The 143,169-nt window shown below is 44.0% G+C and overlaps 2 protein-coding genes and 1 long non-coding RNA gene across 4 annotated transcripts; 2 read left to right on the forward strand and 1 right to left on the reverse strand.

The window, feature by feature from the left end:
* Positions 1 to 3,713: 3,713 nt before the first annotated feature.
* On the forward strand, positions 3,714 to 58,802 carry MXI1 (MAX interactor 1, dimerization protein). 2 transcript variants are annotated; one of them, XM_083866448.1, is made up of 6 exons: positions 3,714 to 3,912; positions 14,484 to 14,616; positions 30,634 to 30,663; positions 54,288 to 54,402; positions 55,589 to 55,760; positions 56,913 to 58,802. In XM_083866448.1, exons 1-6 carry the CDS (start codon positions 3,729 to 3,731, stop codon positions 57,074 to 57,076), a joined length of 798 nt encoding a protein of 265 aa, XP_083722574.1. In that variant the 5' UTR covers positions 3,714 to 3,728; the 3' UTR covers positions 57,077 to 58,802. The 2 variants fall into 2 exon arrangements, with proteins under 2 accessions (XP_083722574.1, XP_083722575.1); XM_083866449.1 differs by lacking the exon at positions 3,714 to 3,912 and adding an exon at positions 13,305 to 13,763.
* A 2,462-nt stretch (positions 58,803 to 61,264) lies between these two features.
* On the forward strand, positions 61,265 to 64,011 carry LOC310912164. The gene is made up of 2 exons (XR_014590626.1): positions 61,265 to 62,367; positions 63,848 to 64,011. It is a non-coding gene; the product is annotated as an uncharacterized lncRNA (long non-coding RNA).
* A 1,820-nt stretch (positions 64,012 to 65,831) lies between these two features.
* On the reverse strand, positions 65,832 to 74,455 carry SMNDC1 (survival motor neuron domain containing 1). The gene is made up of 6 exons (XM_083866450.1): positions 74,356 to 74,455; positions 73,631 to 73,750; positions 70,056 to 70,198; positions 68,060 to 68,221; positions 67,085 to 67,238; positions 65,832 to 66,270 (listed from the first exon to the last, which is right to left on the reverse strand). The coding sequence occupies exons 2-6, from the start codon at positions 73,748 to 73,750 to the stop codon at positions 66,133 to 66,135; spliced, it is 717 nt and encodes a 238-aa protein (XP_083722576.1). The 5' UTR covers positions 74,356 to 74,455; the 3' UTR covers positions 65,832 to 66,132.
* Between the last annotated feature and the right edge of the window lie 68,714 nt (positions 74,456 to 143,169).

Raw genomic sequence — 143,169 nt, forward strand, 5'->3', positions numbered from 1 at the left:
TGATAGCCTCCAAATAATTTTTCAATATCTTTATATCATTCTTGTGCAGCAAGAAATGCCTGCCCATGGCAGACAGGCAGCACAACTATCACTTGGAAAATGAGTTAGTCCTGCCAAGAGGACTGCAGCAGACTTTTAAAGGCAGGTGAAATTTTATAAAAGGATTACACTGGGATTAGCCTGAAAGGAGAGAGAGCAGGTGCTTCCAGGGGCTTTTGCAGACCAGAATCCAGAGTTGTCTAGGCCCCCACCCTTTAAAACCCTCTCTGAACTCTGCCAGGTCTGTCCAGAGGGTGATTTACACTGGTGCTGCCACTGGAACAAACTGAATGGATAACACCTGCAATGTGGGGAAACAGCTGCTGTGTGTGATACCACCAAAACAAGGTCAAAATACATCCACCAAAGGGGACTTGCCATTTGTGCTCAGAGCAGTAGCTCTGTTTTCCTCTGTTCAGCCCAATGTGGGCACCACGCACTCCCATGAGATGATTCCCATGGCAGAGGGGAAGGAGTGCTCACTCTCTGCCCCAGGGGTTTCTCACAGCACCTCACACCACCTGCAGCTCTGCACCTAAACCCACACCTTGCTATGTTATGCAGCACTGCAAAATAAAGCACTCCAGCAATCCTACCTCTTATCTGACCCAATCCCCAAATGATGGGGTGGATATTTTCCCCACTCCTACAGGTGTGAATTTGGCAACATCACTGTGGGCACGCAACCTCTGCACCCCTGGGCCACGCTCCCCTTGCTGTGCCATGCTGTACTGAGGGCAGCCTGCAGCCACAGGCTGCTGATAAAAGGTCCAGGGATCTCCCACATTGTGAGCACTGCCCTGGCCACGTGCCTGGAAGCAGGGGCTGTGCCAGAGGTGTGGGCAGTGGGGCTGAGCCAGGGGTTCAGCCCATCTCACCCCAACTCCCACTCCTGTGAGTCCATGGGGCTGCACTCAGATATTCCACTTTTGTCCAAAAAGCAGGTGTCCTTCACCTTGCAGAGAAAAAAATCGACAGTGAGACTTCAGGATGAGCTCAAAGGTTGAACAAAGCACAAGAGAAGGGAAATAAAAAGAGCATGCCCTTAGCTGGCTGTACTTAGAAGGCTGCAGACGGTGCTGGACCATGGCTGCTGGATGTGCAGAGCTGGCAATACTGCTAAACTTCTTCCCTTATCACTCTCTGATTCTGTGTGCTTTCCACTGCTCACCATTTTTTTATTTTTTTTTTTTTTTGTACCCCACAGCCCACATGCCCTAAAGCCTCCATTCCTCTTGAGCCAGTTCCCTTGGAATGCCTGTCCTTGGACCGCTCCCTCAGGAATACTTTTCTCTTGTGGAAGTGCCTTTAAAGAGAAATTATCCTGGAACTAAGCTAGAAGGGAAAGGGATCCAAATTATGATTATTCTGGCTTCAAACCTGGGATGTCACACTGGGAAAAGTGGTACCTGCTATTGATGGCTGAATCAGCACCAATTCATACAAAGCATTCCAAAAATCACCACAGAAGTGTTGTGCAGGAGGACCAAGAAATGCAGTAGGTAACAGAGGATGTTGCCATTAGGCACAAGACCTACAGTAGGGACTCTGGATGGCCACACACATCCTCATCTTCTGGGAGAGGAGCTGAGATTTTTAAAACACCTGATGCTGGCTGCCTCTGCTGCCTTTGTGTGCTTTCAGCAATGACTTTTTGTACTTTAAACTTGAGGTTATGGAAAGCCTCCTGCCCAATGGTGAGCCAGCAGAGAGGTGCCCCTCAGTGTCCAGCCAAGCTGGACAGCTGCTTGTGTCCAGGTCTCCAGTGGCTGCAGCTGAGGTTTGTTAGAGCAGTCACACCACCATTGTGCAGCTCAAACCCTGCACAATTAGAAAGCCAGAGACTTTCTGACTGATGTTTTAATGGGAGTGTTTGCCCATGCATGCTTCTAAAGCAGGAATCGTGTTTTACCTCAGCTAGTCAGTGGAGTCAATAAAAGCCAAGTACATTCTGAGTCCCTCACTTGCCTGGATGTACCCTATGGCTCAGCCTGGCTCCCACCTCTGCTCTGGTCAGCCCTTGCTTTCCCAGCTGAAATGCTGCTCTTAGGGATGGCCAGTCACCTGTGGGTCACACCTGAGCCTGGCAGCAGTGTTCTGTCCCTGTTTACTCTGCTCACAGCACACCAGCCTCTGCCTTCTTCTCCACTCTTGCCAGGCCACAACTAAATCCAAATGATGCTTTGTGCCCTCCTCCCTACATCAGCCCGTTCTGGGGGGCAAAGGCAGCGATGGGACAGGTGGTGGCATTGTTGATGTGGCAGCAGGAGGAGGTGCCACAGGGCCGGGGAGAGGCTGTGCTGAGCCGGCCCAGCCCGGCATGTGCTGTGGGAAGGGCGTGTGACCCATGAAATCCCGCAGCCACGCTTCCCAAAAATAGCCTGCCGGCCCCCAGCAACCGAGAGCCGCGGGGATGTCATTGCAGTCCGGGGCACCGTCCCCTCTCAGATGATTCAGGTCCCCGTGATGCCGCGGGCTCCGGGTACCAATTAACACGTACTAAAACAGCACTTCTGAACGCCACCACGACCTCTCCTCTCGGCTCTCCAGCCAGTTCCCGTCCCTGGGAGGCCGGCGAGCCCCCCGGAGCCCCCTCGGCAGCCCGGTGTGGGCCGGTCCCCCCGCCCCAGCACATCTCCGGGGCGATGCTTCTCCCGGCCGCTCCCACGGGGCTCCCCGGGGAACCGGCCCGACCCGCCCGGCCGGGCAGAGCGGGGTTTGTGCTGCAGACACAGCGCCTGTGTCAGGTGCTGCTGTCACGGGTGGCAGGGGAGGACAGGAGGTGTCGGAGGTCACTTGCTGCCAGCCCGGTGCAAGTGGAGTCCGCTCCGCCTACCCCCGCAAAATTCATGAGACTGCAAATGACTCCTGAAGTGCAAACCCTCGCCCTGCTCCTCAGTCTGGGTCAGCTCTGCGCTCTCTCCCCCGGGCGCAGCTGCTCCTCCTCACCTCCCTGACTGCAAAACAAGGGAGAAACAAGCGCAGTGTGCCCGGCCCTGACCCCGGCTCTGCAGGGATGGGTATGGAGCGGGTGAGGGAGCGCTGCTGAAACCCTTGCCCGCTCCCCGACTTGGATTTACTTTGGAAAAAAATAATTTATTAATTGCTTTTAGAGTCTGAACCCAGAGAGAGCTTTCTGGGGGGCACTGCTTAACAGAGGAGTAATTTGACATTGAACCGCTGATGCTCCGTGCCGAGGAGCCCCTCTGGAGTTCGGGGTGCTGGTCCCATCCTCCCCTGGGCTGGCTGGGCGCACCGTGGGCTGTCACGCTGGGTCCCCGATGCGGGACAGACCTTCGGGAGGTGACACGGGGTGACAAGGGGCAGGACAGGCGGGGCTGTGCCTCAGTGTCCCGGGGGTGACTGCAGCCGGGACCCGCCGGCGCCACATCCCCGGGGCGCCCCTTTCCGAGGGTCGTACCCGCGGCGGAGCTGTAACCCCCCCGGGGCCGGAGAGCGGCGGCCCGCGGGTCCCCCCGCCCCGGGAGCAGCCCGCCCGCCCCGCAGCCGCTCGCAGTCCGCAGTCCGCAGGCGCGGCCGGGCCGGGCCGCCCCGCCGGGGCGCGGGGGGGGCGGGACGCGGCGGCCCGTGGGGCGACACGGCGGCGGCGCTGGGAGCGCGGCGGGCCCGGGCTCGCCGGCAGACGGACGGACGGACGGACGGACGGACGGGCGGAGGAGGCGGCGGGCATGGGGAAGCGCGGCCGGCCGCGGAGGGAGCCGCGGAGCGCAGGAGCGGCCGGCGGGGCCCGGTGCCCGCTCGGGGACATCTGCAACACGAGCCCCGCGGCGGGCATGGACACCTTCCTCTACAACGTGCAGGTGCTGCTGGAGGCCGCCAGCTACCTGGAGCGCATCGAGAAGGAGAATAAAAGTGAGTGCGGGCTGCGGCCGTGGCCGTGTGCGTGACCGCGGGGCGGGCGGGGGAGTAGGGAAAATAACCCAAACTTTGGGCCGGCTGGGGGGCCGGAGCAGTGACAAAGGGGCCGGGGCGGCCCGCACCCCCCGCGGCCACCGGGGACACCGGGCCCGGGGGAAAGTTTGGGATGGAGAGCGGAGCGGGACGGCGCCGGGAGCGGGGCCGCAGCGCCGGTGCCCGGGGAGAGCGGGCCAGGAGGGGCACCGGGAGGGCCCGGGGGGCGGCGGGCCCCGCGCGGAGCCGGAGCCGGTGGCGGAGCCGGAGCGGCGGGGGAGGAGGAGGCGATGACACGTCCCCGCTCCCCCCGCCGGGGCATGGGCAGAGTCACGTAGGCAAGTGGCAGCGCTCGCCAGGTAGCCGGCGGGGCGGAGAGGGCAGGGCAGAGCAGAGCAGGGCAGAGCAGGACGAGCGTCCGGTGCGGGGCGGCGGCCGGCCGCGCCGCTAGCCTCCCGTTCCGCGGGCGCGGAGGGTGCGCGTAGCCCGCGGCTCTCCCCGCGGAGCGGTGTCCCGGGCGGGCACGGGAGCCGCCAGGGCGGGCGGCAGGCGAGGCAGAGCGCCCCGGGAACAAAGGCCGGCCGGGCCCGCGGAGGAGCGCGGCCGCGGACCCCGCGCGGTGGCGGAGCGCGCTCCAGGGCCCCGCCCCGCGGGCGGACACATGGCTCGCACATGGAGCCGGCGCGCCGCGCTCATTGGCCGCCGCCCGCCGGGGGCGGGGCCGCGCCGCCCGCTCCGCCAATGCGCGGCGCCGGGGTCCCCCTGTGACGTCACGCGTTGCCGAGCGGGCCGGGGGGGCCGGGGGGGCTCGGCCGGGGGCTCCGGGACCGGCGGGCCGGGGGTGTCACATGTAAACCTCACCGGGAGCCCCCGCCCCGCCCCGCCACCGCTCTGCCTGCCTTCTGCTCGGGTTTTCTCTTACTCTTTGTTTTAGCCTCTATTTATAATTTTTTTTAATTATTATTTTCTACTTTTTTTTTTTTTTTTTTTTTTTTTTTTTTTTTTTTTTTTTAAATTTTCCTGCCCTCCTCGCTTTCATATTTGAGGCTTTCCTCCCCCTTTTTTTTCCCCCGCGGAGCGTGTGCTGCGTTTTGTTTTCCGTTTAACTTTACAAAGGAACCGGCGGGTCCCTCACCACGCGTCCCCACCGCAGCATCACCCCCTGCTCGGCGTTCACCCCCATGGCAGCTGTAGGTCCCGCGCAGGTGACGGGACAGGGTGTCCTTGTCCTGCGGGAACAGCGCCCTGCAGCCTCAGGGACAGGGATCCCACTGCGGAGGAGCTGCTCTGCCGCCAAAGCCGCAGCCAAAAGCCCTTGTTCTTTGCTCGCCCAAAACAAATCCAGGCTGCTTTTCTGTTTTTGAAAGTTGAATTAATATTGGGGTGGGATTTTTTTCGCGTGTGCTAGTTGTTGTTTCGTAATGAATCCGCAAAGCCGAGCGTCTTGAGGAGCTGAGCTGCACCGCCAGCAGCAGCTGCCAGCAGGAAAATGACGGGAGACACCAGCAAGGATTGGGCTTGCGTGTGAAAACAGCAGCACCCCTGCTCTGGACACTGAGCGTGAGACCGCTGGTTTAGGTTTGTTTTTTTCCTGACGAGCACTCCTGTTCTGAACGGGAACTGTCAAAATCATGGCTTTTTTTTTTCGGGGTGGGGGGAGATAGAATTTTCCTTGCCGTTCAGATGGATGCTATCTGATCTTTTATATGCTCCATTTAAAAATGCATCATTTCATACGGTTCCTTGTTTGGAACTGGAAAATGAGTAGGACAGCAGGATACAGGATTTTTTTTTTTATTGCTAGATTCTTAAAAGAGGTGTTTGCATCCAAACAACTCCATTCCTGAGCGCTTTTTTTCACTGAAGCTTTCACTAGTAATTGTTGAGGTCATAATGTTGAAAATCATCACTTTTATTAGGCAATTCTGCAAAACCTTTCAATATTTTAATGTGCAATCAGGACATTTTAGGGTGAAAAGTCCCATTTAACCAAAGGTTCAGCTGGTGAACGTGCTGTTCAGAACGTGACCGTCATAAACCAGGCAGCTTTTACGTGTTGCTCCCAAACAAAGAAAAATGCTGCTGGGATTGGAAAACAATCTCTGAGCATTACTGGCCCTATCTAAACTAAGGAACAGCTGCAGGAGCGGGAGCGTTGTATCCCAGTGTATATACATCTCCTTTCTGGGAAGGGATTTGCCTGCAGAGCTCAGGTTATTGCACCAAGAGAATGCTGTGCCCTTTCCTCTGCCAGGGCAGGGGTGATTCCTTAGTGCACCCAGGGCTGACAGCCTGGCAGAGACATTGCTAATGGCTGATCACTCCTCATTGCAGTTAGCATGTGTTAGTTACATCACAATTAGCAAAAATAGAGGAGGCCAGCTCAAAAAAGTTTGGTGATGGAGGCTGCCAGACTCGGCTGCAGTCAGACTTTGTGCTTGCCTGCTTCCTGCAGCATGCCCAGGTCATTTGACCACGGTGTTACGCAGGGCTGTAATGAGTTATTTTGGTGTTACTCCCATCAGGAAGGTGGCTGAGTCACGGCCCTGTTGTGCCAGGTGCTGTACACGCAGGGGAGTGACAGTGCCCTGCCCCAAGGAAACAGTCTTAAAAAAATAGAGGTGACAGGTAGATGTTTGTCTCTTCCTGGGCAGGATGGGTGGCAGGGACAGAGCTGGGTAAAGCACCAGGATGCTGGTTGGGATCAGCATCACATGGTATGGAAGCTGAAGGGCTTCAGTAGCCAAAGGAAGGAATTTAAGGAAGGGCTGTTACGGCTCTGAGAGCTCAAGTGGTTTTCCTTGTAGTTTTATGGTTTCTGATAAACCATGCTCAGTGTCCTAATTAATTCTTCCGAGCCTTTGGTGGCTGTGCCAGGTTATTCACCTTCTCAAAACACTGTCCTCAGCAGGAGCAGATGCTGTTTGGTAGAGGGCCCCCCTGAAAGGTGGACACAAGCTCTTCTCTTGTGTATCCAAATGCTTGGATATCCCAGATAGGCTTGTCACACCTTCTGGTGATAGAGGAGCAACTGCAAGGATGTTTTCAGCCTCCAAAACAACCTACCCTTGTCTGCAAGTCGGTGGTGCAAGGCAGACAGCAGAGCCTTCCATTTTGAGGGCAGGACTTTCAGATAAGGCAGGAGTTTCCTACCTTCCTGAAGCTCAGGGAGAAATATGGATATGATTATGATCTACATTTATACGTCGCATGTCCTATCGTTGTGATCATGAATGATAGCAGAGGGGCCGTGGGCTGGCTGGGTGGTGTGGAAACAGAACCACAGGGCACAGAGCTGTGCAGCAGGGTAGGATGTACTGTCAGGGCTATGGCAGGGGGACACTGTTCAGGAGTGGCCTCTCAGCACCATCCTTATAGTATGCACTTATGTTTTAAAATATTAGACTAAAAATTACCTGTGTTACAGTACGGTGACACGGAAGGTTAGAATCCTCTTATCAGACTCCTTGGGTAAGCTGGAGTATTTTAGCTACTGAAATATAACTGAATTATTTTTCCATTTGAGCCTCTAGGAGTGAATAACTGCTGCCTGCCTTCTCGCTGCAGTTCTCATGGTGAGACCACAAAACCCCATTCCAACACACTTTGCTAACTGACATGTACAGGTTTCCAAATGACCTGTTTCTAGAAATTCAAGCTTAGTATCCAAGGAATAGAAACGTCACATGAAGAATGTTACAGTGGCTGTTTTCAGAAATGAAAGTTGTGCTGAGGGCAGCTCTGTTGATGTATCTGTAACCTCTGCAAATGCCACTTCATGAATAAGCATGGCTGAAAACCTGTAGCAGCTGAAATGCTGGAATGTGGAAGATGTTTTTAAAGGGACCTGGAGGAAACTCAGCTGAGGATTAGTATGTGTCAGGCATCCCCTTTGTGCGTGTGGACTCATGTTTTTGTCAGTAGGAGTTGCACAAACACGTGATGAATCCTTCGGATACGATGACTTATCTGTAATAGGCATGGTGTGTAATACATTCTGATCTCACTACAGATACAGACCTGTGTTGCCATATCCTCTTCCAAAAGCATGAAGGCAATCAAGTCTCTGCAACAGGGGTGACAAGTTCACAAGTCTAATAGAGGTGTGCATACATGGGACCATGGATCTTGGCCCCTCGCAGGAGATCTTCTTCAAGTGCTGGCTATGTTTATTGATCTTCTGACCAGGAATAACAAATAGGTGATCTTAGATTTGTTCTTTGCTCCTGAATAATTCTCTCTGAGGTAGAGGACAACTGAGCCTTGGGGATGAGTTAACAGTATCTTCATCATGTGGCTCCGTCCATTGTTTATGTGCTGTTTAGGGTCTTTTTCTGACAAACCAAAGAAATGTCAGAAACCTGTAATTAGTGGAGGGTAGAAGAAGCTGAGACTGCCTTTGGTCTGTGTGCAGAGCTCCTATTGTATCAATGAGAGTTGGACACATGGCTCAAGGTTAGTGTAGATGGTCTTGGATCTTATGGTGATGTGATACACAGAGCAGTGTGGGACCCCTTTATTTATATATTTTTCATCCAACTCACAGTAAACCCCTTTCATTCCTCCTGGTTCATGACCTGGCTACAATGATTCATGTGTTAGCCACTTCCAGGTTGGGGTATTTTGACTCATGCTGTTTGGACCTCAGCTTAGAATTCAGAAGGAAGCCACAGCAGGAGAAATGATAGGGCAGAGGTAAAACCATGGAGCTGTGCCAGAAGCACCACTGAGGACCGATCACATCCCTTGTCAGCAGAGCATCCTGAGAGCTGGCAAAGCACCTTATGCTGCTGGCTGAAGAATCCTACCTTCTTCTTACTTAGCTGAAGGACTCTATATTTTTTCTTATGGGAATTCCTCTATGTTTTGCAGCTGGATTAGTTAAGTGACTTAATCAAAGTCACAGAGTAAGTTACTGACTCAGTATAAACACAGCACAGCACAGGTCTGAAAACAGAGGACATCTCCTGGAGAGAGAAGGAACAAGTGACCCAAAGAGCCAGTAGATCTGTGGCTTTTACCTTATTGTTTGGCAGAGCTTAGTCTTTGAATCAGTGTGCACTTTATTCCTGTTCAAACTCTTGGATATCCCAGAGGTTTGGTTCTGAGAAACATCTGTCCCCAGTGGTGGATGGCTGTCCACCAGATACCAGTGGGAGTGCTGAAATGGATTATCTGATGTCTTGTGAAAGAATGAAGCTCTCGGATGAGAAATGAGGCCGTGTCCTGTAGGCACTTGTAGGTCACTTGTAGTGAAGGAATTGCAGGCCTTGGAAGGGAGTTGAGTAGGTGGGACTTGGGTTGTTCTGCAGTCTGCTGCTGCAAGTCCAGCAATATTGAACTATTACAGTCATAACTACAAGTATAGAGACCTGTTTGTTACAGTGTGTGCTGATGTGTTGTTCAGATGTTGTTCCCCTCACTAGAGAAGCAGGAGTGGTGTGAGTCTGCTGTTCCCAGAAAGTTATGGAATCACTGAATCTTTGCACTGTTTTGAGAGTGCCAGAAAATGGTTCCTACCAGGGATCTCTGTTCATGCTTTGATTGCACAAGTGCTAGATTTCAATGGATTGAAAATAATATTAAGAGTTTGGAGGGTTTGTGTGAACATGGGCAAAGGAAGCGCTCATGACTGTTGCCATCTTGATGTTCCTCACAGAAAATGCAAATGGCTGGGGACAGGAGGATTTTAGCAAAAGCCAAATACAGAATGAAAAACAAGGCAGCTTAGCAAAAGGGATTGCCCTTATTGAAAATAACTTCCACGTTGCAAAGCATTGTGTTATTTCTAAGGTTTGTGTTCAAAGCAGAGGGCTGGGCATTTTGATTTGTAAGACATGTTCCTGTTCCACCTCTGACTTAGGGTGTGTCTTCATGTGAGCAATTATGCTGCTTATACCTCAGTTTCCCTTCCTGCAGAGTGGAAAGAAAATAGCTAAAGTAATTTCGGGTTTGAGAAGCTTAAAATGTTACTTTTGGAAAGCTCTTAGAAAATTTCCCTGATGGAAGTTGCTAGTTTAATGCAAGTGATGGTGATGTTGATAAAAACAGATCACATCTGTTGTACTTGATGAAAATAGTACAGCAGCATTTCAGATGTAAATATTAATTGATTTCTGCACTGCAGATTTCTTCTTGGATATTTAAATTATTGCTAAGGAGGAGGGAAAGGCTATCAGGGAGATTAACAAATCCATTATTAAGGCTGGAAATGGAGGGTTGCCGAAGTGCCATTTAATAAAATGTAAAAAGCCCCTTTCTAAAGGGCGAAGCAGCAGAACACACAATGAAAGTGAATCACAGCTGCCAGAAGGGATGCCAAGCAGCAAGCACTTATAATCAGAAAACTGTACTTACAGATCATTCGGAGCCACTAAATTAAATGATCTCATTCTCCCCTAAAATACTCTTCCCTTAGCCTCTCCCCAGTGTTGCCTGTGGATTGCTCAACCACATTTAAAATCTGACTTGGGGGGCTTTTTGGTCAGCAGTTGAATGGCATTGGGCCTCTTTGTGCTATTTACTTTTCACCCACTTTTGTTTCTGTCACACTGGTATTTTGCAGGCTGACCTGCCCACGCGAGCACTTGGGATGGCAACTGCAAGATTTTACAGATCTGCTGTGGCTCCATGGTTGACTTTCCTCTTCTCTAGGGCTCCTTCTTTGGGGAAATGTCCTACAGTTTATTCCCAAATTTGTCTTTGTTTCACAGAGGCTTTTTTAAAAATTATTATTGTACATTGTTTACTTCAGAAACAAAGACTTGGAAACTGAGCTGAAGTGGAAATGCAGGAGCTTATCCCACATCATTTGACACAGAACTGATCCTGCTGTTACTTCATTCTGGGGCTGATTTAATTCACCATGTGTATCAGAGTCCCTCTCCTTCATCCTCTTTTGTTTTGTATCTTGAACTTTACCTTCATGAGGCTGACACTCTGATATGCTCCTAACCTACCCCTTCATTTTCCACCCATGGCTTTCCCTATTTAATCCCTAGAGTGGCATCACATATCTCCCAATATGCCATCAGAAAAGCTAGTGGCAGTGGATGCTCACAGGGGCCTGTTTTGCAGTGATTTTGGGGCTTCATCATAAGTTTGGGGGGTTGGAGTTGAGAGGTTTGGGTTTTTTGATGTTTAGTATTGCTCATCCTGAGAGGCAAATGGCTCACTGGTTTTGGAAGCAGGTTAAAGGAAGCACAGTTAGAGCCCAGAAATGCTCTTGTGTTAACCTCACTGTTGTGGAGATGTCTGTGCACTTGTATCCTTTTCCCTAATCCAAGATCTTATGAGTAGTCCTTGAGACTGCTCGAATTTGGAATTTTCCATGTGCTTTTAACAGTCTTCCCTATGGGCAGCTTCCAGTGTAGAAATACAAGCTGGGGAGAGAGAATACTTCTTTCCCTGAGTTCTCCCCCAGATAAAAGCCAGTCTTTACACGTGCTGTGGTCTGGCTGGGTGTAGGTGTGTGAGTGGAGATTGGCTTTCCCAGAATGAGGGAGGGATGTCCCTGGAAGTGTCCCAGCTTCCTTTATTTTTCAGCTGTCCCACCTTAAGAGAAACAAAACAAATCAACCCCTAGAGATTCAGAGATGAAAAGGTCTGTATAAGAACTGAATAGTGGTATTATTTTTACCTCCATCAGCTGCAAGTCTGCAGTTTTCTGAGGAAACCTCAAAAATGGTGAATCAGCAAATTGTGTGTAGAGAAAAGTTAACTGCCCTGAATCCACTTTTTTCAGGCCTTCTCTAGTTGAGTGCTGCCATCTCTTGCAACTCCATCCTGAGTCTCCTGGTACTTTGTGCTCTGCATAAAGGCCTTGCTACCAGAACATAAGCCATTGATTGAGAATCTGATTTTTTTTATTATTTTTTTTCAAGGTACTTTTCTGTCTCCCATTGTGATGATGGAATGTTTGCAAATGTAACCAGTCACAGCCTAAAGGTTCAGAAAATAACCCCAGTCAGAACTACAAAACAGTCTTTGAAGAATCAGTTGGAGATTCAGATATTTACTATGAATGTTGTAATTCTGATCTTGAATATTCTCTGAGTGGATCCTTTTTGAGTAAGTCAAATATTTTAAAGACTGGTGTCATACAATTTTATGTTATCAGGTTTTTAAGCTCCATTACAGCTAATGCTGAAGTTGGTAAAATTCAGGGTGATGGAAGTGATCCAAGGGTTTGTAGCTGCATGAAAATCAGGATGTAAATACATTTTTAAAATTCTGAAAAGAGTGATCATACTGAAAGGTGTGTGACAGCATTTGTCAAAATGTTGAGATGGTCACTTGTTAATGTACTGTCTTGTTAATGTGCTACTTCAAGTACAGTGAGTTTGCTGTCTGTAGTGTCTCTTGTCTATGCTCTTAAATCATCTGTGCACATTGAAAAATGGGTCTTGCTCCTCTGCCTCCCATGAAAAACAATGTATCAGTCACTCCAAGTGGGAATTCCTGGCACCATTTTTTTTTAGTTACATCTCCACAGGTGAGATGTGGAAAGTTTCCACACTTTGGCTCTGTCCTTTGTAGCCTCTCTGCTTTATCCTTGCCGCAGCCCTGTCAGTTCTATGCGGGTGGGCACACCTGGAGGAACACCTGGGGGGCTGTGTCCGGTTCTGGATTCTCGGTCCAGAACACCTGGGGGGCTGTGTCCGGTTCTGGATTCTCGGTCCAGGGGACACAGGGAGCTCCTGGGGCAGGGCCCTCCTCGAGCAGGGTACACAGCTGTCAGGGGACTGGAGAGTCTCCTTGGGAGGAAACCTGGGGAGGAGCTGGGCCTGCTCAGCCTGGAGGAGAGATGGCTGAGAGGGGAGCTTATCAATGCCTGTCTGTCTGAAGGGAGGCGGCAGAGGCCGGGCCGGGCTCTTTCCGGTGGTGCCCAGCAAAGGGACAAGTGGCAAACGGGCAGAAACTGATACACAGCAGTCCCACCTGGACATGCGGAACTGTGCAAGTAGCTGAGCACTGGCGTAGATGCCCCGAGAGCTGTGGAGTCCCTCACTGGGGATGTTCCAGAGCCGTCTGGACGCAGGGCTGTACTCTGTGCTCTGGAGTGACCCCGCTCCAGCAGGAGGCTGACCCACCGCGGTCCGTCCCTGCTGACCCCCTCAGTGATCCTGTGCCCTGCCCGCCACCCGGGGCTCCGGGCGGGCCCGGCGCCGTCCCCTCAGGCCTGGGGACACACGGCCACTGCCCCGGGGGGTCCCGCCTGTGTCACTCGTGTGTCGCAGCCCCCACACGCTCCGGCGGTGCTCGGTGCTCCGGGAACTGCATTTCCCAGCCCGCCCCGCTCCGCTCCGCCCGCCCGGCCGCCCGGCAGAGGTAAACAAAGTGCCGCGAGGCGGCGGGCGGGGCGGCGGCGAGGGGCCGGTCCCGCCGCGGGGCTGAGGGCCGAGGGGCCGGGGCCGCCATCCCGGCTGGGCCCGCCGCGGGGCTGGGCTGGGCCGGGCCGCCCGCGGGACAGCGCTCGGCCGGGCGCCGGGGACGGGCACGGGGCAGGAATTAGCGCGGTGGGAGCGTCCCGGAGCGGGTCCTTCCTCCGGCGTTTCCTGGCGCGTTCCCTTGCCGCCCCTCGCCCTCCCGGAGAGCCGCCCCCGGCCGGTGTGACGAGGCTCGGGCGCCGGGCAGAGACGGCGGTCCCCGGCGCCTCCCCGCCGCAGCCGCCCCCGGGTCCAGCGGGGCAGCCGGAGCGGGGGCGGAGGGCGGCCCGGGGCTGCCGAGCCCCCCGGCCATGGAGCGGGTCCAGATGATCAACATCCAGCGGCTGCTGGAGGCGGCCGAGTATCTGGAGCGAAGGGAGAGAGGTAATGGGGGCAGGATGGGGGCCCGCCGTGAGGGGAGCGGGTCTGGGGCCAGGTCCCCACCGAGGGGGGGAGAGTGACCCCGGAGAGGGGATCGGAGGCAGTGTTTGCGGGCGGGATGGTGCTGAATCCCCAGCAGTGAGGGGCTGGATGGAGGATGGGGCTGAGCAGTCCTCCTGAAGGTGGTGGGTGAGGTGGAAGGTTTTTTCAGAGTGGGGGAGATTGACGTGGATGTGGTTCCTGGGAGGAAAAGGGGGGATTGGTGTGAAAGTTTTCCACTGGGCAGGAGGGGTGGTGATGGGTGGCTCTGGCTCAGCAGAGACGTCAGTGGCACGGTGAAATACATGGTACAGTGGAATACGTCTGGTTTGCCTGGTTCAGATAGGCTGGACAGGAGGAGAGAGATGAGGCACTCTCTGGACTGTCATGGTATTTTTTTAATGTATTTTCAGTGTTTCAGTGGTGGTGTCCTTCCTCCAGGGTTGGCAGAGACTTTATACTTCCCTTCCTCCCTTTTCTCCAACTCCCAGTCCACTTCCCTGTGAATATATCCTGTCATTTCCCTGAGCTGTTGTGGTTAAGGGCCTCCCCAGCTAGGCCAGCGGGTTAGCGGTGAGGCCTGCCTGCTGACTTCTTTCTTTTTTTTTCTCCCTTTTTTTTTTTTTTTTTTCCTTTGTTGTTATTGTTTTGTTTTTAATGCCTTGCCTGTTGATTCTCTTGCAGAGTGCGAACACGGCTATGCCTCAACCTTCCCCTCAGTTCCCAGCCCTGGACTCCAAGAGCCAAAGCCCACGCGGAGGCTGAGCCGGGCACGGAAATACAGCGGCAGTGGCAGCATTGCCAGTATTGCCACCAGGTACGGCCTGCGCAGGGCTGGCTGAGGGGTCAGAGCTGCAGGAGAAAGTTGGAGGCAATGGAGAGAAACTTGCTCTCTTGGGAGAAGGGGGAGAGGCTGAACAGCTAGAGGGATTCAGAGCTGGGGCACACAAGTGCAGCGTCCATTCTGGATCCATAGCACTGGAAGAAGAGGGGACACGGGGGAGCTGGATCTGAAGTGGCACTGCCAGCTGACACCATGCCAAGTCTCAGATGCTGCAGAGGGAAGGGCAATAGGGAGATCTGTTCATAAGGTTTGGGGAGGAGGTAGGCAGTAGCTATTCCCATTATATACAGCTGATGTCTTTCCAACCCAGAAATCACTGCTTTTAAGGGATAGTGCATGTGCAGCCTGGGTGCTCTGGGATTGTAATGACAGGCATGATTCGAAGCAAGAAAATGTTTGGAAATGGATCCCCTACAACAAATGGGAGAGAGGGAGATGACTGACTGTAATGTACAACATGTTAAAAATGCAGTTCAGGAAAACAAAGCTGTCTTTCAGTCTGCCTTTCAGGGCAGCGGGATTTCCCAGCTTTTGATAGCTTGGTAATGGTAGAACTCCGTATTTTTGACACTTTTCTTATTATACAATGCCATGTTTCTTGATTTCTTAAATCTAGAAAAGACAACAGGATTAAGCCTATCACCTGGTGCTGTGATTGCATCTGCCTCTTCCCTCTCATTCCTGTTCTTTTTATTTTTGTTTGCTACCTTCTGTAGATTTGTTCAGACCTTGTTGAGACATTCTGAGATAGAGAAACTTTAGAAGCATGAAGTATGCCTTTGAAAAGGCATTTGCAAGCTTGCTTTTGCTGCAGCAAGGCCTGTGCAATCCATAAAATGGTGGCAGGTGGCTCAGGTGATTAAGGCTTTCCTGAGGCCATTGGGAAGGACCTGTAAAGGCCTAAGGGAAAGGTGCCTTTGCCTGCAGTGATTCTGCTTCGGCAGCATTTGATAATAAAGGTTGTCTGAGGCTATGTTAGGACACCTTGCTATGGGGAAGTTTTCTTCATCAGGATCAGCATATCTTGAGCTCTTTGTGTGCTGAAAGGTTGTGTTTGCTTCCCTACTTCATCCAGCCTCTCCTAATTTGAGGGCATTTGTAGCTCTTTACTGTTTATGATGAACCAAAGCCCCCAGTCCTGAGACTTTGTGTTGGGAAATGATGACAAATGCTGAATTGAGGTTGGTATTTTTCCCTCTAGGTTTCCCACATACTGTTTTTCCATCCCACACCTCTTTGTCTCAAAGGCCTTTGTCATGGCAACCTGCCCTTCTCCAGAGGAGGGCTGGAAGCACATCCCCCTCAGGAACTCCTTAGCACTGAATCCATCAGCCTGTAGGCTGGAGAGGGATGCAGAGCACTCCCAGTCCCTGGGGCCAGGGTGCTCAGCAGGCCCTGCTAGCACAGAGCCCCAGGCACAGCTCTCCCGGGGCAGCTCTGCTGCTGACACCAGCCCGCTGGGCCCTCCAGCCTGACAGGCTGAATATCTTCATGTGGGGAAAGGCAACAGAGAAGCAGAAAAGGTACTTTCTAGTCTTACTTAAACCTCCTTTACACAAGGAGTGCTGAGGCCAGATTGAATCTTTAGAGTGAGAGCGTTGTCACCCAGAGCCTTGCCTCCCGTGATTTCAGCCTCAGGGGGTGACCAGTGTCAGGCCTGCTCCAGGCAGAGACCACAGTGGGTCTTTTGGAGAGCTCAGACCTTACATGCACAGTTGGAAATGGAAGTTTCTTTTAGCACAAGTCGTAGCAGCTTGCACTTGCTGTAGGAGATGGCAGGCCTTCCAGATGGCTGAAGTGCTGGGAAGTGACAACTGTGAAGTTTAGGGTGCCTCCAAATTCACTGCAGTGTCTTTTGTGTGATGCTGAGTATAGCATCAGCCTTGTTTAAGGAAGGCTCTGTATCATCTCTTCCTGTTAAAATCAAAGGGGTAATTCAGTAAGTTCTGTCTGGTGGAGTTGGAATGGACTTTGAATTAAAAATCAAGTCCTTGATGAGGAACAAAACTTACATTTCATGTGTGGACAAGAGATTTTCATAGATTGCTTTTGTCTCAAAATGTTTCATTAGTGTAGAGAAATTATGCATTTAAATCTCATGCAGATCTTGTAATTTAACAGCCTCCTGTAAAAATGTCTCTCAAGCAACCTTGGGAAAGCGACAATATTTTCCTCTTTTTTTTATTTATACACTTTTACAAATTGTCACGTGTACATCGAGGTTGTTACTGAACCAAATAATCCATGATTTTGTGGTGCAGGGTATTTACCAAGCCTAATTGCTTGTTTGATTCATGGTTTAAATCCAAGTATTTCCCTTCAACATTTGCAGCCCAGACATGACAGCTATTTCCTCCCAACTGGCTCTGTGCTGTCATTGCACAAACACCCAGAAAGTTCTGAGGAGCAGACAGCCCAGTTCTGGATGGCAATGGTGGAGCAAATCTTATTCTTACAGAATAACGGTGGTCTCAGCAAAATAATTCTTTTCTACCCCAAAAAGGAGTGTGCTAATAAGAGGGGAAAACATTGCTTCATGATTTCTAACTCATGTGATGCAATCTTAAAGAAGGATGTTGTGTGTCAGGTTCTCTTTTCCTTTGCTTGTCTCCATTGTGCAACCAGCACTGTGGAGATTGCTGCAGAGGGCTTCCCTCTGCAGTCACTACCTACATGAACGTGCAGTGTTTTGTGTAGCTATTGGAAAGACCTAGTGTGTTTGAATTAAAACATGAATGTGTTTAAAAATACAGTTTTGCTTTAGTTGGGGATATTTTGGTATGGAAGATTATCCACTTGCAGAAAATAAGTGGAGAATCACAGTCATTCTTACCTGGTGTTTATAATAGACAAGTGAAGGGTTGGGGTTTTTTTAGCAAATCCTACTTAACATGTATATAAAAGCAAAAATCCAAGTAAATTAAAAACCCAAGTCAGCCAACATGTTACATTATAATTGAATATTACCTCCTTAAATTTGCTCTCGAGAAAAGTATCTTCTGGTTTTTGGAATGGGATGAAAAATGAACAGAGGTTTGTTACAGCACGTAGTATTGCCTATTTAATGTTACTTTCTTCAGAAGATGTTTCTGGGGCAGAACCTGAGTTCTAAGAAGTTGCTAGAGAAGTGAAATAGTCTGTGCTGGGAGTCCAGTTCTGTGGGTACATTAACTTTACTGAATGTCACTGGAAACTGCTCTCATGGACCCTACATGTGCAGTTCTAATAGACCCAAGTATTTGAAAGGTTCATTATAGTTAGTTAGGATTAGCCTGGCTTGATATTTATACATTCTGGAAAATAATTGAGAAGACTTTTTAATCAATTTAAATCATCGTGTCAGCAGGAAATAAAATAAACAGTAGGGTTGCTAAATTATTTTCCCCCCAATAATACCGTCAATTTAATGAAGTTAAGATTTATAACGAAATCCGAAATTACGTTACAATATTAGATTGTCATTTGTGTTTTGTTTTTATTTAGGCTCTCAGGCATGTAGAAAGCCTGTTGTTTTTTGGTCTAATCCTAGGGAAATACCAAGTATCCTCCCAGCAGCACTGGGAGCCCTCAGCTCTCCCAGGAGGCCCATGTTGTTAAGGGCTCTCAAACATTCTGTTGTCAGTTCAATGGGGGAGAGTTTGATCTCTGTCCAGTTTCTTTTTCCTTTCATTTTCCTCTCTTCCCATTATCCTCCCTTGTGTCTGGGGCTGTTTCCCAAGGACCTTTCAGACACCTGCAGTCTGGTAGCAGGTTGCTCGCAGAGCTTGGAGTCAGCAGATATAATGAGTATGGTAGGGGATTTTGGACATTATCTTGGAAATCTGTGTGTCTGGGTTTCTTTGCCCTTCTGGCTGTTCTACTGGTGCAGCTCCTCATTTTCTCTGTCCTAGCACTCTCGTCTGCCCATATGAAACTTTCTTTCTACTTCTAAATCCCATCACTTGGTTTTCTGCTGAATTTTTTCTGTAGGCCTTCGCTCTCATATCCTTTGAAACTCTCTCTGGAAGGTCAATGTGGGGACTGTACTGCTGAAACCCTCAGGTATTCTTGGCTTTAATCTTGGTTTGCTCAGTGTCCCAGAGCAAGGACTGAGGGATGGGTGTGTAGGTGTGCATTAGGTACTCCATGTGCCTTAGGTGATGGCTTCATGTGCACAAGTTCACAGACACGGGTGCAGAAGCTCAAAGGATGTGGCTGCAGGTGAATCTGCAAGTCAGCCTTGGGTGTCTGGTGCACAAGAAAGCTGATTTACCACAGCAGCAGTGCTGTGTACTTCACTGTGCAGGGGAGGAGTAGGGGGTTGGTGAACATTGCACAGTTTTAATATATTATATTTTTTCTGTCAAAAGAAGTTTCCGCCCTCCACATCGTGCTGCTGACTGAGTACCTGGCAATTTTCAGTCCTTCCTAGAGGCTCTGGAGTTAGGACAGTGCTGTAATTATGATTTTATTGGGAGAGAGGATGTGCAGGTGGCTGAGTGGTTTGCCTGTCTTGTGTAAGGAATTCTTGAAAGAGCAAATGGCTGTGTCAGCTCTTGTTGATCTGTTTTTCTGCACAAAGCCCCTACCCCTGTCTTCATGTCCCAGAGACCTGGCCTCTGACACTTTCTGTCCACAGCTTTTCTGCTTCCTAAGCTCTATCAGTTGTTACTTGTTTCTGGATGATACTTTGTTTATTTGCTTGTGAGTGTTTTGGGGTTTTTTTAAATCCTCTTGCACTTGATCACACACCACTCCACAGCCTGTGGGAGTTGAGTTTTGACTCGCTGTGTGTAGGTGGGTTAGAATCTGGCCCTGGTGTAATATGAGGGGATAGAGGCTGCTTTCTGCCTCAAGCCTTGTAGTACCTTGTAGTGAAGCTCTATTCATGGCTCAGGACCTGGCTTTGCTTCATAGAGTACAAATCCACACATGTGAAACACAGAATGTGTGAGATCTGCTGGTTTGAGTTATGCTTTATTTTGATAATGTACAAGCAGTGTGATTAGTATCTGGAATCTTCATCTTGCTGTTGAAGCTTTGTCTGGAAGTACTTGGGGACAGGATCTTGCCTCCCAGTAGAGAGTATACCTGAATATGCTGGTTAATTTTTCAAGAAAGGGAAGCTGAACAAAGCTGAGCTGTTAGGGACTGCTTTTTTCTTAGAGATGTTGAGGGAGACTGGCCAGCAGTATTGAGTATAATCAGGTATGTGTGTGACTTCTTTTTGAGAAAGCATTATGACAGTATAAGTGTTGGGCTGGGAAACTGGATTGGTGGTCCGTGTACAAGAGGCAAATCACCTCATATTCAAATCCCACTGTCTTTATAGGTTTGTCCTGGCAAACAGGTGCTCAGAGAAAGCTGACAGGTAGGACTGTACTCACGTACCTCTGTTCAGCCTCAGGACATCCCCTCTGCCCATTCGGTGTAATTTGCCCCAGTGCAGTCTGCAAGTGTAGATAACAACTCCCAGTGATGCCAGAGTTTCTGAACCTGCGAGCACTACATTGTGTGGGATCCTGCCACAGTTTGGAAAACAAATAAGTACCCCATGTAGGTGAGGTTTTGTATACAGTGTCTTCTCAGTGGTGCTTGGCTTTGCAGTACAACTGGCAGGTTACCAGGGAAAACACAGAAAGTGGGGTGAACCCAGCAGATGGCATGAAAAGCATAAACCCACTCCCAGGCGAGGAATGAGGCCTCCAGAAGTGCAAGAGCTGATGTAGCAATTTCCATGGGGGAACCCACTGTGTTCCTCTTTGTCACCTTGTTTATTTTATAACCCTCCAAGGAAGAAGATCCTGCAGAGCTGCAGTTCCTGTTTTCCTTTGTGTATTAGCAATATAGCCTTGTATAGGGATATCTGGGTGGCAGGGAGTCTATTCAGAAACCCACAATTCTAGGCTCAATTTATACTTTGTATTTTCAGTAGCTGAAGAATGTAATTTGTGTTCTCTTTAGACTATCTAAGTTGTGCAAAGAGGCCTTAGTGTAAACTAGAAGTAGGCCCAGTTGTTGATGTTATCGGCAACTGAGCTGTAATTCTCTGCTGCACATCTGTCTGCTGTGAAGTTTCACTCTGTGTGGCTGAAGGTTTGTGATCCCTTTGTCCCTCCAGATTTGGGGAATCCTCTACAGGAGTGTGCTGTTTTGCAGCAGTGGGAGTTAGTCAGGGCTCATGCTGTTGGTGTGGCAGCACTGCCCAGTCAGAGCTGTGCTGCAGCTGCCATCAGCTAGTTTGCATCACTGATCACAGTGCTGCTGTGATGGCAGGAAACTTCACATTTTGGTTCTGATGTTCTCAGGGTCTCTTGAAATGTGAAGCTTGTTAGACCCAGTCCCCAGAGAAGTTTGGTGTCCTGGGATGATGGGGAGGATCTTTGGGCCAGACCCAGTCAACTGTTCCTGCAAATCTCTTGTTTTCTCTTTCCACTGTATTCAGTGTACAGGCAGTTCTCTGGTTTAAGTCGTATTCCTTCTTTGTCAGTTGTTTTGGGTTTTTTTCCCATCTCAGCACATTTGTACCCTTTTTATATCTTCTCTATGTAATGCTTCATCCACGACACATGCAGGGATTTATCCTTCATGCTTTTGTTTAACCTGACCTGGTGCTGTGCTCGGCAGTGAATTGATTGTCACCTGTAGTGTTGTTTCCATCTGCTCCCCTGTTTGTAGGTAAGACTGACTTTTTCTTTTCTTGCTCCTGATTGAGCTTTCAAATCCATTTCTATTTCTGACCCAAGCAGACTGGTCGATGTCCTGCTGCTGAGTTAATTGTCTTGCTTGTTGGAGTTCCTGCTGTTCGTCATCTCCGATCCCTCCTGACAAACTTCTGCCCAAATTCAAAGACTGGCTGCTATCTGTTCTCCTCCTGAGAGTGTTGGCTCTTACTCCCTACCTTCTTTGAACCAACAAAGATAGGATTTGTTTTTGTTGACTTATTTTGGGCTCTCTTGATCAGATACTGTGGGTCTCTGGGGCTGTGCACTTGGCTGGCCTTTGCCTGGATCTCTTCTCTATGAGACACTGCCTTGTTGATCAGCTCAGAGAGAACAGGCTTGCTTTTTCCATCTTGTTGGATATATTCCCATCTCTCTTTTCTGTGTTCCCTACTGTACTTTCAGTCCTTTCATTCTCTGATATGAAAGTGATTTCACTTCAGTTCTGTTGTCTTATGAATCCAGTTTGAAGTAGCCTTAAATGATTTCCAATATTATCCTAATTACTTGTTTATGCTTTGCTGCTTGGTCTGTGACAAGCAGCATGTGGACTGAGAGCAATTCTTTTGCCTCAGTTTTGATTAAAGTTCCTCTCCAAAAAATAGTCGATTATTTTCTGAAAGCTTCTCATTTATCTCCTACCATCTGTTACACCATCAAGAAGGGAGAACTTGTGGGAAAGGACAGGTGACATTGGGATTGCTGCTCCAGTGGTCATTGCCCAGGTGCCTGGGCAGCACTAAAGCAGAATATAGGCATAGTAAGGAAAGATGGCACTGGTTCTGGTTTGCCTTTAACAGTGAGGCTACAAAGTGCAGCAGTTCATGAACTGCTTCACAAGCAGCCTGGCCATCTGGGAACTGTGGGAGGTAGCCACCTTGCAGCCTTCGTGTTAGTTGGTGCTGCTTGTGAGCCAGAACTGTAAGAACAGAAGAAATCGAAGCTCTTCTGTTTTTCTCAGCCTTTCTTTTCCATGGATTTCCCAAATGCTGGATGAGTGTGTCCCTGTTGACAGAATACAGACCCAGACATAAGGACATCTGGGTTCTCTTCCTGATTTTCTTACAGCCTGTGGAGTCTTTGTGCCTCAGTTTCCCTAGTACCACATGTAGCTAACAGTAGTGTTAATGTATTTTCCTGTTTTAACATGTATTTCCCCTTGCCTTCATCTGCAGGCACAGTATTGCAGCAGTGTAGTTGTAACATGAGAGATAACTAACAAGCCTAAATAGAAATGAAGGAAGTCTGGCCTGGCCCACAGCCATACAAATGCCATCAGTTTCTTTTCAAACAAAGTGCAGTTCAGTCAGGTGGTGTTTACTCAAAAAGCCTCGTTTTCCTCAGTGCATCTGAAGGCAGTTTCTCGAGGGCAGAAGATGCGTGTTTGCAGGGAAGTACATGTTCCCCAAACAGACTGCTGCACTGCAGAGGACACTGCCTAGGCTATTTCTGGAAATGACCATCTTCCTCAAAAGGGTAATGTTATGTGTGGGAAGAAGCACAGGATAGGGCAAGGGCCTGGCATGCTGGGCCCTTGGATCATTTCCTCAGTCTGCTGCCGAAAGGCTGCACGATCTGGGCACGTCAGATGACCTACATGGGTCCTACCATCTGCACATTATATGGTTCCCACCATCTGTACATTGGGGTAATGCACACACTTTTCTAATCCTGTTTTCTGGAAGCGGTATAGATGTTTTGGAGCTTGTAACTGTTTGAAAGAAAATGAGACTTAAGCTCCTAAGTTTTCCAGGTAGATTAGAAAATTGCCTCCTGTGTCTTTATTCTTTTTCTGTGAACCACTGCAATGCAGGTACCAGCAACTGGGATACTGGTTCTGATGTGGCCTTGGAAGGGGCCAAGTCCCTGACCATGTAAGTCTGACTACTCACATATCCTGCTGGAAGTCAGCAGGACAGAGAGTAGTGTTTGTATTTTTCTGTCCTCATTCTTTGTCATGCTCTTCCTTTTTCATGAGAGAGCTTGGAAGTGTTGGAAGTGCCATGGTGACATTTTTCTTCAGCAGGTCATGAATACACAGTTTTGTTAATGTATTAAAAAGAAGGCAAGAACCTGTTTACAAAAAGCTCAAACTCCCATCATGGATCACAGATTGGAATCCTGCCTTGGTGAAAGCAAAAATATTCTTTTTCCTGACATGTGAGAATCTATCCGAATTGTCCAAGTTCTGAATTGTTGTAGAAGATGTCTAGATGTCTGCTGCAAGACCAAGGGGGATGGACTAGGGTTTCTCTACTGAAATGGCCAAGATATTTCACCAAGTGAACATACATCAGCCTTTGTCTGTGATCTGTACCAGCCCCTTTTGACGTGGTTAACTGTGGGCTGGGAAGAGAAGGAAGTGGTTTGTGTAGGACTTTTGCTCACTTGTGGCAGAAGTTAGAAGGCAGACAAATGGGACGATGAATACAACTTTGGAGAACTTGCTTCACTCTTGGCTGCTGTCAGCTGCCCGGTGTCCAGTCAGGAAACCCCTTTCAGGCCAGCTTGTTATGGAAGACCTCAAATTGTCTACTCCTCACACTGATCTTTTCCAAGATATGAACCTGGGATCTGGACTGTGGAAGTGCTGGTGGGGCACAGCCAGAAGGGACATCAGCAGGATTTGTGCTCAGAACATGTAAAGTGGCCCAGAAAACCACGTCCTTGGGAGTTCACAGAAGTGCTCAGAGGGACATGAAGATACAATCCTGAGTTCTCTGTTTCTTAGCTTCTTTCTTAGTTTGGAAGGTGAGGATGCATGACAATAAATGTGCTTGTGAACTGCCCAGCCACTGCTCTCGGTGAGCCTGTCGAAAAGCCTGTAAGGAAAGCACCAGTTCTGTATTCAGAGCAGGGCTTGGCTTGAGGCCACACATTGAACAATGAAGAGAAAACAAAATATTGAATAGCTGCTTGTTCAGCAAACCCAGTTCCTCTTGGCCATGCAGAGCCCTGCATGAGGACAGTTTTCCCCTGGCATTTGGGGCTAGGATGAACATGTAGGGTCTCAGGTGGTGCAGGAAAAAGCCCACACAGCACCCTTGCTCCCAGCCTGCACAGTGGGGAGGGAAGCCAGCTGGGGATTTCTTTGCTGGCCCCAGACTGCAGCACTGAATGCAAACAACATTCCTGTTCTGGCTTGGAAAGCCTTTCCCTGCAGAGTGCCACCTTGTGCTGCTTATTAGGATGTTAGCCTGGTTTGGGGGAGCTCAGCTCTGGAACTGGGATAAACTTGTGTGCTCAGCAAGGAGGAACCGTCTTCCTGCTCTTTTCTCCCATGTGCTGAAAAAGCAGAACATGCACCAACAGAACAGTGTTGCTTCCCCAGCGGAGGGTTATGTCTGATACATGTGTTGGTTGAGTTTTATCAGTAAATTAGTACTGCTTTGTTATTGGCTCCCATTTTAGATTGTTCTCTGGCACTTTGTACGGTGGTGTTTGAGAGTCAGATTAGCCCACTTGGAGACAGTGGGCAAGATGTCAAGTCTGGTTTAGGTTTGGGTTGTTGCTGGTTGTGAGCTTTTTTCTCACTTTCCCACTTACACTTCACAATGGTTACAAGATTTTTTGGGGGCTATTTGATGCAAGAGTCAGGTGGCGTGAGTGTTCATGTTAGCTGTGTCTGGGATGTCTGAGAGCAGTTACCTTATCCTGGCATTCAGGGAACCCAAATTAAGTACCCTGCTCTGCTACAGGTTTCTCGTGTGACCTTGGGAAAATTATTTATAATTTCTGTGTGTTGGTGTTGTCCCCCTGCATAAAAAGTATTATGGAAGAATTAATTTGGAAATGTAGCAAACAGAAATAATGGTTATAGGGAGCAGGTACCAAATTGAAAGAGGCTGGTAGGTGACTTAAATATATTTACTTCTTGAAAGGAAGTATGCAGTATACTTCTAGAAGTTGTTTTGACTGAGTCTTACAGGAGACTTTCCCAATATTGTGTAGAAACCCAGGGGTAGGTGACTTTCTACAGTTGTGAACCACGTGGAAGAGCTCTCTTCAGTTCTTTGAGCTGAAAACAGACCATGGGGCCATTTCTCCTTTTCCAAAGATGAACAAACATGAACAGATGCCAGTACGGCTGCGTTCCCTTCTCTGTTGGAGACGGAGAATGTGAACTTTGGAAAGGGTCTGGCTCGATCCTGAGAAAACAGCTTTGATCAGAGCCCTAGGAGGAATCTGATACTGTGTCCATCTAAGAGCTACAGAAAAAGTAGCCAGAGTTTGGGGCCACGTTAATCTGGTGCATCTCCATTGACGTCAGTGAGAAGGTGAAACAGTCTGTTCCATCCCCACACCTCAACTCCTCGTGGAGAAGAATTTACTCTGGGCCTCAAGGCCAGACAGTGTAGGGGATCATGAGGTAGTAATGGCTTAAGATAATTTTTGTCTCTGGTATTGCTTGGAAGAAAACATTTTGTTAGATTTCCTGAACTGCAAGGCTGAGGTGATGCTCTTGTTAGACTTGAGGCTGCTACTTGCAAAGGGCATAAGGATGGCAGCAGAAGGATTCCTGCTCCAGCTATGCCATCTTCTGTTCAGCTGCATCTGCTCCTCCTCACTGTAGGAGCTCATGGCAGTGTTGGGTACCAGAAGCTGCTGTGTTCCCAAGGCTCCCCTGCAGCTCTCTGAGGGCCAGACTTCTGGGCCTCCCAGGGGTGATGAGGTGGGTTCACAACTCCCTTAGAAAGAGCTGTTGAGCATCTCTATCTGGGCAGGAAGAGTTAACTCTTGTGCAGCCTTCATTTGACTTGCCATTGGGCTGGAAGCCTCAGTGGTGAAGGTTCTTTGTGGGCTTCCCAGGCTGACTTCTGCACTGGCTTCATAGGCTACTCTGGTGTTGATCCACTTGGAACACTGGCAAAACACTGGGGTCTTCAGCCAGTAAGTTCTGTTTAGTGGATGCAGGTGGATTTAAAATGTTAAAAAGCTGTTGATCACCCTTCTTTTCTATTTTGAGGAAGAAGTTGCATAAAAGAGAGCAGTAATGTAGTTAGTTCACTTGGTTTCAGAAGAGTTGGTTATTCTTGGCTTGAGGAATGGAAGAAGGCATTTCCTGCAGGGGAATTTAGTGGCCCAGTGAATGGATGTCAGCAGAGCCAGAAGGTGGGAAGGTTCTGTAAAATGAAGAATAAGCTTGTATATGTTGTGATGATGCATAAGCAGGAGAAGTAGCTGAACCTGAGTGAAGTAAGACAGAAAGCAGTTGGCCTGGTCTGCAGATGAATGTTCTTGTTTTTCTAAACATGATTCAGGTAACTGTATCCTAATTTTCACATGCTGGTGGTATATTTATTTCGTTATTAAACTCTTGATAAAGCTGAGTGGGGTGAGTGAATTTGGAGAAGCACTGGGTCTGTGTAGGCATTAAGGATATACTGGAAGATGCCAGCAGCACCTCCTGAGACAACAGTATGTCTGTTGTGGTGCAGGTGGAGCTCTTGGAGTCCTGCACTCCTCTGGAGCCAGGAGCTGATGCCAAATACAGGCAGGAAGATGATCAGGTTCAAGAGAGATGACAGGATTGTTGGGTCTGAATGCCATCTGTGTATTGCATAGGACAAGGGCTCTCGAGGGCTGTGTTCTCCTCAGTAGGAAATAGTTACCTCACTGAGAACCCAGACCAAAATGCAGATGTTCTGCAAATGCAAGTATTGGCCCATTTATCAATAATAAATGTGTAAACCAGAAAGGTCAGCTGTGTTTAATGTCATATGGCAGCTTTGTGATTTTAATTACAGTAAAAACCCCAGTAACAAATGAATTCAGTGCTCTTTAGAGCTTGTTCCTTTCTGATGCAGTTAGTTGTGTTGCCTTACCTGTGCTCAGGCAAAGTTTGGCTGCCTCTGCCATGGTAGAAGAGATTTTATTTAAATAAAGAAAATGGGGTAAAGTGGCAAATAACTTGCAGATTCTCATTTACTAGGAGACATCAGTGTAGCTTAATGTTTCAGCAGCACCCTGTTACTGTGTTGGGTAGCAAAGTTGCAGGCAGTATCACTATAACTGGCACAAAAAGGATGTTGCATTTGACCTTAAATTAAAATGACTGACAACTGCTGCTTCCCTCTTTCTTCCTATTTTGTGTGCAGTTTCAGGTATCTGGGGTAAATTGGGATAACCTGAGTTTGTCCTCTTTCAACTTTTTGTTGCTTAAAATCTTGACAGAGACTGCTCTGCTATTTTTGTTGTTGTTTGCTTGGTTCCTTTATCTTAAGCTTCTGAAACTCATTCTTGATCTTTTTCCAAGCTGTTTTCAAAATGTAGTGAGCAGGATCCTCCTCCTTAATAACATTTCTTCAGTTTTTAGGAGTAGTTATCTGTTTGGGTGTTTTAAATTGGCTGTTAAAGAACTGACTGCTATAGAAACCTGACTTTTAAATGAGGACCCTGCAGACGGTTTGTGCTTGAGCTACTTTTAAATTGCAGCTGACGTTTTGAGCAGTGCCAGTCCATGTGCTTGGTCTTTTGTTTTCCCCTCTGAATGCGTCCATACCCGCCTGGCTCTGGCTTCAGCTTTGCAGGTTCTGCTTCCCCTGTCTGCCTGACAGCAGGGATGTGAATTCCCCTGGTTTGTGGTCCGTGCTCAACAGCAGTGTCCTTGTTTCACTGGGTGACACAGGCTGTGGCTGGCTGTCGGCAGCAGCACAGTGGTGTCACACTGAGCACACTGGTTACTTGCTGTTGTGCAGCCAGAGTGCTCCCCCAGTTCTGGTGGTAGTTTTCAGCTGTAGTGTTCATCCTGTACCCATCAAAAAGCTGGTGGTGGTGCACAAGGATGAGGCCTTGATTTCAGTCTGCTGATAGTCTCTGAGTTCTCAGTTGATGATAAGACCAGCTCACTTAAAGAGATCCAGTTACATTTGTTTCTGTACCTATTTAAGACACTTCTTTTTCTGAGTTGTATCAGTAGATGTTCCTCCACTTTTTTCCACTTCACTGACAGCACTGTCATTGTTTAACTCCAAATAAATCTTAGTAACACGTGCAGCCCAAAGATGAGAGGTCAAAACTAATTTTTAGATTAGGAGCTGTGGAAAATTACATGAATAATGAACCGAAGAGACAGTTTTTTTCCCTTTATGTGTTGTCTAAGCAAAAGGAAACTGTCACAGAAAGTGCAAGTTAGTGAATGGTGATAGTGGGGAGCAGTGCTGAACTTTTTTCCTAAGTTTGGGTGTAATAAAAGATTAAAACTTCTCCAAATGGTCCCCTGTGACTAAGCAAAACATAGGCAGGTAGGAGAAGAAGCCTCCCTGTAGGATTCATTCAATGCTGCTGAGATTCTTTAATTTGCATTCGGCTTCAGTGGGGAAGGTGTTGAGGGGGGTTGTTTTTTTTTTTCCTTGCACAGACGTGGTTAAAAGTCACAGCAAATATTTCCTGACTTGGTGAAAAGCCTGTGACCTCTCTCAGTTGTCTTGTTCATCAGAAGGCAGATAGGTAATAAAGAGTCTCCTGTGTGAGAGGAGTAAGGAGAACCTGCTGTTTTAATTTTGTTCACAGCAGTGGGCCAAACTTTGTTCTCTCAGTGCTGGCCTCGGTAATTGGCTCGATATAATACAGGAATTCAAGCCATTGCATATCTTTGGCCTTATAACTGCTAATGTCACAGCCAAGAAGAGTGCAGAGTCTCCTGTAGGAAACATACAGTAAAAAAGAACAATAAGCGTGTTTCAAACTATATATGGGCAGTGGTTCTAAAGGGCCTCAGCTCGGCCCTGATGGGTTCATTTGGGTTCAAGTTGCCAAGACAAATGGATTTTGCTGGTTTAGTCTTGGGGTGGGGGGGGATGGGAATGTGAGTTCGGGGTTTGATTTGTGGGATTTTCTGGACTAAATATTGTGTTCATGTTTCTGACTCCTGGGAACCAGAATGAAGGCATTCACTACTTTTGGGAGGGAAATCAGGAGTTTTCTCAGTGTAAAGTGTTTGGCTGTAGTGTGCCTTGCCTTTAGGGTATCCCATGTCCTGCTGAGCAGGGTGGCTTGCACAGGTATATGGTAACATTCTGATTTTCCTCTGCTCTCAGCCATGGTCAGCTAAGACTCATTTACCTTGTTTTTTGCAAACATCCACAGTTTATTCATGATTTTCAATGAGGTTCTAACACCTGTTAGGCGCTCCTCCTTCCTTTTTTTGGAGAAGCATTTAATTATGACAGGGTTTCCCTTGGAGCACATCCTCCATTCAGTTTCCTAATTGTAGAATTCTCTGTGGGATTCTCCAGATGGGGGATAGAGGATAATCTTCTCAGAGCTCCGGAAGAAATGTGATGCCAAATTAGAGAAAATAGATCCTTTTTATTAAGCTCTTGGGTTCTTTTTACTCTTATTTTAAGGTGGCCTTCTGTTAAAGAGAAATGTTGGACAAATGGCTATCCTTTTTAAATAATCTTCAACAACCTTACCTGGGTTAGATTAGAAATCCTGAATGGATTTAAACTTTTTTTGCCACTCATTCTGTCATCACAGAGGCAGAGAGAATGAACTTGCCTGTTTCCCTTTTGTTTCCAGGTGGTTTCATTTTCAAGCTGCAGAGCTCTAAATTAGGGAATACTGGCAGTGTGTTTGGCATGGTGGGCAGGCTTAAAGACAAAGCTCCCTCCTTTGTCACAGTGTCATTTTATGGGTTGTCACTGCATGCTGGTGCTGTGGCAGTGCTGTTCCCATCCCCAGGAGTTTCCAGGCATCCAAACTGTTCTAGTGCCAGTGATGTTTGCAAACATGGCAGTACTGGCCATCTCGTTCTGTGTCCAAATGCTGGTCATGTCTGCTTCTGATAAATTGGCTAAATCTGGCATGTGATGGCTGAAGGGCTCCAGGGGCTGCCCCTACAGAGCCAGTTCTGCTGGAAGGAAGGTTCACATGTCTTTGATAGACAAATTAATGCTCCACGAGCTCCTGTGTTAGCAGATGATACCGATATTTTTATAGGGTGAATGAAGAAACTAAAGCACAGAGAAAAAACTTCAGTCCTATACTGAGTTGGTGGCAGTGCCAGGAGTCTGGTCCCTTGCTCTAATCATTGCCTCTCTCTGGGATTTGGTGTGCATTTAAGTCTCTAGGGAACATTTTCTTTAGCAGTAAGGGTACCAGCTTTTGCACTGGAGGGAAGGAACATCTTGTCAGCAAAGAGGATGAGGTTATAGATTTTAATGTATGTAGTTGGTTGGCTTTGCACTGTAATGTGGCAGTGGGGATGTGTGCAGCTTGCAGCAGTTGAACTTTGCTGTTCAGAGGTCAAAGGTGGCTAATCCAAATTTTTTTTTTTATCTTCCAGGTCTACGCACAACGAACTAGAAAAGAACCGGTAAGTAGCTAATGAGCTGAATTCTGAAAAACATAGGCCTGGTAAGTGAAATGTGCTTTGACCTTACTGATGCAGGTGCTCTTTGATCTGCTCAGACAGCTGTGAGTGACCACACTGCATCACGAAGTTTTAAAACTTGGGGGGAAGACACAAAAAGATCTGAAAAAGAAGCCTTGTTTTTGGTTGGTTTTTTCTCTCTCTCTCTCTGAAAAGGCAAGAAGTGACCCAGTTTTGTGACTAATCTGTATGCAGAGTAAATACTGTTCTTCTCCTGACACAGTGAAATCTGATTGGGGCACTTTCCATACATGAGGTTGCTACGGGATCAGGTTTCTTGGGCGCTGGGTACTGTGTGTTACCATGAAGGGAAGGACAGAGCCCTGAGCTCTGCACCCTCTCCCCCCACCCCTGCACTGGGCTGTGATAGTTTCTGTAGCACAGAAGAAAATGCCATTGTCCAGAGGCTGGGAGGTCTGGCTACCAGCACTCCTGCGGAGACTCTTCTAACCTGTTCTAGGGTTGCGCCTGTTTATCCTTGAATCTGACGTTTCAGCAAGCCCTGCAGTTTTGGTACTTGGCTGGCTCTCCTATATGACTCAACCTTTTGTAACAGGAGTTAAAGTAAGATAAATACCATTGAGACAAGGGGAGCTAGTTCACACACAGATCAGATTATCGCCTTCCATTCAGGATGCTATAGTTAAGGTTGTGTCAGGGTTTCCATTATAAACTTATCTTGGCTCTTCTGTGGGATTTTAGGGGGCTGAGGGTGGGTGTCTGTGTTTTTTGTGGCTGCTGTAACAAAGGTGGTGCTCTGGCCAGCTGCTCCTATGAAGAAACCCCCAGGGTGGGAAGGAAAGCAGAGTCTAAATAGGTTGATTGCCTCCTCTTCTCTCTTAGCAGCCATCATTTAACAAGGGATGGGAGGACTGTGAGGATGGCCAAAGATACACAGAGGCTTTGAGCCAAGTGTGTATTTGTATTCAGACAAGATCTTCCCATGTGGCTTCAAAGGAATTGGAGCTGAGTACCTCATGAATTGTGTTGCCCCCAGTTTCTCCCACATCTGCCTCCCCCTAGCAGCACCAATGCTGGGAAGCAGCTTGGCCTTTGGATGGTGTGGGTGTTTTCTTCCAGCCTGTGCTTCTGCCTCCTGGTATTTTTGAGTATCTGCCGAGTTGCCATGGTCTTGTCTCTCTGGGTTGATGCAGGGTGGGTTTTTTATTTGGGTTATGTTGCTCCCTGAGCTTCAGCCTCTCCTATGTCAGATTGAACTGTGTTAGGGAGTGTTGGCTCCTGGGTTTTCAAGTGCTCTCTCTGGTTCTGTTTACCAGTGAGGGAAGGAAAATGCAGTCTTTGGGTCTGACCCAGAACTGAAGGTGCAATTTTCTCCATGACAACAGGAAACCGTCACTAATTTTCAATGTGCTTATTTGCATATCTAATTGTTACTGCAAATGATGCTTGCACTCAGTACAGCTTTAGAGCAGTACTGTACATTTAGAGATGTCTCCATCTTCCCCTGTACCAACTTGATCCTATCACAGTGGCCAAGTTTGCATGGATATGTGATCATCATCCTTTAGCCTGAGGGCAGGCGGCAAAATTTCTCACTCACTGTGTGGGTGAGATCTTAGCAGTGAGTGCTACATACTTACTATCCAGCTAAGGACTTTGTGGACTGATGGGGTTGGGATATGCTGGGTACCAGTTGTCTGAATTGAGGAAGTTTCTGCCTTGATTCCCTGTCTTTAACTGAGGACAGTAATATTATCTGAGGTGGAGATACCATAAGGATTGACTATTGACTAGCATGTCAAGAAGTGTTACTCGTGAGAGAAGTGTTATTACTTGAGATTCTCCTTATGCCACCTTTTCCTGAATATTGACAAGGTGTTTGATTGCTGCAGAATTTGTCCTTCCATTTTCAGTTGGTGTAAATATCTCTCTCTTCCTTTCCTTTTGTCTGTTATTCTCCTTAGTCCCCACCTGCTCCAGGCTGAAGATTCCTAACCATCAGCCTTCTCAGCAAGGTCTTTCCTCCAGGGCTTCCCATTCCGGGGAACTGTATTCCAGGTCTGTCTCAGACATGGTTTTACAAGCCTTTGGTTTTCATCCTTCTGGGAAGGGCACACGTTTGATCCCATTGGGTGCTCTGTACAGGCAAACTCCTATATCTGCAACTTTGGTCAGGAGCCTGATGTTCCTGGTTTGGGATTGTCTGGCCCTTGATGCAGATGCTATGGCTTGATCAGCTACTCACATCTGCAAACCCAGCTAGACTCTGTAATGCCTTTGCTGTGTTTGCAGTGTTCATTACCAGTGATTTGGGCAGCGAGTTCCATACTGGAAGCATTTATTTTCAAACTCCACAGCAGTGTTTTCTGAGTGAGGGGGATTGCTTCTTGTGTTCCCCAGCTCCATGTTTTATTTGCTGTGTTGTTAAGTTTGTCAGTGTCTCCAGACTGAACTGTTACAAATATAAAAGCCCTGATACTAATAGCTTTGTGGCTGACAGGTGCTCATTTTCCCTATTATTTGAGATTATTCCATCTGAATCTCACTGTTATCTCTATTATTGACACACACTATAATTTTCAAAATTGTCCACTGTTAGGTCTCTGACTCTGTTTTTTTCCCTTCTTGTCTGTGAACAGCAGTCTTCTTATGTTCAGTTAAATTTTGCTTTAACCCATTCAACAATTACACAGAGTTTGTTTCAAGCAGTAGCAAGATAATATTAGTAAAACAAAAAGCTCTTCTCCTTTTTGAATATGTGATTTAGCTTGGATTCAGTATTGCAGAGCTGGTGACGTTTTAATTTGTACCCCTTTAATGTAGAAAACCCCCTAAAAGTGTATTTTAAAATATTAAAGCAAATTTTTAAGGTCTACTGCTTGAAAATATTTCACTCCAGAACACTCCACTGGTTCTGCTAAGGAGCTGTTTGATTTGGTACCAGACATTAGCTGTAGTATTTAAATGTCTCCTCTTCTGGCTTTGATTTGGGTTTTTTCATTTTAAAAGATTGCAGTGACATTTATATAAGGGACTTCGTTTGTTGTAAAAGATTAAAGTTAATTTATACTTATTATCTCTCATTAATCCTCACACTGAAGAATTTTATTTAATGGGTATGTGTCTCAGTTTATCTCTGCTCAGGATGAGTCATAGCTTGCATTTAAACAAGAAACCAGCATTCTTCTCATCTGCTTCAAGAGTAACTAAAATGATACTTTTTAGTCCTTTAACCGCCTGCCAAAAAAACTGATGTGTAAGCAACACTTCATGGTTTTCTGAAAGGAAACAAGATAAAGTGTGTAACTGAAAGATGAACTTTCCAAGTGTAATGTTTTTCTCCTAAAGGATAACAAATGAAATTGAGGCCAAAGGTAAATGTTGTGTGTTATATATACAGATAATATATATAATGGTGTTTGCTGTTGTCTGTGAACATTTTGGACACATGGCCGTGTTAGGAGGATGTGGCCAGTGTGGTTTGAAGGGAACACACGCAGTTCTGAGGTGACTTCCTGCTGCTCTGTGAAGTGGCAGTTCTGGTAGACCAACACAGGGGTGGTGTCTGCCAGAAAAGTTACGTCTCCTGACAGAGTTTTGTAATCCTATTGATCAGATTTAAAAAATAATAAAAAAAAAAAAAAATAAAAAATTCAACATCATTTTTCTGTATATCATACATTGTTCTATTAGGTTTTGATGATGATTGCTTTGTAATACAGCAGAAGGAAGGAAAACAAAGCTGAGCAATTGGGTAAAGAATGAATTATGAGAGCATATTTTTCTTATAGTAACAATAATTCAGTTCAAACAAAAGATAGATCCAAGGAGGTAAAGAGACCTTGGGGTCACTGAAAATAGAATTTTCTGAAGATCTTGCAGAATTTGTCGCTCTGCAAAAGTACATCACTTAGAAAGAAAAAGGAAAAAGTCTAAAGAAGACAAACTTCTAAACCAAGTTGCTAGTTTGTTTCATATAAAAGCACAGAGTGAACTGGTGTAACATCCTTTCTCTCTGATATCTTTTGAGATGATCAGAAGCAAAGAAGACAAACACATAGCAAGGATCAAGTCCTGTGGTTTTTAGGCTGACTCTTACCAGAATCCCCCATCCTCAGTGGTTCCTCACCCATTCTTTCTTTGACGTGAGACTGTTTATTGCAGAGCAGTTTTCCAAGGCGGTTTCTCACCCCGAGCTGACTGTTGTGCTTGGGTGCCTTTCTGAGGTAGTGGATAAGATAAAGAAAAAACCCTACTGAATGTTCAGGAGAGAACCATGACCTGGGTCAGCTTGCACTGAAACACAGGGGCCTTCTGAGGCTCTGCAGCATTTGCACTGTTTGGTTCTGTTTCTTTAGAACAAGGGCTTTGAGTGTGTCTTAGGAAAAGCATTTAATGTAGGGCTTTTAAATGGTGCAGACAAGCTGTCTAGGCTGGGAAAGATAGAGGGAAGGGAAATGAAAGTATGGTGAATCCTTGCTACTCTCAATAGACAAGGATAATTGTGCTTTTGTAGTGCTATATATACTTGCCAAGGCAATCTGATCAGTGTTTGTCTTGAACCAACTAATCAATGTGGTGTTGAGTTCAGTGCTATTTATCAGGAGAGCTGGAACAAGAAACTAATCCAGTAAATTTCATTTGTTCTCTGGAGTGGGCTTTGTTTTCATGCTAACTTCATGTAGCAAACATTGACAGTACATATTGTTTTCCTCATTAATACAACTTGGAACCTGTGATGTTCCTAGCAACATCCAGCACAGCTGAGCATGCATCTTTCTTTGACACATCCAAAGGTCAGAGCATTCACTGATCCAACTTGCTCCTTGTGGGAGCTGTAGCTAAACTCTCCTGTCTCCAAGGCCAGTGTGGAACAAGAGCTGGAGGTAGTTGGCTGTCTACACCTCTGTTGTTTGGATGACAGATGCCTCTGTTTTCAGCTGGGACTAACAATTTTCAACAGAGCTGCAGCATGTTTCTCTGTTTTAGGAGATCTGGATAACTTATTACAGTGCTGTTCTGTTTTTATTTAACCTGGAGAGGGTGAAGCTGGTGGTTTTTGGAGTAAGGCTGTTAGAGAGCTGTTCTTTCTGGATAGGTCCAGGCTCAGCCAGTGTTATTTGCAGTCAGTCTGCCTTTTGCTATTTCCTTGCATTGCTCTGAGAACTCGCCAGTCGCTGGTGTCACACTGGGGAAGGCTGACCACCACACTTGCTCATGCAAAGTGCCTCCTTGGGCAGAAGCAGCATTTTGACTCACAACTGAAAGTCTGCAAAGGCTTTGTTTCACATTGGCTGAGTTGCTGAACATTCTGAACTCTGACTACAGCTGCTGCAAAAGGACAGTTAGTTTCCATGCCAAGATTTGAAGGAAACAAAGTGATCCACATTTTATTGCAAGTCCTTTAGTACTGCTCATATAGGAATTTCTAGTTTCAACATGATTTTTTTTTATTCAAAGTGATGCAGTGAAGAATGTATGCATGCCTATCATCCTTTCTGCTCCCAGATCTCTGCATCTCCCTTAGGAATCCAATAGCTGTTGAAGAAAGAAGAGGGAAAAGAACAATACTACTATTTTGGATAAACTGTCACAAAGAAAAATGTTTTTGTTTCAACAGTGTTACACAATAAAATCACTGTTATAAGCCATTTTTTAGAAACAGATATTTATCACAAAGCCCCTCTTAAATAAGATGTGTTTGGGGTGCTTTTTGATGTGTTTTTCTCCCATGTTGTAGAAAGAACTGTCAGCACAATCTGCTTGGCTTTGTCATAATGGTCTGATGCTGAGAATCTTTTCATCATCCTGCCTCCCAGAAGGGAGACTTGAGAGGAAACCCCCATCTTGGAAAGAAACATTCTCTGCAGTCAGGTCTCTGCACCAAATCAAAGGTCACCAGTCTGATTTGGAGTGCATCATTGCCAGCTGTGGTTCCTGAATCTCTTCCCAAACTTTCATCCTCAGATTTCTTCTTGGGTGCATTGCCATAGTTTTCATTCAGGCTGAACTCTGTCCAATTCTGTACATTTATGGCTGTCCTCAAAAAATTATAAAGACTGGGCAAATGCCCTCTGTAATCAGTGAGCTTGGACCTCTGGCCCCAGGTAGGAAGTCAGGCATTCAGCTTTCCTGGCTCTATTTTCAGTCATGTCATGGCTCTGCACTTACCATCTCTCTCCTGGATGGATCTCTGGAAACTTTGCAGGCTTGCTTTTTTTTTCACAGGGTGCTCTTTGAGGTGCTGAGAGCCAGCAGTCCTGATGCAACAACTTTTCTTGTTCAAGTGACTAACATTGCTTGAGGGCCTGAAAGCACTGCTAGCTAGAAGCCAGTTGGGAATTTCTGCTGTAGGGAAGATGAAGTAATAAGAATATAATTTTGAGACAGATCACCTGTTAATGACAAATTTCAGGACCTTGTACTCTTGGGGCAGAAGTTGGAGTTGTATGTGTTGATCTACATCTGGTACATGTAATAATGTAGCCTGTGCAGACTTGTAATAACCAAAGGAAGTGGGATAGGAAATGAAGGAAACATGCTCTTGTTCTTTTTTCTATATGTGGCCCATTTTTACCAAAGTATGACAGCTTTGATAACCTCTAACCTGATATTCCAAGGGAAGATGGGAAGAGTGAGATGCCCCCAGGTGTCTCCTGATGTGACATCTGCCAGATGAGAAGCCAAAACATGCATAGAGCTGGTGCCTGGATGAAGAAAAGGAGCAGGGACAAGTGTGCACTGACCCATTCCTTTGCTTCATTGATCTACATCTCCAGCCAGTTGTTTACCTTTTCTGTCCTTCAAACAAGTTTCCCCTATCCCACCTTCCTTCAAAACTTCATGCTCAGTCCTTGTGTCGCTCTCAGTGTCCTTTGTCCCCTCAGTGTTGGCCAGGGCCAGGAGGTGCCACATGACACTTTCTCCCATAAGGAAGGAGAAGATGGACACAAAGCTGAGGCACATTTGCTGCTTTGGGAGACACCAGTATGGTCTAACTCCTAGTTTTGGGTGCTGTGATGGTAAATGCAAGTGTGTGACAGGTGTTCACAACATCGTCTGGGAGAGGAGAGGAGGGCTTCATCTTGCAATGGTTTTTGCCTGGCTGCAAATGGTGCTGGTCACCCTGAGTATTTTGCATAACTGTGGGCAAACAGACCTCACAGGTTTCCTCCCAAACAGTGCATGAGAAAACCATAAAACAATTAAATAGGTGAAGTACAACCAAGGGTCAGGAATTCTCACATTAAACAAGTGGATAACATGGACAGGGCCACATCAGGGCCATGGCAGAACATAGCAGTAGATGGTATAATCTACCAGTGTTCCTTCTGCCTTGGGAGTTTGAATTTGTGTGGAAATACTGATCATCTCTCCCTAGTGCTCTTTGTGGTTGTTCCTTACAGTGCCTGTGCAAAATTGGAGTATCCTGTTTTTCAGAATGAAACAGACTTGAGTCTGTTAGATGCAGGCTGAATCTCAGATGAAGATTTTGGATTTGTCTGAGTCTGGAGGAGTGCAGAGGAATCCCTGCATGAGTCAGGTTTTCAGCCCAGTGTTCCATTAAGAAAGCCTAGGGGCTGTCTTTTGAAGCTGTACTTTATGGGTACACTGCTGCCTGAGCATCACTTCCCATTAGCTGTGTAATAAGATTTTCTGTCCCTCTTGCCTGTTAATTATTTACCTTTGAGAGTACATTCATAAAGCAACATGACTTATTTAGGGAAAAATGAAAAGCTTTTGCAAAGCATGGATGCTTTTCTCTCTCTCTCTCTCTCTCTTTTTTTTTTTTTTTTTTTTTTTTTTTTTTTTTTTTTTTTTTTTTTTTTGCCTGGTAGTTGAGTTATAAGACTCAGGATGAAGAACAGATTGCTATGAATGGGAGATTTTGCAAATGAGCGTGTTCAGCTCACAAAAGGTGAGGCAGGAAAGGGGATGTAGCAGTTACAGAGTGATCTTGTAACTGTCTGTACAAGGGTTTCTGCACAGGAGGGGCTGAGGGAAAGGAGGATTGGTACAGAAAAGCTTATTCATGAAGCCACCAGTGGAAACAGGACATGAGTTTGAAATGCAGTGTTACTTTTATAGAAGCAGACTCTACATGGTATCAGTGGGTTCACACACGGTCCAGACTGATAACAGTTCCTATGGTGGGGGTGTGGGTTTTATCATGGTAGGTAGTAAACAGCTGCACAAAATTTAGTCATGCTTACAAAGTCAAGTGCAGGCTGCTGTCTCTGAGTTGTCTGGTTGCTGAGCCAGGGTGGAATATCTAAAAGCATCTGAATCATTTAGAAGCACAGCTCTTAATGGCTCTCGAGTGAATACTTGCTCCTTCACTTGGGCAGTTGTTGCTCCTCTCTAGTTGTCCCTACAGTCCTGTGGTTATGCAGAGTCATTTGGGGAACAGTGCCAAGGGTTCCTTACTGTCCAGGACAGTGAATAATGTAAAAACAAAAGGAGGGCATTTGATAGACACTGCCCTTCTTGTGGTTAAGTGGATGTGTTTGTAGTAAAAGGGCAAGGACCCTTCCACGTGGGTGAAGGCTGGCAAAGCCATACAGCCATCAAGGGGGGCTATGTGGAAAGGTAGTTGATGCCAGACTTGATTTTGCTGCTTATTTGTATGTGGGAAGATCTCCCTGTGAGCATCCCAGGAAAGAAAAGGAACAGAACAGGAAGATTCAGAGGGGAGATCAGCCAGGAGGAGTCCACTGTGGCTGTCACTAGCCTTGGAGAAGAGCCTAGTCAGCCAAGAGTGTTCCAGGACCTGACAACAGGAAGCCACCAGCATTTTCATGTGCTACTGCAACATGGAAATGCTGTGCACTGCTGTTCTTTTTCTCTCAGAGCTGGATTGTGCAGGAGTGATTGCTTTGGCTCTCCCAAGAAGTTCTGGATGATGTGTCCTACTCATTTTCCTCTGAGGAGAGACTTTATAGTACTGCTTAAAGACACAACCTGCTGCACACTTGGGTAATTCATTCTAATTCCACGTGGTAAAGCCCAGCCCTTAGATGGGAATTGTTCTGCACCTTCTGGGAACTCAATGAAATTGTTGAAATGAGTCATTCTAAAAGGAGGAGCAGTGCAGCAGGTTTATTGTAGAAATCAGAGGCTAAAACAGAGGTTGCATTGTATCTCCCATGTCTCTTATTTCCACCTATTTGGCCTTGTTCCCTGGGGTGGGTTGAGCTGTGGGTTGCCCAGTCAGGTTTTGCCCAGCTGTGTGGGAATCTTCCATACAGTTTGGAAAATACCACTCATTAGCTACACTGGGGTGGTGTCAGGAGGCCAAGCGTGGGGTGAGTACGCGCCTTTGCCCAGATGCACGGTTACGTGCAAGCACACACAGAGAGCTTGCAGTTAAAACCTACGTGCCCTTCTCTTTTTAACAGGGGAAGACAGCCCCAGCTGTGTGTGCAGCTTGGTGTTTCCCTTTGATCTGTGTTTGTTTCCAGTGTTTCTCATAGAGTGGATCCTGGCACTCCTCAGAGCTGTCTGCCCTTTTCCAAGTTTGCAGCTGTGTAACTGCAAAGCTTGCTGGGGTGCAGCCGCTTTCAGCAGTTTGGGTGGGGGGTTCCTCTTCCCTGCAATCCCTCCTGTTGTTTGCTTTGCTCCTGGTCTTTCCTTGCCCGTGTGCACAGCAGGGAGCTGTCTCATTCTGCTAATGGAAACAGTGCCTTGCAGATGCCTCAGGATACACCCTTTTACTTTGCCCGCCTGTTCCCACACACATGGCACTAATGCCCTTTGCCAGCTGCAACTGCCACTCTGGAGCAGATCTTCTACTCTGTCACCCAGGTCAAACCTCAGAGAGGTGCCCAGAGACTCAGCACGCTGCCCCTGCCGCTGGCTCAGACCTTGTACCTAAAGGAGAGCAAGAAACTGTGGTTTCTGAAGTTTTCTGAAGCTGTCAGGGATGGGAGCTGAGAGGGGCCTGCAGCACTCATTTGGTGCCCTCATCCCAAGCAGGATGAGCTCCATGCAAAGCTTTTCTGGCAGGTGCCAATCTAGCATGGGTTTAGAAGCAATTGACAGCAGGTTTGCTTAGGGAAGCAGTGCAGCCTGTTGCCCTCATTAACTGTGGTTACTGCTAGAAAGTTTTGTCTAATGTCTGACTAAGAAGAAAATGATTTCAGCATTGTTCAAGGGAATAAAAAAAGCTGTCCAAAGCTGAGTGTGTGAAGAGTCCCAAATGCTGAATATAGCAGTCAATTTTCATAGCAAGAATCACTCTGTTAGACCCTCAAAGTATGCTGAGGAGTTCTCTCTGAGGCAAATGTGGGGAACTAAAAACATTGATCTTTACTTTTTCCAATGCATGCATTTCCCACTTCACCTAACCCAAAGATCAACTTCGATGCCAAAAAAAGTGGGAAACTGGATGGGAACACTTTATCTCCCATGGATATTCTATGTAATATGACCCTCTTAGGAAATGTGCAGAGCCTGTTCTCCATGGTGTGACCTCTTTTAAACTTTTCTCGGCTTGGAAAAGCAACTTACAGGCTTGGTGTTCACTGCAAAAAACACATGTGGAGATACATTTCAGTTAAGGGATTGCAAAAGGAGAGGAGAAGCAAAATCTTAAATCTAGTGTCATATACTTCAGGAAAACTTGTGAAGGCTCTCTGGAGTCACAAGTGTCTGTTGGAGTTTCTTTGAGATGTGTGTTATGATCTCTGCAAAGAGCACATGTGTTGGTGAAAGAGCGCAATGGGAAGGGGTTTGTACTGTGTGTTGGGCTCCCTGGAAGTGCTCAGCAGCAGTCAGTATAAAGCTGTGGTACACAAGCAGGGGATTCCCATAAGCCCTCCAGGCTGGCTTCTAGGTCTGTGCAGACAGCACTGGTTTGTGCCTTTCTTCAGCTATCCAGGGAAAACAAATTGCATGAGGTTCTTAAAGGATTTTTTATTTTTTTCGTTTCAAAGGAACTTTTTTTTTTTAATTGTTCTGTTATTTAAAATTAAAAATATGATTAATCTTGCCAACTCTTGTAATCTTCACTGCAATTCTGGTGGTACTTGGGGCATCCCAATATCCAGAATTAAGTGTTTCCTATCCCCCACATAAATCCAGTGAGCTAGTGTAACCTTTGTATTTAAAAAACAGAAAGAAGAGGAAGCATGCTATATAGGTGTTTGTTTTTTAAAATAGTGTGATCTGAGCTGCTGTGGTGTATGTTTTTATAATGTGGCCTAAACCATAATGGGATTAACAGTTGGATATCAGAAACTAAATGTTTTAAAGAAGTAAAAAGTTTTGTGACTGTTTGATTGCAGTGTCAACAATATAGTCTTCATCTTGTCTTTCTGATTGTGACTAAACTCCTTTGAAATTCCATCTTGAGAATTGCTTGGGACAGAGGTAAGAGAAGACCTCAGATAGATTTTTGCTGCATATATGGAGTAGTGAGGAGTTACTGATCCATTTTGGGAAATGTGGCCGTGTTGTACTCTGAGCCTTATTAGCTACTGGAGAAGGCTGGATGAAGGGGCTTCCCAGAGAATCCTGGTCTCTTGGCTCTTACCACACCATTGTCCTTGCTGAGCTACATGAGCACCTGAAAACCAGGAGTAGCTATAGCTGTGTGGTACTCCATGAAGGAATTAGAATTAGCTCCATTTTGTGGATGAGTGGTGTGTACTCCAGTTCCTGAAGAATTTACCTGAGGTCATGCAAGCTGTCTGTGGACAGGTCTGGTTCTCACTTAAAGGTCTTGCCTGCTGCATAACCCTTTCCTGCTTTTGGAAATGTTGTCTCCAGTTTGCTATTTCGCCCTTCCTGAAAGTGCCTGCAAGCTCTGCCAGCTCCTGGCTAGCACAGCACTAGGAAAGTCAAAAGGTTTGTCCTTCTGGTTTGCAGCTTGGCTCTCATGCTGAGGAAATCCACCACAGGCTCTCTCTAGATGAATTGTGTTTGGAGAAAATAACCATTTTTTGTTGTTTTCTAGCTATGATTTTTAACAGTAGTGCTTTTTGAAACCAACAAGGAGTCATCTCAGGATGTGGATGCAACACAGAAAATAAAATATCTGATGGTGAAGCAGCAGTGAATCTTGCCTAAGTTCATGAGGCCCTGAGAGTGACATAAGCACTACAAAAGAGCAAGGAAGGAGGGTGTGACTGTGATTTTAAAGTGGTGCTGCTGCAGGTATTTCTGTAATGTCGTGTGGTTATTTTCTTAATACTGCTCTGATAGCAGAGCAAATGGAAACCAGTTTCCATCAAACCAGGGGAGCAGGTGTTCCAGCTCTTCTCTCTTTTCCTTTGTATTGTAAAATATTTTTTTTTCCAAAACAAGCCATGAACCTTTCAGTGTCTGGTTTGTTCCAAGCGGGGTCCTAACCCTTTTCCTGCTGGGAAAGTAAAGGGTCAACAAGCGTAAGGCAGCTAATCCTCCTACAAATGTTAGTTACTCAACTACAGCTGTTCTTGGTTAGGGGGAATCAAATTTGTATCCATTTGTGGCATTGAAGACCCAGACAGGGTCATAGTGGTCTTCTCCAGCTGATCAAAAGTTCACTAGGTAGAGTGTCCTGTGCTGAACATAATGATTTTTGAGCCCTGTTGAAAGCACTAGAAGTTTTGTAGTTGAGCTGAAGCAAATGGAGCAGTTTGCATGTGTTACAGATACATTTTGTCTTGCTTCCAGCTCAGGGAAGTTGTTTCCAAGTAGCCAGCTCCATGCTTTTTCCTTGTTTGAGGAATCTTACATCTCTTGGCCTTCACACACTCCTACAGGAGAAAAAGAAAATATAAGGAAGGTGCTCAGTTAAAGAGAAAGGACAAGGCAGAGGTTTTGTGTTGTTCTTTTCCCCTGAAGTTTATATTGTTTTAATTTTCTAGGCAATTAACTTGTTTTCACACTCTCTGGTGCCTCTTTTCAAAAACTCTTTTTACTTTGATACCTCTGTATGTATGAGATCAGGACATGGCTCACCTGCTGTCCGTGTGCTGGGAGCTATGCTCTGTTCAGGCTCCCCTCTTGAGTAATATTTATAGGTAACTTGAGTTAAAACCATTTGTCACTTAATGTTAGCTAACTCCTAGCCTCTTGAAATACAGTATTGCTGTTTTTTCTGTGCAAAAATCTATATCCAGTAGGAAAAATACTGCTAGGGTCTCTTAAGTTCTCCTTCCTACTGCTTTTTTTCCAAACATACATCTAAGAATGACCTTGGCTGGTAATTCATTTTCCCTGGGAAGTTTGAGGTTAAATTTAAAATAATTTTACAAGGTGAAATTACATGCACTGCTTCCCTTGTTCCAGATGTATGCCCTCTATACCTGAAAGGTACAGTAGATATTTGATGACTCCTTAAATCTTTCTGACAGTGTGAAGAGATATTAGATGAAGACCACATGCTTTCCTTCTGGCATAAAAGATTTTGTGTAAACAAGTATGTCAAATGGTCACATTCTTAGAATATATTTTCATTAGGAATTTTCTTCCATGAGGTAAGCTTCAGAAAATAGATGTATGTGATGGCAAAATTCTTAGTAGCTGTAACTTACCTGTGTAATTTTAAAAATTATTTTAATGACAAAAATAACTTCTGGTACCAGATCAGAATCTATTCTTGACATTGACAAATTTCCCACTCATGATTTTAAAAACAGGAAATAGGTTTTCCCAAATAACCAGTTAATAGCATCCTTTACTCTTTCTGTGACGTACAAATGTCTGTCTTATAAAGCAAATGCTTGCTTCTTTCAGCTGGTTAATGGAAGTACAAGTTTGAAACGTGACTGTATTCGGAAGGCACCGAAGTCCAAGGTCTCTTTCAGTAGTATTGCAAAGGAACAGAGGCTTTGAGGTATTGTGTGTGCTTTTACTGCTATGACATCCTGTGGACCAGGGGTAGGCAGGAGACCAGCTGCCTGCTGGGAATCTCTCTGCTGCCTCAAGTTCTGCCAGGCTCAAGTGCAGGCATGGGTCTTTAAGGGTCTCTGCAGATCCTTGCTAATTCATCTGTTTTCTGGGGTGCACCATCTTGGATTTCTTCCGGAGAGGCTGGAAGGGCCTGGTGGCAGTAGATCTGAGCTGGAGAACTTTCCCATTGCCTGGCAGTTTTAGAGGCCATTAAGGATTATGGAGTGAGAGCATCCCTGTTTCTCAGTGTCTGACTTCAGAAGCCTTGCAGGAGCCCAAAATACTTCTTCATTTCAAAGGCATGATGCTTAGCCAGGAAACCTCTGAACAGAATAATCAAGAAAAGCTGGAGAGTTTGGAAAATCTTGGCTATCTTTGCCGGTGACCTAATTCTAGCAGTAAAGCTGAAAATCCGTAGGTTGCAGCAAAGCAGGTTAGTGCCTCCTCTGCAAGGAGGCAGGTTTCTGATGAATGGCACAGCTGCTTTGCAGGCATGTTGGCAGCATGCAGGAGGATACTGCACTGACTTGGCGGCTGTGAGCACACTGTGTGTCCCTAGAAGGATAATTACAATGGTATTAGTGAGAACCAGGGCACAGGACACCGCTGGCTATTTAAAGAGCAGGTCTATTTTTAACCACCTTTGAGCAAAGATGGAGGTTTTATTAGACTGGGTTTTATAATTAACCAGCCTGGATTGCATGTTGATGTTTACAGCTTACTTTGCATGTTCCCTGATAGTCAAATGCAGGATTGTGTATCCATATCTTATGGCCAGGGCAGGAAATTGCAATACCTGCTTGCTTGGCAGCACATTGAAAAGTTGGTGATAAATGGTCTTGTGCAGGAGGTACCTACATGTGGCCATACTGGCAGCACGTGGGCTGTGTTTTCAAGTCAGAAGGAGAACGTGATATAGAATATTTATGGCCTGTGGTGGCTGTTGGGTTTAGCATGTTGTTGTGAGCACAGCTCGGCTTAAAAGGGGGTTTAGCTGGTAACATTGTCTTTTGTGCTACAGTAAAATATACTTAATTATACTCACCAGGGATTAAAATACTTTTTGACTAATGTCCAAGACCAATAATAGGAGATCCTCAATATATAAATTCAGGGGGAAGTCTGCTCCAGAGCACCTGTTGCTATTTGATGTCTCTTAATAACTGTTTGAATTTCTTGCAAGGAATGGCACAGAGGAGCTGGGAGTAGGCAAGAGAAAGTGTCAGTTGGACACTGAGGTCAGTGTTAGATCTGTATGAAAATGAAGGGGTGAGAGAAGATGCCAGGCATTGATTGATTCCATTCTTCTATTGGGCAGATGGCCACCTAAGCTGCTCTCATCACCTTCTCATTGTGAAGCCCAGGTTATTGCATTTTATCTCTTTCGACTGAGTTGAAGCAGCCCTGTCTCATGGGTGCCTCTGAAGATCAAAGGGGTTATGAAAGGATGCACAGTCATGTTACCAAGCAACTGTGAGTTCATTCTGGAGGAGGCACCTTCCAAAATGACATAATTTTTATTACTTTGAGCATCAGTATTCAAAAGTTTTTGACATTGCCTTTTCTAGTTTTGGAAGTCATGAGATTGCAGATAGTCTCTTTTTTTTAGAAATTGTTTTGTTCATGTAAATGAAGCTTCTGTCTTCTGGCCCTATAGTTCAAAGAAGAAAACTTCAAGATGTGCAACAAATAGGACCCAAAGGCCTAGAAGTTATGCTGTGAATAAAATTAGTCCCAGGTATATCACTTCAGAATCATAATATTGCTTTAGTATAATTATTTGGGATCTACTTGATATAGGAATTTTGGATGCAGTCACAGGAGCCTGTTTCTGTGTCTGTGCATTTGGCAGCTGTATACTTGTTCCAGAGAGTTTCCAATTCAGGATATGGTCAGAGAAGAGGACAAACAAAGCCCAGACAGGCTGGAGGATGGCAGCTAGTGATAGCAGAGCAGAGCAAACAGTGCTGTCAGAGAAGAGAGTGAAAAGGAAGGTAATAGAGACTCAGTGTGAGATGAGAGCAATCCTACTCCCTGAAGTGCTCTCTGAGATGAGGGTGAGACTCCCAGGTTTTCAGAACTGTCCTGTTTACAGCTGTGTCTGCAGTGCTGTGGCTTTGAATCCTGGAAGTGGATGCTCTCTCATGTGTCCAAGTAACTCAAAGTGAATGTAGGCCAACCCCTGCACCCACCGAACAATGTGATTTGCATTTAACATCTGCACAGTGTGAACAGACTGATCAGCCACTGGGAGATACAGCTAAAACCATCAGTTACCACTCCCTACTGCAGCGCCTGTGCATGGGTATTTTCAAAGTGTACACTGGAGAGTGTGGGCAGTACATTTCCAGGTAAACCCTTGCTTTATGCTTACCTTAAGGCTTGTGACTTCTGTTGCAGATGGGGAGAAGGGTTTGTGTGCCCCAAAACTGGCCATTTTTTCCTGAGTATTTCAGTTGCTTGGTAAGATGCTCCCCTTCCCAGGATACCTGGTTTTGGTTTTGTCGCTGAGGTGGCCTTTGGACAAAACTCTGCAGTTGTGGTGTACATTGGTACATTGCTGTTTGTATTTTGTTTCCACTTACGGGCTTGAATCATGACTCTGATTTTGTATGCACTGTGCCACCCCTTATCTGCCTGGTACATGGCTTGTCACCAGGCAGAGGTGCATTGATTTGTGTGACTTTGAAAAACTACATTGCCTTGGGGTTGGGGTTTTTTATTATTTCTATTATTGTTCTTAGCGTTGTTAGGTCATAGATCTCATCATTTGTGATTTCTTTTTCCTTTGCCCTTGATTTGAGAATACAGTTGGGTGCATGTTCATCTCTAACTTTTGCAGACAGACCTGACATGGTTAAGATGAGGCTGAAAATGTTGTTTGCAGAACTTTTTTGTTCCTTTAAATTCCTATTCATAGTATGTTGTCAGGTCTTTTTATTGTTCATCTTAAATTTTCATTTCTTTGTTTATTTTAAATGGTAGACCTTTACATCTAAAGATTTAAATATATGAAGGATTTTTTTTCAATTAATTTTCATGGCACATTTTACTAGCATTTCGAATACAAATACTCCTACATGCCAGGGAGCCATCGTTAAAAGCTGACTGGAAACAGGGTCAGATGAGCAAGTATCCTCTTCCAGCTGGGAGCAAACGCACAGAAATAATCACGAGGAGAGACCTGATTGAAAATCCAAAAGCAAGGCTTGCTGTGGGTGATTTCACAGCTCAGGTGGAGAGTATTAACTTCGAGCTGTGTATTTGTGAGCCAGATTTCCTTCTGAAACATGTGTCTGTGGTGCCCTGTGGAATCAGGGTGAGCGGGTGCGAGTGTGTTTATTGCAGGCTGGCCGGGCGCCACCGCAGCGTTCTTGCGTGGCCAGAGGGCTCGCAGCAGTTGCATAACGCGCTGCAGCACCGACAGCGGGGGCTCAGCCCCTCCTGCCTCCTCCAGCCCGCAGCCAGGTGCTTGGAAAAGCCTCTTTCCTCGCTGCAGACAAGTGCTCAGTAAAGCAGGGAGCAGACCCCTCGCTGAGGGGGCTGGGGGTCAGGGACAAGAGTAAGGAAAAAACATCAAATAGTATGATGGCTGTTGAGTTAAGCAGCCTCTGACCTGTGAATTGCTTTTAGAAGGAAGCCGTATTTTCCCTGCCCTGTGGTTTTTGCATGTGTTTCTTATTACTTTTATCTGAAAATCATTCTCGTACAGTGAATTATTGATGTGGGGTCACATGCGTTTCTCCAGGAATTGCTTTCTTTAACCAGTGATCCCTCCTGAATTTTTTAGGCAATCTGTTAGGCTCTGAAATCCAAACAAAGTTGGTGGTTTCTAATTTCAGGGTTAAATTAGATTCGACTTTGAAAAGGCTTTGAGGGAAGAGGAGACATATGATAATGTCCTTCTCCATGTTAGGATCCTCCTTCTTCTGGTTCTTTTGGTGCTTCTTTTGGTTTAGTTCTATTTTTTTAATATATCACAGAGATCAAGTGTCTGATTTAGCCTCAGTGGAACTTGAGCATATTTCTAATGTTGAGCACATGCTTAAATCCACTGTTGAATTCAAGCCCTACAGACCTGCAGGCATAAGTACAAAAATATCTGGGAAATGCTTTTCTTTTCCCTCAGATGCTCCCTTCTTTCAACATGCAAAATTAAGAATTCAGCATTTTGAACTGCCGCTGGAGGCGAGTTGGTCATTTCCTGCTGGGAGGGAGGCTTGATCTTTTAAAGATGGGAAGAGAGTTTGTGTGTGTGTGTGTCTGTGTGTGTGTTTTGCAGATGTTCAGGCCTTGATTCAGCAAAGTCTCTCAGCAGTGTCTGACAGGGGGATAGTGCTGAGTCTGGTAAACCTGGTGCTCCAGAGCCGAGTGTGCGCGCATTTGCCTCACTCCTCAGCAGAGAAAGTTTCTTGTCTCAGTTTCCATCTCTTCTGCCCGTGGTGGAAGCTGGCAAGAGCCCTGCACAAACCCCAAACCACTTCTGGCAAAGAAGCTGCTGTCTCTCTGGCAGTGTTAACATGCAGGGAGGGATGGCTCGTGTCTGCAGCCGCTTCTGCAGCATTGACCAGAGGTGGATGGAGCAGGCGGGGGGGGTCACCTGCCTGTCAGGGGGTGCACAGGGGCTTGGCTGAGCCCACCCGGGCCCAGGGAGAGAAACTGCCAGTGGCCCTCCAGCCCTGGGCTGGGCCTTCAGGGACCCCGTCTGGCATTGTTAGGGGGGTAGGTCTCCAGCCCCTGTGTAGCCACTTTGTGACCAGCAGACACAAGGCTTGGAGCTGCCAGCACAGGTTCCTTCAGCTCTCTGGGGACTTCCCAGGCAGGGAGGAAGCTGGTGGCTTTGTGCCCAGCTTGCTATGGTGCAGAGTGTTGTGCTAGGTTGATTCCTACCCAAACTCCTCAAAAATAGATTCAGAGGTGTGGGGGAAGGAAACAGACTTTTTTTTTTTGCACCCACACCTTTTTCTGCAGTGCAGTTTTGATTCAGGCAAAAGAGAGCCCAATTCCTGCAGTGGGATTTGCATGTGTGTTGTACACTGAGACAGCTGAAGCTATGAGCAAAAAGCACGCATAAATAAAGGCTTCCTCCCTGTGCTTTATATAATCAGAGTGGGTGATGTCATTGTGAGCTGGAGAGGAGAGCAGGCTGTGAAATTACAGCCCTCTGCAGCCAGGCAGAGCCAAGTGCAAGGGGGGGCTGCACAGAGCAAGAGCCAGGCTCCCCTCTGATACAGGCTCAGGACAGAGGACCTTGGAGAGGAGCTGGGGGGTAGAAGTAGATAATCCAGATACAGTCAGATAATCCAAATACAGTCAGAAGCTTTTGCACAGGCACAAAGGGAAAGCAGGGAGAACAGCAGGTGCCCAGTGAGCAGCACTGGGGCTGCCATTTCAAGGGCCAGCACTCCCTTCTTCCACTTGCAGCTGTCTGCAGCTTGTGGATCTGCTGGCAGGCCTGTGGGGCTGCTGGGCTTTCCCATCCTTCTGCTTCAGTCTCCTGGCCCATTGCAGCTCCTGGCAGAGAAGAGAGGGGATCCTTGCCCTGCCTGCCCTCCATATCCCAGAGGAACTTGCTTCTAGTCTCCTCCTGGCCCCACACAGGGGAGGAAGCACGAGCAACAGAGGGGCTCTGTCCTAACCAGAGTGGCCAGGTGAAACAAGATAAAGGATGATCCTCAGCTCTTTGGGACAGGGCTTGTGTTTGGCTCTGGGTTTCTGAAACCTCTCAGGTGTTTTGCTCCTTTTTTGGCCATCCCAATGCCCCCCAACATGGCAATCTCAAACAGGAGTTTTCCCTCTGATCAAGCTGAGCAGTAAAAGGGGACCAGGCTGATCCCTTGGGAAAGTAGAGAGCCCCCTTCTTTCAAATTCTTCACAGATCTCTCTTTCAACTCATGAAACAGGTAAAATGTGCTCAGAATGCTGCTGAGAGAACCTGATTTTTTCCCACTTTGGCAGGAGGAAGGGCTCCAGCTTCTCCCATCTCCCCTGCAGCTAGCATGCAAAAGCTTTGGCCTCTGCTGAAACTGGAATTCTCCTTCTGTCATTTTCTGTCTTCTTCAGAATCAAGAGAGCAAGAGGCAGCAGCTCTTTGCACCAAGCCTGCCTTGTTTCTCTGTTATATAACAATATGGGCTTTTAGACTTGTTTTTCTAGATATTGGCAGATGCGTCAAATATTGGCATAATCCAGTGGTTTACATGGAAAGCCGTCTGGCTCTGTCTGGAGGCTGCACAATGCTGGTATTTTCATTGAAAACAAGAGCCTGCAGCATTGTCAAAGCCACGTTGCAACAGAGTCCAGGTAAACAAGGAGAAAAGACACTTGCACCATGGCCTGACCTGTGGAATTACAGCTGCCCAAGGGCAGCTCCAGGACTTGATAAGAAAGATTAATGGCTTTGTGATTGCTTTCTCTCTGAAATGGTCTTTTAGCTAAGTCTTCTGTGATGGTTTTCAAAGAATCACAAAATCATTAAGTTGGAAAAGACTTTCAAGACCATCGAGTTCAACCTTTGACCGATCACCACTTTGTCAGCTAGACCATAGCCCTCTGTGCCACATCCAGTGCAGTGAGCAGTGACTCCTCCCTGGGCTCTGGAGTTTTATTTCTGGTGCACCCATCAGTGTGTCAGACCTGCAGCGTGTGCTCTGCGGTTTAAGAGCCCATCATGGTCCACTGGGGCTGTTGGAAGTTAAGGGAGGTCAGGGACTGTGATTGGGTTAAATTTTAAAAATAAAAAGGTAAAGAAGGTATTGAATGTTGCAGAGGGGTAGCAGCTGGGGAAGTTGTTCAGTTTGATCTCTCTGAAGGAAAGTAACGTGCTCACATAACGGGACAGTTTGCAGGCTTGGTTGCTCCTTCCTATCCCAGTGTGGCTCAGCTTGGAGTGCAAAAGAGGGGGGAAATCCAGTGGCAGCACAGAAGTAATGGCTTTGGTCAAACCTCTTCCAAACCTGCCTTAGCTCAGCCAGCACCATCTGCCCCTGCAGTGTGCTTGCAGGCTGAGCCATGCTATGTGTCATTGTGAGCTTATCAGCTCATACCACACTTGTGTCCCAGGCAGGTGGCCCCTCCTGATGCCTGGTGTGCTGACACAGGCCATCACTCCTGCTGCAGGACACAGCCTTTGGCCAGCAGCCAGCAGAGCCACAGGCAGGAGTGGCTTCTCTGAAAATGGTCTGCATGAGCCTGGGACAAGAAGTAATCTTCTTCACTCCACTGTGGTCCTGGGGCACAACAGGAAGATTTTCAAGTCTGGGGTTTTATTACATGGCTGGACTTTTGCCTGTAGCTTTCAGGTACTTAACAGGGTTGATCTTGTTCAGTCTGCACATAACCCAGCTTTTGACATGGCAGATCAGTGCCACCCTTTTGATTGCTGTCTCAGCAGTCCAGCCAGTGCTTGCTCCTGTCCAAAGCTGATCACTGGTTCCAGGAATTGCAGTTCCTGGTGCAGCACCTTGCCAGTTCCTGGTAACACAGTGCTAAGAATCAGCCCAAAGCTCAGGCTATAGATGGGTTGTGCGGTTCTCTCTGCACTCAGGAGTGGACTGTGATATCTTTGCTACTGGTTAGATGTTGATTCCCTAAACTTTTTTTTCCTGTTACAGAAATAATTCAATTTTCACCATGGGCTGGGAGCTGCCTCCAGGTCTGTGGTACCTGCCTGTAGCAGATGCTGTGTAGCAGTCTGCTGTTAGGTGGAGCTCCCAGATCTGAGCTCTGCTCGAGCTGTGTTTTTAACTTGGCTGATCCATAGGTGAAGTGTGGTGAAGGATGGAGCTGGTACTTGTGTTGTGAGGAGACACATGCTGCTCTGTGCTGCAGCTTGATGGCTGTGTCCTGACAGCTCTGACTCAGTGACTTGCCTGTGTGTCCATTCAGGAAGTCTGTGGCATATCCAAAAATAGGTTTCATACCCAGAATGTCTTTGACCACAAGATCCTGCTCCTCTTCATTTCTGTGCAAGAAGTCAGTGTCCAGTCTCCAGAAGGATGACATGAACTGTAGTGCCAGTGTGAACCAGCAATACTTTTCCATTGCTTACCCTTTTGGTCATAATGAGGCACAGGGGAAACACCTGTAATGGATGCACACTCCTGACCAAGCTCTGTATTGAAAACTGGCTTACAGGTAGAAAAAAATCCCCCCATGTCAACCATATGGGTTTAATGATGGTGGAGTTTGCCCTAGAGCAAGCTGAGAAGTACGAGATGAGATTGATGTGATTACTGTTCTTTCAGTTTGATTTTTGGATTATGATTTCCCTTTCCCCACCCCTGTATTTGTTAATGTTTAATGGAAAACACGTTTTCTTCAAGGCTCTTGCTGGTCATATGCAGCCCTGTGACTGTTATTGAGACAGAATGATGAACCCTTCGTAAAGAGATTTATGGTAGAAACTGTGAGGAGCTCACAGCTACAGCACGGCCAGTGAACACTCCCCTGTGCTGACAGTTCATCAGCAAAACCCCTGACCCTTCCACCCTTAATCATCCTTGCTTGTCACTGACATAATTGCCTGATTACAGACTCCTCTCCCCCACCCCTTTCAAAGTGGGTGCAATAGTGCATTTGAAAAACAAATGGAAATGAACTGTCCATGCTCTTTTTTTCTTTCTTTTTTTTTCTTCCCCTGCATTGAGATGGATCAGGCTAAGATTCAGTTTCTTTGTGCATGAACAGGGGCTGGGATAAGCTTTCAAGAGTCTTTTGCACTGGTGTTTCTTGCATGTGAATGGTAAAGCTGATGTCATTGTGTTATTGATTGGGATGACAACTTTGGACATAAATCATTAATGTCTGGGAAAGAGAGAGGGAGGGGAAAAAGGCAACCCACACTCGATAGTTTTCCATAAATCTGCTGTTCATCCCTGCATACGTGATCCAGAGGAGGAGACAGTGGGAGCAATTTTCCCCTGCAGCTTGAGGACAGTGTGCATTGCCACTGCTGCCTAAACCATTTACCCCAGAACATGTTGCCATATTCTGCAGAAAATGGATCATATCACCAGCAGTGCTGTTGTGCTGGAGCCTGTCTTTGTAGATGTGAGCCAAGGTCAGAAGTCTGCTCAGGGGAAGTTCTTGGGGTCTCTCATTCCCACAGACCTTGCACCCCTAGCAGCATTTCAGACCTGAGCCCAGGAAGGAGTAAGAGTGCAGCTCTTGGGAACTACTATCCCTCTCGCTCCTTTTATTGTCATCAGGGATTGTTTCAGTGTTTTGATTGACCATTTTTTTTCATCGATGATCTTAATTTCATGCAAAAAGGTGTTCATTCAGGTCATTTCATAGCAAATGTCCCTGAGCTAGCAGTGAACAAGCATGCAGGGGGGGAAGCAGTCATTCGAAACTGCTTTCATGAAAGTTCTCAGCAAAACAGACAGCAAATAGCTCAGAGAGAGTAGAAATCCATGTATACTTGTACCATTTTCCTATGTGCCTTTGCCCCTGCACAACCTTCATCCAGTGAGTCAGATTATCAGTTCAGACAGCAAGAAAATAAACAGTGTCTGTCAGAGGTTAGCAATAATGCAAGTATTGGTGAGCAGCTGATGTTTGAAGTGTAAATAGTGTAGTGGCAGTCTGTGCTGGTACCTGAGGGGAATCTTGTGATGCATGGAAACAGGGGAACCTGAAAACTGCCTCGCAGGGGGGCAGAAGTGAAAGAAATAACATTCCCTTGCAGAAAGCATGGCTCTGACCCTCCTGTTCTCCCCTTGCAGCCGAGCTCACCTCCGCCTGTGTCTAGAACGCTTAAAAGTTCTGATCCCGCTGGGACCAGACTGCACCCGGCACACCACGCTTGGGCTGCTCAACAAAGCCAAAGCACATATCAAGGTAAGAGCTGCCTTTCCCTCCTGCTTGCAGCACGGGCTGTTGGGAAGTGCAAGGCAATTGCTCATCCTTGCTGCCTAGAACTAACTCTGTTGAAGGAAATGTGACACTGTTTAAAAATAAATAAATAAATGAAAAGAGCAAACAAGCCTTGCCCCCTTGGTTAGCCATTTATCATTGCCACAAGCCACATTGTTGGCAGAGTCCGTAATGAACTCCTTAACTACAAAAATGATGGATTTGAAGAGCAAGGATCTTGTTCTGTATTGTGATTGTTTGTTGACAGCTTCATCTCTTTAAAGAAAAACATACCTACTGTTGAATGACTGCATTTTGATGGAAAATGCAGCTTTTTTTCTGGTGTGCTAGTAAGTTTCCACTGTTGAAGCATTAGCACGAACCACAAGAGTGTGAGACAGGTTTGGCTTGCTGGAGTTCCATATGTGAACCTTCCAGCTAGCCCAGTGCTCTTCTAGCTCCACTTTTGGCAAAGTGAGATGAGAAAAGAAAATGCAGCATTGTCAGTATCTGGGAGAGGCTGAAATACTTTGTTGCAGGTCAGGATACAGAGGGGGAAGATTGGTGATGAGGGAGGGAAAGTGCTGCCAAAGGGACAGAGTTAGCCTGAAATGACTCCTCCTTATGCAATGTGCTTGTTGTAGGAAACAAAGAACAGTGCCCTGGTAGATTTCCCAGCTGTGATCAAAGAAATCTGTAGTAGGTTATGTAAATCACTCACTGAATAGAAAACTGTTTCTGAGAAATCCTTCTACACCGTGCAGTAAGGAACAGAGAACTCCCAGGGCACGTTTTTATGTTGGAGCAGCTCTTAACAAACCCTGGAGTGGATTGGTTCGAGGGTTTGAGGCCCCTGCGTGGGCAGAGGCGGTAATGCAGGTGGCGGAATGACCCACAAACTGCTGCAATTCACAGCCTTTCCCCTGGAGAGGCTCAGTCCTCAGAGACTCTTTGTACTAATGGGTATGATTTATCAGGGCCTGAGAGCTGGAAAGATGTGGGGAGAAGGCATTGTGCTTGGAGACTGTGAGGCAGCTGGTTCAAGGCGCTGGCAGCTTGAATCCTTCTGGGACTGGGGAGGCCTAAGCAAGACAGGTGGCAGGGCAGTGAAGGTGGCAGGGAAGGAAGGAAAAGATAAAACTAATTATTGAGTTATATTTGATCATGTCAGAAACTTGAAGAAGTTGAGAGGAGAAGCCAACACCAGCTCGAGAACCTGGAACGAGAACAAAGATTCCTAAAGAGAAGACTGGAACAACTACAGGGTCCTCAGGAGATAGAGCGAATACGAATGGACAGCATTGGATCTACCATTTCCTCGGATCACTCGGACTCGGAGCGAGGTGGGTGTTGCTGAACCAGCATGGAATTGCCAGGACTCTGAACTGAGAGAATGAGATTCATCCATTTCTTACCACTTAGCTCTTCCCGCCACCATGCCCTTGGGGGGTTGCTGATTCTGCTCACGCACAGACATATATACACACATGCATATGGAGAGTTTAGTATTTTGCATCAGTTCTAAGTCTGGAAGAATTGTTGCTGTCAACCTGATCTGATTTCTGTGTCATTGAAAGGGATGGTAAAGTTGAGATGCTCTTTGTGATTTTTGGTTTGCTGAATCTCTTGGCAACACAAAGAGGAAAATGTAAGAAGATATTAATGAGACTGAAACTGATGTTTCACAAAGCTACCCCCCGTCCTCCACTACCAAACTTCCCACAGAGTTCATCTCCTCAGTCAAAACTGGCTAGAGCTATCTGAATGGCTAACTGAATTAAGATAACTTACTTTTTAAAAATATCCCTGCAGTGGAAAGAACATTGGGCACAATAGATGGTTTGATATTTACTGACAGACCAAAAGTTGCTGCATAGCTTGGGTGTGAGTCTGTAGTTTAAAACAAAAATCCTTTGGAAAATTCCTGAACAATATGGGAACCAAGATATCTGGTTAATTTTTGCTTTTTAAGTCTTTCTTAAAAACAAGTTGTCTGTTTCAAAATCCACTGAGCATGTGTGAGAGTAACCCAGATTCTCATGGTAATACCTTGTAATTTTGTGTAGTCTTGGCTTTGGCAATATAGTGTCAAGTAGCTAGTATGTTTAGGGTTAACTTCATGCTCCATTTTCTCTCTTGCACTCAATTTTATCTGTTTCTTCTTTTTTTCTAACACTGGGGTATTAGACATCCAAAGAAAGAGTTAGTGGGACAAACTCAGTGTGTGGGGTGGCACAGCTATGCTGATGGTGTATCTGGCATGTGGCGGAGTGAAAGCCCTTTGCCAAATCCCTACTAAAACTCCAAACTGGTATCAGTCTTTTTATAAATCATGGCCACAGCCCATCTCTTTCCAGGGGGAACACTGCAAGTCTTCCTGCCAGATGACTGCCTCATTCCCTGTGTTGAGGGAGTCCCAGGGGCTCGCTGGCATGAAGAGGGCAGTTGACTGTGCAGTGCTAACCTGTGTGCATTTCTCTCATTTCTCTTTCTAGAAGAGATTGAAGTGGACGTTGAAAGCACAGAGTTCTCCCATGGAGAAGTGGACAATATCAGCACAACCAGCATCAGTGACATTGATGATCACAGCAGCTTGCAGAGTATTGGGAGTGATGAGGGTTACTCCAGCGCCAGTGTCAAGCTCTCGTTTGCTTCCTAGAACCAAGTGAGACAACAGTGCAGAGTGAATGATTTCACTGGGGTGATCAGACTGGGTCTTAGATGCCAGTATCCTCTTTCAGAATTGATATATTGACAGCTAGGCCTGGAGAGACCTGTATATAAAGCTTTTTGGGTAAAGGAAGCCTCCCCAGAAACCTATATTTTTTCATTTGGTCATGTTACCAATCCCAATTTCTGCTGGCCAAAAGTTAGGCCAAACACTAGTCCCTTTGCAGTCACTGAAATCCATTTGTTTCTGTGGGACCTGGAACTAGACCTTAGTGATGAAACACTTTGTTTTGAATTTATTTGAAATTGTTTGAAAGAGGATACTAGAGACTCATCCCTCTCTTTCTGTCATGAGATCTGAGAAATGTCAAAATTTCTTACACTGCATTCAGGTTGAACAACTCAATTTAGGCCCTTCTGAAGAGCTTTTGTGGTCCTGAAAGGACTGTATCCTACAGTTTATCACAATCTAATGCTGTCATAATGTACTAGGAAATCCAAGAAGGCTTACATAGCCTAGGTATACCAGTGACGATAATGATTAAGGTCTCATTCTGTGCCCAGAGGGAGAGGGGCAGCGATGTTCAGGGGAGAACACCATTCAACTCAGCTTTCTGTTGGACATCATTTAAGCAGTGAGTACCTCTGAAGCGTGGCTGAAGCGAGAGGTACACACCTGTAACCTACCAGCACAGGGTGGGCTGTCACACCTGGGGCTGTGCCAGTGCCAGCGGGTCCCCGGTAGATGTGTGCCCCTCGCGGGCACGCGGCCAGCTGAGGGCAGAACGAAACCAGCACTCGAGAGGTGACACACCAGACAGTCATGCCCAGATACTGAGCCACTATGACCTTTTTATTTGAAGCGATTTTTTGATAAACATTTGTAAATGTGTTGGGAGGGAAAACACCCCAAGTCTGATGCATCTTTTTAGAGCTTGTCCATATGAAACCTTAGATGTCTTTTATATAAATTTATGCCATGAAAAGATCTCTGTTTTGATGAAGCACTTGACCCAATGAAATGCAAAGATCCTTTTTTTGCCGTGCACACAATGGATGAAGGCTGTGCTAAGCTGGAAGAGGCCAGGTTTGGTGGGGGTTTCTTCAGTTTTCTTTTTAGAATCATTCCCTTTGCTGACTTTTGAAGTTCCAGTCCAGTAGTTAACCTAGTTAAGCTGAGCACGTCTCTCATGTTAATGTAACGTTTTGACTGCACGTCCTGTTCCCAAGGGCCTTGCCATCTTATCTGTGCAGGTGCTGTTAAGAGCTGTTATAGCGAATGTTTTCTAATTTTCTCCAAGACAAGCATTCTAACCTGCACTTTGAGGGCTTTGCTTTTTTATTTTTGTCTTTTTAATGGCCAGGATTATTTTGTTTTCCAAGTTTTAAAAACCTTAATAGAGTCTTCACCTATGGCATTGTTTGAAACTTTGTATATCCTTAAGTAATTTAATTACCCTTCATTACTAAGGAAAAAAAGAGGAAAAAAATGCTTTATAAAATCCATAACTTATTGCTGATTTGAATGGGTTGTTAATTTCAGTCCTTTAGATTTTATTTTATTGTTTTAGATAGGGTTGGGTAAAAAGAGGTAAAATAAAGTAAAAAATAAAGACAACCATATTTAGCAGTGCAGTGGAATTGTGTTTAAATGTTAGCATATGGTCCCCATTAAAGTAGCACTTTAACGCCATTAAACATTTCTGTATCTGAAATGAGTTGTGTTCTTCCATCTTGGTCATTCCTGTCACTTCAGCCAACTGCTGTTCTCCTTGTGCCCTTCGGTCCCGCACTGACATCCTGAGCCAGTCTCATGTAGACTTCTGCACTGTGATAAGTTGCCTGTGTTTAAATACTCTGATGTTTCCCTTGCTTTCCAAAATGTGTCATTCCCTGTAGGAGGCACAACACACATGCTTGAGTAGAGAAATATTTTTTTCCATGGCTGTAATGAATGATTTCTCTTCAGTCTGGGGCTTTTTTAAAATTAATTTGCTTATGAAGTTTGCATCTGGTGGCAGTTGTTAAACGTGTTTTCACTTGTGTGCATGTAATCCAGTGTCTCAGTCCATCTGTTCTTCTTTCTGGGAGGTTACCTGGCAGGAGCAGAACTCCGCCACAGAGTGAATTAATCTCTAGGTTACAAATGGAGCCCCAGGGCTTTGAAAGAAGAAGTGCTGCTTGGATTTATGTTTGGGGTCCATATGATCTCTGGATGACACAAGGCTTGGAACAGTCTGTAGAGTGGTGAAAAGTAGGAAACTTCAGCTCTAGCAAGACCTTATTTATTTATTCATTATTATTCTCCATGGAAGTGTTGACCACTGGCAGTGCTGGTGCTGAGCAGTTGGATACCAGTGGGATTTATTTATTTATGAGCCCTTTTCTGTAGCTCTCCCAGCACTGCCTCTTCCCTGTTATTCCTGTTTGTGTTAAATGCCCACTTGGGAAAGCAATACCACAGCTGAGAAGCACTGAAGTTCAAGGGATGGAGAATGGCTGTGTTCTCCCAGTTGGTATAAAATAGTGACATGTCTGTGGTTGGAATAAATGCATTTGAAATATTTGTTTGTAATGCTCTGGGGCAGTTTGGTATCTTCTACCTTTTCTAGGGTTGTGGTCTCAAAGGAGTCCTGATCTCAAGTGCAAGTAAATGGGGAAAATGTCTCAGGAGATGAACGTCCATCACCAGCCACATGCCTGACTGCTCGGCCAGCAGCAGGGTCTAGCCAGGGGGAGGTCCAGAAAAAAACAAAACTAAGAGCCTTTCTAATAACTCCAAAGACTTGGGGTTGGTTGCTCTGATGCTGGTGGGTTCTTTGTAGCAGATCCTAGCAGATTTTAGCTAGAATTTTGATAATTTCTTATGTAATGGAAGCATTTCTCTGGCCTTTCAAAGTTGTCCTGCCCTGCTTTATTTCTGCTTTGTGGACTCTTTTTCTCATCTCACGCAAGATCTGCCATCCTCCTCAAATCTCCCTTCAGTGGTCTGGTCTCCTGTGTTGCAGTGTTCAAATGACCAATTTTTAGAGAAGTTGCTATAATTTTACAAGAATATGGTGATTTTTCCTGTAAAAGCAGAATTGGATGCACTTTCCTGAGGCAGCCTTCCCATGCAGTAGGCACACATGCACACACAGCTCCCTCATAAGCTCATTCTGTCAAGTCCTCCCTCTGTAAATTAGATCCCCAGTGGGTCTCTTTGCTACAGACAAACCCATTAAAAAGACCATCCAGCATTTTCCTTCTTTTGACACAAGTGTATTACGGAATGTCATCTCGTGTCTGCAGACAAGGTGGAGATGACTATCTGGCTGCATTTGTCACTGTTATCCTGTGGCGAGTTGTCACTTGAAGGTCATTGTAATGTCCGTTCCATTAGCAGCATGTTAGTGACAAAGGTGGTCTCACATCTGTCTGTCTCAAGAAATCTGTAGGTCAATAGAAAGGGGGTTAACTAGACAGACTTATCATTTTCTGGGGTTTGTGATTGTGTTTTCCTTTTGTCTGTTTGTTTTGCTTGTTTGCTATACCATCTGTTTGTGAGCTCCAGTCTCCTGCTTTTCTGCTTTGTTCTCTTGTACTCGCTGTTCCCTCTTTGTTGTGTTGCCCTGTTGGGGTGGATGAAACATTTGACTTCAGTGGAAGTTGGATCCATTGGCTGCTCTAACTGGAGACAGTCATTCTGTTTTCTCCCCACCCAGCTTTCATTGTGGCATTTTTTCTGACACCAAATGTGCATCATTGGAGAGAGAAATCAGGGTCACTTCCTGGAAGAGAATGGTAAAAAACCAGGACTTTGTTCTGAGGTTGGGGAGGCAATAATAATGAAAAACTATATAAAAGCAAAATAAAGTCCTATTTTTTTTTTCCTGGAGCTTTTTTGCATGGACAGATTGTCCAGTGAGTGAGAAATTCTGTGACTTGATAGTGACTGAAACTCCTCTGCATCAGCAATACAATCTCTGAATTGTCCTGTGGGACCCTCAGGGAAGAGGAGTGTGTCCTTCTGCCCCTCTGTTCCCCAGTCTGCACAAAATACCTAGAAAACACTGATGTGCTGTCACATTTTCTTGAAATATGCCAACAGATCTGAGTGACATTTGGGAGGATGAATACAGGAGAGTGACATCTGCACAGGTAAGGTTTTCCTTTTACTGAAAGGCAGGTTGTTTAACTAGAATAATACCCCAGTACTGACTTCTGCTTCTCTGCTCATTTCTTCCTGCAAAGAGGATTGATGTGTTTAGTTGTTAGGCAGGAGCAGGGCGTTTGTGGGTATTGGTGTTGTGGCTGTGGTACTCAATACCTTTCATGGAGGGGTTCCGTTTGGGGTGCTGCCAAAACTAAAGAAGTCTCACAACATGCATGTGTTGAGATCCCATCAAAAATGTTGAGGATCAGGGATCGCTGAGCAGCCACTGAGAAGGCTGGATGTGTTCAAGGTGTGGGCTTGTATGGAACTGAACAGTTGAGTCACACGGTGCTGCTGACCTGGCTGATGCAGGTCAAAGGTGTGAAATATCATTTCTTCTGGGAAGATCTTCAACAGTAACCATGCTGTAAAAGCTGTGGGTAGCAATTTATTTTTATCACACTGGAAAAAGTCAGCCCCTTGGTTTGTAGTACCCCAGTGAGGCCCGGAGCAAGCAGTGGGGTGAGCTGGGCAGTTTGGCCTTTAGCAAGTCATCCAACATCTTGGTTTGCAGACTGCTGTGCTGCAGACATGTGATGAAGTTTTATTTAAATACAGCAAGGATACAGCTTCAGTGAGAATTAATTTGGATCTTGAGGGATGTTACAGCAAAGCAAAATAAGCCATGAAGGAATTTAAAGCATTTTATGGTGGTTTTAATATTATGGTTGGTAGTTAAAACATACACAGGCCTAGGCTGTGACTTGGGCTACCAGTGCTCTTGCTAATGCTCCATTCAGCTAAGGTTAAGAAATTCTTTCCATTTAATCCCCTTTCAAAAATATGTCTTAAAACAATTAATTGTTTTGGATCTCCTCCTGGAAGGCTTGATGGGGAAATACTCTTTCCTGTCCCAAAGTGGTAGATAACTACACAATAGTATCCATCACCCCAGGAAATACCAGTTTCAGCAGGCCAGTCAGACAGGTAAGGTATAAAATGTAGCATCACTCATATTCCTCATGGATAATGTCTATTTGGAAAGTAACAGCACCTTTCAGTCTAGGTGAGAGCAAGACTTCTTCAGTCAGCATCCACTGTGGGAAGGCTTTGCAGTTCTGCACAGATCAAGGAGTCATTGCCAGGTGAGTTCAGTGTAGAAAAGGAATTGCTTTACAGAACAAAACATTGCAAGTGCTTTTGTGTAGCAGAGCCTTCAGCTCAAGACCACAGCTGGCTTGGGTAGGTGGCACCATCATCCCAATGCAAATGTCCCTCCTTATTTTACCATCTAAGTGAAGGTTTTTAGAGCCCAGATAAAGAGTGGGAAAATTGCAATGCAGAGAGCAGCACCAGCTGCCAGGCAGCTGTCTTTTTCTTGGGCCTGGCCCAGGAATGTTTTCCTGTTGCAAGAGAATGGTTGTTTCCCAAGACCCTGACACAGCTGCTGCAGGTGAGCAGAACCTCAAGGGGAAGGACAGAATTTTGCTGTGGATTTTGCCTTCTAAACATCTCTGTTATGGAATTGCAGTCCTCTCAGGTAAAGTCCTTTTTTGTATTTACAAACCTGTGAGACCAAGCAGCTACATAAATAAGTGAGAGCACTCACTGGCTTTAGGAAAGGCAAAAGAGAAACGGATTGCCATAACCATGAGAATTTCAATTTGCTGCTGTTGAGACTTCTAAATACTTAAACTGAGGGGGGCAATCCTAGATCTGAGTCGGGTTTATACTGGTTTAATTTCCACAATGGGTTTCAATTTGCAGCGGACTGAGGCTGTGCTAGGTAAAAGTAAGGCCCTATAGGAAATGGTTGAAGAGGAAACATGCAGGCCATACTGGTCATTTTGCACAGTACCCTTATCTGACAGGCATAAATTTCTGTTCTCTGACAAATATCTCTTTCATGTCTATAGCTTGGGGGATTTGAACTCTTTTACAGTAACTTTCCCTGTCATTTCAGTGTTTTTAAGTACTCTCTGCCTATAGCAGGATTTGCTGGCACTGGGGTAGGTAATTTGTATGCAAAGGCCCAAAGCAGAGCATGAGTTCTCAGGCTTCTTGCTGTGTAGACCAGATAATAAAACTGGAAAATAAATTGTAAAAAACCCCAACCAACTAAAACACCATCAGCCCCATATTTCGGGTCAACTCAGAATTTGTAATATAAGGAACTCGTGTTTTGGCAATTACTGGCATTGCTTCACTCAAGATTGATTTTTATTACATGAATTTCTCAAGCCACTTTACTAAGGCTGTATTCCAAAGCCAGATTACAATGAACTGGCGCATCCTGCAGATGGGGAAAGAGCATAAAAAAACCCTGATGTGCTGTAAGGAATGGCTGTGCAGCCAACACAGCAGTTTTGGTAGGGTGGCATTTTTGTTCATATAAGTTCTCAGATGTTTTCTCTTCATAGATCAGACCAGGCCACAGTGGTCTGTTTCACTTATTCCAGGTAAGGTGATTCAGGAAAAAGCCAATCAAAACTTTCTTTCAGCGCTTCATTGCAATGCCCAACAGAACAGTTACTGCAAAGTTCACCCCCATTAAAAGGGGTGATGGTAAATTTCTTATTGGATATGTATGAGTTTTGCTGAGGTTTTTTTTTTTTTTTTTTTAAGGTTCAGCTGTAAGAATTTGGGCTGGACTATCCCTTGCAGAGGAGGCTCACACACCCATTGTGTTCTGATGACTCACTTTTATTGTTCTCCAGGGCTCGTGAACGAATTAATAGCCCTGGGATGGTATTTACTGCAATAAAGATAAGCAGATGTAGTGCATGTCACGTAGGGACTGAGCCTTCTTTTCCAAAGACTATGTTATGTTAACAGGTGGAGTTCAGAATGGGCTTCCTGAAAACTTCCGGTCTGCCTGTTTTAGCATGTGTCAGTTCTGACTTCAAGATGCTCTTTTTGGATAAGTGAAAGGGACACTGTATCACAGCCACCTGTGAAAGATGACAGGTGACCTTCCTCAGCACTGAGCTGTCAGTGTGGCACGACTGTCACCTAGTTAATGTCACTGCTGGGACATGTCTTTGTAGCTGCAGGCTGCAGTACAAACTCCCTTTCTAAAACACAGATTTCACTCTTGAGATGTTTTCTATGCAGAACAAAATTTAACCCCCCTGCTACCAGTGAAGATGAGGAATTAAGCAACACCTACTTCATCTTGCAATGAGTGTGCTGTACTTCAGAGCCACTTTTGAGTATGACATTCTGTCCACAGCAGATTCTGCTGTACACACTCCTGTCCTGATTCTTTACCATTATCCTCCCCCATGAATAATTCCACTACACTAAACATATCCAGCAGATTTTAAACACTTTATTTAATAAAAGTTAAACATACAAAACTGAAATTAACACACTTTGTATTCATAAAAATCACCTTCTCCCATTATAGGGAGAACCTTTTTCTATGTATGGATTCTAAACTACTGCTTGTAGAGTTTAGCTTGAGTTGTGACTCAGGTAACTGATGGACATTTCCACCAATCAGTGCATCAACAATTGCTGACGTGACCTGATCTAGTTAACAAATTACAAAATGAGCTACATTAACATAATATACAGGGAAATAATGGTCAGGGTTAATGGACAAGACACACATTTTATTTAATGGGGGAAATAGCTGATGTACTCTTGTCCATTAACTCAGCCCTAGATTTTACAAAAATAATATCTACATTGTATACAGGGCTACCCATTAACTTCTTTAAACACATTACGGGTTCAGAGGTGGCATCACTACCGTAAGTGCAAGACAAGGAACAGAGGAAAGCAAATCACAGAGAGTACAAAAAAGCTAGAGCTTTTACACGTGGATTCCTGAAGAAAACTGAAGGGGCTCAGCAGCATTGTAATACAGCTGAAGGTACAATGGACACTAGGGCAAATCAGTTATGTAAGGATAAAAACTCCCAACTAACCTTTACTCACTCACAACTAACTAATTGGGATCCAGGCATTCAGATCTGCTGGGTTGTGGTTCTCCTTGTCTGGATGGGGGCCCAGGCACAGGCTCTCACTGCTGTGACTGTACCAACAGGTCTGTGACTGTACCAACACACCTACAAGATCTACAAGGGAGGACAGGACAGCTCCTTTCCACAGCACAACCAGTTACACTCCAGCTCTGGTCCCTGGGGATGGGTGGGGACTCCGAAGTACAGTTCCTTGTCCTATGGTTTTCTGGTTACATTTCATTAACTTCCTATTATAATTTGATGAGTATTTATAAAACAAACAAACAGAAGAACAACCAACAAGAAACAGCATCTCCTCTGCTTAAATTCAAGCGCAAGAAATTTGGACTGGAATTAAGTCAAATTTATTGTTTCTAGAACGTAAATAATTCATTAGTAATAAAGACCCTATCAGCCCTGTTCTGCCCTCATTTACAGCTGTACAAATCGATCTGCAGTGGATTTGTAAGGGAGTTATTTAAACTTCCTTAGCAATTCCATGTGACACGTAAGCTCTCCCAGAGCTGCAGCAGCTCTGTAATGCTGAGCATGTCACAGACAGCACCATGACTACAGAAACCAGGGAGGCTCTTAAGGTGCCATTTTTATACCACCACTTTTTAAAAAAAAAAAACAAAAAAACAAAAAAACCTTCACTACTGGTATGAATGAAAGATTCAAAGCTGCAGACAAATACTGCTTTGAAAGTAATAGGCAACCGCAGTTTGTGAACATTTACCTGCTACAAAAAGTTTAATGTTTGGGGGGGGTTCAAATCAATAGCTGGAGATTTAAGGCTCAAATCAGCTTAAGCCAAAGTGATGGTGACAAAATGGACTACTCACTATGTGCCAACAAATAATTTACTTTTAGAAAAATATAATGATAAAAAGGTAAGTGTAAAGCCCTGCAGAGATGAAGTTCCACCTTTTTCACCTGTTACTGAGGCATAAGATGCCTGACATTATATTTAGAGGTATCTTGATACTGCGTCATAGGTTTGTCTGCAATTCCACATGTTCCAACGCCAACCTTGCCAGTTACACTCTCAGGGGAAGCAAAAATACTCCTTTTCACCTGGAAATAAAACAGAAAACACCATTTCTGAATAATTACTAGCTGCCTTTTACAAACAAACAAACAAACAAACAAACAAACAAACCAAAAAAAAAAAAAAAAAAAAAAAAAACCACCACCACAAACAAGCAATCATCACCATCTGAAGTGCTTTAACAGTCTCAACTTTTGCCCTACAGATGGGCACACTTTCTAATGGCCACCCCAGCTGTGATGTGTTGACAGCAATGGGGCTGGGAACTTCTGGCACCTCAGTACTGGATGTGATTGTGGTACTGAGGATCTCAGGTCAGGCCAATAATGAATAAATTCACCTCTCCTACGGGCAATTCTAATAATTGCTCAAAAGGAAGACTCAAGTTTTACCACTATGTCTGGCAGCCTTGGTCAAGCCATGACAGGAATGGAGTAAGACTTAATGTCCTCACTACCTTTTCTGCCCAGCACTTGCTGTTGCAAGGCACATCCTCAGCACTGTGTCTGCTGGGTCATCAACACACTGAGAGGCCAGACTTGGAGGTTTAGAGGGGCCCTCAGGTTCTTGGCTCCAAGAAACACCAGGAGGCAACTGATGCAAGCCCAGCTCTGCCAGCCAAGTGCAAGTTCACTCTCTTAAGAGCAGCACTCCTTCAAAACAATCCAGTAAAAACCCCAGGAATTTGAAGTGCACAGAATACAAAAATGCACACTTCAGAATCCCAAAGACACCAAAGTTCCCATGTTGCATCCCTTTAAAAACCACCTTCTTTCTCCCCAGGTACTGCACTGAAGTTGTGCCCTGTTGCTAATCACATACTGACAAAAGTAAACAAACCTGGCCTTTTTTGTTTTTAGAATAGGCTCTGTTGTTAAACTGTTGCCACTTGACTTTCTGGTCCTCTCGCTCCTGTTCAAGTTCTTTAATTCTCTGAGCTTTTTTCAAAGCTTTCTTCTTTTTATACTCCCGTTGCTGGGCTATCATCTCTTTTCTGTAGAAAAGGAAAAAAAACAAACCCCACATTTTATGATTGTTTCTCTTCCTGTAACAAACTAAAATCTTTCTGTAAAACAGACATGCACATTAGTTTTCCAGAAGTAAAATACAGAAATAGAGCTTGTAAATATTCACCACTTCTAGGAGGTAAAAAAAAAAACAACCCAAAACCCTAAAAATCCAAACAATCTTTCTGTTAATAAGCATTACCTTGCTAATTTAGGTATTTGGCATAACAACAACTACCAGCACGCCTGAGGAGCCCATGCCAAACACAGCAACACATGGGATTGAGTGCAGCTCATTTCTGGGTGAAAAGGGACCTATCAGCACTTGTACATTTCAGAAACATCTTGTGTTTGGAAAATGTAAATAACCCATTGGAGTGAAAAGCCCAAACTTTTCTAGAGGCCTCCAGGACTCTGAGATGCTACCAATTGTTGGACAGGGATGGAAGGAAAAGGACAAAGATTACTTCAGTGAAGATAAGGAAGTTGAAGGAGTCAATCTGTGCCACAATGCAGCATCCTTAGAACAACCTTTTAGGGAAGGGATCATCGGGTATACCAAACTCCAAAGACTCATACCACCTTTCTTTTTCCCCACAATAAAAAAAAAAAAAAATCAGCCCATACAAATACCTTCCTGTATTAGACACAGCAGGATACTAAGTAAATGTAAATTTGAAACAAAAGCAAACAAAAAAACCCCTATTCCATTAACTGATTTTAATAGCTGAGGAAGACAAAGAAAAAACAACCAACCCCAAACCAACCCACAAAGCAGCATTCAGACTTCTGTCTGTGTATTACTTACTTGGACATGGGTTTGTTGCCACTGTCCTCTTTTGCTTTCCTTCCCTCTTCCACAGGCTTCAGGTTGAACAGGGGTGTGACTTCAGCATTGCCATATCCAGCAAATGTAACAGCAGCTGTTCCATTCTCCTCATCTATTTCTTCAATCTCAGCTTCGTAACACCTGTAAAGATATCATGGCTGTAAGCATGTGAGTAAAGCTTTAATACTCAGCCCTTCAACACCTACATCAGCCAGCTAATGCCACTAAGTGAAAAATGTGCAGATACCAGCTCATTTTCAGGGGCAATACACAAATCAAACCAAGAGATTATTGTCTTAAGGTCAAAGGGAGACAGGTACAATGACTGTAATCTGCTGTATTTGACCTTTAGCTTCAATAAGCAATGACCTCACAGTTATCACAACTAATGATTAATGCTGGGGCCAATATAACAAGATATCCTGATTTGGTTTTAATTCTGGCAGGTCACGGGATAGGAAAAAAAAATAGTGCATTCACAGAATTCACTGAGGAGTTTTAGAAAATGTCAGCTCAGAAGTGCAAAGCTTTGGTTCCATTTTTCTCCACAGGACAAAGAATTATAAAAAACTGAAGCTTTTGAAACATTCCCTCTTCAATATTTTAAAGTTTGAAAGTTCTCTTACTGATTTAAAACAGCAATTTCGAAATTTTCACAGAAATCAGTCCATTTCATATTTATGTGTATGAAACACTTCGGACAAACTGACCTCAAAATGGGGGAAAAAAAAAAGACAAGTGACATTTCCAAAAATATTTAAAATAACTGTGTCTAACTTCAGGACAAAAGGACATATCTAGAGCAAACAGAGGAAAAAAATGTAATGTTTCATAGACAATATTCCAATTAAAATTTACTCAATTAATTTCTTGTGTGTTTTCAGTGGGCCAATATCTTGAGCTGAGTTAGGTGAAAACACATGAAAACTCAGAAGTCTGGCTAGCTCTTTATGAAACACTGCTCACTTTAGAAATCCTGCAACAGAAGAAAGCTTTTCTAAAAAAAGCAGAACAATTAAGTCCAATAAGATGCACTTCAGTGAACACTGACACCCTCTTCCCCAAGCTCTGATCCTGTAACCAAGGGATCAGACCAAAAAAAAAAGACCCATTGGTGACCTAAGACTAAGAGATTCAGTTTATAAATTCCAACACAAAAACATTTTACTCATTAATAAATGGAAGAACTGTTCACTTTTAGATTAGATTTCTACTTAAGACATCAATAGCTATACCAAAATCTTTACATGGTTACTACATTTTTAAGAGAAGAGTGTTCATCAAATAATAGAGCCTTTCTTTAAGTGGTAACAATTGGGATATTGCTCCTGCATAAACAGTTATTTTTTAAAAGCTGCAACAGTTACACATTTGCAGTATGAAAACTAACTTTTAAATGTGTATTTCAAAGTTTATAGAGTCAGAATGATCTGCTTGGGTTCCCAGAACTACACAGTCTAACATAGAGGAGACCAAACCCAAAATATTTATTAGTTCTATAGTTATATTACATAGTTAGTTGTTTTATAGCCAAATGCAGCATTTTCAATTTAAAATTTTAAAATAATTTCCAATTAGAGGCCCAAACTGAGATACAGCAAGAATTTTTCTTCATAGTAATCAGTGACAGATATGCAATGACAAATTGTGAACTACACATCACAAAAGCTTTACAAAAGACTGTCCTAACTGACTAGTTCTTTCAATCTGCCATTTATTACTCAACAAATGGTAATTTACAAAAGTTACTCTACTTTTATAAGGTTAGTGACAAAAAGGGCATTTTTATAAGTAACCCCCTATCTCTCTGCTACCTGAAATACTGACCTTTAATAAACAGTCCAAGAACACTTCATACCCCATTTATTTCCTAATTTCTTTTTGCTTTTAGTCACCCTGTTCAATTCAAACTGAATGAAAGTCTCTTACCATTGAACTATTTCATGTAACTGTTAGAGAAGTGTTCTACACTTACTGTCCATCCTCACTCCATATGGCCATACACCTATCCCCAACCTTCCATGAGTGACTGGGCAGGGCAGAGGCAGAACTGTCAGAACTTGCGAGAGTTTCCGAAGGTTGTGTTGAAAGGAGATCTTTGGTTAACTCTATGACTTCCTGCAAAAGACAAAAAACCCACAAAGAATAATATTTCAAATTCCTCTTACCAAGTATATTTTTACCCCAAGCTTACTGGTTTTGGTTTGGTTTTTTTTTTTTTAAAGTTACTGTATTATATTGATTGCTGATGTGTTAATTACACTCACTTTGATTTTTTAATAATTTAATTAAACTCATTAATTGCAGTTGTAGATGAAAATATGTATGGTCTTCACTGTACTGCTGTAAAGCTGCCCATGCCCTCTTCAAATCTTTGAACAGTAGCCTATTATTTTTTATAGCATTTCTCTCACTGGCTGAACTGTAACATCCAGAGTCAGGGTGGCAGAGCACCCTCCAAGCTGTGAAGCCCTCTCATTTTGTTAGAAAGCATCGGAGTACATGCTAAAGAACTGATTTCCTTAAGTCATTTTGAGAGAAGTCTTTGTTTTTTTTTTTTAAGTTCCCTGACTTTGAGATTTCAGGTCAGGCCTTCCCTTGCTAATCCAAGATGACAAAGTAACAAAATTCCCCAGTTCCTTTATTTATCATTCATTTGCAGCAGGAGCTTGCAAAAACCTCTCCCAATTTCCTGTAAATGTTACATTAGAGACTAAGCAATCAAGACCTCTCTTTTTCACTAGTGTTAAAAGTCAAAGGAGACGGCACCTAAAGGGCCATGTAAACTTTCAGTATAATGCAAAGAAACTTTTCCAGCCCTAAAGAGGAAAAATTCTTCAGTTCTTTGAGTACCTCAGCATGAACCATTGTCACTCTCCTAACAAACAGTAAACATTTAAGTCAGGGGAGGGTTACAGACAGTGTTCAACTGAGGCTCCCTGGAGCCTGAACTCTCCTCCCTGTTTCACATCTTACTTCAGCTGTGGGCATACAAAGACTCAGGAAAATGCAGTAAGGGAGCTGCTCATCATCCCTTAGGAACCTAAAGGATTGTAAGAACTTCCCAAGTAAGTTAATACAACATAAACTTACGTGCACTTTTATCTGATAAACTAAACGACCAGCATCAATAGCCTAACAGTTTGCTTCTGTTGCAGCATGTTAATGTCTGAATTTCCAACAGCTAATAAAACTTTTGCTCTTTGCTTTGGAGGAACTGCTGGTTAAGTACTCCAGTGAGCATGAGCAGTAGCAATTGTGAGCACAGGAACACACAACTGTTTCTAGTACTTAGCTCACCATTTTCCTAATACCACAGCTGAAGCACAACAGATTTTCATTATCAAGTTACCTAATTTGAGAACATACAGCATTAGCCTAATTTTCCCTCCCAGGTGCAGAATCTCAAACTATTGCTCAACATAGAGGTAGCTGTATTCTGCAAATCCAGGAGGCATCATGGCTAAAGACAAGTATCTCTCTCACTAGGTCAAATCTATGGCACAAGCCACTCCTGAAAACAAGTGTTTCAGGTATTGCAACTACCACTAACACCAAAGTGTTGATTAATTCTTGCCTCAGAGATGGCTTATTTTGGAACTTGGATGTGAATAGTTTCAGACAAGTCTATCAAGAATCCTCTGAATTTAATGAAGTCCCTTACACAACCAGGCTATTAAAATAAACAAACTTTTACTAAAAGTCTTCATCTGATATCCACACACCATAATGCTCAGCTCACAGGATAGAGATGCTAATTTTATTGCAAGTCATGAGACAGCTCTCGAGTCTTTAAGAGAAGAGATCATTCCAAGAAAATTTCTGAGCAGGATTTGGACTACCACAGCAGCTCAGTACAGCCAAACAGGTTGAACAACATGGCTTGGTGCCACATCCCCGTGATAAGGAGGTGTGACCCACAGGGAACACTACTCAGTTTGCCAAGATTTTTCCCGACCAACTGGCCTTCACAAAGCCAGACAGAGCTCTACACTCCAGAGCACAACACCCTCAGATCTCATCTCCAATTACAGAAGATGACAGCTGCCATCAATCCTAGAAAAGGTAAATTTGGTTCTTGGGTGCACAGACTCTGTGCTAGAAACGCTTTGGTGAACTGAAGCGTGAAAAGCTAAGTAACAGTTTCTTCTAATATTTATTCTTGTTACTCAAGAATAATCTAAGCATACAAGATGCATCAGTATTTATAGTAGGAAAAAGATGTTTCAATTACATAGTAACAATCTTTTTGAAGAGACAAAAAGCTGTTTAGTTGGGACACTGACGCATCAAACCCACTTTTACAGTTGTTGGCTTAGTTGGCATATATCAAGTCTGCAAAACATTATGTCATTTTCAAGGTGGAACATACGGATAGCAAACCTTTTGGGGACGAAAGTGTAAAGATCTTCCCCATTCTGTGCAGAAAGCTTTTATTAAAAAGTTTGCAAGTTGTCCTTTCACATCAATGATCTCTGCATATCAAAGCCGAGGTCGTGTTGGTATCGGAAATATCATCCCATATGGGTTTTGCTGTGCATTTTAAAAATATAAAAATATACACATGCTTTTAACAGTGTACAACAGAGCACATTCAGATGATCTAAAAAGCGCCTTGTGGGCACAAAGCCTTTGCAGTTTAAAAGGAATTCTAAAGATCACTGTTTGGAGGCACTACCTGTGTTTTGGTTTTGAAGCCCCAATTTATTACTGTTATTTCCATACAGAGCAGTGGTCACTGAACCTTGACCTGGGGAGTTTTATATATTCTCACACCTGATGGCTAAAGCAATCCACAACAGAAATGAAGCAACATCCTGCACTCTCATAACAGATTTTAACAGCACTGCTGGGATTTGCTATATACCAATGTGTCTTTATATGCACAAGGATCTATAAGACCACTCATACATTTAAAATTAGGCTGGTGGCCTTCCTGACACTAAACCACATCCCAAGGGCCAGAAATGGGTTTTAGCTGTTAGGAATACACTATGGTCTTGTGACAGATGAAAAACGCAACTCTTCCTTTCTTATACAGGAGCCCAACCAAGACTCAGATGCACAAGGAATAAATACAGAACTACACTCCAAAGCTTTTAACACTGCAAATGCATTTAATGAGTAAGCAGGTTCTGGATCAAGTTATTTGAGAACTCAGTAAGAACATCGTGGTAAGCCAAACCATCAGGATTCAGCATTAGTAAAAGCAATAAAAAATAATGATTTTGAGAAATGCTTCAGGGGAAAAAAATTAAAACCCAGCAGACAGTAAAGACAGCACTGGCATCTCTTTTCCCTCTCTGGCCAATGTTTATAGTAAAAGAGTCTGCTGTAAATTAGAATATCTTTTTTTACTCATCCAAAAAAAATAGTTTTAAAATAGACCATACTTTGGGTTTTCCCAAACTAAGCCTACCATGACTATATCAAGCCATGTGGAATGAAACTAACCCACCAAGTGTTTATTTTTGTTATAGGACAAACATTTAGGAAAGATAAAAGACTTGTAAAAGGACCCTGACATTTCACCTACCCTCCAGTTCTCACCTGTAAGTCTTTCTTCAGTTTCAGTAAATCCTCATTGTCTGCATTGCCAGATAAGGCAGCCTCGACCTGCTGGAGCTGAGCTTTGTAGCTGGCCAACTGCTTAGCGAGGTCTTCTGACATCTACAAGGAACACACGCACACACAAACCCCACATCAAAACAACAGCCTTGATGCTTTTTAATCACGCCTTGCGGTCCAAGCGAGGTGAAACAACAACAACAAAAAAAGCTGTTACTAGCACGTTAGAAACACAGCTCATTAAGTTTCAATGATGAGTATTTGTTCAGTAATTTGACTATAGATAGCCGCTCATTTAATTTCTGTGCAGTCTTAAGAGAGCTCTGAAGAGCAGAGGGTCTAACACGTGCCGTGTCCGGGGCCCAGCGGGGCTCGGGGCTGTGAGCAGCGGGGCCTTCAGCGCGGCTCGGAGCTCCCGGCTCCTCAGAAAATGAATGCACGTCCCCAGCAAACCCCGCGGAGCGCGGTGTGCGCCCTCCGGCTGCCGCCCCTCCCGAGCCCCGGCACGGAACCCTCCTGGCAGCCGGAGCCGGCCCCTCCCGGCGCTCCCGGGGGCTGGGGGCGGGCGGAGCGGGCGGGAGAGGAGCCGGGCCTGGGGAAGGCCCGCGCCAGCCGGCAGGCCCAGCCAGGCCCGGGGCAGGCCGCGGGTGGCTCAGGGCGGGCAGGGCTCAGCGCGCGGGGCCGCGGGGCCCATCGGGCGGTCTCACCTCGGCGGTGCGGGGTGCGGGCCGTGCCCGGGCCGGGGGCTCCGCTCCGGGTCCCGTCAGGCCGCGGCCGCCGCGCTCCGGCTCCTTCCCTTCCCTTCCGCCGCCGCAGCCGGGGGGTGGGGGGGGCAGGGGGCGGGGCCTCGCCCGGCGCGCGCCAGAGCTCGCGAGAGCGGTCACGTGTGCCACCGGCCCGCCAGAGCGTCACGCGGGTCACGTGGCGGGGAGACCCGCCCACAGCGCGAGGGGGCGGGGGGGGGCGGAGCCTGAGCGCGATCTCAAGGGTTCCTGCCCCTCAGAGCTCGGCTGTGGCCTCAGCTACAGGAGCCATGGCAGGCCTGTGCCCCACAGAGCCCTGCTGTGGCCCTCAGCTACAGGAGCCATGGCAGGCCTGTGCCCCACAGAGCCCTGCTGTGGCCTCAGCTACAGGAGCCATGGCAGGCCTGTGCCCCACAGAGCCCGGCTGTGGCCTCAGCTACAGGAGCCATGGCAGGCCTGTGCCCCACAGAGCCCTGCTGTGGCCTCAGCTACAGGAGCCATGGCAGGCCTGTGCCCCACAGAGCCCGGCTGTGGCCTCAGCTACAGGAGCCATGGCAGGCCTGTGCTGGCACAAATCACACACTGCTGGAGGGGACCCAGCGGATTTGCTCGCTCCCGTCTGTGTTCCTGACAATATCAAATACAGCAACACCCTCTGGCCACGTACGTGATCATCAGAACCGTGCAAAACTCACTGCCAAACAATTTAGAAGAAAGTAAGTTTCAATATCCGTCTTGCAACAGGAGATGAAACTGAGGGGGAAAGCCCAGTGGCTTCTTCAGATATTTCTGATGGAAAGGCAGTGATTAATTTGGCTGTGAGCCTGCGAGCCAGGTAAATTAGGCAGATACCCAAAAATTTTCTTCCTATTATCAGGAGGATCAGTGTCTCCTGCAAACATCCTGTCCCTCATGGTCACAGCACATGGTGCTGCACAGGAAGGTGACTTCACTCAGTGGATTTGTTTATGTATTATGAGGAAAATATATCTGCTGTGTTCTGTGACACTTGGTGTGTGTCCTCAGAGGATATCCTGACCCAGAGTGAAACATATTTCTGTATCTTGGTGTGGGATTTTACAATTAAAATCCAGAAATTACTGGACCCTGTTCAGGGATGATTGAGGAGACCAAGTGTAACAATGAAAACAGCAACAGCAACTTTTTGGTGTTTTCATTATTATGCAATAATAAACTAGCAAAAGTTAAGGAAACTAAGATAAGACTTTTTCTGATAAGACTTTGTGAACAGATCAGCAACTGTTGAAACACAAGCAAACTTTTTGGTGGAGAGCAATCCTAATGACACTGTGAGCATACCTATCAGTTAGAATGGGTATTATCACAACCAGTTTCAACTTCCCAGTTCAGGACAAGAAATCTATTCTGTATCTGTAGGATCCAAGGGACTGAGAGGGACTGAGAAGGCATCCACTGTCCAGCTATCTCCAAAGGCAGCAACAGCAAAAAGGAGAACACCTCTGTGGTTGCATCAGCAGGAGCAAGCATAGAGAGGCATTTTATTTCTATAAAAGGTTTGGTGAGTGTTAAGATTGAAGTAGTTTTATGGTTCTATAATACAGCATGTAGTTCATAGTAGAGTATGGAGTTTTATGGGGTCTGCAGACATCTAAAAAGAGGTAAAAACATTACAAGCTCTATATGTTATATATAGGAAGACAAGCCAGATCTTGAAATGACTGATCTTTAATTCCTACAAATGGAAAATTTTCATTAACTACATCCTTAAAATTGGATTTATCTTCACCCCAAAATAGAGATCTTTTTTCTGTGTTTGGCTAGACAAGCTCTTTTAAACTACATTGAAGAAAAACAGTGTAAGGAGAACATCTTCCTGCTTTCTTACAGATTACACTTTTTGAAAAATATGTTTTATAATTCATTAAATGTTCGCTGCTTGGACGGATACATACATAGCAGCACATCAGCATTACTTATAGCAATATATATAACTTAGCGACAGAAAAAAAAAAAAAAAAGAAAAAAAAAAAGAAAAAAAAAAAGGCAACTTAATTGTCTTTTACCAAAGACAAACTCTGTGCCATTAGCATCGGTCTTCAGCTGTGGTTCCTAGTGGGAAGCTGTCTGACCGACCTGACCGTACCCGGGGGGCAGCGAGGGAAGATTGGTGTAACTGGAGCCTTTGTGGCCGCGCTGGCGCCGCGGGGCCGGGAATGGCTCGGCTGGGTGGGACGGGGAGGTTTGCAGTACCGGGGATGGCAGGACATGCCTTGGAAGGAGCTGCCTGCCTTTAAGGCAAGGTGGTGCGCTGGCGCCTCCCGCAGCCACGCCTGGCTTGTCCAGGAGGTGGTAGTGGTGCTGCGCAAGAGGTCTGCACCGCCAGCCGTGTTTGACTGGCTGCTCGGGAACAGCTCTGCTACAGCTCCACAATTCCGCCTCTTTTCTATAGTCTGCTGCGTGATTTTTATGGCTATACAATGGGAACATATGTAGCAAGTTATTTTTGAAGGTAACTGGGACTATACAGCCTTTTGAAACATGGATGTGCTTTGGTGAATAAGCACACTTAAATCTGCAACATTCTGCATTCCTAAAAGTTAAATCCTGAAGCACTTAAGGATCAGAAATCCGAGTGCTGAGCAGCAACCAATGCTGTGAGGATGTTATTATGTCAAAATGATTTAATGTCCTGTTTTTCAGCTTTGTATGGGTGTGTTGTTGTGCTCAGCACAGGGACCTAGCCACCAGCAAAAAATTGACTTGTGCATACAAACCGGTCTGTCCTCATCACAGAAACTGCAACCCAAGTCGAGGCCAGAATGAAGACACGGGATCTTTTTAGGGTTTTCTGTAGGCTGCCTGCATGGCAGGCATTGCCCTGTCAGTGGGGCTGTATGTCAATCTTGAAAGTTATTAATTTAAGTATATTAATTTGGCTTAAGAAAACATTATATTAATATTTCAATTTTTAGGGTTGTTGTCCTGAAGGGGTTTTTTGTTCAGTGGTCCTGTGCCTCTGAGCAAAATTTGCTTTATTTTGGGAGAGAGGGTTACCATTGTCATTATAGGTAGGTCAACTTTGTCCATAAATGCAATTGTGCAATTGTTTCCCATCATGAGGCATTTTGTTGTTGTTACTTCTTCTGCTAAATTTGTTTCTACAGCTTGACTTTGTTGTTGTTGTTTGGTTTTTTCTGCAGTGGCCATTTGAGTCTGGCTGAATTTAGCAGTTCAGCAGTTTGCCTCTCATAAAACCAAGTTATAGAAAAAAATTCCGCTTGCCCAGGCGCTTGATTAAAATACACACACTGTTGAGAGGTTCAAGTGCCTCTTTGCTTTAAAGCATGGGCTCAACATTTCTCAGGGAAGTTCTGTGTGCTTTAAGTCTCCATTTTTTGCCATTTTACTCTCCTGAAATTTGGCCTAATGTTGGATTTTTCAATGCCCACTTACACAGAAGTTTGTGTGGAAGGGAAGTCAGGTAGTGTGTGCATTCCTGAAGATAATTTGACTCTTTGTAGCCCAGGAATCAGTACAAATTGTAGTGTTAAGCAAAGAAACGGAGAGTTCAAACATGATCTGTCCTCTGAATTACTGTAGAAATGATGTCCCACTGGTGAAAAAGGCACAATGACTAAAACTGGGCAGGAAAAGTGAATCAGAACTCAATGAAGAATAAGATCCAGGGTGGAGCAGCATGGGGATAAGGAGAAAATATCAGAATTAGGAAGAATGGACTGAAAACTTGCATCCTTTATGATGTCATCCACTTCAGAGGGATTTGAGGCTCTTGGATTTCCATTCCCTTGCAACTGACATCTTGTGAGAATGCCATCTTACGTGGGAAATGACAGCCTGCCAGTGTGATCGTTTACTTCACTGGCACAAACAGCAGGTCCGTTTGCCGGGTCTTGATCAGGCCCACACAACACAGGCTGTCAGATGGGATTTGCAGCTTCGTGTCAGCCCTCGGTTGGGAGCAATATTCCCAGTCTTTCCTGAGGCACTCTGCCATCTGCGTCAGGGAGCGTCAGCCCTGGAGGCCTGGCCACTGCAGGAGAAGGCGGCTGGACGTGCTGGTTCTTCTTCTTGGGGTGCCAGGAACTGTGTTCCTGAGACTCCTTACGTCCAGAAGGTGTTTGAGTGGCAGGAATGCTGAGAAGATAAGGGAGGTTTGGAAAGTAGGGAGCAAGGGCCATTGCTGAGGGTAGAGGAGCCAGGAAGGATTAGGAGAGGAGCTGAAGCAGCAAGCCAGCAGTGTGGGAGGTTTGGGAAGCAGGAACTTGAGGTTAATATGGGAACAGCGTGGGGGTATTTTGGTTTGTGTGTGGGGAGGGACCTGGGAAGTAAGGAACAAGACGCACTGCTGTGATGGATTGTGGAGCTGCTGTGGGGGAGAGGAGACCCAAGTCCTGCACAGTGAGTGTAGACAAACAGGAGGGTATTGTATGCACAGGGAGAGCACATGGAAGGAGAGGGAAGGGGATATGAGGTGCAGCTGACAGCACTGATGGCTGTGTGTGCTTTCCCCAGGACTGGGTTGCTGCCAGCTGTGTGCCACGCACTGGCTGGGGTTTGTGGCAGCTGGTCAGCAGCTGCCCACCACGAGCTGTGTGGCCTCTGGGTGCTGCTGAGCTGCTCTGCTGTGCCCCACAGCTGCAGCTCCACGCCAGCAGTCAGTCTTTGGTGGGCCACCCCCAAAGGAGCTGCACGGGCCTGAGCACTGTTCAGGATACAGGATTTACAGTAACCAGATAAAAATAGGCAGTTGTTTGTGGGTCCTGCATTGCTGTTTGCTGAATTTTAAAGGAAAGTGAGCTGAGAGAAGAGGAAGGGAGCCTTGCAAGAAAGCTGCTGAATAGCCCTGTAAAGAGCTGGGTTTATTCTCCTGTGTAGGAGTATCTATATATTGTGAGTGATGTAGGTCTGTGTATGGAATAAAAGCTCAGAGTGTAAACTTAGAGCTAATTGCCCCGTGGGACTTGTAGTTGAGAACTGACCACAAAAGCCCTGATTCATCTGGAGGTAACTTTGCTACCACAGGGGCATGGTTAGTTTGCTTTTAGGAACTGTCATACATTCCTAGGTTTTGAAAGTTCATAACATTTTGGCTTGGAAGAGCTACTACTCCTGATCTGTGTTACTTAGGCAATATGAGTAGTTTTGGGGGCAGTCAAAAATAGGAAGAGATTTGAAACATTTTTATTTCTAAAGAGGGTTTTGATTATTTTTCTGCCTCTTCTGAAGTTAACAACATGAACATTTTAAGTGGACACCTTTGGACCTCAGTACCTCTTGTTTCTTTGCCCTCCTTTAGAACAAGGGGTAATACAGATACCTTATGTTGTAGAAATGAACACTTAAAAACACTGATAGTACTGATGAATATCAAATGAAATCCAGTGAGAAAATGAAGAATTCTCTTTTTAAAATAGAATTCAAGGAGTCCATGGCAAATAGTGATTTCTACTGATGCAGAAACACTACAGAAACAGATTGTAATTAACTGGCATCAGAGCAGTATCAAGGACTATTGTAGTCTGACTTCGTCATGCCACATTGTACTTCCATTCTGTGAACCTAGAAGCTTCCAGCAGTTAACATTTTTGTTTCTAAACTATGATAAATTGATTTTTGCTAACTGTAGTGTACATGAACCTTTAAAAAGGTGAACTATGCCATAGTAGCTGTAGAATTCACATATATCAATGTGTTTCCTTTACCATTATAAGCAACACGAACAATTTACATAAAAAGCAAAATATGTGCATCACTGTTCCAAACTTTTCCATCCTTCATTCTACTGACAGACTTAGAGACACATTTGCTGAAGTGAGAGAATTTCTGAAGTGTGCACGTAGCGGTGAGAGATGGCATTCACCCATCCTGTTGCATGAAGGGACTTGTTAAACATTCCTTCTACATCATGTTAGTCACTACTTGAGCAGCGAGACTGCTTTCATGTGGTTTAGCATCCTGTTCCTGGTAATCAGAGTGTTTGGTAATCAGAGAGTGTTGTCTTTCATCCCAGAGCTGATCCAACACTAAGAAAAACTGGAAATCCTTCTAAAGATATTTCCTCTGAAAATGAAACTGAAATGTCTCTTACAGAAATTGTCTTGCATGTCATTACAGCTGTCTACTGATGAAGTCAGTTTGGATCCTTGGCCAGCAAATGGCACTTTGCAGAGGCTCCTAATAAAAGAAAAGAATATCAGATGGGCATTTAGAACTATTTTTATCAATGTTCCTACTTATATGTAATTTGAAAGAAAAAATAGTGGAGCTACTGGTGGATATTTCTTTAAATGCTAAACTTAATGAAAACATATTCCGGTATCCATCTTAATGGGAAACGAGGATAACAGGTTGCAAGGGTATAGTAAGATATAGGCAATTTAGAGATATAACAAGATTTAGATTCTTGTTCACACAGAGATGTCAACATCATGTTTGGGCTCTGGGATAATTTTTACTCATTGTATATTGGCTAAAAATCTATGGGAGGGGTTTGATTGGATTTTTTTTTTTTTTCTTTCAGGTTTCATCTTGCACTGCCTAACTACATCTTTTAGTTACAAAGAGGAAAAGGTGTAGTTAATATGTTATGCTTTTTCATATGCTGGAATGAGGATTTCCATGAGGATTTTAATTGCTTGTGCTATGCTTCCTATGTGAGAAGCTTTCAGTTCTTCAGTGTAATTATAGATCTGAAGTCTTTCCAAAATTTTAGATCTGCAGGAGCACTTAGCTTAGTACTTGGTTGACTCAGGGATAGATGATGGATTCTGATTATGTCCCCTGCAATTATGGGGATGTTTGTCCTCATCTTGGTCAATCCTATTCACATAATTTGATGAGAGGGTGCAATATGCTGTTCAATGGAATTTGAGCCTGTGCTGTTACCAGCAGAGAGAGCTTAAACAAAAAAGCAACCAATGTCCATGGGAACAAGGTGACATTTTTTGTCAGTGACCATTATAATGGGTATGATTTGATACTATTGCACTATCTTTTGAATGAGGCAACATGCCTGTAACTTGAATTATTGAGATGCATGTGCTTTGCTCTGAGTTTTCAGTTTCATACACCTTCAGGAATGTCCTGAACTATTTCAGGAGAGGTGCAGGCAAGACCATGTGTAGACAAATACCTCTTCTTCCTGTGTTCAGAAGGAGAATTTGATCTGTAGGTTTTCCTTGAGTATGAGAAGTCACAGTGTTTCACAGCATACATAAGGATGGACAGCTAACCAGCTAAAGTGCAACTGAGAGCTCAGACTTCTGAGTTTGAAGGCTTGGTGGGTTTTCAAGTTTGGGGGTTTTTTAAGCATTGGTTTAAAAATTGCCAAGGGATTTGCCAGTCAGGTATATAAACATGAAAACATAAATATAGATCCAAACTGCTGAAAGGAGTGCTGAACCACAGATTTTATCTAAAGACAGATGACTTACATATCTAACTTTTTTCCCTTTTCTATCCTTCCTCCCACACCTGATGAAACTATTTAGAGTTGAAATGTTGGAAGGGCACAGACCTGAAGCAGCGGTGGGCTTGTTTAAACACTATTTTCCGGTATTAGTTTCATAGATCTAGAGATGACTAATAAGGAAGTTTCTTCATTCAGTATTCATGGATGACCAATTTTTGCTAGCATGAGGAACAAAGCTGGTATGAGAAGGTCATGTTGCCCAGGGAGCAATTCAAATCTCCAGAGTGAGTCATGACAGTGGTATCTTAAGATTCAGAGAGAAAACATGGTGCAAAACTCAAATAGGGCTTTTTTTCTTCTGCCTTTTTCATTTTTTGAGATATTTTCAAGCAGACTTATTTCACTAGCACTCCTGGTGTCAGTATTCCTAGATTTAGGGCATTTATTTGGGATCTCCACCTCCCTTTTATTGTAATAGAATGAAGACAGTAGCTGCCTGGTAAATCAGAATAGTGACCATAGAAAATACTACTGGCATATATCTTGGTGAGTTCCATAGTACATTTCCCCTTTTTTTAGTTACTTTGGTGATTTGAATACACATTGCAACAGTGGAGAAGGTGGAGGAGTTTTCTTTGGCAGGCACAACACAGCACAATTACCTTATCAAACTATTGCATATCCTAAAACGATACTGATAGTGTTAGTGGTCTAAAGGCAGAAAATGCACCCCCAGATGTGATGTTCCTCAGCAGGTATGTTCAGAGTATCAGAGACTCCTCTACAGCAGAGTTGCTGTGTATGTGGACCACAGTTTGCTCCACTCTCCTCCCAGGATCACTGCTGAAGTCAGAAGGGCAGGATATTTGCAGTTGGCAAAGCTTTTAGTGGCATCTTCAATGAAGTCAGTGGATCTCTCCTAATTCCATTTCCTGCTGCACTGAAAACTCCCTACCAGTAGATGATGATGCTTTGCAAACCATGAAACCATATTAAAGGTTTAATCTGGATAAAATGTAAAACCAAAAACAGAATCAAAGTTCAATAAAATCTAGGCATGGTTTCAGACTAATGTAAAGCAAGGCAAAACTAGGCTTTGATATCATTTTAAGGCTAACCTTGAGGGAGATCTTCTCAGGAACTGTGGTGCAAAGTGGTTGAAGTATTAGATCAGCTATGTTAATACCTTTTCTTTTTCCTCAGTGAAACCATTTGGGAAATAATCTTCCTTCTCTTTGGGGCATCTGTATAGATCTGAGCAAGGAAACATTATTGGTTTTGAAACTTTAAATCACTGTGGACTAGTCCTGTCATCAGTTGTATTAATAAGACAAGTAATTTTAGTACAGAGGGTTTGGTAGATATTGATTCACTTCTTTTTCAGAACTCATCAAGCTTTCAGACAATATATTTACATTTATATTTACATGGTATTAAAGAACTCTCTGTCAAGGCCCAAAGAAGCTTCTACAAAAATGTGTTGATTTGAGAAATTTTTCAAGAGTTCTAATTTGTTTATTGGATAAATTGTTAAGAGCAAGGAGAAAAAATTTATTGTCAGTATCCTTAGCACAGAAACAGGAAGAGAAGAAGGAGAATATAGAATAATAGAAGGAAGGAAACTAGGCATAGTTTAACCTACAGGTGAGAGTTAACAATTTGTGTTCTGCTGCAGAAAGATACGTAAAATTGAGCCAATGTTTAGCGCATACCCAATGGACATGCTAAACTGGATAAAATGTATATTTGCCTCAGAAGAAACAGAACTGTCTTGTGGAGCTGTTTATTTTCATTAGACAAATTGACCTCTATATTTGTCTTCAAAGCTATAAACAATGCAAGCCAGCATGGAGCAGCTTCATTGTGGTTTGCTTTTGTGTAAAAATGTATTTAACAGTGATTGTAAGTTTATTTAGATGCTAATTCTGTAATAACATAGCCTTTAAGTGCAGTTTTAATAATTTTTACTTTACAATTTTCTTTTTTTTTTCAATGTTTTTTCATTAAGATAGACCTTCACTTGAAGAAACTTCAAGTGTGTCTGTAGTTCACTTGGCCAGATACATGTCTCTGAGATGCAGCAAGATGTAGACATCCTCTGGGCAGAATGTGAACAACCTATTTGGAAAGCAGCATCATTCACACAGGTAGCATGAGGATCTGGGCACCACTGCAAGGGCTCTCCACGTCTAAATTCAACACCTGTGTAAAAACTGGAGGTAAGGTGCAGGAACACAACTGTCTTAGGGTTCAAAGGCTGGTTATGCTCTTTAGCCATTTAGGAATCCTGCATTTCTAGTTTCATACAGTTGCTCAAGTTGCTCTTCCTTTTGTTTCACGTGAGCCTCTCAAGACAGAGGATGTGCAGCCAACTCGTGTGTGCACCATGTTTAGACTCTGCTCAAGCTTGTGAGGAAAGGTAACAGAGATGTCTTGTATTTGTTGGGTGATCCAGTGCAGGCACTTATTTACAGCTCTCATGGAAGAGCCACGCTTTGCTAGGTCAGATTTTTTCAGGCAGAGGATTTTTAGGGATTACATGGAGAGGATGACTTGAAACCTGGATGCCTGAGGTATTGGCAGGGGTTTCGTTCTGCCAGGGATTTGCGATTAAACCCTGGGCAAAGTTATTTACCTCTTGTCCTTGCTCCGCGTGCGCAGAGCGGGAACACCATGGGTAGAAGCTCAGAGGCACAGAAGCACTGCCGGTTGCTCAGGCACATAATGAAAGGAGTGTGCTGGGTGGCTCAGCTAAGCCATTTAGTTTACCCATTGTCGCCCAAAATAGCGTCGAGTGAGCGTGACGCATGCTCTGCTCTGCTGAGGCCCACAGAACATATGTCGCTGTAGGGGCTGGGAGCCCTCGGTCCCTCTTCCCCCAGGGCCGGCAGACACCGCCCTCCTCTGTGCGTGCTGCCACTGTGGCCCTCGGCCTCCGGGGTGTGGTGACGTGCAGGCGATGACAGAGCCAAGGCTCCTGGAGCACACGTCTTCAGAGAGCTGCTGCTCACAGGAGAAATTAATATACATCAGGTAAATCTGCGGCTGTAAATGAAACCTTGGGACACTTCCTCAGCCGTGACTAATCCTGTGCGCACTGTGACTCAGCTGGTGAAGCATTTATCAGGAGAGCTCCCAGAGCGCTCAGCTATAAGGCCGTAAATAAAAATATCTTGTTTTCTTATAGCAAACAGAATTGTTGAACCTAATTTCATCGCCTGTTCCTTACCCCTTCAAAAATAAGCCGCCCAAATGTTTATAGCCATGCAAGAGAGGAAGCATCTCTGATAGTAAATACACTGCCTTAAATTCACGTGTGTTTGGCTCCTGATTTCCAGGTTCAAAATCTTAAAGCTCTGGAACTTGATTGACTCCAAATTATTTTGTGAAAACCTGCTTTTGGTCTGCTTTGTGGCTTATGAACTGCATGGTGATGAAACCAGATGTAATTCATCATGTTTATGGAATTGGTGACCTGTGTATGTTGGCTGAGGTTAGAAGAGACTGTTAAACTCACAGGTTTTTTTGATGGACTTGGAAACAGAACTTAAAATAAGTATATTATTCATAGTTTGGATACCCCACAAAAAAACCCTTGCAAAATTCTAGGCTGAATCCAAACTTGACATCTGATTTATTCTAAAACAAGAATCAAGGCATGCAGGTCCTACCACAAATGCCTGCAAAGCTGTTAGGCTTATTATACTTTCCCATATTTCATTGTGGTTTTGTTGACTTTTTGGCTAAGTCAACCTCTCAAATCAAAAGTGCAAATTCTCTTTCTCATTTTAGCTCAGTTGTAGCATTTACTGCAAATTATTATTTAAGCCTGCATCTTGCACTTCAGGTTTGTTTTGTTGTTTATAAGCTGCACCTGCCCTAGGATCTTTGTGCACAAAATGTAGCAACCTCTGCTCTAGATAAATGTACTGGGAGTATTGCTGTTGGTGATGTAGCCCTGATTGTAATAAGGATGCTTTTTTTTTTACAGCTCTAAAAACCCTGAAGAGTGGCATTGTCACTTCTCATGTCAACTGATACAGCCAAACAGGTTTTCTGTATTACTTTGTATTCTGCTGGAGTCCAGCATAATTTTTCCATACTCATTCTTTCATGACAAACTTTTCTTCTTGAACACAATCAATGTCTTCAGAAACAGAGCATTTTCAATATTTTAGATATATGTTTTGTTTGCTGTTATATGGCTGGCTTTGAAGAGTTTGTTTAAGAGAACCTTTAAACCAAATGTGTCCCAAATAACCCATTTTCTTGCTGTTTGAAATCAGGAATGACAAACAAAGTACAAAGGTTGTGTGTGACCTTTGAGTGCTGCTATAAAAACAGTATTTCACATGTTCTGTAGTTTTCCTGGTTTTTTAGTTATGGGTAGTGTGAGTGGATAGAAACAACTTCATTTTATATGGTGATAAAATTGCTTGCTGTGAAAATGTAATTACTTGAAAATATCTCAGTTGTGCTTCTCACTTGTGCTTCTCACTTTTGTTGGAGACACTGAATCAAGCTATTGGGTAGGGTGTGATTAGTTGATCCTGGAAAACAAAACATCTCAAGGTGTCTGCTCATTATTCAGACTATTTGTCCTTAGGTCATCTGGATTATTCCATCTGGAATATGCAGTAGGTAAAATTTTACAGTGGGAGCCTTTTGCTAAATGTGAAACAGATGGGAGGATCCCAGCCTGCATCTCAGTAAGCAGGAATTTATGTGTAAAAGCTGCATCAGTTTTGACAGACCATCTTACAGGGAACAAATAGTTCCAAAGCTAAAGCACTGGTAGAATGAATTATACCAAGGCTCTATGTAATCCATAGGTATAAAACACTTCTCTGTGTTTCCTTATAACATCTTGCCTGAAATCAGCCTAGTTCTGTCTAGCAAAACTACTTCCTTTCTTAGCTGAGATGGTGCAGACTTCTTCTTGCTGTAGATTTGTGTCATCAGGTAAGTACCCACATGGTTCTTGGCATGAGAATGTCTTTGCAAATTAGAAATACACCTGCAAATACATTTTAGAGATGCTGAAATATCTCACTGCATGAAGCTGACACGTATTCAATCAATTTAGCATGTTTCAAAGCCAAGAAAATGCAATTGCAGGTTCTTTCTTCTTTTTGTGGTGTTCCTGCCAAAGAACCCAGCTGGGGGAGTTTTGGAAGATGGCACTGTGACACCTCAGGGTCCTATATGCAGTGTGTCAGTCACACAGACACCTTCCTTGTCAGCTCTTCCCCCCCACCCCTCAACAGTAATTGCAGTGTTCACAGCTCCCCACTTTTCTGCTATGGTTCATTACAGGACAGGTAAACTGGCAGATTTAGCTCACAGTAAAATTCCTTTGGATGGTGAAAAGGTCAGTGGATACTTGAAAATTAACAGTTTTATTACCATGAGAGGAATAAAATGCCATGGTTTTTCACTTTAGAGCATCATGTCATTCTTCCTGTTTGCTTTTTGAATGGTGCGTCATACACCAATGGCACCTGCCAAATACCAAGCAGGCATTTGAGTTATTTGTGTCGTCATTCTCGATGGAATAAATGGAAGTGGCTTGGGTGAGAGCACACCAGGCAGTCTTCATACAGCAGCCTGTCTCTTTGCAAAGCAGCTGTGAATTTAATGGGAATATAAATGAGAAGTGGCTGATAATTAGGTTGCTGGATGTTTTAGCATTATTATTGTTAATTTCTAAAAATCAACTAGATAATCCGGAGAGTTCTGTTGAGAAGCATATATTTTTGCTTTTTAATATCCTAAGCAGGGTTTCAGCTGGGTGACATGGTAAGTTACAATTTCTGGTAGGAAGTGGGTATACGGGACTTAAGGGTCCCTCAGAGATGAAAGGAAGAGGACTGTGATGAGCAAGATGAATTTTCCCTTTGCTCCCTCCACCCCTGAATCCAATCATGCAATCCTTACATGATTTATTACTGATGTGATTTATATACTTTTTATAGCGACTGTGAGAGTAGGTATGAAAATAGATTTCTGTGGTGATCCAATCTTGCTTGCACATCCCCATTTACCCAGGCAGCCTCTGCTGCCTTTACCCAACTGCTCTCTAGACTGCAGAACAGCATTCCAGATCATGCTTTACTTCCCATAACCTCCATCCTAATCCCTTGGCCTTTTCTACAGTGTTCACAATTAAATGCTAACAATGAGTTGCCTGGGAAAGCAGTTGTGTGTTACAGCTGAATGCTGTGCCAGGTCAGCAAGTTTGTGCGTGGCTGCCTGCGCCTCCTTCCTGTGCCAACACAACAGGCATTCTCTTTTCCCAGACTGTGAAACACAGAGGTGGCCAAGTGCACTTGCCACTCTGGGGGTTGATTAGGGAAGGGAGATGGCAGTTTGCTGCAGCAAAATTGAGATTGTTTAAGGGTGACAGGGAAAGATTCTGCCCTTTGCAGCCTGCCCGGGGAGAGCAGTACCTCATTACTCTTGGTTTACAAGACTAAACTACAGCTTGTTTTGCTGTTTGGGATGCAGCAATAGCATCTTGAAACACTAGATCGGGGACACTGCTTCAACAGCATTGCCTGAGATGAAAATGTGTGAAAACGAAGATTAATTCTTTGAGATTTGTCCTGCTTCAGCTGAGAATATGGTCCATGTGCACAGGCATCCCTGTAATGATAGATCTTCCTTGGCATGTGAATTTGGCACTGAGTGACAGCTCTGTACCAAGTACTGCCCAGATGGTGAGCTCTTGTAAAGCTTTGCTCCTTTTCCTCTCAAACCTAGTTATTAGAATCTTTTGTATCCTCACATGATCACGTGTGAGAGCAATGGCTGACTGACAGCAAGGTGAGGAGCAGAAGTGGGATGGCTCCACAAATGGAAGAAAAAGAGGCTGATTCTTACTGTCTTTTCATATATGTGCCAGTACTTGCTGTCAAAAGGAGGATCCTGATGTGGTTGATATGGTTTGTTGTGGCTGAAACAGAGACACTGGCACGAAGAGAGGCATCATCATGAGTGGGAGAGAGGGAGAGAGTGGTGCAGTGTCTGAGTAGATCATGGTGAAAAGTGGGAGGGAAGAGAAGCTGGGAGCGTCATTAATGGAGTAACAGGGAGGTTAAGAGAAGAATGAAGGGACACCAAGGCAAAAGATGTCACAAATCTATCTAAAGCTCATTCTGTCAGCAACCTGCTATGGTAGGGTAGTAGCAGCACATCCATTTGGAGCTGAATATTGCCTCAGTCATTGTTTTCATAATCCTCTTTCTAGTCTAATACTGCAAATTATGCAAATGCGCCAGGTGCATGCCGGGTGCAGGGTGCTGCTCAGAATCCCTCATGAGCATGCAAGGCTAATAGGCAGCTTTTGTCCAAAGCACAGCTCTTCCTTGTGACTCACAGTGCTGGCTGCTGTTGGAAAATCCAGCAGTCTGTTTTGTTTCTCCAATATGCCACCTGGTAGCTAAGACCATGTAATAGGTTCTTGGCACTCTAGAACTGATATGGAAATGTTGGCAAGTGAATAATTAATCACCTTCCAGATCTCATGCTGCCTGCTTTGATGTGGTGGGGAGGAGTGCAGTGCTGGTACAAGGATGCTGATCCAGGAGGAGAACACCTTAGTTCTGTCATGGATTCTCTTCAGCAAGTCATGAGAACTTGTTCAAGTTGTTCTACAGCAGGATCATCCTTTATTGTGGTGGTTTCCTTTCCATCGATGGTTAATTATTATCCATAAGAGCGCAACAAAACCATAACACCTCAGATGTGACTTGCTGGTGACATGACAGATGCTGTTTCTGTTGTGGTATCAGCACGGTTACCTACCACGTAAGGGTGGTGCTACCTCACTAAAATTAGAAAGAACTGATGGCTCAGCCCAAAGTACAAACATTGCTGTTGTGTGACTTGCTTGTTTTTGACTTTCAGCGACGTTGTCCCATCAGAGTGAGGATAATGCATAGCAGATGAAGAGCAGTGATTTTAGTGAACTCTCCACGCAGGTGATTCATGTGTTGTTCTACTTGCTTTTTTCTCAGTTTAATATATTGTAAAAGCCCAGCTGCTAACCCAAAACATATGCCAGGGAAAGAAACATAATAGTGCAATGGTACAGAAGTCTTCCTTTTAGATTGTTTCAAAATGTTTGTTTACAGACAGGAATTCCTGCTCCTTGGGTTTAAAGATTTGTCTTTTCCACTACCTCCAAACTCATTCACTCTCTCTTGTGATGAGAGGCATTTAGCATTCAGCTCCTCAATTTTTTTGTTTCTCTATTCTCAGTGAGTAACTCCAGTGTTTCTTTGGTTAATTAAAGTTTACTGCAGGAGGAGCAGGAGTGGGTTGAGAGCACTGATGAAGAGATGACTAACAAAGTAATCGACATGTGATTAAAGTGTGGGCTGACAGGCACAGATTAGCCCTCCCTGGACTCTGCTTTTATCTTAGCTCCATGTTTGAAATAATTCCGTGTAATAATATATAGAATTTCTATCCCATCAAGCTTATCACATTAGAGCAAACTAGACAAAATGACTCAATTTCAAACAACTCTGATTCAGCTCAGGCTGCAGCCACACATTGCAAATGTGAGGTTAGGTGACTGACTCCTCTTTTGTTTCTTTAAAATTCTTTCTCTGTATGAAGTATATGGGGGAGAGGGTTGGTCAGAATGGAAAGTTGAGGTGGCATTATAAAGCCTCATGAGATGCATTGGTGACAGTCATGTCACAAAACACTTTGTGAAAATCATGTCACAGAACACTTTGTGACCTGGCAGCCGCTGATGGCTGGGGTGGATGTGGAGGTTTGAGTGGTGGATAAATTGCAAACTGAAAAATAAAACTTTTCCCAGAGGGAGAGTCACCACATACACTTGCACAGAAAGTTGTTTTCTCTGTGAGGTGACTCTACCAGATTTTTTTACCAAAAAAAAGCATGATTTTGGTTTTTTCTTTTAAACTGATAAATCTTGTTGGGTTACTGACAGCTGCCTGATGCAAGATGACAGAAAGACCTGCTTTAAACATGTCACATTAACACTTCCTGCAGCTACTCATATCCTTTTCCGCCTCTGTAATTCTGGTATCCTGTGAGTCTAATACTGAGGCATTACTTGAGCTGCTGTGCAGGTAATAAAATAGTGATTTGAGAGAAGCACTGGCATGCAGAGAGAGCAGTGAGATGTGTGTTCCCTTTCCCCAGATTCCTACATCTGCCACTATGGCCACAGTGAGGACTGTTTGGAAACTAAAAGAGCCAGCATCCAAACTGAAGGTACCAGAGGATGTGGCAGGGGAAGGAAAGAGAAATCCTGTGAGGTGGTGATGTCCATGGCACACCAGCACCAGAGGCATGGAGGCTTCCTCAGTGATGACTGCCACTGCCATAGAGGCTTCCTCAGTGCTGAGATGCTCATCCCATCAGAGCACAAAAACCATCATCTAAACTGCCTGGCAGCACTTTCCATGAAATATAGAAGTCAGTACCAAGAAAAGGAACTTAAACAACTGAGTTATTCATGGAGTATTTGTGGAATCTTAGAATAAAGAAACAGAAAGAAGAAGGAAAAAAAAAAAAAACAAAAAAACAAAAAACAAAACAAAACAAAACTAGGAGCCCCTAGGTTCCTGGAGAGTTCAGTAAAGTTTTAGTATGTCATTTTTCTCAGAGTATAGCCCACAGTAGCCCAGTACTGCCCATGCTCAGGAGTTTTCTTTTGGAAGGTGCAGAATTGCTACTTCCAGCTGCTGCGGATGTTGCGGAACCATTGGGAGTGCAATGAGTGCAATGTCATCATACTCAGTGGTAGTAAAATAACCTGCATAATTCTTATCAAGGAAGGGATAGTACATCTGAAAAGCTCATTCCTGATCACTGCTTAAGACAGTTGTGACAATCTGCATTCTTTTGTTGATGGAATATGTGTCAAACTAGTCTAACAAATTGATAATATTTTCTTCTTGCAGGATAGAATTGGTTTACCTTTTTGATTTTAAAATGTTCTTTTAGAAGAGCTCATATGTCATCTGCTTAAAGCTGTCAAATGAATGCTTGTTTTAGAAGAACTTACAAGTTAGAATAATGTCTTAATCAGGTTTCTTGGCACAGCATTTAATGATGCTCTCTTTAATGCCGAAACAAAAAACCCAGGAATGCATTTCATTCTTCACAATACAAAATGAAAAAATCAGATGCTTCATGCCATAATGAAGCATGGGTGTTTGCACATTAGCTGAACAATATCTACAACTTCTAAGTTTGTTGCTGTCTGTATACCGAAAAACAAATTAAGTCCCAAAACCACAAGGTCTGCAAAAGTCATTCTTGAGACTGATATGACCCTTCAGGTTCACAAGGCAGCTCACAACCATTTTAAGAGTGTTGTGTTTAGTTCAGCATGAAGCCCTTAAAAGTGGTGGAATTACAACCCCAACCTCCTCCTTGTTCTGTTTCAATTCTTGTTTATTTAAATACAGGGCTTCATGGAAATGGCTTGGGAAAAAAGGGTGTTAAGCAGCACTAGGTTGCTCTTCTCTTAGAATTGAACAGTTTAGGTTGAAAGAGACCTTTCAAAGTCATGCAGTCCAACCCCTATATCATCTTTATCGTGATAGAAATTGGAGCCTGGATGTGAATAGCAGATTAGGGTGGGAGGGTGTTTGGAGTGGCTCTATCTGCCCTTGTTCTTGACCAGGTGTGGGCAGGAAATAGATTTTAGTGTTGTAGGCTGTTGTTTGTAAGTCTGAAAGAATCTCTAGGAATGCCTGTAAAAACTGTTAGACTGACTGAAATGGTTCATTGGTGTGGTTTTTTTCCCCCTAATCTGATTTCAAGACCATTATTGGCATACTTTTTTAGATCTGAAAGCCAGATGAGTGTTAAAAAAAAAAAAAAAAAGTGAGGGAGGAGATACTGTGTAATGCATTTTGAATTGCAGCTTTCAATATTTTGAAATTTACCTTTTAAAAAATACAATCATCAACCAACTTCCTAGACACAGCACATCATTTTTCTGTGGTTTTGCTTTTTACAGAAATGTTGTTGAAGTCACGTTGACCAGCTTTCATGCCAGGTTCCCAATGATACTAGCACAGCAAAAAGTGCCTTTTTTTTGGTTTTTTTTACATCTGGAAGCAAAAACACCCAGTACATCCAGTCTGGTTGCCAGTGTGGGTGTCCAAACAGCCATGCCAGCTCCAGCAGGAATTATGTGGGAACTCAACTGCTACAAAGGAAATTTTGGGGAAACCACATGCACAGTAACTTTTGAACCAGTAACTCTCTACTGTAAAAGTCCTGGGTCTGGCCATCCCAATGAGTGACTAATTGGCTTCTTTGGAACAAGGAAGAGAAGCAGTTCCGGGCATGTGGTTATCAACTGGCAGCTCAAGATAGGCAGGTGATGGGAGTTCCTTCTTTGGGTTCTGTCTGGGGTTTTGTATGACATCTGAGCAGCAAACCACCAAGTAAAGCCTTTGTGTCTGACCTGCCAAGAGATTCCTGGGAACTGCAGGATGACTGGGGGCTTAGCAGGTAGCTAGATTCCATTTTATCATTTAATTTCCCAACTTGTAGTATTTTGTATTCTTTCAATTGTGGCTCTCTAATGAATGTTGCTTTGCTTAATGGCAGTAAACACAAAACAATCTATTTGTCTGTGCAGCTGCCATCAAAGGTGTTAGTTTTGGTTGGCACTTTAAATGCTGTTGTATGCGCAGTTGGAAATCTGTTGGTCTCTGCACGTTCCATTACTCTGTAATAAATTCCATTGAGAAAGAAGTGAAGCTCTCACCTGTTACATCAGCAAGGGAGACTGTGAAACTGCTCACAAGGACAAATAAAGAGAGCTGGAAGTTGTTTTCAAGCTTCTCCTTTGCTTGTCCTGAGTGAGGGGATGGGGGAGGAAGGACTGGCTTTTTGCAGATGGTAGAATGAGTGATTCACCAGTTAATGGGATCTTAGAGCCTGGCAAGGAAAGATGTCATTAGCTGTGCTGAATGTCTGTGTGATGCACATTTGGTCCAACATATAGCGCGCCCGTGTGTGCTCGCTCTGCCGCCTGCTCACTCCACCAGTTCCTCTCTTACTCCTCTGCTTACGCACATCAAATGCTGCTTTTGATAAGCTCTGATTTATGGGCAAATGACTCTTTAATGGAAAAGTGCTCTCATCTGCTAGGATGACAAAGAGCTACTCTTTGCTTATTAATAGTGGCTTAAGAGACAACGTTCTGGCTAATCAGTGGTGAGATACACAATTGGGTTGCAGTTTTCATTTAAATCCCCGTCATTTTAAATACATAATAATTTGAGGTCATTGTAGCAACCACTGTGGTCAGAACCTCTTGAAGTGAGTTACAAAATACTAGTTTGGTTAGTGTATTCAATATTCATTAGCCTGTCACAACTAAGTAGCTAACTTTCAGGTTCCAAGAGTTCCAGGAATATTTGCGCAATGGAATTATTTCTAAATCTTTCATACTAAAACCAGTGTTCAGTGGTCAAACATCACAGTACTTTAGCAGTGGCTTTTCCCATGACCACAGTTCATGGGATAGGCTTCAACTTTACTCATGGGAAGTTACACAAAGTGGTAAAATAGGTTTTACACTTTAAATTAACCAGTCTGTCACAGAAGGTAACTTTTGTTTTCAGGTTGCAGGTTAGTTATTGTCCAAAAAGACAATTTACTTTTTGTGTTATAAAACCCATACTATGCCCTTTTAAAACTGGCAATATTTCTAAGAGGAGCAAAATGTTGGTTGTTTTTTTTTTTTAAAAAAAAAAAAGGAAGACTATGTCTGTTTTTAATAGGCAAAGATGTAATTTCTTCAGTTGGAGAGTTCAGTGCATCTGCTTCAGTCAGCTGAGTGACTCTGTTGTGATAGTAATGCAGGTCTGACTCTGGATTTGAAGCCTAAATTTATCTAATTGAAAAACTCAGCGTAGTCATGTTGTGAGAAGTGAGTAATTTTTGTTTTCTTACGCATCACCCAATTTAAAAGCTTTTTTCCTTCTCCATATATTTCCCTCCTCTTCTGCTCTTGTATATTTGTTTTGACATGCTACCTCAGAAATAACTGATCCTCTCTTTCTTCATAGTAAAGAGTTGTGGTTTTTCAAAAAGTCTGAGGATTTATCTGTACAATATTCCATGATAATTTAGTGGTTTAATATTTAATAATAATTTATTATTCTAGAGACAGGGTACCTCCTTCAGCTTAACTGCTTTTATTTGCAAGGCAAATCTTTGAAGAAGATATATCACAGCAGTGCTGCCTTTATTCTAGTTAATAACACCAAATTGCTCAAAGATTACTTTTGTCTTTAAATCTTATCTATCTTAATCTAAATAAACTTTTAATGGCAGATAGGTTGCATCTTATGAATTGTTTTAAATGATAAGAACAGGGATATGACTAATTACCTTCATTGTGGAATCATGCAGAGCTATTTGCTTTCTTTGGCCAGCTACCTCACCTGCTTGGGGTGTGCATTATGTCAGGGAAACCAGCATGATTCATAATGGAGGAGAAAATAAAGTGGTAGAAATGATAATAGATATTGAACAATGCCCATTTGTAAGGTGCCACTGTCATATTTCAAAGGAGTTTATAGCTGCTGTTTGACTTCCAGCCGTCTACTACTGCTGATAATGTATTTGAAGACCGTATTATGTATCCCATGGTGAAAAATTTGTTCACAAGGTTTCCCTGTAGTGAATACTGAGATTTGGATGTGCCACTCTAATTTATTTGCTCTTAATGCAGTTCATATACAGGAGGCAGCATTGTGCAGGCAAGGGAGATGCTTTTTTGCAAGAAAGTTATTCTGTACTAAAACCCCCCGCCCTGTTACATTGCAGGCTCTCCTGCTGCAGAGTACTGCCAGTAGAGCCTCTGAAAACATCTCTCCTTGATGCCACAGGCAGCCACGGTTGCCAGCTGTCTAGCACAGATAAAGCTAGAAAGAGATTTCACTAATTCTGTCATCAACAATCTGAGGTAAATACCTCTCTAGTTCTGCTCGGGAGAATGTGTGCTTTAAAGTGGAAGGAAGACAAACATTTTGGTTAAACAAAAATAGGTCTAATAAATTATCTTCTAGGAAAGCACCTCTGTGCTGTGAAGCTGACAGTGATAACATGGCATAACTGATAACACGACTTAATTGGTCTACTGTGCTTAGTAGGGGAGTGCTTTACTAGGGAATGGCATTAACATTTCCCTTGTTTCCCTTATTTTCCTGAAATGTACTGACAAGATTACAAAAATAATGTGTCAATAAATAAGTGGCTTTGTAAAAAGCTATAAAGAACCAAAGAGTAGTGTACAAACACCATCAAATTCTTGCAGGGCTGTAGAGGTACAACCTCATTTTTCACACACTTTAATGAACTCAAGATAGGAGTAATGAGTTTCAGGTAACCGGAAGTGGAAAGGGGGGGCCTAGGTCTTGGCTGTCATTTGGAATTAGCTGCCTGTACCAGCAGTATGCCTGAATTGTGCCTGGGACTGTCCTGGCTTGCCTGTGCAGGCTTTTTCTTGACTCACGTTATCCTCTGACAACAAGTGAAAGGGACCAGAAATACAAATGCTGGCTTGGCAGAATGGGGAGCATTTTGTACATGCCCAGACCAGTCATCAGCCCGGGATATTGGCTTGAAGCCCCTGGCCAGAGAGGTGAGAAATATCATCCTCAAGTCAGACATCAGTTCTCTTGCCAACCTGGTTTTGGCTGAGATAAGTGGTCCCCAGTCTGGTACCTTCTGAGACCAGCTGTGCCCAACTAGGCACAAGCTGTGGCCAGATCCTTCTGCATCACAGCATCCTGTGATTTCTTTGTTCCTGACATTCCCAATTTTCTAAATTGTGTGCTTTGAGGGCAGGTGGGACAAAAAAAAAAAAGTGAGTTTGGTGCAGTGCAGTGTAATGTATATTTTATAGGTTGTTATATACAATATAAAAGGAGAAGGGAAGGGAAGGGAAGGGAAGGGAAGGGAAGGGAAGGGAAGGGAAGGGAAGGGAAGGGAAGGGAAGGGAAGGGAAGGGAAGGGAAGGGAAGGGAAGGGAAGGGAAGGGAAAAAAGCAGAAGGAAATCAGCTCTCCCAACATTGGAATGTGAACAATTCTCTCCTATTAGCCAGAACCAGTCACCTCAGGAGCTGGTTATGTGTAATGCACCAGTCATAAAGCAGTGGGAGTATGTTAAAAAACCAAGAAATGGAGTGGAAGGGGGGTTGGGAGGTAGTCTTGGAAATGAGTAGTTCTCTCCCACTCAGCAAGCCAGTTCCATTATCTGAATCAGTATAAAAATACACACCCACCCATAGGAATGCACTAAGTCACTCCCTCCGTGCCAGATATCTCTGATTGAGAGTAACTGCTTGCTTTTGAGAGCCTGGAGTGGATCTCTGTGGAGTGCTTGAGTAGGAGGTGAAAAATCAGCAGCTAATGTGATGGCTTCTGGTTTTGTTTTATTTATTCTGAAACAGTTTTCCAAGCCCAAACAGCAGCCTGCCAGGGAAGGTGTCTCTGCTTGGGATTCATTATAGTTATTAATAGTAGCAACATGCCTCTGGCTAGTTACACTTGGTTTGTGAGTGACAGCCTTTGATTGGACAGTGTTGCTCTCCCCTCCTGGACAGGGGGTTCCTTCTCAAGTCACAGATTAAGTCATTGCTAGATGATAATTTCATGGTATGTTGTGGCAGTACGTGCTTGAACTAAGGACTGCCACTGCTTGACTCTCTCAAACTAGCTTTTTCACACCTCTGCTGGAAATAAGAGACAGGGATCAGATCCTGCATCTCAATTGCTGCCAGTTTGTAGCAGAATGAGGATCTACTTGAAGAAATTTGCCACTTCAAACTATCTCTAATAGGAGCTGAATGTAGTGTTCAATGACTTGATGCCATGCTGTCCAAGTTGTCCACATGGATGCAGGGACAGCAGAGGCAGGTTTATGGCTGGGAGCTTCCAGATGAAACATTTCAAAGAGTGACTTCTCTGGACAATCCAAAGGCTTTTGGGTACAATTTCAAGAAACTTAGGAGCTGTTAGAAAATGGGTTGCTGTCAATAACAATTAAAACATTCTCCTTTGTCATTCAGGCTGCTGGACAATGTTTCTGACAAGCATTGCTGCGGACCCTATGCCACCTTTGACACCAAGTGAGGGGCATCATTCAAAGACCTATCTGCTCATTCATTAGCAGCTTTTGCTCCCCTGATCTTTGCTGAGGCCAGTGCTTTGGAAATGACTTGAGGAATGTGCAATTCCTGTAGTGTTTTGTGTTTGCTATTTGAACTGAGGTGCTTAAAGAATGTTTGCAGCATTTTGCTGACATTTTAAATACCATCTGTGACCCTTAATGAACACGATGTCCCTGTGCTCACCCTGACTGTAGCTCTCAGTTTGCACTACTGGAGATGGGGAACAGTGGTGCAGATAGCCTGCTATCAGTATTACTCTCTCTATTAACTATGCAACTCTTCTTGGCTGTGCAGAATGGTGGGACTCTCCCCACTTGTTGCAACACTTGACATGAAAGCTTTTTTTATTAATCTGGTTTGGAATGCAGCAGTTCTTTTTCTGATCTGAAATTATTGATTCTTTTTGCCTAGGGGAAACCTAGCACTGCTTAAGTAACTAACAAATGACACATTTCTAAAGAAGTCAGAAGACACCGCTTGTTTAGAAACAACTCTAAATTTTCTACCTAAAATCATAGCTCCCTGTGGGTAAGGCTCACAGCAGTTGCCAGTAATGGTCAAAACAGCAGTGGCTGGGTTGTCCCTGCGTTCTTTAAATGAAAGACAGAGTGGGATTTGAGCAATGATAAGTATTAGCAATAGATATCTCACAAACAGAGATTTCCCTGAATAGCTGTAAGGAAATGTCTCAACTTTGGCATTTAGGAAAGGTTGGGTTTCTCCAGTAGAGGGGAGGTGATGCCCTGAGGTCACCCGTGACTCTTCAGCAGCTCAGTCACTCCAAAACTTCCTTTTCTGGGCACCTCATTTGTTAGAGACAGACCAGCTGTTCTGAAAAGTCAAAAAAGAGTCAAATTTTTCTTCCTGGAGGGTATATGAGTTATGGAGAGGCAAGAGAGGAAGGAAGGAAGGCAGGCAGGGGAAACAACTGGTCTCTTCATTGCTTTTCTTTATTTCTGTTTTCAAAAGGGTTATAAATGTCACTTCTCTTTTAATGTATCTGGAAGCTGAAGAACTCCTATAATGGAAATTGTCATATGGTTCTAGCACTACTGTAAGTGTCCTTTGTGCTGTTTTTCATCTCTCTTCTTGAAGCAATCATCTAAGGGCAGGGTAGATAGGTTTATCCTTTCCCTGTTAGAAAGCTTCGGTTTAAATGCCTCCTGAGTTTGGAGGGTTTTTTTGTTTGTGTTGGTTCTTATAAAAGATCATCTAAAATAATTCAGTGGCTTTTATCACTCCAATAATAAGCATGGGTCTGCCTCATATAGAGGTTTTATTTTTCTTCTCCCTTCCCAGCTATATCCCATTAGCTGGTAGTTTTAGGACAGAATTGAATGAACGGGTGCATTCTTTCCTGTCGTTCCTGGAAAGTTCCTCAGGTTGACGTGTATTGAGTAGGAGTAAAATTGGCCTTGTGTTTGCCCTTGGACTGCTTTGTAAGTAAACCAAAGAATTGAGCTCATAGAGATGTCAGTCAGTTTTGGTTCCTTTTGCTTGCACAGAATTCACTTAACTTTCTTTACAGAGATATTTATGAAGCTATAATTATTTTTTTGTGTGTACCTTGAAATATTCTGGTGAGCAGACCCCTGAGTGCAAAGGTTTAAACAGCTGAGGAAAACTACACCACGTGTTCTTTAAAAGCATTTGCAAAATGCTCTGTGAAATGATGAAAGTTTGCTTCCCACACACACCTACATGTGTTGCATCATGCACTGTCTGCCTAATGAACTCTGGAGTGGACTGGAGCAGAGCTGTATCTTTAGAGATGTGCTACAGAAATAGCGGCAGTGAAAGGAGAGTTTTCTCTCTCTGTCAACTGCTGGCTCGTCTTAAGGTTTAGTCTACCTCAATTTATTTGTTATAGGAGAGTCTCTGATTTTATTTAAACTTCAGTTTGGTAGATAGCAGAGCTTGCCACCAGCTCAAATATTCTTTTGGGGCTTTGTTTTTGGGACACAATATAAATAGGTAAATAGGTGAGAGATGGGAAACTGAAATGCCTGTAGGCAATACAGGTAAAAATACAGCTGAAGCAATCTATGCTTCACAGCCTCTGTTCTCCTGTGTTTGTAATGGATGTTGTAGGCTATAGGCAGTGATGACTTGTCTGCTAGGCTGGTTCCTCCATTTGCTGCTCTTTTCACATGAGTAACTTTTTTTTTCTTTTTTTTTTTTTTTTTTTTCTTTCTTTTTTTTTTATTTTTTAGTAAAATCCTTTTTAAAAACTTCAGGACTTTTTGTGGCAAAACAATTCAATTGTATTCTATTGCACACACTGACTGCCTTTGCAATAACATACCTGAGTGTGGGCAGTGGCTGAGGTTGGCTATAAATGTCATGTCCTGAACCCAAATGTGGTGGTAATTACACCTCCAAAACATGCAGACATTTGCACATGGAGGCTTTGTCATAGGCTACTGCTCTCGTTTCCAGCATATTTGCATGTGCTGATGAATGAAATTCCTCTCCAGCCTCTCTTTTATCAGAGGCATGATTTATAGCTTTTAGCCACCCACGGTCACAGAGAAAGCTGGGAACAGAATCTGACTCTGAGTTGACTTAACCATGGAACCGTCCTTCCATGTGGTGAGTGGGTTTGGAAAATTGCAGCAGGATTGACCTGGCTGTTTCTCCTGAAGATCAGTATTTCAGTTCTCAACAGAAGGTCAGAGGTGGGGAACAGAATTCAAAAATATAACTGAAATCCACAAACCTAAAAACTATAAAGTCAGTTTTGCAAGGCTGCTTTACTCTCTTGATACTCATTTGCCTTATACATGGGACAACCCCAGACTATTGGTAGAATTTTTCTATTTGTTTGATCTACATATCTTCTCTCGTTTCTTGAAAAGGAAGTACATGAAGTTGTACCTTTCTGATATGGGTCAGACTTTTCTGTCCTGTCAGATTGTTATTTATTTTATACTGAAACTCTTTGTGGTTCATCATAGCCATTTCCCAAAAACACTATTTTACATTTAGTGTTTTAAGTTAACTGACAATTATGCACATGTGGTCAGTGTCAACAATGTTGTCCAGCTGTCTTTGTTTGAGCAAGAGCTTTGTAAAAAACAACTGAGCTACTGCAATGGGGTCAGAGTAGTTGAGTATTATTTGCTATATCGTATTAATCTACATCATTTCATCAGTGCTTTATAATCTCCCTCATGTGATGACATGAAAGAATTTTGCTAACCACAGTAATCTGTTAATAAGACTTGGAGTATGGCCCATTTTTAAGAACTTTAACCAATCATTTCTTGAAATTCAAGAAGAAAATGGGTTTATAGAATGACTTCTAATGTGCTCAGCTGTAATTTCAAATAGATAAAAATTATTCTTTGTTCAATTCTTTGTTTCTTTTAATTTCTTTTAAAACTGGAAGTTAACTGATGACTATTCTGACAGCATTGGAGAAAAGAGAAACAAAGAGTTCATCTGAAACAATTGAAAAGTGGCATAGCTCTGTGCTTTGGTTTGCCAGACCTAAGTTGTTTTGGGTCTTTGGGAAAATTATCTGATCCCTCAGAGGTTCAGTCTGCCCTGTGGTGGGGATGATAGGACTGCTTCCTACCTCAGCAGTGCTTGTGGTAATAAATCCCTTAATGATTATGAGGTGACAGAGCTGCGTTAGTGTTACACCAATCATCTTACAAGTAGAAATGAGGGCCCAGTGGTAGTGCTGAGTTTTCAGCAGCAGGGTTTTTTTTCTCTTTTCTCACTGTTCCAACTTCACCTTAGCACAAGCAGAGGTGGAAAAATGTCTTGAAAGCACTAGTGGAGTATCAAGAACTGAGTAGCAAGTAGGTGGGCTGGTGGGATATCAGTCCCACCAACTTACTTAGCTAAAGGATATCAGTAATATTATCAAGGGCAGATTTTTCTCTTGTTCTCCCCACCAAAGTGTAGTTCAGTTTTTAATTGTGACCTTCAGTGAGCATTAAAAATAAGTCTGTGCCTTTTCCTTTTGTTTTTCCCCACTTCTACAGGAAAATATCTAATCCAATGCAGCTTTTTCAGCCACTGAATATTTACAGGGAGAACAGAGACCTGGTTCTACACTGGCCAGTGGTTTCTTGAGTTTCTTTGCCAGTGCTTGGTATAATGAACAAACTGTTTCTGCAGGGAGCCTTTGGTTCTAACCCTAATAGAAAAACTCCCTTTGCTGTCTGTGCTTCTTTTTAAATCTTTTCAAACACAATGTTTTCTGCAAGTTGTGGTGACAGGAGACCAGTGAAGAAGATTCTTGTGTCTCTGGTTCTGCAGCAGAGCGCTGGGGAACCCACATCACCAGATTTTAATAAATGCAAACCCGAGGCCATAACCAGTAGTACAAACTCTCATGAGTTGAATGAAGCAGCAATTTGAAGTTGTGTTGCCTGGCTCCTGCAGCTCCTTGGAAGACGGGTGTACTCTGTAGCCTGTAAAGCAGCTGAAAGTCAGACAGACATGCCAAGGGAAGGGAGTAGAGAAGTCTCTGTCAGAGAGATGCTCAGGAGAGGTTTTGGAGCAGGATCATGTCTAGCAGGGCTCTTGCCCAGTACAACCCACACTGGCTACAAATTGGTATCACACAATGCTGCAGTCATGCAGCTGTAACTTCCTCATCTGGAGTTCCAGGAAAGGAAAAGAGAGGGATTCTCTACAGTATAGTTTTTTCTTATATTTATGTATCTTTTGTCTAGCAAAGAATACCACAGTGTTTCTTTTTTACCCAATGCAGGTTTTCTGGCCATCTCCCCATCATCTTTCTCCTGTTTTAACTTCATATCAAAAATAGCCATGTTAGCAGTGAAACTGTCACTAAAGCCTCACTGAAATTACTGTGATGTGTTACTGTCAACAGATGATCTATATGTCTTCATTTACATTTCAAGGAAGCAGTCTCTAAAAATGCAAAAACATGGTTTGGTGCAGTATGGGCTGTAAGGAGGAGGAACAGATGTGTGGGAAAGCTTTTTACTACTGCTTCCTTTCATGGTGGTGATGGTAATTAGCAAAGGAAGATATAGTTTTATTAACATGTGTGTGTTGTAACGCAAAAATATTAGCCAGGGCCTGTGACTCACTGAAGAGAGACTTGGAAAATGCAAATTCTTACACTGCACAGCTCTTGGGTTCAAATGTGGCCTAGGGTGTTTGCTGGATACTGTTGGATATTGGATTTCTTATTACAGTAGCAATAAGCAACCCTATCCAGCCTATGGACACAAGGTGTTAGGCACAACAGCAATGTAGTCAACAGTCTCATGGTCTTAAAAGTTCACAATCTTAATACTCCTTTAAAAACAAAACAAAAAATAAACCAAAATCAAACAAATGAAGTCCCAAGCAGGTTTTAGGCACCCACATGCTGGGTTTGGCCTCAGGAAGACAGCCTCCCCTAGACTTTCCTTGTATTCTTGCAGCACCTCTGTGCAGCTCAGAGGATACTTCTTGTGGTTCTCCTATTCCACATGCCCAAGGCCCATGTAATTAATTAGATATCTTTACAGGATGCTGGGTCTGCAAAGTAAAAGTACAGGATGCTGGGCCTCCCCTCTTGACAGTGATTCTCATGGCTGGGGACTTGCACCCCATCCTCTGAATTTTCTGGCTCTGCCTCAGCAGCTCAATTCAGGCATTAGCTGGGTTGCTCTTAAAGGCCATGGTGGTTCTCCTCACCTTAGGGGATCCCCAGGCTTCAGTACCAAGAGTTGTAACCAGGGCAGCTGCATGGATTTAATTAACTGACCATCTTGCCTTTGGCATCTGTGATCAGTAGTCAGGAGTGACAAAAGCCCTGGATTTTTCAAAGTACAGAAAGCACAATTTCAGCAGTGGAATATCTTTACAGGGAGGGAAACTAGGAAGAGGATGCAGCTCCCATGTTTCTGGAATCTCTGGTTCTTCAGTACCCTGTATGTTACTGTCCCTTCAGCCTCTATGCTTTCACCCATTGCAACTTTTTGTTCCAGATGATTTTGTGCTAGAGATCTTCTTGGAATATAGAAGGTGTGAGCTTGCCTTCATTTGCCTATTTGCCCTACATTTCTTATTACACTAGTAAATGTAAGGAGTATCTTTAGACTGTTCTCTTCCTTTATATCTTTAGTTTAGCAAATCCCTAAAACAGGGAAGTAGTCCAATATAACAGGACAAACAGATGGAGAAACAGCATCCATGGTATCTACAGAAGTATAGTGTTTCTTGCCTCTTCCTCCTGTCTAGAATCTACCATGTTAGGTAGATGCTGTTAAAGACAGGATACTAAAGTCAATGAATTTCAGGTCTAATTCAAAATATGGGTATTTCTCTGTGCATTTCTTTTGTTGTTTTTAGTTTTTGCTTCTTTGTTTTATGTGCTTGTTTCATCTGTAGTACATCAAAAGAACATACAGTTCAAGGCAGGTTCAGTAATGAAAATACGTCAATATCGAATCCAAACAATATTGTAAAGCTCACACTGAGGCTTCTCCATATGGTATGTTGATATTGCCAGCCAAAAACACAACATGCAACTTCCAGAGCTGGGTTCAGTGAACTTTTAAATCTGTACAAAAATAACTGGCGACAGCTTTCCTCATTGCAAAATCCTTTCTACTCTCTCCCAGAAAGAGCTGTTCCCCTGCCGGTTTTCAGCACCTCCTCCTCCCCGTCTGCTTGTTCCTTCCTCCCTCTGTTCTGCTTTTTCTCACGTTTGTGTGAATATTCTCCATCCCCAGTTCTTGTGACGGAGAGAGGATACATCGGAGCTCTCTGCCCATCTTGCTTTCCAGAGACATTACATCACCTGCCGCTGAGCAAAGCTGATTCCCTGCAGCTCTCCCCTTCCTATACATGGTCTGTCTTGGATCAGTCCAGTTGTCTGGGTGTGTGAATATGTATTGCTGACCAGTCTGCAGAGTCTGCTAGTTTCCTTGTCCTCAAATTTCCAAAACAGCAAACACTTCCTCAGTCCTGGAGCAAAACACAGATGTGGGGCTGAAACCTCAGCTCAAGCTGAGGAGAGTGCAGCTGTGGGCTGATGCTCACTGTGTGAGACACGAGGTCAGAAGCTTCCCCCATCACAGACCTGTCCTCACAGGTCTCTGCAGCTACATCAGAGTGGACTAGATGGTGCTGGTTTTTCTCCCCATTCTTGTCCCCATTCTTGTCCCAGATTTGGGAGCTTGCTACTGCTCTAGTTCACAGGAAGAGCCACATATGAAATGAATGTGTAATAATTGACCTTCTCAGTATTGTAGGCCAGTAAGAAGTGAGGGTGATGACCTCCAGCCTTCTTTGTAGGTCACCACAATCCACTTGGATCCATTTTTATCAGAAATTATTTTAATATTACACCTGTGGGTATAATACTCAGGATATCTTTCACAGATGTGATTTCCAGGAGAACTGTGAAAGACCTCTCCATCAGAAGTGTTGGTGGGAACAGCACGGGAGTTGTGATCAGAGCATGAAGGACTTGTTGCACTGAAGTGGGAAATCAGGGAGCCGAGTGCTGGGCTGGGAGCAGTGCTAATAGCTGCATGGGCCACTGCTGATGGCAGTGAGATGAGGCCATAAGGTGATTGCAGGACAACAGGAGGTGACAACATAAAATGTTTTCCTGTTGCTATTTCCTGGGCAGGCTATCTGTCCTCAGATTGCTGTTGCCAATGATTTGATTTGTCTCTTTTCTGTCTCCCTAAATAACGCATTTTTATCACATCCTACTCTCTCACTACTCATTTGGGCTGTTAAGTACCACCTGTTATCTACTCATCTTTTTCATGTGAAGAAACCTTCTGTGTTAGTGCATTCCTGTTACTTAAAGCAGAGCTTATTGGGTTAGTCTGGCTTGTGGTAACACCACAATGGGCATAAATGTGATTTCTGCCAAAACCCATGGAAATACCAAGGCAGGCATAGTAGATTCCATTAAACATGTCAGTGTAGCTATTTGTGGTGTTCTTTGATTAAGTCAATTACCCTTAAATCCTCCTCTTCTGAGGGGGTTAAGGCACCCTTGGTGACTGTCACAGGGGCTGCAGGGCCAGAAGTGGTGTGTGTCACACCTTTGTGCCTGCTCTGTGCCGAGGTGACTCTAAATGTGGACATGTCTGCATGGCATGGGCCGTCTGCTAAATGGAGCAGTTAAATGAGAGTAGAGGTCCCTACATGAGTAAGACTTATTCCTGACATATAAGCACCTTTTTAAAGCTTATGTTTGATAGACATTTCCTAGAGAAATGGCTCATCTTTAACCTCTAGTTACACAAGTGCAAAAATGTGCATAGAACAGCACTGAGTGGGAATATAGTGAATTAACAAATGGTGATTAATGACATTCAGCTCAAGAAAGGCTTTTATTTTCAAGGAATAGAGGTTTCCTCCTGTGCTGATGTGGATTTAATGAAAAATGTGTCATTGTGGAGTAACCAGCTGACATGAGATCAGTAGGAAAGTCCTTTTTTTTCCTATCACTTCTCTCTTTTGAGCCATATCTGTCCATCAGTGTAGAAGGGAAGATGCGTCATAATACTGTAAGGCATGAATTAGAAGTGACAGGAGAGATAATAGTGGACATCACAGAGATGAGTCAATGCTGAGAGGTGGATGAACAATATGAACACCAGGAGATGTTCTGAATGACAAAAAAAAAAAAAAAAAAAAAGAAAATGTATTTTTTACACTGTGGAAAGAGTCGGAAGTATTAGGGGTGTAAAACTACATTGAAATGAAATGTAAAAAGAAGACATGTCCAGTAAAGAATTAAAAATTTTAATCCACTAAAAAGTAAGAAGTAGAAAGATGTTAAGTTAGCTTAAATTAGAAAATCACTTCATAAAGAGACAAAAATGAGAAGGTGTGCTGCTTTCAAAATCTGATTTTTTCCATGCCTCAACAGACATTGTAGGGCCCTTTTTGGTGAAAGCAAAGGAATAGTAATATCACATTGTGTTAATTATGTATAATTTTATGGACATCCCATAGGAGTATTTCTGTGGAAAAAATAATTTTAAATAGATGCCTAAGGTCTTTTAAATAAGACATCCATGTAATGGAGCTGCAGTACTGTGGAATCAGTGGAAACTTGATTGTAGTTTTACCTGTTATTGCCATTAATAATGCTACATGAGCTTTGTTTTGGCTAATCATATATAGATTTTGGTGCAGGGGTTTAGGAACAAATGTGTAGTTTTGAAGTACATCTTGGTAGTACTGCTATTGTTTTAGTTCTTGGTTAGCACTTCAAGTTGTTTTTATTCTATTTCTTCTTTCTGTCCTTTCTGTCTTTCAGTGGTTTCTTTCTTTCAGGAAGACTGTATCATTATGATACTAAGGTTAAAGGATTTGGGAATTTGAAAGTAAGACAACTCAAGTAACTTAAATATATCATAAACAGAGAGTGGATTCAGACTTGGCATAAAGGACAGAAGATAAAGGTTGTAACGAGTACGTATTGCTTGTCTCCTTGAGTCATTTGGGGATTTCTCCACTGAACCGAGGCAGTGCCGCATTGTCAGCACAGGGAATGTCCTGGTTACCATCGAGGTCCTCTCTGTTCTCCTTCCTGCTTACTGGCATTGCTGGGAACTTTCTCAAGTAAAGGCAAGCTTTCAAGTTACTGGACCAAACAATTCTCATTAATTGCTTTTAAGGCCTTTTCTGGTTTTAAGTAACACATTTCTCCCCACCTGTGCTCTTCTCAGGAAAAGGAAAAGGGAAAAGAAGCAGTTAGAATGATGCAAATTTCATTGCAATGTGTTTGGTTTAATATCTCTCAAGCTCTTCAATCATGTTACCTTGCTTCTTCATGCTGTGTTAGTCTCTGTCAGGGTACAAAAAGGAAACCATGAAAGGATGCTCATTGATGCTGATGAGCTGGAAACATGAATCTGTTGCTGCATACCTGTGTTATAACTCATGTTATGGCAGAGTCTGAAAATACATCCATCCTCTATGTGGCCATTTTTAACAGTTGAGCCTCAAATTTTCTTCCTGGGTCATGAAAGGAGCTGGACAAGAGTGGGCTCAGGTGTGACTAAACTCCAATCCTGGCATCTTCACAGTGTGTACAAGCCTCCAGCCTTAGCTCCCTGGAGCCTGTTCTTGCCCAGAAGATTTTGATAGCAGGTGTAGGCCAAGCAGCTAATAGTAGAACACAGGCTGAATTATTGAATTCACTTGTCACCTTCATGTTTTTAAGGAAATATGTGCTTTCAAATTCATGTCATCATTAAGAAGGCCTCCCCTGACTCACTGCTGTCCAACCAGAAAGCCTTATATTTTATCTAAGGTGCTATGCTTAAAGCAATTTTGTGTGCATTGGCTATTCAGAGAACAGGGCTATCTTTGCAAGCATAAATAAGACAAAGTACTCAAGGAATTTTTTTCATCTAAAGCCTACACTGTTGGGTTTTTGGCCCATTGTGTCTAGAGCAACAAGTTTTTTCATGTATTTAATTTCTTTTATAGGATGCTCTGGGTCTTGTTCCCATGGACATCTGCAGAAAAATCCTCTTTGTTGGCACTTGCTGTGATTCACTAATAAAAGAGTAAGTGTTAAGTAGTGGTGACACGAGCCTTGAAAACTGAAACCCTACTCTTAGCCTGAAAGCAGTGTTTGTGTTCAGATGTACAAGCACAGCAGCAGAAGAAACTATCACTTGAAGCTTTTTCTGATAAGTGCATCTGTGAAGTCTTTCCCAGCAGTGTGGTTTGTTAAGGATTTAGACATGTAATTATTGGCATGTTGGGTGTCTGTTGTGCATGCAAATCTTGTATGAATCACTAAGAAAACAGTTTTGTCTGTCACATGCAACTTCCACTCTGTCATCTAGGAATGTCTATAGGGAACATATTTCCTGTGCAATGCCTTGGCCCCTGAGCAGTGTGCCAGGGTCTTCTAGTGCCAAGCTAGAAATTTAAAATATTCCTCCTCTACCAGGAACAAAAAAGGTTAACAAAATGCTTAAAATCTGGTCATGGCAAGATATGAGAGATTTTTGTGACAACCACCATTGACAAATACAGTACAAATTTATTTTAAAGGATTAAAAATGTGGGCAGAATTATTATTGAGTTTAGGCTTTATCAGGCTTTTAAGTCTGAGAAGAAAATAATTCAAATTTCGTGTTGTGCAGAAGAGAAATCTAGAAAATTATAAGTGCTAAAGAAAGCCAGAAGGGACAGGGAGATTAAGCAAAAGCATCAAGAATGTTAAATTGGAAAGTGTTTGGAAGAGTGGTAGGTCTGGGTCTTGGTCAGGAGTTGAGTCTAGACCTGACTGCACATGGTCACTACCTTCCTTAGCCAGCACCTGAGGCAACCCAGAGGGGTTTATGTGGGCCAAAATTAATGACAGGTCAATATAAAACATTACATTGCTTTAATTCTCAGCAGTAAGCTGAGTCTTAGCAGAATAAGCCAGCCTGTAGAGAGTTTCCTGGTGTGCAGGGAAATTATGTGTGCCCAGACTAGCTCCTTTATAATTAGAAAAAAAAAAAAAAAAAAAAAAAAAAAAAAAAGTTTATTTTTATTTCTTTGAATTCTTGCTTACTTAAGCAAGTATGATGGCAACATATCTTAGTTTCAACAATAGCTATTTTGAATACACTAGCAGTCATTTTTGGTTTTGTCAAAGGCTAGGTAGGTATTTCTCTTGGCTTTCCTTCAGGTTCTTTAGGCTTGGGGTTTTTTAAGGGGAGGCACATAGATCTTCATATTTCCTCTCCCTTTGCAATCCTTCAGTGATGTTTCGGGCCTGTGCGTGGGAAGCAGTTTCCAATTTTGTTGCTGCAATCAGCTGTGGTTGCAGTGAAAGCCCTCAGGAGACCTGGATACCTGATGCTTTCTGCACATTAGGCAGATAATTTACAATTATCATTTCTCCCTTTTGTTATTTATATATGCAAAACAATATAGCTGCAGTGAAGATTTCTGGGGGTCTTGGAAAAGTGTGATCCCAAAATTGATAGCATTTCTTTTTCTTGTTCTTCAAGTGTATTTGAAGTGAATCCGAAGTCAGGAGTGAAGATCTAAAATTGGTTCATTGGACCAATTAAACTTGTTGGTCCATTGCAGGATGATTAAATGTACTCTCCAGGAGGAGAAAGGAAATTGCATCTTGCTGAGGACAAGAAAGAAGTGTCCCTGAAGTTTTTTTGAGAAGTTCACTCAAGAACACAGCTTCAGTGAAGGTTAATGAATAAAAAGCACTTAGCACAATTGCAGCTATCCATGCCTCATGCTGGAGACATTGTGATCACTGCAGTGGCATCTTTTGTTGAGGAGAGGCTCCTTTCACCACCGTGCACAGCCCCAGGCACCTCCTGATGCCTTGATTCAGATGGAAGGGTTTCCTGCGCTGCAAGACACCCGCGCATGAGCAGCATGTGGAGTCACTCCACCTCAAGATGTGTGGTGGAAAAAGCCTCCCCCTGCATGTGAGTACATCCCTTCTGAGTTCAGTGCTGCCTTATCCCAGAAACTTACTCCAGCTCCAGATGGTGGAAAGCTTAGGCCAGGAGTCCTCGTGCCAGTGCACACACACTGTTGGCCTGTGTGTTCTGGTCCATCTGGTGAGGCAGATTAGAGCCCAGGCTGTGTTTGAAGGTGAGCTCTGACCTGCCCACACTGCAGGAGGCTGTAGATTAAGTCAGGGGAAAGGAGATCAGTTGTTGTAATGTTCCAGCACGCTCCTACTCGTTACTGGGCATGGATATTCCTCAGGCAGCTCTCTTCTTTCTGATGAGCATTTTGACCAGGAGGATTTTGGGGATTTTGCACACTGGTTTGGGATTTTAGGATATCTTACAGTCCATCTGCAAGTGCAGAGATGGGAAGGTCCAGGGCTCTGGGTGAGCTGTAACTACAGTGTATGTAAAATGGAGTTGGCACCATCATGGACATATCAGACTACCAGCTCCTTGTGTGATCCCTAACATAGATAGCTACTTCCCTCTGAGGTGTCCTATGAAAAAGTGGATATTCTTGGGCCTATAAGGAACTCTTTCTGTGTGCCTGTGAGAGCCAAACCTTAGTGGTTTCTGCCTTAGCTTCTTCAGCAAAGAGTGTGGTGTCTCAAGCCTGTGTTCGTATGGTGGTGAAACTGGAGATGGCCCCAAGCAAAAGGCTCCATGGCAAAGCCTCTTGTATTTCTGTAGCTATTTCAGAACCTTTCAATTCACCAGGAAAAGCTTTCAGAGGATCACCTGTCCTCACATATCTGATGGAACATCCAGAACTACGTGTCATGTCCAGGTCTCCTGCCTTGTTATTCAGCTACTGTCCAAGCTCTTCTGCAGTCCTCCAAAGTTTTGTGACAGGTCTGTACCCAGTCTCACAGGACAGATGCTCTGGGAATGACAAAGAATGAGGCTCTTGGAATCTTCTCCAGAGAATGTGAAGAAAATTTTTATCTTCAACAATTCACATGCCTGCTTTTTCCTCATTCTTTGTTTGACAAATTGTTTTCTATTTACAGCCAGCACATTTTAATGCCTTCGCCCTCCCCCCAGCCTACTGGGTTCTTTTTTCTCCTTCTGACAATGTTACCATATGGTTCTATTGTTCAGAGATTCCTCAACATGTATTGCAACAGTCCTGAAAAATAATTAGGTGCTGCTGTGGTGTAAAAGCACATCTGTGACCAATGGCTTCCTCTGGAAGGAAATTATGGGATAAAATATCCCAAGACATTTTTCTGTATTTCTACTTTCTCTCCCCTTTTCTGCCTCTCCTGGCCCCCTAAAAGTATTATAATAAGGAGAGGAAATTCTGTGTGAACAGCTATTTTCATTTTCTTTCTTAAAAGCACTGCACAGTGTGATTGGTAGACTTTTTTGAGCTGTGATTAGGGAAAGAAATCTCTGTGGAGAAAAAGGTATATATTTAGCCTCTGTACATTTAGAATAGAGCTTAATTCTATGGTGATAACCAATGATTTACACCCTTTAATCCAAAAGTCCTCCTGTGCCCTGTGAGGAATACAACATATGTCCAGCAAATTGGTAACCATATGCTTCAGTGAACACATGCTCTCTCAGCCCTTCCTCTGCATCATTCCATTGATGGTTCCCTGCTAAAGTGCTCTGGTCTCACAATTTATTCTGCCTTCATTGAAGTTTTTGTGAAGAGAAGAGTTATTTTCAGATTCCTTCTAGTATTGCACATTCTGTGGTTTTGCAAGGTTTCAAGCAGTTGTTTTTGCTGGGCAATTTCACAAGTGAATCAATGAGTAAAGGTTTTCTCATCTCCTGATGAGAGTCAGGTATATCTCCTACAGAAGAGATATAAGAGATTTTTCTTCCAAGTCTGTATTGGGAAAATAAATTAAAATCAAGGTTATCAAAAACAAGTTTCACAGAGGTTTTTCAAAACTGATTTGTTCCTAAATCCTTTCTTTCACCTCCTCGTGTTATCAGCCCTCTAGTGCTGCCACTGAAACTGTAAAGATTGTAATGAATAATCCTTCTTTATCTATTTGGCACATGGTAAAACAGAAAGCAAAAGGACACCTATATGTATGTTTTCCCTCTTTGTGGTCACTTTTAAACAGAAATGCTGTAACAGAGCAGGGACACTGGCTGGAAGATAAAACTAGTTCATGCAAAGGGGGACCAAATACATTAGCCTGCAGCTACCCTCCTCCAGCAGGAAAGATTATCCCAGATAAGCAACAGCAGGGTAATGTTGAACAAATTAGCTTGACTGATGAACCCTGAACTCTTGTCAGTATTAATGCCTGCTAAGTTAAGCAGGCCCAGGCTTTATTATGAGGACTTATCCTCAGAGGCCAATGCAATATAACCTATTTTTTTCTTGCAGATGTCATGTAGGAGGGGCTCTGGGTCTTTTCCCGTGATCCCAACAGGCTTTTACAGTTTTGGTTTTTTTCCCTAACCTGAAGGAGTCATTGTACTGACAGTGGCTTTGGTGGTGGTCTGATGCTGGTGTATCCTGTGCTAAGTTCTTTGCATAAGGATGGACTTTGTTCTGTGTTTGCACCCTGTGTAGGAGCCTGGGCTGGCCCAGGACCAGTCCCTAGGCATTGCTGCAACAGTGGTAATCCAGGCAAGCCAGTCCTGATTACCTTCCTGACAGCATGGTGTCTTAGAGTTCATTTGCCTTTTCCACATTTAGACATTTGTTTCCTCCCACTGCATACTCTTAGCTCCTTCCAAATTCAGACTTAGAAAACCAGAGCCCATCAGCCCTCTGTCAAAGGGTGCTTCTGAGTGAACACAGCATTATGAAGGTTTGTCCCAGACAGACACGAAAAGATCACACTCACACCTTCAGGTTGTGAGACGAGAAAGAAGAAGTTTATTTTGGGTTTTGGGTTTAAATAGAGTTTGGACTTTGACCAGCAATTGGGGAACAATGTTGACACCTCCTTGACTCCACTGGTCAAGCCAGAAGTCTATCAATTTGTCCTTCCCACAAGAAGGAATGCATGATTTACAAAACATAATTCTTTATTTATGTTACAGTGTGTGAGACACTCCAGTACAGAAATGTAAAACATCAGAAGGCTGAAAAACCAGGGCGACAAAGGTTTACCACCCACTCTTCCTCTCAGCAGGCAGGTGCTACATGGTCATTTTGTGGAGGTTTTCTCAGAGGGAGGTAGAAAAATGTACATATTGCAGACTGTCGTGGCAACGGAGTCAGCCTGCTGCCACACAAGAGCCCTGCTGCACAGTGGGATTCATGGACTGGTGGATGGCTGGGTTGTGACAGATATGCAGAGGGGTGTGTGCTGTGAGGATAGCATGTTTTCCAGGGTGTCAAAGCAGAGATACCTCTCTTCTGTTTGTCTGGCCTTTCTCATGAAGGCAGCTTGCTTTTTAGCACCAGCCAGGGGACAGCAGTGAGAGGAAGGTGGCACAGGGAGTCAGTGCAATGCCACCAGCCAGAGATGGTGGAAGAACCTGGGGTGGTGGGTTCCAGCTGCTGGGGTCAGTGGGCTGAGACATCCAAAGGGGCACCACTTGGCATCTAAAGTGTGGAACTGAACTTTGATTTAATGTGTTTTAATGTGCTGAAGAATGATTTCACAATTAAAGACTTTAAATTATTTGGGAAGGGTGGTACTTCCCAAATATCACACTCTTCATTTCCTCCCTTAACCTTTCATTCATGGGCATTTCTTTAAGCCATACAGAAAAGCATTTGCTAAAAAGGAAAAACACACCTTAAATATTTACTGATATGTATTTGAAAACCATCTGGAGTGAGTGGTATGGTTGGTGTCGGCTGTGAACACTCCTGGGATGTCAGGAAAGGGATGGGAAAAGTTGCTGCTCTGGTTTTACTGCTTCTCTATGGGTTCCCAGTGCTTCTGAGGTACAAGAACAAAGATCAGCCTTTTCTTTGAGCTCCAGCATCCGCTGGAAGGGGCCTTAGAGATACATGTTCCCATGAGGAAGAGAATATTTGTCCTGTCACAATGTCAAATTCTTTTCCCCTCCTCTTCCCAATTTGGCATGGTGCTTGCATATCTCCTTCCCAAGGGTACTCGTTTGGTTTTAGTTGCCTAAGGGGCAGATTGGGAGACAAGAAATCAAGATTTTTATTCTTCCCTCTGCCAGACTATTCTTGTGACCTTGGGCAAGCAGATTTCTGTGCAAGACTGAAATAATCTTTTATATAATGCAGGCAGTCATTCCCTATTTCAGAGCAGTATGAGGAAGTTGGTTCACATTTATAGGATTCAGACCTGAGCTGAATTTTCTTAGACTGGTTAGGAGAATCTGAGGTTGAGACTTGAGTTCAATCTGTTCAGTTCATTTTTGAGATTCTCTTGGGGAGGCTGCTAAAACTGAAAAATCTTCCCAGCAGATAGGCTAAAATATCTATGTTTATTCTGGAGGAGTAACACCAATAGTGTATATGTATCTATATATATAGATAGGCATAAAAATTCTCCAGAAATGTGTAGACTTCAGTGGAGGAGCTATTTTTATTACAGGAAAGGCTCAAAAAGAAAATATCCCTGGAAAGCTGTACTGTGTTCATTGAGTATTGCTGTGTGTCTTCGCTTCTCATCTACTCGCTGGAAAGGAGTGGCAAACAAAAGCCCTTTTGTCATGAAAATCACCCACCAACCTCTGCCAACTGTCAGTCAGAGAAACAATAAGTTTGAGAGCCAGATGTGCCACCCACCAAAAAAAGGGTATGTGAGATTGGGTTAAAGGACAGAGAAAGAAATTTGCTCTCATAATAGTCCACCACAACAGTGCAAAAGCAGCTCTGCCAGCACTGCTCCTCTCTCCCATTAAGGAAGTTGATGTGACCATCTGGCTTACTCTGGGTTCAAGTTTTCATGGGCACAGTTCCCATCAACACCACAAAACGGAAATAATTTGTTCCCAGACCTGATTGCAACACGAGTTGTAATTGAGTCCTTGACTGTTACAGTCTAGATTGGGCCATGGGCTAATTTAGGATGAACCAAGAATATAGATGGGAACAAATATGACAAAGGAATGTCATAGGTTGAAACTAAATCTGGCCACAGCTCATAATCAAAAATTGAAATCAAAAGTCCCCAGGCAGGAACAGAGGGATTTATGAGGCTATTCTTGTTCACATGATGCAGCCTCACAGTTTAATGCCATCAGGAGTAATGACTTGTCACCACTTCCTTTCACCTTCCTGATGTCAGCTGGTACTTTTGGGGACTCAGGAGTCTCTGATGACACTGCACTCTGCACACAGGTGTCCCACTGTGGCTTCAAAATGGAAGCTGGAACAATGGCAAGTGCACTGGTGTGAGTTGAAGGTGCAGTTGAAGGGGACTATCCAAGAAAGCAGCTGTTTGGCTTAGGTGTATCCTGGAATCATGGGAATATAATTTGATATCGATGCTGTAGTTGTGAGAGTGACTTCAGGCTATTCAAACCAGTCATCTGCTCAGCAAGCTCAAAATTACAGTGCCATGTGCTTAGTTTGCCTGAATGGACAAGCAAAGGGAGTAATCACAGTGACAGTCAATTACTGCACCAGAGCAGCTTTAATAGAGTAGGGCATCAACAGGGACATCTCCAGTGGCCTTCCAGCATTTACTGAAACCGTGGTAATTTTGAAGCAGGAAAAATATTTCACAATAAAATTAATTCCCTTTTACCCTCAGGTAAGTGTGTACACCATAATAATGTTATAGGTATTATGTAATGCAGGGATACTTTCCTCCTTGGTGGCCAGGATTCCTGCTATCCAGTAATTTCCAAATGCTTTATTTGGCATGCCAAATCACAGGTGCTCATCAGACCCAGCCTGGTGTCCTGTTGTAGGTGTCAGGGGGATGTGGTACTGGTGTAACTGTGTTGATCAGGTGTGTGTTTACTTCTGTTTTGTTTTTCACAGGAGAGTTACAAAGCTGCTTGTGACTATTGCTGCTGTTCTAAGAGGAATGTCTTTATATAACAAAACTTATTCCCCTCCTGCTCTGCAAACTGCACCTCTCTGCTAGGTACAAATGGGACTCTACCAGCAGCACTGAGGCACTGCTAATGCATAATACAATTTCCCTGTATAGAAGTGCCCAGGGGGTACTTTTGGATTCTTAGTCTTCACAGCACTCAGTTGTACTTTTGCCTCACATAACCAGCAAAGTGTTGCTGATAAAATCCCTTTCTCAAGGATTGTGTTTAGAAGCCATATATGTGGCCTGCAGCTTTGACTGCATAATCTTTGTGTTTTGTTCCATTACCTACAGATATCAGATATATTCCATTCATTTCCTGCTTTCCAAAAACATTGATCAAAACAGTTCTCTGGGGCTGAGCTGGCCATTGCCCAAAAATATTATATAAGGGCTGTATAGCTACTGACGAAAACAGCAGAGTATGTCCATCAAGCCCATAACAAGCTACATATTTCTTCCCTCTCTCCCTCCATAACTCCTCTCTGCCTCAAAAGAGATTTCTTAATATTTCCTATTGATGAAGCAATGATGTGCTACTCTTTACAAAGCCAAAAAACCTTCCTGACTATAGCACAAAAAGCTGCAAACCAGGCTTTCAGAAAATAATAATGCTTTAGTGCAGCTACATACAGAACAAAAATTGTTTGAGGGAAGCAAGATGCCAGAATTAGAAATTCAATGCCAGAAAACAGCATGCATTTCCTGTCACTGTGATGTTATTATATAGAAGAGGCTGCTGCCTCTGCTGTGTGTCAGAGAATCTACCCAAATATCAGCTCCTCTCTGCATCAACTCAGTGATCTTCTTAGTAACTTGTGAATAACTGGCCCTAACAGACTTGCTGTAATATAACCAACATGTAAGTAAGTGCTTCCTATATAAATTTCTACCTGGTTCATGGTGTAACACCAAATCACTCCTTCATTTGCTATTTTGCTACCTGAAATGTTGTTTTGGGCAGCCTGATAACTAAATGGATGACCAGGAGAGATTTCCAGGCTCTCATAGTGTTGCAGACCACTTTGACTCAATATTCATGGCAGAATCAGGGATAGAGCACAGCACCTTCTCCTCCAATGGCATGAACTTGGATCACTCTCAGAATCAAACCCATTTGTGTTCCCATTCCCCTGGTTTACAACACAGAAATTAACTGCTGCTGTTCAGACTTGAAATGTGTTTTTCTAGAGAAATTCATCCTGGTGCTGAGCTCAGTAACTTCTGGGTTTGTTTCTTTTTGTGGGTTTGTTTGGGGTTTTTTTAAAGCACATTCCACAGCTTTATATCCTTGTTTTCTGTTTGAGAATCCACAGAAGAGTCCAATTCTGCCATGGTTAATACAGGCACAGGTGATGCAAGAGTGAAACAAAGATCTGCAAATTCACTGTCACCTGCTTTGTGCCCACTGAGCAGTTGTGTCGAAGTTCATGTAACATTGCAGAAGGTTGTTATCAGCACCAAGATCTGAAAAAAGGGATATACAGGATCCTGTCAGTGGTTTCTTCACCAAGTTCCGACTTGGAGATGGGCCTGGAGTGATGATTTTTAGCCTTTTGTTTTTCCAGTGTTTGTGAAAGCACAGATTCCAGTTTGGACTAAAATCCTTACAAATTAAAATAAGGTACATTTACAAATCAAAAGGTCAAATTCTTAAATGTGTGATGGGTTATAACCCATGTAAATAATATGCCTTTGCTTTTTGCCAGTCCAATGAATCTTCTAGATGGGGTGAGTCAGACAATGGGTGAAAGTTGAACTGTTACCTTGTCTCTCTGGAGAGAGGTTTGGAAAAATCAGTCTTGTCTGCATGCTGCAGTGAGGAAATTGTGGCCCCAGGGACAAGCAGATCCAGACATTTCAAGTCACTCTCCCATGACTTGGCCTTTGAGAGCTGTTTCCACACTGCCAGGAACCGCCTGTGCCCTTTGCACTGCCTGGCATCTGTGTTTGGGGACTGGGGGGAATTGTCTGAATGGCTCCTCTCTGCTGGGAGAGATCGTCCCCTGAGGGCTGAGATATTTGCTAAAAGTACATCCTGTGTTAAACTGGTGCTTATGCTGCTGCACAGGGAGCCCCACAGGTAGAGGGCATCAAGCTTAAGTCTCTAAATTGTTGTTTACAGTATTTCTTTATGGTTTATGTTGTTTCCCTTGCAGCTTTCCCTGCTAAAAAAAGGAAGTGTTCATCTGGAAGGATGTCTCATTTCAACATGCAGATTTAGGCTGCAGTCTTCCATGGCCACTGAACCAAGGTGGACCAACTTGAGGCTGATATTCTTTTCAGAAGTGCAGAACACCCTTGAGATTATTTGATGTTGCTCAGGTGAGTGGAATAGGGCTGCCACTCCCACATTCTCTAAAATTAAACGTTCACAAATCATAATCTCAGAAACTCATTACTGGGATGTTCAATGCTTCACATCAGCTCAGCTTTACAGAACTGCATGCACAGATATCCAGCATAGTGTTTGCTAAAAAGGAAAATCTGCTGTCACACAGCTTCCTCCACTAAAATTTAATGGCCTGTACCCACATTAGGCCAGAAGGAATTCTGCAGTGTACTGATTATCATATTTTAATGTATGATTACCTATGTAATTAATCCTGAAATACTATTGTCTCATTTAATATAAGTAAACCACTCTACCTTGGAATTTATTTTTATTGTATTGTATCAATGCTAAGGACCCTCAGCACATGCAAAGCAGGTTGGTTTGCAGCTGATGAAGCAACTATCTATTTCTATTATTATGTCTGACAGATGCAGAATGAACTTTCAGTAAAACAGGTCAGCATTCAAACATGTCACCTTGCAGGTGGTGCTATTATGTTGCTACTGCAGTTCAGTTTCTTGTTTCCTCTATGTCCTCTTCAGTTTCACATGAAAGTTCAGTTCGAAGGTGAGCATGCTCAGTGGGGATGCTGAGCATGTACTCTAGCAAGCTGTTCCAAATTAAAATGGATTCTCTAGAGTGCTGGAGTGTGGATTTATGCTTTAGGTTTGCACTGTAGCCAAAAGCAGCAGTCCTGTCCTCCCCTGAACATCTGGCTATGTCTTCCTGCCACCTCCATTCTTGGTGCTGGCACTTAGAATGGGGAGAAAGATTAGTTTGTGCCTGTCCCAAGACTTTTCCTTTCCAGGATTTTGGTTTTCAGCTGGATCAGCAGGCCAGTTTGGCACTGCACTTAATCCTGTGATGATCAGTACCCACACAAGAGAGCTGATGGCAGTCTATGGCAAGGAGGAAGCAGACTCAGAGTGGCTTAAACTGATGATGGAAACAAATCCATAATGAAATCTGCTAGCTTGTGTTAGTGCTGGTTCTCCTTCCACCTCTGTTACAGCCATCCTACCTTTGAATTATTTCTGGTTTTCTTGCTTGGACTTGATTGCAAAGTCTTCCCTCTCAGTAAGGTCCAGCTTTGAGGTAGGTCAGGCCATGTTTATGAAGCCAAATGGAGACTCCGGTTTTTCCAATTTGATCTGTCTGGGGATTTACAGTGCACTGTCACCCGAAGGTTTCACTTCTTGCTTTTCATTCAAAGGAAATACAAAACCTGAAACAAAAATTAGTTGAAGCCACAATAGTTCCCTTGCTATCTTTTTGCTTTTGGTAGCAAAGGCACGAAAACTCAGTCTCTGAATGGTGCTGAACATCTTCAACTTAATTCAAGAGGCCTTTAGCAAACTTAGCGACCCAAGGTGTAGATTGGGCCCAGAGGTGAAAATACAGCTGTGGGTGTTGGGTTCCGTGGTGAGGGGTTTGTGTTTTTAGGGATAACTTCTGCACCGGGGGTTGCTCTCCAGGTGCTGCTGTGTGTTTCTAAGGCACACTGGCTAGATGGCGCTGGGACACACTTGTGTCCTGGCAGGAATGGGGCTGCTTAGGATCAAGTCAAAGGATTGTTTAAAGGTGAAAAAAACAGTCGAGACTTTTTCAGTGCAGACATGACTTCATGAGTATCCCATGCAGGGCTGAAAGGCAATCTGTGCTATTTCTTGTATTGTCCAAGCCCTTCTGTTTGGGACAAGGCACTGATGAAGTGCAGGATCATTCAAGGTGTCTGTGGAGGTGGGGTGGGGGTCTGTCAGCGAGTCTGCACAGCAAGTCCCTTAGAGGGTCACCTGGTGGGGAATGGCTCTGCTTCTCTTCTGCATAAGAAAGGTAGTGTGAGCAAAATGTCTTTAGTGAGACTGCTGCTTTCTTTGAAGAGTTAGGAGGCATGAATTAGGGGAATTAGTAAGCTTACCTCATTCCTGATATCCAGGCTGTCTCATAAGCAAAGTCTGAGTTCTGTGTTGTTCGCAGACTGAGAACTGAAATGGGAAATATCTCTTCTGTGGTTGCTTTTATGAGAAGAGCACTTCTAAGTTTTTCTCGTCAACTGAAGCTGTGCAAAGCTGCACTAACTGTGAAAGCGCCTCTGTTTGGAGGGTGTTAGAAGATCTACATGTTTTGTGTGGCCTTCCATGGTCTGATGAAAGTCTCAATGCATCTGGGTTGAGCTCCTACACAGGTTATTTGTGATGGTTTCAGCCACTCAATGAGGCCCTGTGAGGAGTGCTTGAGCTCCTTCATCAGCGTCAGACAGCATCATGTAAAACAACACGATCCATTCATGGCCCTATAAAACCATGCAAAATGGGAGAGGACCTCTAAAGAAGGTTCTTACAAAGCATCTCAGGGTTTTTTGCTTGTCACTAGTCATCCCTTCTGGACATCCTTTCCTGACATGATGCTTGTCCCCAGATGGTGTTGGTTGCATGGCACTGCACAATGAAGGGCATTTGTTTCCTGCCTGACAGTTGGGGGATATCTGTAGCCTGCTTTGAGGCTCTCCCTCTGTGACTTATTTCTCTCCTGAAGTGTTTCTGCTGGTAATTCCCAAGATTTTGTTCAAAGGGCCTATGACCAATATTATTTTGTAGGTTTCTTTCACTCACTGCATCCTGTCCTGCTCTCTTCCAGCAGCTGTGAGCAGATAACAGGGTTGATCCAAACTACCTCCACAAGAAGCTCTTCTTTATATCTATCCAACATCTCCAAGTTCCTGTGGAAAGACACACTTCTAAGCACAGATTAATCAACATCTGAAGAACTCTGAGTCTTGGGCAGCTGCTTCTCTCTGTTAGAAATTTGGCTGGGGTAGGAACTGAAGGTAGTCAACGAGCAGAACTGATCCAGGCCATGACAGCTCTGTCTTTTTTCAAAAGGCCCTCTCTTACAAACAAGTAGTGGAGAGTCTCTAGGGCAAAAGATAACATTTCTTTCGTGGTTATTAATAGTTGCTTGGGATTTGAAGTCCTGCAGCAATTAAGTGCCTCAAATGCTGGACTCATAAGAGTGCTTTCTGGCACCTGCCTCTCTTAGGAGCTGTCTGTCTTCAAAAGCTGAGTAAGTCAGACAGGAGAATAGCTAATTGGGCATGACTAGAAACAGCATGAAAAGCTTAGTAAAAGAAATGACATTCCTCATGGGGATATCCATGAGGTAGCATTGTGAAGGAAGTGGTTGAAAGCCATGAAAGTTGTGTCATGGCAGGCTGAGTTGAGCAAAGCACTGAGGCAGGGAATGGTCATGGACTGGTCACAGATGACCCCCAGGTCCAGTGGCTGGATGGAAAACTCTGGAGCCCCATGAAACCTTCACTTTTCAGTGGCCTGGCAAGACTGGCAAGTAGGGGGGACATTCCTCAGAGCTTGGGTACAGCTAAAGCCTACTACTAGGTGATCCCTCTGAAGCTGTCAGCAGGGATTTCTGCTGCCTCTGCCTCAGTTCAGCCCACTCCCAGGCAGAAGGTTTAGGGTCAGTTGTTAACCTCTGCTGGCCTGCACTCCTCCAGAAGGCTGAGAGGCACAGGCTGCTGTGTATATGAAATTCTCAGTCTCTGAGGAAAAGGCACTGCCCAGACCAACCATTGCAGCTCTCCCACCCCCAGTTATCCCACAGCTTTGTTCCCACGTTGTAGCAGCAGAGAGGAAACAGTGAGCTAGACCAAAGGCACTGCTACTACTTAGTCACTTCGGCCACCAAACTCCTCCTTCCAGACTTTTGTGGAAAGGTGGATTTTCTGTAAGTCTCAGCTTTTTGGTTCTCAGCTGAGGGAAGCTCACCGGATGTGGGACCTGCCTTTTTGGGTGAATGTGGTCTTTCTTTTATCTGCAGATCAGAAATTGCTTCTGAAATCAGTGCATAGAACGAACCAGACAAGTTCTGGGGTTTTTATTAATGAGGGAAGGGAATTTTAACAGAATAATTATACTTCATGTTACACATGTATTTCCACCCTATATGAATTTTCTTATTTTGACATAAGCGTGTCCAAACAGAGCTATACTGGTATTTTTAGCATTATAATTATATTAGTAAGTTCTGAGTGAAGACCAACTTTTAGACACCAGGGTTATTTTGTAGGGTGAAAAGCATTATTACAGACAACCATTATCTTCTGATTGCTAGCAATCTTCTGTAGCCTTATTCTATTACTTATTTTCACAGTATCACTTTTTCAGACTCTTCCAAAGTTATCTTTAATTATTTGAGGACCCAAGAACCTTTTTCTTTGTCTCACATCTGAAATCCAAAACTTTCTTTTACAGGCTGAATTTTTCTTGATAATCACAAGTGGAATCTGAAAACGTGGCAGTTCCAAAAAGCAAGTGCAGAATTTCATTACACACAAGGCCCTTCAGACAGGATATACAACATATGGCTGTCCCCACAAGTCCAGCAGCACTGCATTTAATAATTTAGGCTCAGCATTATTGTCAATATATTCTGCAGATGGCAACAGCTTATGCCGTGTGAGAGGGATGGGACATTTCCTAGCAGAGTGCCCTTATGTACAAGCTTAATAGAGACACCTTTAGAAGGACTCTGTCATTAATTAGAATCACAATTCCCCCCAGGATATTGATGCAGGCTGTGCCTGCAATGTGTGCAAAACCACGACTCTTGGAAATAGGTTTGGTGAAGCAAACAAGAGACACGTGGCATCCTGAGATTCTCCACCTGAGCAAAAATCAATGTTGCTTTCCTTAAAGTGCTTACGAACATCAGCAGCCAGGAAACCTTATGAAAGGAAAGAGCAATAATTTAACAGATCATTATTTGTATTCCAGCATGGACAGAAGGCCAGTTTAGCTGGGCAGTGTACGCACAAATTAATGCCCAGCAGTGCCAGGCCAGGCTACATCTGCACAGTCACGTTCCCCTGCCCAGGCTTAAGTGATCCTGACATGATCCCTGCTGATGCATCTAAATGGCTTCAGGAGCCCAGCAGCCCCCAGCCCTCTGGCAAGGCAGAGGAACCATATGACTGTCTGCATCTGACCATGTAGACACTTCCTGTGGTATGGGACAGGCTGTGCTGGCATCTGTGTACACCACAGCCTGTCCTGTGATGAATGCAGCCAGAAAAGTCAAGGATCCTTCTTTTTAAGAGGCAAAGGCTTGTGTGTTGTCTCACAGTTGTCTCATTTCCCATCCATTCCCCTTGGTCACTGTGGAGCCCTAACAGGGAGCCTGGGCTGCACTGGAACTGGCTGGTTCCCAGTATGCAGCCATCTCATCCTTGGCATATTTTTAGTGAGAGGAGAGGCGGTTCATAGCAAAGCCACAGGGTCAGTAGTCTGATGCTGAAATTCTTGTGAAACAGAGATCCAAAAAAAGTTTCAGTTACCCAAAATTCCCTGCTTTTTTGCCAGCTATATTCAATGGTCTCAAGGAAAGTTCGTTACTTCTCTTCAAAATCTGCCTTCCCAAAGGGCAAAGGAAGATCTCATCTCCTCTAAAGAGATTCTACTAAAAGCCTACATTGAATAAAGGAGCTTTTTAAGGCAGTCAATAGGAAACTGAGAAGAATAAATTAAATTTTATTCCATCCTGTGGCACATTTGGGCTTTGCAACACTTGAAGGTCAGTGTTGATGCCATTTCTTTCAAGAGTCAAGAAAAAACATTTATTTCCAGAAGAATCCAGGAGACAGGACCCCAGTAACAAATTGTTGCACACTGGGCTCTTCTCAAGAGGACAGGTGCCTTTCTAGAACCGTCACTCATCTGTCCAAGAGCTGTCCTGACCATCAGACTAGAGTCTCCTTTGTGGAAGAACGGGGTGTGCAAGATGTGCTCTTGATCCATCTTGTTGGAGTTGGCCACACTACATAAACTAATACACCACTGAGTCAGAGTTGTGTTTCTGCAGTCCAGTGGCCCAGAGACTTTATGAGAGACAGAGGTGCCAGTTTCAGTGACTGCTTCAGGCCCTTAGACAGGGCTGGGAGAAATTAATTGGTTCTGGAAAAAGAAAACAGATTTTAGCCCAAGTCCATATTGTGAATGCTGAGGTTCTTGTATTTGAACCAGTTGTGCATCTACTGAAGTAGAGATGGGCTCAAAACAAAAGGCAAGAAGAGTTGTGAGGGGAGCCCACCACCTCAGCAGTAGAAATGACAATAAACAATGGTTATTTCTTCCCTGTTACAGGTTTTGCAGGATGTCCTAATTACCTTGACATTATTAGTGCGGAAGTTGTGCTCTATCCACCCACTAAGTACAGGAAACATGCCCAGTGTGTAATTCTATCCTTCACCTCGCATGCCTCTGATGGGCTGGAGCCTGAGAGGAAACTGAATAGCCTGGAAAGGTTAGCCACAGACAGAGAGAAATTAACCCTTTCATTTTCTTTCACTGCCCATTATTTTCTGAAAGTAGAGTTGGTGGGTGGAGCACAGGTGTTGCCTTGGAGAGGTTTAAAGAAATCTTGGAGTATTAGAGCCACCAGTTTCACATAATCACAAGGGGTTTTTGTTGTGCAGCTTGTTTGTTTTAAATAGTTCAGTAAATGAGGAAAATTTATTATGGTTTGTTTGTTACTGGTTATTTAATATCATGTCACTAAGGTTGAAATCAAGTTTGGAAGTTCACCTGGGAACAGAGACACTGCACAGAGCAAAGAGTTTGCAATCTAATGTATGACATGTAACAGATGAAAGAGGAAGAGCTACAGAAGAGAGTCTGTGGTCATTGTCTTTATTTCCTAAATATGGAAATTTAAAAGAAATATTAATAGTCAAAAGAGGCCTTGCCACTGTGAACTAACTGTTTCCCCTCCATGCTGTGGTTGGAATGAGTGTCCAGCAGAGCTGCAGCTCATGGAGCCTCTGATTATTCTGAATGGATAGGTACAAAGCCACCTGTGGTTCTGTGTCTGAGCTGCTCACAGGTATTTGCACAGTAAAAGAGTGGTGCAGTCTGAGTAGCTGGTAAAAGAGCAGACACAGGTGGAGAAAGGAATATGGGGAGGCACAGGATAAGAACAGATGAATTCTATCGGTGCAGATGTAGTGTTTGAGTTTTGGAATTGGAAACAGTAGAAATATATTCATTAAGGCAAGAGAGGCCACATAACAATAAGCAAGAAAACTGTAAGTTAAATACAAAGGTTGAGTTGGCTTGTGTGCATTTGAAATGCTGCTGTAATTTGTATCTATAAGACAACAAGGATTAAATGGAGATAATCTCTTTACAATGGTTTAATTGGTGCAGGTGAGTCAGTTAGCATCAGGATTGTGTAAGTGTAGAAATAATTGTTTAAGTAAGTCATGGCAAAGGGATTGAAGGAAATACTGGAGAGTAGAGCAAGATGTACTCATAGAAATGTTTATTCCCTATTATAGCCACTTGGAGAGGCATAAAGAGCAAGTCAGAATAATATTGCATGTCTTATTTGCATGCTGAGTACAGGAACACAGAATCTCTGCACAAGAAAAAAATAATTGGGTATGTTTATATTAATAGAGTGAAAAGGAGCTTTGGCTTTCACTGTTCATCCATCCTCAATTGTCCATGAAGTAAAGGACAAGTCTATAAATTTCCTGCATATAGCTATGAAGTGTCATTGCAGTGCTCTGAAATCTCCCATCTGTGAGGTGTCTGCAAAGGCAGGGATGCTTTTCATGGTCCATTTTGAGGACTGCCATAGGAGGGACTTGCTGTGCAGGAGACTTGGCTTTTGCTCTCATTTGTTCTGTGTGTTTCTCAATCAGACATAAAAATCATTCTGCTTGAAATTACCCATCTGCTCTCTGTGATTCAGGACAAAGCTACAAAAAAAATCAAGACAGATCCTCCTCCTCTCCCTACTCATTACTGTGTACTTGAAAACCACAGTCAGCTCTGAAAGCAGATTTTGATTTGCATTTAAACACTTCCCTGAAATATTTGCTGTAGTAAAGTAGGAAATGAGGGAGGGGAAAAATGCAAAAGTCCCAAAACAGTATGAATCCTGAGAACTTCAGGTCTGAAAGTGTTATAATTGAGTTGTGTGTGGCTTAGAGATTTTCTCAGGAGCAATTGCACAAATCTAGACATTAGGTTTACGTGAAATGCTTGCTTTGAAACCATGATTTGGATGACTTGTATGTTATGCTTTGTGGGTGGCTCCTTTGTCTGTTTGTTTCTTAAGGAAAAAAAAATGAGAATTTTTTCTTTATCCCACTTGAAAAGATTCACATTGGAAAAGTAAGGATTGGATAGAAAAAGTGTAACATTTCTGAGCTTACTGAATTCCTCTGTTATTTTTTCCATACCTCTGCTGATAATGCAAGTAAGAATGGTTAGAAAAGGGGTCAAAGGAGACAGCTTGGTTGTATTCCTCTTCTCCAACTTTTAGAAATATCCCAGTATTGTTTTGAGAAATCTGCAGACTAAGCACCTTCAGATGATTCAGCTGAAGAATTTATTTCCGTTTTCAAACTTGTTACTGTGAAAGGAAAAGAATGCAATTTTCTGGTTGCAAACTTCTTTTAAGGACAACTGACTCTTGCTTATTTTGTAACATTTGTATTTGCATTTGGGATCGATTGCTCCTGTCATCAGGTGGGTGGCACAACTGGAATAACAGGCTCCTTTCTGCCGGTTCCTTTTACTGATCTGAGAGAAAGAGCTGCTGCAAATAGTTGCAGCAGGTCCTGGAGAAGCACAGGTCACATTTGTTTTCCTGCTCTTCCCTTCCAGCAAAATGGGCATCACAGGAATGAGTGCTGAGGAAGTGGTGTGAGGAGGTGACATGGCAGCTTCTTGATGGCACTGTATGAGTGCCCGGGGATTATCCTCTAATTGATGCCTCTGGGCTGGCCAAAGATGATGTGGTGCAGGAACAGGAGCATGAAGAAGGAATGTAGGAGGTTTTGAAGGTTGATAATGCCTTCCTCTCAAGTGAAGCCTGGAGAACCATCGTAATAGGTTTCAACCAGAGACAAGGGAAATAATATTTTAAAGCCAAGCAAACAACTGACTGACTCAGGAAGGATAATTAGCAAAGCTGAGCAAGAGCAAGGTGCACTAAGGCCCAACTTGCATTATGTTTTGACAGAGACTGGCTTAAATGTCTCCATTTCACTGTGTTTCTGTTATCTTGTCTTGGCCCCATGTTTTGTGGGGCCTCTCTGAGATCTGAACACAATCTAGTTAGGACATTTCAGCACAGATCAAATTAAAATCCCTACTTCTCCCTCCCATGACCCTTGCTGTGACATTTACAGCATTGAAGTAAATTGTTCTTTTGAGATGCTTCTGTATTTCCCTGGAACCCAGCAAGGGGAAGGAGCCCCTTCATGCTGGCAGTGGAGGAGTTAACTTTCCAGTAAAGCCACAGAGAGTCAAATAAGTCCAAATCATTATTAGTCACCTCAGGATCACATCAGCCAGTGGCCATTTTGGGAATCCACAAGGGATTTTTTCCGACTCTCTCTCCTCTCCAATGGTTAAGTCACAACCTGCTTGAGGCCCACTGATGGCTGTGCACAGTCTGGGCTCAGCACTGGCTCCTCAGAGCCTGACACATAAACAAGAACTACAAGATTTCACTAATTCCTTAAAAAACTAGATTAGCCCATCCCTCTTCATAGCTATCAAGTGCTTGAAAAGATTGGGAAAAAACAAATCAAGCCTTTATTTGCTAGCAATTTACTTCCCAGGAAGAGCACTCAACAGGCATGCAGAGACACTGTGACACTTCTCCTGGTTGGGGGTGAGATTCCCTATTGCTGAATTTTTCTTTCTTCTTTTTGCCATGGCCTCACCCTGGGGAACCTCTGAAGGCCCAGATTCTGCAAAAGGTGGAGAATCCTGTTAAATCAGCACTTGGGTAAAAGCCTGGCCCTGGGCATCATGCAGGGTTGGGAGTACATGGCAATGAGAAAGCTGTTTCCCCTCTGCTCCTTGGGGACTGCACTGCAGGGCATCCAGTTGCTCTGCACTGTAGTCCAGCAGTGGACTGATGGGTGTGTGGGGCTCTGCTGTTTCAAGTTGCTTTGGGTTAAACTGAGCCCTGTAGAAACAAAAGCCATTTCCTCCCATCAAACTGCAGTCCCACACCTGACACTTGACCTCTGTGGGGGTGAACTCTCCAAATCTCCTGCAGCCAGGCTGTCACCATGGCTGGACTGCCCACTTATGTCCTTCACTCACAAGTGGACAGCTGAGAGTGGAGTTAACTAAGTGCTCCTCATTTTCTCATATTAATAAATTCCTGCTTCCTCCCACATCAGCTTTTCCTTTGTCGTCATCACATTCCCCACTCACTGTCCAGCCTAGTCCCAGCCCTGTGTTTATCAATATTCTGCTATTATTAGCTGGCCCAGAAATGCATATTATATTTAGCACTGATGCCACAAGAGCTGCAGGGTGTGTTTTTCTGTATTATTGATGTCCTTCTCTCTGCTGTAAAAGTATTGCCTTCCTATTCTCTGGCACTTTCAGTCTGTAGTGTTGGTAAGGCAGAAACATCTTTCATCCTGCTTTTGACCAGCCCCCTTTCCCTGTTCCTGCATTAGAAGAGATGCTGATGGCTTAACAAAGAGTGTGGTGAAAGCAGAAGTGGGTTCTCACATCTGGTTTGTGCTGTCTGGGGTAGATGGACTCAAAACAGGCTAAGCTGGTCACAGAGTGCACTGGCCCCAAAGCTGACAACTAGAAATAATTGTGTTTGTTCTTGCAGGGCATCTTATGCTGACTGCCCTAAAGGTGGGCTAGTCCCACTCCAGGGCTCAGGAATGTGGAGGAGAACTGAGAAACCTTTATTTCTTTGTTGCTGAAGTAGATATTTTCAGTAGTAGTTGTATTTTTTTCTCATAAAAGGCACACATAATAACATAGCCATCTTCCTTACTAGTGGTATTGAGGACAGCTGAGATCAGAATAATTATTTTTAAGTAGAACATATGGTTGCTTTTATGTCTGAGCATGGTTCCATTCCCGCTTCTGTTTCATCCACTCTTCTGAATTTTGCTCTTGACTTCTCAAACACTTTGCTCTAGCAGTGCTGGGGCTGTTGTTTAGGCAGGTTAATTGTTAAAATCTGCCCTTCTAGATTTATCTAGCTGGAAAAGTTTCTCTCATGCATAAGCTTGGCCACTGGAAGCAGGGGCTGGAGGCTGAGACTTCACTGGCCTCACAGGCATTATAACCCTGGTTGGTTTGATTTTCTTCTCTTATGCTTTTCAAACTCTGTTCTGTTCTAAATAGGAAATATTTACACTGGGGGCTTTCCTCAGTTAAGAGTGTTTTTCAGAGCTGGTCATATCTCTGGTAATACCTCTTCTTCAAGTGAAAGGAGAAAATTGCTTTTCAAATGAAAAGTGCAAAGGATGTAGTTCCAGAAAGAGGCTTGACAAGCTTCACACACTTTAAAAAATGTTTCTCAGCAAGATATAAATCTTTCTTCCTTGTTGCTGTTAAGACTCCTGCCACAGCCATATGGCTCACAGACACTTGGATCCGGTGTTAATCTGTTCTCCCCCGTGCCAGCATTAGTCCTGGTGCAGCCCTGTGGCTGTGGGGACACAGGGTACCACTGCAGGGAAGGCTGAAGGAGGGAGCCAGGGAGAGGTCAGGGACTACCTGTCTTGCCTAGATATCTGCAATTTCAAGTGGTTGTTCCCTCAACACAGCCTAGAGCTGTGTGGCTCTTATCATAGTGCAAGGCATTTTAGCAGCTACCCATCACCAGACAGAAAATCTTTTTTCCTCCCTCCCCAAAGGTCTTTGTCACCTTCTCCCACCATTTACAACAGCTCCTCTAATGGTGCTCCTTGAATGCTTTGAGTGAGCTGGTTAAATTGTTATGCTAGAAAATATCTGCTCCTCCCTTTTTATATTTTATTTCACATTTCTCTGAGCTTGCAGGGCTAGCAGGCTGGATAAGCTAGAGTGTATGGCTGGCCACTGAGAGAGGAGCAGGATCTGTTGTGTTTGGGCTCACCCCACGCTGTGGGGCCCCACATGACACTTGTCTCTATGCCTTGGGTGTCAGGTGCTGCTACTGCAAGGCTGTGGGTCCTTGCATGAACCAAGCAATGGCTGAAGTAAGTGTCCTACAGGGGGTTGGTTCTGCTTTGCAGATCCTCTGACAGCAAGGAGCAAGTGCACTGTGTGCTGGTGTCTGCTTCTCCAAGTCTGGGCCCCAGAATGCTCATGGACTGACACTGGCCAGTGCTCTGCTCTCCACTAACCTGTAAACACTGCTTTTGGTCATGGTGAATAAGCACTGGCTGTGATATTGGCACCTCTCCTGTAGACCTCTAAGACTCACAATGTCACCAAATTAATGCCACTGTTTTCAGATGCTTGTGCTGCTCTTATCTCACCTTCCCTCTGACATCCGTTCCTGCAGCTCTCTGGGCACATGTGGCTTCTGCAGTCCTTTTCTTTTTTCCTAGTGTAGCCTGAGGATGGAGAGGTGAGCACATTGTGCAGCTCTGTGAGATTCTGCTTGGTGCAGGATCCTTCAAATTGTGCATGACAAATTCAATGGAAAGCTGTCACTTGAAAGCTGCCTGGAGGAACAGGTCTTACCAAGCCAACTGACTGTGCAGCTGGAAGAGGTTAAAAATTAGCCCTGCAATAATATATGTGAGTAATTGACTTGATGCTGGTTTTGTAAGTAGTGTCAGTGTCATTCCAAGTGACCTGAAGTGGGAAAGGGCAGGGGGAGAGGGAGGAATGGGGTGGGGATGGGCAGGAACTGGAAATATTTGTGGCTTATTATATCAAACAAAGAAAGCCTTTGATTTTTGTAAAGGGAGAGATGCTTTAGTCATGCTCCTCTGCATGTCTCTCTTGAGAGGATTTTATGTATGTTTTCCTCCATTACACCAAAGATATACTTATCCACTTAATTTACAGTGCCAGGAATGTTGAATTTTCTCTTTACCATTCATGCAGTGAACATCCTCAAAGGACACAGACATGAAGAGGGGACTCTTTTGAACATCCCTTCCCTGCAGGGACCAGGTGACTTCTCCTTATTTCAGAAACACTTAACATAGTGAGGTATCTTTAGCAAAACCATCAGAGATGTAGCACAAAAATCAGTTCCCCACCATGCTTCAATTTTACTGCACAGTTAACCTGGCCCCATCTCAAGCAGAGACCAGCCCATATTTCTGTGATCTTGATGATGCTGTGCTAATCTGTGTGTGTGTGGCCACAGAGCCAGACTTCTCTGTTGCCCAGAGGCTGTATGCTTATTTTGCAGCCACTTGACTGACACAGAGGAGCTACAGGAGGTGCATTGGAGAATCACCAGAATTTAAATTATTTTTATTCATTTTCCTGTCTGCAGTCACAGGGTAAAAGAACTAAGGTCCAGCCCCAGGTTCTGCACTCTACAGCCTCTGCACTCTACAGTCATCTGGTCTGGACTAGAAGCACACTCCAGCCTGTCAGAAGTTTCTCTTCTGTGTATGGCAAGAGACATTGATTTTAATTTGAGTCAGAACATGAGTTAACTGTGCAGTGGAGAAATATCCCCTGAGCAGCTTCTCAGGATGTCATCATAAGTGTACAGTTGTGGGAAACAGGGTGGTAAGACTTGAATTTCTGGTGTTAAAATTGGAGAGGAATGATATTGCAGGTTTGGTTTTGTTTGGTTTGGGTTTTTGTTTTTTTTTAATTCATCAAAAAGAAGTCACCTTGAAAGTCACCTTTTAAGAATTCTGTGGCTGTTCCTGACCAGATGGTATGTGAGAAGCAATACTATTTTCTATGTAAACAGCTCTGTAGAAAAGGGAGAGAGTGGAAGAGAAGAGAAGAAGAGAAGAGAAGAGAAGAGAAGAGAAGAGAAGAGAAGAGAAGAGAAGAGAAGAGAAGAGAAGAATAAATACAAGTTCCTGTGGTGAAAGACCTGATTATGCTGGACCATGCACAAAATCTATTTCGGAGGTATCAATTGCTTGCACATGACACCTGCTGTTTCTTGAAGGAGTCAAACACCATTAGTGTTTTCCATCCCTAACTGGATGTGATGCTAAAATACCAGAAATTTGCAAGGAACAGGCCTGAGCTGTGTTAAACCAATGACTTAACATGACTTAAAAAGAAAAAGCCACACAGGAAAACCAGATTATGAGATTTGCCACCACTCAATTAAGGTGTCATCCTTTCCTGTTGTTCCATGAGCACTGGGCTTTCCAAGTTCACCAGTCTTTCCTGGGATGAGTGACTCATGAACCTGATAGGAAAATGCACCTGTTTTTAGCCAGAGGTTAAAGCAGCTCTCCAGTTACCAGAGTAAACAAAGAATTTATTTCTGTCCTTAGCAGTTACCCTGCAAAGTCCAGGAACACAGGAAGGCTGGCAGAAGCAATTAGGTTTGAGCCAAGTTTCCTGAAGTCAGTAGAAGGTTTGTGACGTCCATGGTAAGATGCTTATAGATGCCAGTGGGACTTGGCCCTTGTCTTTTGCTAGAAGGGGAATGGGAAAAAAAATTTGGTGCGGTGATTGTGCCAGCAGCCAAGGACTCCAAGGGGCTGGAGGGTGTCTGCCATGGTGTGGGATATGTATTCCCTTCTCTGGCCTAGAGTTGTCCATCTGTACTCTTGGCAAAAGAGCAGCTGTCAGTCACAGAGGTGTGACAGGTGTAGACACATTTGAGACAGACTGATCAGACACTGCAGTAATGGCAACCATGGAAGTGGCTAAAATTTTTGGAAATCAGAGTGTTGGATGTATTGGCATCATGAAAGCTGAAAGGTTTTATGAGCCAGGCATCACGTTTTAATCCCAGCATGAGAAATGGGATGTGTTTGATCTCCACTATGGAGATCATTGAAAAATACAAACACAACATTAGCTCGTTTCAGGTCAGCACTCAACACAGTATAAAAACAAGATGGATTTTAGCCTTTATTTAACTGAATTTAATTACATGCATGAGCTTCAAAGTGCCTAAGGCCTAATGGATGGTGACCTAAGGTCTGATTGAAAAAGCAACAACACCCTAAAGCTTAAGCTTGTTTGTTAGACCATATGGCATGACTGGACCATGCGATGTTTCAGGGAGACATGCTAGGAATAAAGCACCCAGTGAGTCCAAAGCATTTGCCAAGATTTCTACCTTTACTCAGAAGAATCTGAACACTGATCTTGCTTGCCCTCTGCACCAGCATGGCTCAGGAGCTTGGCTAAGATGGAAAGGTGACAGTGTTTCCAACCACACCTCCCTGAAAAGTCTGCTGTGCCCTGAGACAGAGAATGTTGACACTTGGAAAAGAAATCGATCACTTGACTTTTTGGTTTGGGAGATCCATGTGGCTAGAAAATTCCAAATAATCAAATTTCAGGAAAAGAGGTAATCATGAAGGCTTATTATCTTAATTTAATTTTTATTTAGTATTGGCATGTTAGATATTGTGACAGTCATCTATTTGTATTTCTGTGATTGGTTTCAGAGAATCTTATTCTTGGTTCTGGATAAAGTACAAAAATCTCTTTTTCCTTTGGCCAGCACAACACAGCTTTGTGTCATCTCTGTAAAGGATACCAGCTCTTAGCAGCATCTAGGAATCATCTCAGTGGGCTGACTGATGTCCACCTGCTTTGTCCCTGAACCACACAGCTCAGAAATGTTACATACACATCCTCCTTGCCTGCTGAGTGTCACCCAGACACAGCATGGCGAGGACACCTGATGGGTTGTGCTGGCTCTGTGCTCAGCAGGGTGATATTTGCTGCCTGTTGTGTGCAGCAGTGCACCCATCCATGGCTGGGGCACAGTCCTGGGGTGCCTCCAATGCCTGACCATTTTCTGGCAAAGAGACCCAGTCCAAAGTCCATTGATGTCGTATGCTGGGCTGAGATTCCAGATGGTAGTTTTGCTCTCCATGCCCCTTGGCCTTGGAAGACCCTCATCAGACTTCTCCCTGAGGAAGCTGGTAGTTCATAACCCTGAGGTGGGGACGCTCTGGAATCCCAGGCTGTGTGCAGTATGGCCCTTACCCTCAGTGACTTGCTTAGGTCTGCCTTCAGTGCCTGAGCCATGGGATCAGGGAAGGACCAGCACTAACACAAGGAATGGGGCAGGAGATCCTGACTGAGTCACAGTGGCCTCAGCCTGGTCCTGTTGAAGGTGTCAAGAAACTGCCCTAAAAGACTGATCCTCCATAAAGAGTAATTCAGCATTCCAGAGGGAACAGCTAAACAACAAATTTAATTGGATTTTCTACTATGTCCTCTCTCTCATGTGCTCCTATTCATCCATGGACCCCATTAACTCTCTGTCAGCTTCCTGCTTCTGCTGTGGTTGAAAATGTCCCATCATTCCTTTTTATGCCTTTAGCGAGTTGTTTTTCATTTTCTTGTACTTTATTGTTCTTTCACATCCACTTTGTCAGGCTGTGTTCTTTTGCATCGTCCTTAACTCCCTATCTTTTAAAGAAATTATTTTTATATCTCGGAAGTGTTACATGGTTTAATCATGTTGGCTTACTTTTTCTTTCTGCTTTGAATATATTTTATTTGATAAGGAGTCTGCTGTATAGTGTCTCTAAACAATCTGATATCATCTAAAAGTGCTTTACTGGTTTTAGCTACTGATTTCAATGAATTTCATTACTTCTATGTGATTTCCCTTTTTAAAGCCAAACATTTAGCTTGGTATTCAATCTATATAGTTCTTCTGAGAACTCAAATCACTTTTATCTTTCTCTCTCTGGAGGAACTGTTCTGACATTTATACTGTTTAAACCTGGTATAATAGTATTTTACTAATTAGGTTTTTCTAGAAAGTTTCCCAGTTACGTAGGTTGCCCATATCCTTATTTGAATTCCAGCATTCTAATTCATCATCCCTTATTTTCAGATCACTGCCATTTGTACCAAAATGGTTTTAAGAGTGGCTGCAGAGTAGCTACTGGTTTTGTGTGCTTTTGGTGTGTGTGCACGTGCATATTACTTAATTAGGGCATCATTTACAGAGACCTGTTTTTTCTGCTTTTTCTGTTTCCACTTATCTGCATTACCTTCTGTCCTATCCTTTTTCTTAACAGAGAAGTTCAACAGCTTCAACCAAACCGTGCATCCTTCCACCTCTCCCTTGCTATCTTTAATTTAAAACTCTTTTTAAACTCTGACTCCATTAAGTCTCAGATCCTTTCTGTCTTATATACATAAATCTCATTTTTTCTACATATGCTTCACTTTTCTCTATAACTTTCCCCTTTTCTAATAAATGCAGCAATGTCTATAACAATAGTCTTGCAAACTTCAAACATTTTTTTTTTTGCATACATAGAACTATTTAATATCACTTATCATTCATCTCCAGGTTTTGAAGTGCTCTCTCATGCTGCTCACTTGTGCTCTTCCCCTTGCCACAGTTAACAGCACAATCAATCATGCTGGAAAGTTACACCCAACCAATATTAGGAAATGCTCCCTCCTGCCTTGTAAATCCCTGCTGCCACCAGCAAGAGTGGAGGAGGAGGCAGAGGAGGAGGAGGAAGAGGTGGAGGGGGCGGCATTCCAAGCATATGGATTCTCAGGCAAAGGAAGTGAAGCTGGGTACGTCACACATACTGCTTATCATGGTCACATTTGCTCATGGTGAAATCTTTCCCACTGAACAACGGCTGGGATTCTCACCATTTGCTGTTCCAGTGGGAATTTTGTACTCCTTGGAGATTTCACCCTCATGCTGCATTTTCACAGTACCTCTCAGGCAATGGAGCAGCTCCTTCCCTCTGCCTCAGCTGTGCCGTCCTTCCTGTCCCTCCTTGGTGCAGGCAAAGAACAAAGTATCACACCAGAGTCTCTGTGTCCTTAAACTGAAGAAGCTCTTCCACACTGCGAGGTGGGCTCTGCAGCCTAGACAGGCTTTGTGTTTACAGCATTCTCCTGTCCTTTAAATGCTTTCCTGTTGTGATGCACGGGACTGATCAAAACTGGGATGCACTGTCTAATGAACAAGACAAGGACAGGATGAGGGACAGAGATGCGATACACACTCAAGGAGAGCAAGTGTGACTCCTCTCCGGTTTCCCTCTCTAGGTGCTTCCCAAAGCTCCCACCGTGCCGACTTCCCTCTGATCCTTGACCACAACGCTGTGCGTCACATGTCACCCCAGAGCAGCACAGCTCTTTCCCAGGAGATAAGTGAGGGGGTTTTTTGACTACACAAGAGCTCTCCTGAGCTTTCCCATGCTGGGAGGGAAGGTGGGAGGGAGGAGATCCGGCTTCCTCCCTGTCCAAGCGCCAGCCCCGTGGGCCTGCCATAGCACTGCTGGGAATATCCAGGGGCATTATGCAATTTGCAGAGGCGGTTTTTCATGCAGCCTGGCAAGGCAGCGTCTGATAATGGCTCTCCCTTTGTTTGTAGCACACAGTCGAGCTCATGATCTTCTCTCCAGTGCAGGCAGCCCACGGTGTTATGTCCTGTACTGCTGTGATGATGAGAACAGAGTTGTGCACAGGACAGGGAGCCCTGCAGCGCTTTCATCAGTGAATCACTGCTCCAAGTGCTCATTAGGCACAAATCATTAATGGTCTAAAAGGACTGGAATAATCTAGCTAGGCTCCCGGTGAAAGTGCAGATTGTCTCTTTTTCAGGAGGCATGGGAAACCCTTCTTAAATCTGTTTTTAAACTTTGAATTTGGCTTCTGAGTAATGCCAGTGATTTCATTTTTCAAAGGTCACGGGAGAATTCTCTTCTGCTATCTCCAAAGGGCATGACAAACGTTCCTGTAACAAAGCAATGAATTGTTCAACACAACGCTCTTAGCAATTACCTTGCCATAAAGGTATTTGCAGCAGGTACCATAAGATAAACCAGTTTGTTTCCTATTGCTTTTCAAAGAGGAAAAAATTGGGGTAAGGCTGTAGCCATTTGGTGGCGAGTTTGAGGAATAAATATAATTTGATGTATTTGCTGAATATTTTAGTGGGTCTTAAAAGATCCTTTAATAGATTTAAATGTCTGTTTATAGACTATGCCTTTTGGAGGTTGGAAAATGTATTCACTTCTGTATTCTATGTTCCTATTTAAATTGCATCCAAATTTAAAGTTTTCCATAACATTAATTTAGCACCTTTTCTGAATGCTTCCTCTCATGTAGTCTTTATTTACAGGATCCTGTATTATTTTCCCCAGTATCATTCTGCCTCCTGCATGAGAGCTCTTTCACATTTTGGACTCAAATTCCCTTGTAACACGGTGGGCAAAGGAGTCAGCCATGCAAGAAATTAGAAGCAAAGAGTACAGTATGTTACTGAATGCAAATCTGGGTATGTTTGGCAGGAGGGAAACCAACCCTGCACCACCAGCAGCAGTGTGCTGGCCTGTGGGTGAGAAGTGTCACTGCAAATCCGGTTAGACAAGTGTGCTCCTGCCTCTCTGACCTCTTCCACTTGGCAGTCTTTTCTCTGCATTTTTGTCTGAGAGGCTACTGTGGGAGTAAACAATGGGAACCAAACTGCCCCTCCAGCCTCAAGCTGGGCCCAGTACCTCCCAGTGCACATGCACGGGCTGATTGGCTGGGTGGGGGCAAGGAGAGATTTCATAGCTCTGGCATGTGAATAAGTAGAGTCCAGTGCAATCAGCCAAGTGTTTTTCACCAACATGAAATAAAAATGAGACTAGGAAGACACAACCACATTTGATGTAAAGGCTGTCTGTGGCTGTGTAATGGGCAGATGTTTATATCTACTTTTGCTGCAGAGGAGGAAGCAGTGCAACAGCTCTCTGGAGTGAGTATCCCAGGAGAACATCTATTTTCTTGGAGCTGGGGCCTGAGATGTAGCCCCTGGCTGGAGAGAGGATGTCCATGCTGGATTTCCAGCTTCTGTTTGAAAATCTGGGTGACCTTTACTGCTCCAGCAATGCCTGTGCAAACAGAGCTCCCCACCCTGAACTTTGGTTGACACCACTAGTAAAAAGAAAGATACTGTAGTTAAAGCATCAAGAAATAGGTACGAAGAAGAAAAGCGTCTGTAGCTCTGCCACCAAGTTCTCCTGCATATTCTCAGGTTACTATACAGAGTCTAGCCCCATAGGGCACTTTTTCTCCTGCCTGTTTCATTGTGTTGTGTCTGGGCTTTGCAATAACTGTAATGTGGGGTAAACCATGACATCTTTGTCTTATGTGCATTTGTGTCCAGCCTCGAAACATTATTTCATTCCCTGAGGTGAATGCTGTTGTCAGGAGAGTTAAGTGTCCCAGTACCCTGGTAATTATTCATTAGGTAAGATTTAATGTGTGCATACAGGCCTGGCAGCTACCAGTGCATCCCACAGGAGAGGTCTATGAGCCAAGCTTATGTCAGCTTTAGGGTAGGGATGGGTGAGTAATCAGAGTAAAAATAACAAAACAAGAAGATCAGGAGCCATTTACCCAAAACTTAAACCCAAAACCTTTTCTTTTCATCTTGAGGCTAAACTTGCCATTCAGATCAGAAGGCTGGGAAGACTCGAGGTCGATTTGCACCCTCATCTAGAACAAATCACAGAGCTGCACTGAGGCAAAGCAATGTTTGGGATCACAAACCTGTGGCTGTTTGTTCTACCCATGTTTCTTGAGGTCTGAAAATGTTTTAACTTCTTGTGGTTTTTTATACACTTGTTCCCCATATGACACCAAGATTCCTGTTTCCCTGTTCAGAAGACTGCCTCTGCAATTTTTACTGCCTGAAAAAGAATTGTTTGCAGCCTTAGCTGCATGAGTTTTGCATGGAGAATGTTAGTGGGTGTAGGCAGAAGTTAAGGAACAGCACACAAAACCACAGTGGACATTATACCAAAGAAATCAAGTAAGTGAAAAGATAATAATTGGCTGGCAGTTATGAGTGGGGGATTGATGAGATCTCAGACAAAATCCTGTTCCTCGGGATAGACTCCCAAAGGAGAGGCCTATGACTGGACTGGCTGATGTAGGAACTTGACACTGGTGGGATAGAATGGACTTCAAAGCTTATTTAAAGTTAGTCCAGTACAATACAGGTGCTTGGGAGTTGTGGGGAGCAAAGCTTTTCCTGCATGCTCCAGCAGTGAGGATGTACCAAAGGGAAGAGCACGAGTGACATTACAGCTCATGGGGCTCTGGAGATTCTGCCTGTTTTGCTTTTCTTTTCTGCCATCTTCTTCTCTATCCGACTGTTATTCACCCACAAAATTACATAATATATCACCAGCTAGAACTGCATCTGCCTGTTTAATGGATGGCTCATTATCTAGGGAGGGAAACAGAGAGGACAGAAGCTTTTATGTCCCAATAGCACTGCTGAGATGTTCATGTGCATTACAGTAGAAGGAAAGGGTGTAACACATCTGTCCTAATTTATAACCAGATGGGATGAAAGAGTCAAGGTGTAATGAAGGTCAGCATAGCTGGGAATGGGGTGGAGGCAGTAGAAGTTATGTCTCTTGACATAAATTAATTTTCCAACCAAGTCCTTCTCTCATGCAGCAGAACAGAGTGAGGCAGTCCTCTCTATATTTAAAAGTACTCCCACAGCTTTGATCTTTTCCATTTTCTGGAAATGTAAGCTTGCAAAGAGGGTCTGGCCTCATCTGGGATGATGTATTGGGCCATGTGGTGCTGGCCTTGCAGAGCAGCGTGGGCATGCCTGCTGATCATGTCCTGCGTCATTCTGGAAAGATCTCCAGTCACTCTGGTTACTGCAGCAAGGGCAAAGTGCTGCTGCACTGCCCAGGTACCCTGCTTGCCTGGAAAGGCTGTGACATAAATTCTTCTCATAACACAGGGTTCTGTCCACTTCCAGTCACACAGATGATATTTAGCTATGAATGAAAATGAAAAAGCAAATGAGAGGAAACAAAGTCTCCTACCAAAACTCCATTTCCAAAGACCTTAAAATGTGGAAGTATATAACCATATGGGATTGAAAGTAACCCTTTAGCCCTGCATACTCTTTAGTGTCAGATATATCCCATTCCAATCAGTAGATTATGGCAATCACATGTAGGTTTTTCTTTTACTGGCTGTTAAAATAAACACTTGTTTTGAACTCAGGACAGAGTGGTGTTGGCATCAGGTATCAGGCCCAGTTTCAGTAGAGCTTGTGGCAGATATGCATTGATTGAACCATATGGTGGCGGGGTGGGGGGGGGCGGGGGTTGTGCTGCCTGTGCTGGCAGGAGACCAGAATGTTGCTTTGGGTTCCCCCAGACAAAAAATTCCATGAAGTTTTGCAGCTGTAGTTTAAATTCATTTCACTGTCTGACTAACCTTCTTACTTGATTTTCTTTTATTTCCTCTATATGTTTCCCACACAGAAAGTCAAAAATTCCAAGTTGCATTTTGAACAAGTTTTAAGATTCACTTCTCCATTATGGAGAAGTTGTGAGGTGACCCTGGGTTTCAGTAATAAAATGTGGTGGGATTGTGGGTAGAGGGAAAAAGAAGATTCCTCAGTGGGGGTGAGTGCTGATGACTTTAACAAAGTCATGGTGTAATACGCTATTCTGCTGACTTTTGCCTTGTTTAATTACCTTCTGAATCCCAAGAACTGAACCGTGCCTCACCAGCTCATTATGTCCCCTGAGTTTGCTCTCCCCAGCAAATAGGTGCTTTCCCTGCAGTCTCTGGAGGCTCTTTGTTGCTGTTCTGATACATCAAATGTGTTTGTTTTGCACATTGATGTTTGTGTTTTCCGCACTGCTTGTGTTTTCCAATTCCTTGGAGCACTGAGGATGCTGCTGAATTGTCAGAATCCTTGTAGGATGCTGACTTGAGATTACTGTCAATGGCCTCATTACGTTAACAAAGGATATTTTAAGAAATACAAAAGATGTGGCATTTACTTTCTTGGGAGAGGGAGGGCGGAGGGCGAGAGAGAGAGAGAGAGAATGTGTCTATGAATGGACTTACACTGCAAGTCCCCCCTTCTTCAGCTGGAAATGACTGCCAGCCTCTCCACATTGTAGTCAGAGTAACGATGGCATCTGATTCGTATTTCGGGGCTGCTCTCAGTGTGCTTGGCTCACCCGTGCGTGCAAGGCATTTATTCTTCCTCCTCACCTCTGTCGTGGCACATCTGAAACAGGCACAGCCTTCACAGACACAGCAGTGGGACTTGCAACATCACAGCATCTTTGTGCAGTTGCAGGTCAGAGCTGCTGTGGTCTCATTCCCTCCTTCGAGCCAGCATTAGCATTGTGGCTGGAAAATAAGTCACTTTGGGAAAGTGAGCTGAAAGAGAAGTAATGCTGTTAGGAAAAAAGTAACTAATTCCCTGTCCACTTCGCATCTGAAGGAACACAGCTTGGTGTGGCGAGGGCTGGGAAGGAGTTGGCACCTTAGTCTGCCCTGCTCCTTCCAGAAATTCTTGAGGAAGAATATCAAAGAGGAGGATATTGACTGCAAATCTTCTGTCTTTAATGAAAGAGACTTGTGCACAGCCCGTATCTCTGAATCAAAGGGAGCAAGCTCTTTCCCTTCCTCCCTGTTGTCAGGCCATCAGAAGGTAGTTGGCATATCCCTTATTAAAGGAAATGTGGTCCTTCCCTTAAGCTTGTCTGCTCGGTGGTGTTCTGTAAACACAGACCAGTAAGGTGTCGCAAATCCTATCCTGTTACCAGTATTCAACAGCAAATGAAACACCCTCAAGCTTAGCATATTATCATTTCATGAATTTCCAATTAAGGACCTAGATAAGATTAATTACTTCCAAGGTGACTCTTTACAATTGTCTCTTTATAATGGAGTTTGTGACCAGCCCACTGTGGCTTTGTCACCAGGAGAAATCACAGACAATTTAACAGTTGGATAGAAAAGGTTTATTTAACAGGCCTTTTTCTCCTTCCCTTATAGTTCCCTTAAGAGAAAAAAAAATCCCTAGGAAAAAGCACATCCAAGTGATAGTGAACTTGAAAAAGAACTGTCTACAATTGGGGTATTTATTTCTGTTGCTCCAAGTAAAAATATTTTAGGCATCATGTTCTTCCAAAGCCTCTGAGTGGATGAAATGTAGCAATATTGTAACAGAAAAGATCTGTACATGCTGGATAGAGTGACCAGATCTCTGACAGATTTTTTTCCGTACGAAATGCTGAGACAAGAGGAAGAAAGGAGACTGAATTCTACCACAAAACATCAATTGCATATTTATTTATTTGTTAATCTGCCTTATGCCCAGCTGAAAGGGACCAACCTCAGTCCAACAAAAGTGCTGGCTCCCAGCTGATGGGAAGACTGTAAAGCAAAACCCAGCATGCCACAAGGAACAGGATACAGATAGGTGGGATTTCCCCAGAGGAGATGCCACTGCCTAAGAAAGAGCCCTGCTACTCCTGCACAGGTAAAATGCTGATGTTAGTGTGAGAAGAAGGAGACAGACTCTCTGATCTGCTATGGGCTGTATACCTCAACCACAGCTTGACCAGAAAAGCTACATTAATTCTATGTCTGTTCCTGGCCTCCCAATAAACACACAAGGAGGCATTATCTTTAGATGTACATGTTAAATTTA

Source organism: Zosterops lateralis, assembly GCF_965231275.1.
Source record: "Zosterops lateralis genome assembly, chromosome: 8".
Classification (NCBI taxonomy): Eukaryota; Metazoa; Chordata; class Aves; order Passeriformes; family Zosteropidae; genus Zosterops; species Zosterops lateralis.

Excerpts from the sequence above, each read along its gene's own strand:
- SMNDC1 (XM_083866450.1), bottom strand. The coding sequence starts at position 73,750 with ATGTCAGAAGACCTCGCTAAGCAGTTGGCCAGCTACAAAGCTCAGCTC. Across the intron at positions 70,199-73,630 it reads AACTGAAGAAAGACTTACAG|GAAGTCATAGAGTTAACCAA; the intron begins GTGAGAACTGGA and ends TGTCTTTTGCAG. Across the intron at positions 67,239-68,059 it reads GGCAACAAACCCATGTCCAA|AAAAGAGATGATAGCCCAGC; the intron begins GTAAGTAATACA and ends CCTTTTCTACAG.
- MXI1 (XM_083866448.1), top strand. The coding sequence starts at position 3,729 with ATGGGGAAGCGCGGCCGGCCGCGGAGGGAGCCGCGGAGCGCAGGAGCG. Across the intron at positions 14,617-30,633 it reads ATTGCCAGTATTGCCACCAG|GTCTACGCACAACGAACTAG; the intron begins GTACGGCCTGCG and ends TTTATCTTCCAG. Across the intron at positions 55,761-56,912 it reads TCACTCGGACTCGGAGCGAG|AAGAGATTGAAGTGGACGTT; the intron begins GTGGGTGTTGCT and ends TTCTCTTTCTAG.